This window comes from Pimephales promelas, chromosome 15 (assembly GCF_988280905.1).
Source record: "Pimephales promelas chromosome 15, fPimPro1.hap1.1, whole genome shotgun sequence".
NCBI lineage: Eukaryota > Metazoa > Chordata > Actinopteri > Cypriniformes > Leuciscidae > Pimephales > Pimephales promelas.
In genome coordinates, this window is record NC_142783.1 from 15,426,544 (window position 1) to 15,533,198 (window position 106,655).

At 38.3% G+C, this 106,655-nt stretch overlaps 4 protein-coding genes across 6 annotated transcripts; 2 read left to right on the forward strand and 2 right to left on the reverse strand.

Moving 5' to 3' along the window:
• Nucleotides 1–24,555: 24,555 nt before the first annotated feature.
• On the forward strand, nt 24,556–27,291 carry LOC120464924 (uncharacterized). The gene is made up of 4 exons (XM_039654520.2): nt 24,556–25,366; nt 25,457–25,559; nt 25,650–25,693; nt 26,433–27,291. The coding sequence occupies exons 1-4, from the start codon at nt 25,232–25,234 to the stop codon at nt 26,580–26,582; spliced, it is 432 nt and encodes a 143-aa protein (XP_039510454.2). The 5' UTR covers nt 24,556–25,231; the 3' UTR covers nt 26,583–27,291.
• On the reverse strand, nt 26,871–36,209 carry jkamp (jnk1/mapk8 associated membrane protein). Its single transcript, XM_039654519.2, has 7 exons — nt 36,050–36,209; nt 35,784–35,863; nt 33,165–33,319; nt 32,812–33,018; nt 28,155–28,336; nt 27,991–28,067; nt 26,871–27,887 (listed from the first exon to the last, which is right to left on the reverse strand). Exons 1-7 carry the CDS (start codon nt 36,051–36,053, stop codon nt 27,669–27,671), a joined length of 924 nt encoding a protein of 307 aa, XP_039510453.2. The 5' UTR covers nt 36,054–36,209; the 3' UTR covers nt 26,871–27,668.
• A 1,559-nt stretch (nt 36,210–37,768) lies between these two features.
• gpr135 (G protein-coupled receptor 135) lies at nt 37,769–42,259 on the forward strand. The gene has a single exon (XM_039654518.2). The coding sequence runs from the start codon at nt 37,970–37,972 to the stop codon at nt 39,299–39,301; it is 1,332 nt and encodes a 443-aa protein (XP_039510452.2). The 5' UTR covers nt 37,769–37,969; the 3' UTR covers nt 39,302–42,259.
• A 112-nt stretch (nt 42,260–42,371) lies between these two features.
• On the reverse strand, nt 42,372–98,259 carry daam1a (dishevelled associated activator of morphogenesis 1a). 3 transcript variants are annotated; one of them, XM_039672540.2, is made up of 26 exons: nt 98,143–98,259; nt 68,092–68,325; nt 64,939–65,028; nt 62,725–62,796; nt 62,306–62,400; nt 60,755–61,088; nt 60,385–60,495; nt 60,195–60,298; nt 60,038–60,104; nt 59,836–59,953; nt 58,931–59,069; nt 57,965–58,023; nt 57,590–57,777; nt 56,649–56,927; nt 56,399–56,506; nt 56,146–56,172; nt 54,396–54,493; nt 51,260–51,344; nt 50,315–50,421; nt 49,175–49,263; nt 48,899–49,067; nt 48,703–48,810; nt 46,982–47,042; nt 46,548–46,679; nt 44,656–44,826; nt 42,372–43,726 (listed from the first exon to the last, which is right to left on the reverse strand). In XM_039672540.2, exons 2-26 carry the CDS (start codon nt 68,275–68,277, stop codon nt 43,517–43,519), a joined length of 3,207 nt encoding a protein of 1,068 aa, XP_039528474.2. In that variant the 5' UTR covers nt 68,278–68,325; nt 98,143–98,259; the 3' UTR covers nt 42,372–43,516. The 3 variants fall into 3 exon arrangements, with proteins under 3 accessions (XP_039528474.2, XP_039528483.2, XP_039528499.2); XM_039672549.2 differs by lacking the exon at nt 98,143–98,259 and adding an exon at nt 86,337–86,657; XM_039672565.2 differs by lacking the exon at nt 56,146–56,172.
• Nucleotides 98,260–106,655: the final 8,396 nt, after the last annotated feature.

The following is a 106,655-nucleotide window of genomic DNA, read 5'->3' on the forward strand; positions in this document are numbered from 1 at the left end:
ACGAAAGGGGTAACACTGTCGTTTTTTTTTCGGGTCGAAATTTTGAATTTCGATATCTCAGCTCTGGAAGGGTCTAGAGCCTCCATTTTTGCACTCAGGTCAAAGTCTCACAGCCCTCTATCATAATCCAGAGTTTTGAGAAGATTGGAGAAACTTAATTTTTCACCCGAAAATGAAAAAAAACGAAAGGGGTAACACTGTCGTTTTTTTTTTTTCGGGTCGAAATTTTGAATTTCGATATCTCAGCTCTGGAAGGGTCTAGAGCCTCCATTTTTGCACTCAGGTCAAAGTCTCACAGCCCTCTATCATAATCCAGAGTTTTGAGAAGATTGGAGAAACTTAATTTTTTGCCCGAAAATGAAAAAAACCGAAAGGGGTAACACTGTCGTTTTTTTTTTTTAGAGTCGAAATTTTGAATTTCGATATCTCAGCTCTGGAAGGGTCTAGAGCCTCCATTTTTGCACTCAGGTCAAAGTTTCGTGGCCCTCTATCAGAATCCAGAGTTTTGAGAAGATTGGAGAAACTTAATTTTTCACCCGAAAATGAAAAAAAACGAAAGGGGTAACACTGTCGTTTTTTTTTTTTCGGGTCGAAATTTTGAATTTCGATATCTCAGCTCTGGAAGGGTCTAGAGCCTCCATTTTTGCACTCAGGTCAAAGTCTCACAGCCCTCTATCATAATCCAGAGTTTTGAGAAGATTGGAGAAACTTAATTTTTCGCCCGAAAATGAAAAAAACCGAAAGGGGTAACACTGTCGTTTTTTTTTTTAGAGTCGAAATTTTGAATTTCGATATCTCAGCTCTGGAAGGGTCTAGAGCCTCCATTTTTGCACTCAGGTCAAAGTTTCGTGGCCCTCTATCAGAATCCAGAGTTTTGAGAAGATTGGAGAAACTTAATTTTTCGCCCGAAAATGAAAAAAAAACGAAAGGGGTAACACTGTCGTTTTTTTTTCGGGTCGAAATTTTGAATTTCGATATCTCAGCTCTGGAAGGGTCTAGAGCCTCCATTTTTGCACTCAGGTCAAAGTTTCGTGGCCCTCTATCAGAATCCAGAGTTTTGGGAAGATTGGAGAAACTTAATTTTTCGCCCGAAAATGAAAAAAAAACGTAAGGGGTAACACTGTCGTTTTTTTTTCGGGTCGAAATTTTGAATTTCGAAATCTCAGCTCTGGAAGGGTCTAGAGCCTCCATTTTTGCACTCAGGTCAAAGTCTCACAGCCCTCTATCATAATCCAGAGTTTTGAGACGATTGGAGAAACTTAATTTTTCGCCCGAAAACGAAAAAAAACAAAAGGGGTAACACTGTCGTTTTTTTTTTTCGGGTCGAAATTTTGAATTTCGATATCTCAGCTCTGGAAGGGTCTAGAGCCTCCATTTTTGCACTCGGGTCAAAGTTTCGTGGCCCTCTATCAGAATCCAGAGTTTTGAGAAGAGTGGAGAAACTTAATTTTTCGCCCGAAAATGAAAAAAACCGAAAGGGGTAACACTGTCGTTTTTTTTTTCGAGTCGAAATTTTGAATTTCGATATCTCAGCTCTGGAAGGGTCTAGAGCCTCCATTTTTGCACTCAGGTCAAAGTTTCGTGGCCCTCTATCATAATCCAGAGTTTTGACAAGATTGGAGAAACTTAATTTTTCGCCCGAAAATGAAAAAAACCGAAAGGGGTAACACTGTCGTTTTTTTTTTCGAGTCGAAATTTTGAATTTCGATATCTCAGCTCTGGAAGGGTCTAGAGCCTCCATTTTTGCACTCAGGTCAAAGTTTCGTGGCCCTCTATCATAATCCAGAGTTTTGACAAGATTGAAGAAACTTAATTTTTCGCCCGAAAACGAATAAAAACGAAAGGGGTAACACTGTCGTTTTTTTTTTCGGGTCGAAATTTTGAATTTCGATATCTCAGCTCTGGAAGGGTCTAGAGCCTCCATTTTTGCACTCGGGTCAAAGTTTCGTGGCCCTCTATCAGAATCCAGAGTTTTGAGAAGAGTGGAGAAACTTAATTTTTCGTCCGAAAATGAAAAAAACCGAAAGGGGTAACACTGTCGTTTTTTTTTTTTCGAGTCGGAATTTTGAATTTCGATATCTCAGCTCTGGAAGGGTCTAGAGCCTCCATTTTTGCACTCAGGTCAAAGTCTCACAGCCCTCTATCATAATCCAGAGTTTTGAGACGATTGGAGAAACTTAATTTTTCGCCCGAAAACGAAAAAAAACAAAAGGGGTAACACTGTCGTTTTTTTTTTTTCGGGTCGAAATTTTGAATTTCGATATCTCAGCTCTGGAAGGGTCTAGAGCCTCCATTTTTGCACTCAGGTCAAAGTTTCGTGGCCCTCTATCAGAATCCAGAGTTTTGAGAAGATTGGAGAAACTTAATTTTTCGCCCGAAAATGAAAAAAAACGAAAGGGGTAACACTGTCGTTTTTTTGTCGGGTCGAAATTTTGAATTTCGATATCTCAGCTCTGGAAGGGTCTAGAGCCTCCATTTTTGCACTCAGGTCAAAGTTTCGTGGCCCTCTATCAGAATCCAGAGTTTTGGGAAGATTGGAAAAACTTAATTTTTCGCCCGAAAATGAAAAAAAACGAAAGGGGTAACACTGTCGTTTTTTTTTCGGGTCGAAATTTTGAATTTCGATATCTCAGCTCTGGAAGGGTCTAGAGCCTCCATTTTTGCACTCAGGTCAAAGTCTCACAGCCCTCTATCATAATCCAGAGTTTTGAGAAGATTGGAGAAACTTAATTTTTCACCCGAAAATGAAAAAAAACGAAAGGGGTAACACTGTCGTTTTTTTTTTTTCGGGTCGAAATTTTGAATTTCGATATCTCAGCTCTGGAAGGGTCTAGAGCCTCCATTTTTGCACTCAGGTCAAAGTCTCACAGCCCTCTATCATAATCCAGAGTTTTGAGAAGATTGGAGAAACTTAATTTTTTGCCCGAAAATGAAAAAAACCGAAAGGGGTAACACTGTCGTTTTTTTTTTTTAGAGTCGAAATTTTGAATTTCGATATCTCAGCTCTGGAAGGGTCTAGAGCCTCCATTTTTGCACTCAGGTCAAAGTTTCGTGGCCCTCTATCAGAATCCAGAGTTTTGAGAAGATTGGAGAAACTTAATTTTTCACCCGAAAATGAAAAAAAACGAAAGGGGTAACACTGTCGTTTTTTTTTTTCGGGTCGAAATTTTGAATTTCGATATCTCAGCTCTGGAAGGGTCTAGAGCCTCCATTTTTGCACTCAGGTCAAAGTCTCACAGCCCTCTATCATAATCCAGAGTTTTGAGAAGATTGGAGAAACTTAATTTTTCGCCCGAAAATGAAAAAAACCGAAAGGGGTAACACTGTCGTTTTTTTTTTTAGAGTCGAAATTTTGAATTTCGATATCTCAGCTCTGGAAGGGTCTAGAGCCTCCATTTTTGCACTCAGGTCAAAGTTTCGTGGCCCTCTATCAGAATCCAGAGTTTTGAGAAGATTGGAGAAACTTAATTTTTCGCCCGAAAATGAAAAAAAAACGAAAGGGGTAACACTGTCGTTTTTTTTTCGGGTCGAAATTTTGAATTTCGATATCTCAGCTCTGGAAGGGTCTAGAGCCTCCATTTTTGCACTCAGGTCAAAGTTTCGTGGCCCTCTATCAGAATCCAGAGTTTTGGGAAGATTGGAGAAACTTAATTTTTCGCCCGAAAATGAAAAAAAAACGTAAGGGGTAACACTGTCGTTTTTTTTTCGGGTCGAAATTTTGAATTTCGAAATCTCAGCTCTGGAAGGGTCTAGAGCCTCCATTTTTGCACTCAGGTCAAAGTCTCACAGCCCTCTATCATAATCCAGAGTTTTGAGACGATTGGAGAAACTTAATTTTTCGCCCGAAAACGAAAAAAAACAAAAGGGGTAACACTGTCGTTTTTTTTTTTCGGGTCGAAATTTTGAATTTCGATATCTCAGCTCTGGAAGGGTCTAGAGCCTCCATTTTTGCACTCGGGTCAAAGTTTCGTGGCCCTCTATCAGAATCCAGAGTTTTGAGAAGAGTGGAGAAACTTAATTTTTCGCCCGAAAATGAAAAAAACCGAAAGGGGTAACACTGTCGTTTTTTTTTTCGAGTCGAAATTTTGAATTTCGATATCTCAGCTCTGGAAGGGTCTAGAGCCTCCATTTTTGCACTCAGGTCAAAGTTTCGTGGCCCTCTATCATAATCCAGAGTTTTGACAAGATTGGAGAAACTTAATTTTTCGCCCGAAAATGAAAAAAACCGAAAGGGGTAACACTGTCGTTTTTTTTTTCGAGTCGAAATTTTGAATTTCGATATCTCAGCTCTGGAAGGGTCTAGAGCCTCCATTTTTGCACTCAGGTCAAAGTTTCGTGGCCCTCTATCATAATCCAGAGTTTTGACAAGATTGAAGAAACTTAATTTTTCGCCCGAAAACGAATAAAAACGAAAGGGGTAACACTGTCGTTTTTTTTTTCGGGTCGAAATTTTGAATTTCGATATCTCAGCTCTGGAAGGGTCTAGAGCCTCCATTTTTGCACTCGGGTCAAAGTTTCGTGGCCCTCTATCAGAATCCAGAGTTTTGAGAAGAGTGGAGAAACTTAATTTTTCGTCCGAAAATGAAAAAAACCGAAAGGGGTAACACTGTCGTTTTTTTTTTTCGAGTCGGAATTTTGAATTTCGATATCTCAGCTCTGGAAGGGTCTAGAGCCTCCATTTTTGCACTCAGGTCAAAGTCTCACAGCCCTCTATCATAATCCAGAGTTTTGAGACGATTGGAGAAACTTAATTTTTCGCCCGAAAACGAAAAAAAACAAAAGGGGTAACACTGTCGTTTTTTTTTTTCGGGTCGAAATTTTGAATTTCGATATCTCAGCTCTGGAAGGGTCTAGAGCCTCCATTTTTGCACTCAGGTCAAAGTTTCGTGGCCCTCTATCAGAATCCAGAGTTTTGAGAAGATTGGAGAAACTTAATTTTTCGCCCGAAAATGAAAAAAAACGAAAGGGGTAACACTGTCGTTTTTTTGTCGGGTCGAAATTTTGAATTTCGATATCTCAGCTCTGGAAGGGTCTAGAGCCTCCATTTTTGCACTCAGGTCAAAGTTTCGTGGCCCTCTATCAGAATCCAGAGTTTTGGGAAGATTGGAAAAACTTAATTTTTCGCCCGAAAATGAAAAAAAACGAAAGGGGTAACACTGTCGTTTTTTTTTCGGGTCGAAATTTTGAATTTCGATATCTCAGCTCTGGAAGGGTCTAGAGCCTCCATTTTTGCACTCAGGTCAAAGTCTCACAGCCCTCTATCATAATCCAGAGTTTTGAGAAGATTGGAGAAACTTAATTTTTCACCCGAAAATGAAAAAAAACGAAAGGGGTAACACTGTCGTTTTTTTTTTTTCGGGTCGAAATTTTGAATTTCGATATCTCAGCTCTGGAAGGGTCTAGAGCCTCCATTTTTGCACTCAGGTCAAAGTCTCACAGCCCTCTATCATAATCCAGAGTTTTGAGAAGATTGGAGAAACTTAATTTTTTGCCCGAAAATGAAAAAAACCGAAAGGGGTAACACTGTCGTTTTTTTTTTTTAGAGTCGAAATTTTGAATTTCGATATCTCAGCTCTGGAAGGGTCTAGAGCCTCCATTTTTGCACTCAGGTCAAAGTTTCGTGGCCCTCTATCATAATCCAGAGTTTTGACAAGATTGGAGAAACTTAATTTTTCGCCCGAAAATGAAAAAAACCGAAAGGGGTAACACTGTCGTTTTTTTTTTCGAGTCGAAATTTTGAATTTCGATATCTCAGCTCTGGAAGGGTCTAGAGCCTCCATTTTTGCACTCAGGTCAAAGTTTCGTGGCCCTCTATCATAATCCAGAGTTTTGACAAGATTGAAGAAACTTAATTTTTCGCCCGAAAACGAATAAAAACGAAAGGGGTAACACTGTCGTTTTTTTTTCGGGTCGAAATTTTGAATTTCGATATCTCAGCTCTGGAAGGGTCTAGAGCCTCCATTTTTGCACTCGGGTCAAAGTTTCGTGGCCCTCTATCAGAATCCAGAGTTTTGAGAAGAGTGGAGAAACTTAATTTTTCGTCCGAAAATGAAAAAAACCGAAAGGGGTAACACTGTCGTTTTTTTTTTTCGAGTCGGAATTTTGAATTTCGATATCTCAGCTCTGGAAGGGTCTAGAGCCTCCATTTTTGCACTCAGGTCAAAGTTTCGTGTCCCTCTATCAGAATCCAGAGTTTTGAGAAGATTGGAGAAACTTAATTTTTCGCCCGAAAATGAAAAAAAACGAAAGGGGTAACACTGTCGTTTTTTTTTCGGGTCGAAATTTTGAATTTCGATATCTCAGCTCTGGAAGGGTCTAGAGCCTCCATTTTTGCACTCAGGTCAAAGTTTCGTGGCCCTCTATCAGAATCCAGAGTTTTGGGAAGATTGGAGAAACTTAATTTTTCGCCCGAAAATGAAAAAAAACGTAAGGGGTAACACTGTCGTTTTTTTTTCGGGTCGAAATTTTGAATTTCGATATCTCAGCTCTGGAAGGGTCTAGAGCCTCCATTTTTGCACTCAGGTCAAAGTCTCACAGCCCTCTATCATAATCCAGAGTTTTGAGACGATTGGAGAAACTTAATTTTTCGCCCGAAAATAAAAAAAAACGAAAGGGGTAACACTGTCGTTTTTTTTTTTCGGGTCGAAATTTTGAATTTCGATATCTCAGCTCTGGAAGGGTCTAGAGCCTCCATTTTTGCACTCAGGTCAAAGTTTCGTGGCCCTCTATCAGAATCCAGAGTTTTGAGAAGATTGGAGAAACTTAATTTTTCGCCCGAAAATGAAAAAAACGAAAGGGGTAACACTGTCGTTTTTTTTTCGGGTCGAAATTTTGATTTTCGATATCTCAGCTCTGGAAGGGTCTAGAGCCTCCATTTTTGCACTCAGGTCAAAGTTTCGTGGCCCTCTATCAGAATCCAGAGTTTTGGGAAGATTGGAGAAACTTAATTTTTCGCCCGAAAATGAAAAAAAAACGTAAGGGGTAACACTGTCGTTTTTTTTTCGGGTCGAAATTTTGAATTTCGATATCTCAGCTCTGGAAGGGTCTAGAGCCTCCATTTTTGCACTCAGGTCAAAGTCTCACAGCCCTCTATCATAATCCAGAGTTTTGAGACGATTGGAGAAACTTAATTTTTCGCCCGAAAACGAAAAAAAACAAAAGGGGTAACACTGTCGTTTTTTTTTTTTCGGGTCGAAATTTTGAATTTCGATATCTCAGCTCTGGAAGGGTCTAGAGCCTCCATTTTTGCACTCAGGTCAAAGTTTCGTGGCCCTCTATCAGAATCCAGAGTTTTGAGAAGATTGGAGAAACTTAATTTTTCGCCCGAAAATGAAAAAAAACGAAAGGGGTAACACTGTCGTTTTTTTGTCGGGTCGAAATTTTGAATTTCGATATCTCAGCTCTGGAAGGGTCTAGAGCCTCCATTTTTGCACTCAGGTCAAAGTTTCGTGGCCCTCTATCAGAATCCAGAGTTTTGGGAAGATTGGAAAAACTTAATTTTTCGCCCGAAAATGAAAAAAAACGAAAGGGGTAACACTGTCGTTTTTTTTTCGGGTCGAAATTTTGAATTTCGATATCTCAGCTCTGGAAGGGTCTAGAGCCTCCATTTTTGCACTCAGGTCAAAGTCTCACAGCCCTCTATCATAATCCAGAGTTTTGAGAAGATTGGAGAAACTTAATTTTTCACCCGAAAATGAAAAAAAACGAAAGGGGTAACACTGTCGTTTTTTTTTTTTCGGGTCGAAATTTTGAATTTCGATATCTCAGCTCTGGAAGGGTCTAGAGCCTCCATTTTTGCACTCAGGTCAAAGTCTCACAGCCCTCTATCATAATCCAGAGTTTTGAGAAGATTGGAGAAACTTAATTTTTCGCCCGAAAATGAAAAAAACCGAAAGGGGTAACACTGTCGTTTTTTTTTTTTAGAGTCGAAATTTTGAATTTCGATATCTCAGCTCTGGAAGGGTCTAGAGCCTCCATTTTTGCACTCAGGTCAAAGTTTCGTGGCCCTCTATCAGAATCCAGAGTTTTGAGAAGATTGGAGAAACTTAATTTTTCGCCCGAAAATGAAAAAAAAACGAAAGGGGTAACACTGTCGTTTTTTTTTCGGGTCGAAATTTTGAATTTCGATATCTCAGCTCTGGAAGGGTCTAGAGCCTCCATTTTTGCACTCAGGTCAAAGTTTCGTGGCCCTCTATCAGAATCCAGAGTTTTGGGAAGATTGGAGAAACTTAATTTTTCGCCCGAAAATGAAAAAAAACGTAAGGGGTAACACTGTCGTTTTTTTTTCGGGTCGAAATTTTGAATTTCGAAATCTCAGCTCTGGAAGGGTCTAGAGCCTCCATTTTTGCACTCAGGTCAAAGTCTCACAGCCCTCTATCATAATCCAGAGTTTTGAGACGATTGGAGAAACTTAATTTTTCGCCCGAAAACGAAAAAAAACAAAAGGGGTAACACTGTCGTTTTTTTTTTTCGGGTCGAAATTTTGAATTTCGATATCTCAGCTCTGGAAGGGTCTAGAGCCTCCATTTTTGCACTCAGGTCAAAGTTTCGTGGCCCTCTATCAGAATCCAGAGTTTTGAGAAGATTGGAGAAACTTAATTTTTCGCCCGAAAATGAAAAAAAACGAAAGGGGTAACACTGTCGTTTTTTTTTTCGAGTCGAAATTTTGAATTTCGATATCTCAGCTCTGGAAGGGTCTAGAGCCTCCATTTTTGCACTCAGGTCAAAGTTTCGTGGCCCTCTATCATAATCCAGAGTTTTGACAAGATTGGAGAAACTTAATTTTTCGCCCGAAAACGAATAAAAACGAAAGGGGTAACACTGTCGTTTTTTTTTCGGGTCGAAATTTTGAATTTCGATATCTCAGCTCTGGAAGGGTCTAGAGCCTCCATTTTTGCACTCGGGTCAAAGTTTCGTGGCCCTCTATCAGAATCCAGAGTTTTGAGAAGAGTGGAGAAACTTAATTTTTCGTCCGAAAATGAAAAAAACCGAAAGGGGTAACACTGTCGTTTTTTTTTTTCGAGTCGGAATTTTGAATTTCGATATCTCAGCTCTGGAAGGGTCTAGAGCCTCCATTTTTGCACTCAGGTCAAAGTTTCGTGGCCCTCTATCAGAATCCAGAGTTTTGAGAAGATTGGAGAAACTTAATTTTTCGCCCGAAAATGAAAAAAAACGAAAGGGGTAACACTGTCGTTTTTTTTTCGGGTCGAAATTTTGAATTTCGATATCTCAGCTCTGGAAGGGTCTAGAGCCTCCATTTTTGCACTCAGGTCAAAGTTTCGTGGCCCTCTATCAGAATCCAGAGTTTTGGGAAGATTGGAGAAACTTAATTTTTCGCCCGAAAATGAAAAAAAACGTAAGGGGTAACACTGTCGTTTTTTTTTCGGGTCGAAATTTTGAATTTCGATATCTCAGCTCTGGAAGGGTCTAGAGCCTCCATTTTTGCACTCAGGTCAAAGTCTCACAGCCCTCTATCATAATCCAGAGTTTTGAGACGATTGGAGAAACTTAATTTTTCGCCCGAAAATAAAAAAAACGAAAGGGGTAACACTGTCGTTTTTTTTTTTCGGGTCGAAATTTTGAATTTCGATATCTCAGCTCTGGAAGGGTCTAGAGCCTCCATTTTTGCACTCAGGTCAAAGTTTCGTGGCCCTCTATCAGAATCCAGAGTTTTGAGAAGATTGGAGAAACTTAATTTTTCGCCCGAAAATGAAAAAAAACGAAAGGGGTAACACTGTCGTTTTTTTTTCGGGTCGAAATTTTGAATTTCGATATCTCAGCTCTGGAAGGGTCTAGAGCCTCCATTTTTGCACTCAGGTCAAAGTTTCGTGGCCCTCTATCAGAATCCAGAGTTTTGGGAAGATTGGAGAAACTTAATTTTTCGCCCGAAAATGAAAAAAAAACGTAAGGGGTAACACTGTCGTTTTTTTTTCGGGTCGAAATTTTGAATTTCGATATCTCAGCTCTGGAAGGGTCTAGAGCCTCCATTTTTGCACTCAGGTCAAAGTCTCACAGCCCTCTATCATAATCCAGAGTTTTGAGACGATTGGAGAAACTTAATTTTTCGCCCGAAAACGAAAAAAAACAAAAGGGGTAACACTGTCGTTTTTTTTTTTCGGGTCGAAATTTTGAATTTCGATATCTCAGCTCTGGAAGGGTCTAGAGCCTCCATTTTTGCACTCAGGTCAAAGTTTCGTGGCCCTCTATCAGAATCCAGAGTTTTGAGAAGATTGGAGAAACTTAATTTTTCGCCCGAAAATGAAAAAAAACGAAAGGGGTAACACTGTCGTTTTTTTGTCGGGTCGAAATTTTGAATTTCGATATCTCAGCTCTGGAAGGGTCTAGAGCCTCCATTTTTGCACTCAGGTCAAAGTTTCGTGGCCCTCTATCAGAATCCAGAGTTTTGGGAAGATTGGAAAAACTTAATTTTTCGCCCGAAAATGAAAAAAAACGAAAGGGGTAACACTGTCGTTTTTTTTTCGGGTCGAAATTTTGAATTTCGATATCTCAGCTCTGGAAGGGTCTAGAGCCTCCATTTTTGCACTCAGGTCAAAGTCTCACAGCCCTCTATCATAATCCAGAGTTTTGAGAAGATTGGAGAAACTTAATTTTTCACCCGAAAATGAAAAAAAAACGAAAGGGGTAACACTGTCGTTTTTTTTTTTTCGGGTCGAAATTTTGAATTTCGATATCTCAGCTCTGGAAGGGTCTAGAGCCTCCATTTTTGCACTCAGGTCAAAGTCTCACAGCCCTCTATCATAATCCAGAGTTTTGAGAAGATTGGAGAAACTTAATTTTTCACCCGAAAATGAAAAAAAAACGAAAGGGGTAACACTGTCGTTTTTTTTTTCGGGTCGAAATTTTGAATTTCGATATGTCAGCTCTGGAAGGGTCTAGAGCCTCCATTTTTGCACTCAGGTCAAAGTCTCACAGCCCTCTATCATAATCCAGAGTTTTGAGAAGAGTGGAGAAACTTAATTTTTCGCCCGAAAATGAAAAAAACCGAAAGGGGTAACACTGTCGTTTTTTTTTTTAGAGTCGAAATTTTGAATTTCGATATCTCAGCTCTGGAAGGGTCTAGAGCCTCCATTTTTGCACTCAGGTCAAAGTTTCGTGGCCCTCTATCAGAATCCAGAGTTTTGAGAAGATTGGAGAAACTTAATTTTTCGCCCGAAAATGAAAAAAAAACGAAAGGGGTAACACTGTCGTTTTTTTTTCGGGTCGAAATTTTGAATTTCGATATCTCAGCTCTGGAAGGGTCTAGAGCCTCCATTTTTGCACTCAGGTCAAAGTTTCGTGGCCCTCTATCAGAATCCAGAGTTTTGGGAAGATTGGAGAAACTTAATTTTTCGCCCGAAAATGAAAAAAAACGTAAGGGGTAACACTGTCGTTTTTTTTTCGGGTCGAAATTTTGAATTTCGAAATCTCAGCTCTGGAAGGGTCTAGAGCCTCCATTTTTGCACTCAGGTCAAAGTCTCACAGGCCTCTATCATAATCCAGAGTTTTGAGACGATTGGAGAAACTTAATTTTTCGCCCGAAAACGAAAAAAAACAAAAGGGGTAACACTGTCGTTTTTTTTTTCGGGTCGAAATTTTGAATTTCGATATCTCAGCTCTGGAAGGGTCTAGAGCCTCCATTTTTGCACTCAGGTCAAAGTTTCGTGGCCCTCTATCAGAATCCAGAGTTTTGAGAAGATTGGAGAAACTTAATTTTTCGCCCGAAAATGAAAAAAAACGAAAGGGGTAACACTGTCGTTTTTTTTTTTCGAGTCGAAATTTTGAATTTCGATATCTCAGCTCTGGAAGGGTCTAGAGCCTCCATTTTTGCACTCGGGTCAAAGTTTCGTGGCCCTCTATCAGAATCCAGAGTTTTGAGAAGAGTGGAGAAACTTAATTTTTCGCCCGAAAATGAAAAAAACCGAAAGGGGTAACACTGTCGTTTTTTTTTTCGAGTCGAAATTTTGAATTTCGATATCTCAGCTCTGGAAGGGTCTAGAGCCTCCATTTTTGCACTCAGGTCAAAGTTTCGTGGCCCTCTATCATAATCCAGAGTTTTGACAAGATTGGAGAAACTTAATTTTTCGCCCGAAAACGAATAAAAACGAAAGGGGTAACACTGTCGTTTTTTTTTCGGGTCGAAATTTTGAATTTCGATATCTCAGCTCTGGAAGGGTCTAGAGCCTCCATTTTTGCACTCGGGTCAAAGTTTCGTGGCCCTCTATCAGAATCCAGAGTTTTGAGAAGAGTGGAGAAACTTAATTTTTCGTCCGAAAATGAAAAAAACCCAAAGGGATAACACTGTCGTTTTTTTTTTTCGAGTCGGAATTTTGAATTTCGATATCTCAGCTCTGGAAGGGTCTAGAGCCTCCATTTTTGCACTCAGGTCAAAGTTTCGTGACCCTCTATCAGAATCCAGAGTTTTGAGAAGATTGGAGAAACTTAATTTTTCGCCCGAAAATGAAAAAAAACGAAAGGGGTAACACTGTCGTTTTTTTTTCGGGTCGAAATTTTGAATTTCGATATCTCAGCTCTGGAAGGGTCTAGAGCCTCCATTTTTGCACTCAGGTCAAAGTTTCGTGGCCCTCTATCAGAATCCAGAGTTTTGGGAAGATTGGAGAAACTTAATTTTTCGCCCGAAAATGAAAAAAAACGTAAGGGGTAACACTGTCGTTTTTTTTTCGGGTCGAAATTTTGAATTTCGATATCTCAGCTCTGGAAGGGTCTAGAGCCTCCATTTTTGCACTCAGGTCAAAGTCTCACAGCCCTCTATCATAATCCAGAGTTTTGAGACGATTGGAGAAACTTAATTTTTCGCCCGAAAATAAAAAAAAACGAAAGGGGTAACACTGTCGTTTTTTTTTTTTCGGGTCGAAATTTTGAATTTCGATATCTCAGCTCTGGAAGGGTCTAGAGCCTCCATTTTTGCACTCAGGTCAAAGTTTCGTGGCCCTCTATCAGAATCCAGAGTTTTGAGAAGATTGGAGAAACTTAATTTTTCGCCCGAAAATGAAAAAAAACGAAAGGGGTAACACTGTCGTTTTTTTTTCGGGTCGAAATTTTGAATTTCGATATCTCAGCTCTGGAAGGGTCTAGAGCCTCCATTTTTGCACTCAGGTCAAAGTTTCGTGGCCCTCTATCAGAATCCAGAGTTTTGGGAAGATTGGAGAAACTTAATTTTTCGCCCGAAAATGAAAAAAAACGTAAGGGGTAACACTGTCGTTTTTTTTTCGGGTCGAAAATTTTGAATTTCGATATCTCAGCTCTGGAAGGGTCTAGAGCCTCCATTTTTGCACTCAGGTCAAAGTCTCACAGCCCTCTATCATAATCCAGAGTTTTGAGACGATTGGAGAAACTTAATTTTTCGCCCGAAAACAAAAAAAAACAAAAGGGGTAACACTGTCGTTTTTTTTTTCGGGTCGAAATTTTGAATTTCGATATCTCAGCTCTGGAAGGGTCTAGAGCCTCCATTTTTGCACTCAGGTCAAAGTTTCGTGGCCCTCTATCAGAATCCAGAGTTTTGAGAAGATTGGAGAAACTTAATTTTTCGCCCGAAAATGAAAAAAAACGAAAGGGGTAACACTGTCGTTTTTTTTTTCGGGTCGAAATTTTGAATTTCGATATCTCAGCTCTGGAAGGGTCTAGAGCCTCCATTTTTGCACTCAGGTCAAAGTTTCGTGGCCCTCTATCAGAATCCAGAGTTTTGGGAAGATTGGAGAAACTTAATTTTTCGCCCGAAAATGAAAAAAAACGTAAGGGGTAACACTGTCGTTTTTTTTTCGGGTCGAAATTTTGAATTTCGATATCTCAGCTCTGGAAGGGTCTAGAGCCTCCATTTTTGCACTCAGGTCAAAGTCTCACAGCCCTCTATCATAATCCAGAGTTTTGAGACGATTGGAGAAACTTAATTTTTCGCCCGAAAACGAAAAAAAACAAAAGGGGTAACACTGTCGTTTTTTTTTTCGGGTCGAAATTTTGAATTTCGATATCTCAGCTCTGGAAGGGTCTAGAGCCTCCATTTTTGCACTCAGGTCAAAGTTTCGTGGCCCTCTATCAGAATCCAGAGTTTTGAGAAGATTGGAGAAACTTAATTTTTCGCCCGAAAATGAAAAAAACGAAAGGGGTAACACTGTCGTTTTTTTTTTTCGAGTCGAAATTTTGAATTTCGATATCTCAGCTCTGGAAGGGTCTAGAGCCTCCATTTTTGCACTTGGGTCAAAGTTTCGTGGCCCTCTATCAGAATCCAGAGTTTTGAGAAGAGTGGAGAAACTTAATTTTTCGCCCGAAAATGAAAAAAACCGAAAGGGGTAACACTGTCGTTTTTTTTTTTCGAGTCGAAATTTTGAATTTCGATATCTCAGCTCTGGAAGGGTCTAGAGCCTCCATTTTTGCACTCAGGTCAAAGTTTCGTGGCCCTCTATCAGAATCCAGAGTTTTGAGAAGATTGGAGAAACTTAATTTTTCGCCCGAAAATGAAAAAAAACGAAAGGGGTAACACTGTCGTTTTTTTTTTCGGGTCGAAATTTTGAATTTCGATATCTCAGCTCTGGAAGGGTCTAGAGCCTCCATTTTTGCACTCAGGTCAAAGTTTCGTGGCCCTCTATCAGAATCCAGAGTTTTGGGAAGATTGGAGAAACTTAATTTTTCACCCGAAAATGAAAAAAAACGAAAGGGGTAACACTGTCGTTTTTTTTTTTCGGGTCGAAATTTTGAATTTCGATATCTCAGCTCTGGAAGGGTCTAGAGCCTCCATTTTTGCACTCAGGTCAAAGTCTCACAGCCGTCTATCATAATCCAGAGTTTTGAGAAGATTGGAGAAACTTAATTTTTCACCCGAAAATGAAAAAAAACGAAAGGGGTAACACTGTCGTTTTTTTTTTCGGGTCGAAATTTTGAATTTCGATATCTCAGCTCTGGAAGGGTCTAGAGCCTCCATTTTTGCACTCAGGTCAAAGTTTCGTGGCCCTCTATCAGAATCCAGAGTTTTGGGAAGATTGGAGAAACTTAATTTTTCACCCGAAAATGAAAAAAAACGAAAGGGGTAACACTGTCGTTTTTTTTTTCGGGTCGAAATTTTGAATTTCGATATCTCAGCTCTGGAAGGGTCTAGAGCCTCCATTTTTGCACTCAGGTCAAAGTCTCACAGCCCTCTATCATAATCCAGAGTTTTGAGAAGAGTGGAGAAACTTAATTTTTCGCCCGAAAATGAAAAAAACCGAAAGGGGTAACACTGTCGTTTTTTTTTTCGAGTCGAAATTTTGAATTTCGATATCTCAGCTCTGGAAGGGTCTAGAGCCTCCATTTTTGCACTCAGGTCAAAGTTTCGTGGCCCTCTATCAGAATCCAGAGTTTTGAGAAGATTGGAGAAACTTAATTTTTCGCCCGAAAATGAAAAAAAACGAAAAGGGTAACACTGTCGTTTTTTTTTTCGGGTCGAAATTTTGAATTTCGATATCTCAGCTCTGGAAGGGTCTAGAGCCTCCATTTTTGCACTCAGGTCAAAGTTTCGTGGCCCTCTATCAGAATCCAGAGTTTTGGGAAGATTGGAGAAACTTAATTTTTCGCCCGAAAATGAAAAAAAACGTAAGGGGTAACACTGTCGTTTTTTTTTCGGGTCGAAATTTTGAATTTCGATATCTCAGCTCTGGAAGGGTCTAGAGCCTCCAATTTGCACTCAGGTCAAAGTTTCACGGCCCTCTATCATAATCCAGAGTTTTGGGAAGATTGGAGAAACTTAATTTTTCGCCCGAAAACGAAAAAAAACGTAAGGGGTAACACTGTCGTTTTTTTTTCGGGTCGAAATTTTGAATTTCGAAATCTCAGCTCTGGAAGGGTCTAGAGCCTCCATTTTTGCACTCAGGTCAAAGTCTCACAGCCCTCTATCATAATCCAGAGTTTTGAGACGATTGGAGAAACTTAATTTTTCGCCCGAAAACGAAAAAAAAACAAAAGGGGTAACACTGTCGTTTTTTTTTTCGGGTCGAAATTTTGAATTTCGATATCTCAGCTCTGGAAGGGTCTAGAGCCTCCATTTTTGCACTCAGGTCAAAGTTTCGTGGCCCTCTATCAGAATCCAGAGTTTTGAGAAGATTGGAGAAACTTAATTTTTCGCCCGAAAATGAAAAAAAACGAAAGGGGTAACACTGTCGTTTTTTTTTTTCGAGTCGAAATTTTGAATTTCGATATCTCAGCTCTGGAAGGGTCTAGAGCCTCCATTTTTGCACTCGGGTCAAAGTTTCGTGGCCCTCTATCAGAATCCAGAGTTTTGAGAAGAGTGGAGAAACTTAATTTTTCGCCCGAAAATGAAAAAAACCGAAAGGGGTAACACTGTCGTTTTTTTTTTCGAGTCGAAATTTTGAATTTCGATATCTCAGCTCTGGAAGGGTCTAGAGCCTCCATTTTTGCACTCAGGTCAAAGTTTCGTGGCCCTCTATCAGAATCCAGAGTTTTGAGAAGATTGGAGAAACTTAATTTTTCGCCCGAAAATGAAAAAAAACGAAAGGGGTAACACTGTCGTTTTTTTTTTTGGGTCCAAATTTTGAATTTCGATATCTCAGCTCTGGAAGGGTCTAGAGCCTCCATTTTTGCACTCAGGTCAAAGTTTCGTGGCCCTCTATCAGAATCCAGAGTTTTTGGGAAGATTGGAGAAACTTAATTTTTCGCCCGAAAATGAAAAAAAACGTAAGGGGTAACACTGTCGTTTTTTTTTCGGGTCGAAATTTTGAATTTCGATATCTCAGCTCTGGAAGGGTCTAGAGCCTCCATTTTTGCACTCAGGTCAAAGTCTCACAGACCTCTATCATAATCCAGAGTTTTGAGACGATTGGAGAAACTTAATTTTTCGCCCGAAAACGAAAAAAAACAAAAGGGGTAACACTGTCGTTTTTTTTTTTCGGGTCGAAATTTTGAATTTCGATATCTCAGCTCTGGAAGGGTCTAGAGCCTCCATTTTTGCACTCAGGTCAAAGTTTCGTGGCCCTCTATCAGAATCCAGAGTTTTGAGAAGAGTGGAGAAACTTAATTTTTCGCCCGAAAATGAAAAAAACCGAAAGGGGTAACACTGTCGTTTTTTTTTTCGAGTCGAAATTTTGAATTTCGATATCTCAGCTCTGGAAGGGTCTAGAGCCTCCATTTTTGCACTCAGGTCAAAGTTCCGTGGCCCTCTATCAGAATCCAGAGTTTTGGGAAGATTGGAGAAACTTAATTTTTCGCCCGAAAATGAAAAAAAACGAAAGGGGTAACACTGTTGTTGTTTTTTTCGGGTCGAAATTTTGAATTTCGTTACCTCAGCTCTGGAAGGGTCTAGAGCCTCCATTTTTGCACTCAGGTCAAAGTCTCACAGCCCTCTATCATAATCCAGAGTTTTGAGAAGATTGGAGAAACTTAATTTTTCACCCGAAAATGAAAAAAAACGAAAGGGGTAACACTGTCGTTTTTTTTTCGGGTCGAAATTTTGAATTTCGATATCTCAGCTCTGGAAGGGTCTAGAGCCTCCATTTTTGCACTCAGGTCAAAGTCTCACAGCCCTCTATCATAATCCAGAGTTTTGAGAAGATTGGAGAAACTTAATTTTTCGCCCGAAAACGAAAAAAACGAAAGGGGTAACACTGTCTTTTTTTTTTTCGGGTCGAAATTTTGAATTTCGATATCTCAGCTCTGGAAGGGTCTAGAGCCTCCATTTTTGCACTCAGGTCAAAGTTTCGTGGCCCTCTATCAGAATCCAGAGTTTTGAGAAAATTGGAGAAACTTAATTTTTCACCCGAAAATGAAAAAAAACGAAAGGGGTAACACTGTCGTTTTTTTTTTAGTCAAAATTTTGAATTTCGATATCTCAGCTCTGGAAGGGTCTAGAGCCTCCATTTTTGCACTCAGGTCAAAGTCTCACAGCCCTCTATCATAATCCAGAGTTTTGAGACGATTGGAGAAACTTAATTTTTCGCCCGAAAACGAAAAAAAACAAAAGGGGTAACACTGTCGGTTTTTTTTTCGGGTCGAAATTTTTAATTTCGATATCTCAGCTCTGGAAGGGTCTAGAGCCTCCATTTTTGCACTCAGGTCAAAGTTTCGTGGCCCTCTATCAGAATCCAGAGTTTTGAGACGATTGGAGAAACTTAATTTTTCGCCCGAAAATGAAAAAAAAACGAAAGGGGTAACACTGTCGTTTTTTTTTTTCGAGTCGAAATTTTGAATTTCGATATCTCAGCTCTGGAAGGGTCTAGAGCCTCCATTTTTGCACTCGGGTCAAAGTTTCGTGGCCCTCTATCAGAATCCAGAGTTTTGAGAAGAGTGGAGAAACTTAATTTTTCGCCCGAAAATGAAAAAAACCGAAAGGGGTAACACTGTCGTTTTTTTTTTCGAGTCGAAATTTTGAATTTCGATATCTCAGCTCTGGAAGGGTCTAGAGCCTCCATTTTTGCACTCAGGTCAAAGTTTCGTGGCCCTCTATCAGAATCCAGAGTTTTGAGAAGATTGGAGAAACTTAATTTTTCGCCCGAAAATGAAAAAAAACGAAAGGGGTAACACGGTCGTTTTTTTGTCGGGTCGAAATTTTGAATTTCGATATCTCAGCTCTGGAAGGGTCTAGAGCCTCCATTTTTGCACTCAGGTCAAAGTTTCGTGGCCCTCTATCAGAATCCAGAGTTTTGGGAAGATTGGAGAAACTTAATTTTTCGCCCGAAAATGAAAAAAAACGAAAGGGGTAACACTGTCGTTTTTTTTTCGGGTCGAAATTTTGAATTTCGATATCTCAGCTCTGGAAGGGTCTAGAGCCTCCATTTTTGCACTCAGGTCAAAGTTTCGTGGCCCTCTATCAGAATCCAGAGTTTTGGGAAGATTGGAGAAACTTAATTTTTCGCCCGAAAATGAAAAAAAACGAAAGGGGTAACACTGTTGTTTTTTTTTCGGGTCGAAATTTTGAATTTCGATACCTCAGCTCTGGAAGGGTCTAGAGCCTCCATTTTTGCACTCAGATCAAAGTCTCTCAGCCCTCTATCATAATCCAGAGTTTTGAGAAGATTGGAGAAACTTAATTTTTCACCCGAAAATGAAAAAAACGAAAGGGGTAACACTGTCGTTTTTTTTTTCGGGTCGAAATTTTGAATTTCGATATCTCAGCTCTGGAATGGTCTAGAGCCTCCATTTTTGCACTCAGGTCAAAGTCTCACAGCCCTCTATCATAATCCAGAGTTTTGAGAAGATTGGAGAAACTTAATTTTTCGCCCGAAAACGAAAAAAACGAAAGGGGTAACACTGTCGTTTTTTTTTTTCGGGTCGAAATTTTGAATTTCGATATCTCAGCTCTGGAAGGGTCTAGAGCCTCCATTTTTGCACTCAGGTCAAAGTCTCACAGCCCTCTATCATAATCCAGAGTTTTGAGAAGATTGGAGAAACTTAATTTTTCGCCCGAAAACGAAAAAAACGAAAGGGGTAACACTGTCGTTTTTTTTTTTCGGGTCGAAATTTTGAATTTCGATATCTCAGCTCTGGAAGGGTCTAGAGCCTCCATTTTTGCACTCAGGTCAAAGTCTCACAGCCCTCTATCATAATCCAGAGTTTTGAGACGATTGGAGAAACTTAATTTTTCGCCCGAAAACGAAAAAAAACAAAAGGGGTAACACTGTCGTTTTTTTTTTCGGGTCGAAATTTTGAATTTCGATATCTCAGCTCTGGAAGGGTCTAGAGCCTCCATTTTTGCACTCAGGTCAAAGTCTCACAGCCCTCTATCATAATCCAGAGTTTTGAGAAGATTGGAGAAACTTAATTTTTCGCCCGAAAATGAAAAAAAAACGAAAGGGGTAACACTGTCGTTTTTTTTTTCGGGTCGAAATTTTGAATTTCGATATCTCAGCTCTGGAAGGGTCTAGAGCCTCCATTTTTGCACTCAGGTCAAAGTCTCACAGCCCTCTATCATAATCCAGAGTTTTGAGAAGATTGGAGAAACTTAATTTTTCGCCCGAAAACGAAAAAAAACGAAAGGGGTAACACTGTCGTTTTTTTTTTCGGGTCGAAATTTTGAATTTCGATATCTCAGCTCTGGAAGGGTCTAGAGCCTCCATTTTTGCACTCAGGTCAAAGTCTCACAGCCCTCTATCATAATCCAGAGTTTTGAGACGATTGGAGAAACTTAATTTTTCGCCCGAAAACGAAAAAAAACAAAAGGGGTAACACTGTCGTTTTTTTTTTTCGAGTCGAAATTTTGAATTTCGATATCTCAGCTCTGGAAGGGTCTAGAGCCTCCATTTTTGCACTCAGGTCAAAGTTTCGTGGCCCTCTATCAGAATCCAGAGTTTTGAGAAGATTGGAGAAACTTAATTTTTCGCCCGAAAATGAAAAAAAACGAAAGGGGTAACACTGTCGTTTTTTTTTTCGGGTCGAAATTTTGAATTTCGATATCTCAGCTCTGGAAGGGTCTAGAGCCTCCATTTTTGCACTCAGGTCAAAGTTTCGTGGCCCTCTATCAGAATCCAGAGTTTTGGGAAGATTGGAGAAACTTAATTTTTCGCCCGAAAATGAAAAAAAACGTAAGGGGTAACACTGTCGTGTTTTTTTCGGGTCGAAATTTTGAATTTCGATATCTCAGCTCTGGAAGGGTCTAGAGCCTCCATTTTTGCACTCAGGTCAAAGTCTCACAGCCCTCTATCATAATCCAGAGTTTTGAGACGATTGGAGAAACTTAATTTTTCGCCCGAAAACGAAAAAAAACAAAAGGGTTAACACTGTCGTTTTTTTGTCGGGTCGAAATTTTGAATTTCGATATCTCAACTCTGGAAGGGTCTAGAGCCTCCATTTTTGCACTCAGGTCAAAGTTTCGTGGCCCTCTATCAGAATCCAGAGTTTTGGGAAGATTGGAAAAACTTAATTTTTCGCCCGAAAATGAAAAAAAACGAAAGGGGTAACACTGTCGTTTTTTTTTCGGGTCGAAATTTTGAATTTCGATATCTCAGCTCTGGAAGGGTCTAGAGCCTCCATTTTTGCACTCAGGTCAAAGTCTCACAGCCCTCTATCATAATCCAGAGTTTTGAGAAGATTGGAGAAACTTAATTTTTCACCCGAAAATGAAAAAAAACGAAAGGGGTAACACTGTCGTTTTTTTTTCGGGTCGAAATTTTGAATTTCGATATCTCAGCTCTGGAAGGGTCTAGAGCCTCCATTTTTGCACTCAGGTCAAAGTCTCACAGCCCTCTATCATAATCCAGAGTTTTGAGAAGATTGGAGAAACTTAATTTTTCACCCGAAAATGAAAAAAAACGAAAGGGGTAACACTGTCTTTTTTTTTTTCGGGTCGAAATTTTGATTTTCGATATCTCAGCTCTGGAAGGGTCTAGAGCCTCCATTTTTGCACTCAGGTCAAAGTCTCACAGCCCTCTATCATAATCCAGAGTTTTGAGACGATTGGAGAAACTTATTTTTTCGCCCGAAAACAAAAAAAAACAAAAGGGGTAACACTGTCGTTTTTTTTTTCGGGTCGAAATTTTGAATTTCGATATCTCAGCTCTGGAAGGGTCTAGAGCCTCCATTTTTGCACTCAGGTCAAAGTTTCGTGGCCCTCTATCAGAATCCAGAGTTTTGAGAGGATTGGAGAAACTTAATTTTTCGCCCGAAAATGAAAAAAAACGAAAGGGGTAACACTGTCGTTTTTTTGTCGGGTCGAAATTTTGAATTTCGATATCTCAGCTCTGGAAGGGTCTAGAGCCTCCATTTTTGCACTCAGGTCAAAGTTTCGTGGCCCTCTATCAGAATCCAGAGTTTTGGGAAGATTGGAGAAACTTAATTTTTCGCCCGAAAATGAAAAAAAAACGAAAGGGGTAACACTGTCGTTTTTTTTTCGGGTCGAAATTTTGAATTTCGATATCTCAGCTCTGGAAGGGTCTAGAGCCTCCATTTTTGCACTCAGGTCAAAGTTTTGTGGCCCTCTATCAGAATCCAGAGTTTTGGGAAGATTGGAGAAACTTAATTTTTCGCCCGAAAATGAAAAAAAAACGAAAGGGGTAACACTGTTGTTTTTTTTTTCGGGTCGAAATTTTGAATTTCGATACCTCAGCTCTGGAAGGGTCTAGAGCCTCCATTTTTGCACTCAGGTCAAAGTCTCACAGCCCTCTATCATAATCCAGAGTTTTGAGAAGATTGGAGAAACTTAATTTTTCACCCGAAAACAAAAAAAAACGAAAGGGGTAACACTGTCGTTTTTTTTTCGGGTCGAAATTTTGAATTTCGATATCTCAGCTCTGGAAGGGTCTAGAGCCTCCATTTTTGCACTCAGGTCAAAGTCTCACAGCCCTCTATCATAATCCAGAGTTTTGAGAAGATTGGAGAAACTTAATTTTTCGCCCGAAAACGAAAAAAACGAAAGGGGTAACACTGTCTTTTTTTTTCGGGTCGAAATTTTGAATTTCGATATCTCAGCTCTGGAAGGGTCTAGAGCCTCCATTTTTGCACTCAGGTCAAAGTTTCGTGGCCCTCTATCAGAATCCAGAGTTTTGAGAAGATTGGAGAAACTTAATTTTTCGCCCGAAAATGAAAAAAAATGAAAGGGGTAACACTGTCGTTTTTTTTTTTGAGTCAAAATTTTGAATTTCGATATCTCAGCTCTGGAAGGGTCTAGAGCCTCCATTTTTGCACTCAGGTCAAAGTCTCACAGCCCTCTATCATAATCCAGAGTTTTGAGACGATTGGAGAAACTTAATTTTTCGCCCGAAAACGAAAAAAAACGAAAGGGGTAACACTGTCGTTTTTTTTTTCGGGTCGAAATTTTGAATTTCGATATCTCAGCTCTGGAAGGGTCTAGAGCCTCCATTTTTGCACTCAGGTCAAAGTTTCGTGGCCCTCTATCAGAATCCAGAGTTTTGAGAAGATTGGAGAAACTTAATTTTTCGCCCGAAAATGAAAAAAAACGAAAGGGGTAACACTGTCGTTTTTTTTTTCGAGTCGAAATTTTGAATTTCGATATCTCAGCTCTGGAAGGGTCTAGAGCCTCCATTTTTGCACTCGGGTCAAAGTTTCGTGGCCCTCTATCAGAATCCAGAGTTTTGAGAAGAGTGGAGAAACTTAATTTTTCGCCCGAAAATGAAAAAAACCGAAAGGGGTAACACTGTCGTTTTTTTTTTCGAGTCGAAATTTTGAATTTCGATATCTCAGCTCTGGAAGGGTCTAGAGCCTCCATTTTTGCACTCAGGTCAAAGTTTCGTGGCCCTCTATCAGAATCCAGAGTTTTGAGAAGATTGGAGAAACTTAATTTTTCGCCCGAAAATGAAAAAAAACGAAAGGGGTAACACTGTCGTTTTTTTTCGGGTCGAAATTTTGAATTTCGATATCTCAGCTCTGGAAGGGTCTAGAGCCTCCATTTTTGCACTCAGGTCAAAGTTTCGTGGCCCTCTATCAGAATCCAGAGTTTTGGGAAGATTGGAGAAACTTAATTTTTCGCCCGAAAATGAAAAAAAACGTAAGGGGTAACACTGTCGTTTTTTTTTTTTTCGGGTCGAAATTTTGAATTTCGATATCTCAGCTCTGGAAGGGTCTAGAGCCTCCATTTTTGCACTCAGGTCAAAGTCTCACAGCCCTCTATCATAATCCAGAGTTTTGAGACGATTGGAGAAACTTAATTTTTCGCCCGAAAACGAAAAAAAACAAAAGGGGTAACACTGTCGTTTTTTTTTTTCGGGTCGAAATTTTGAATTTCGATATCTCAGCTCTGGAAGGGTCTAGAGCCTCCATTTTTGCACTCAGGTCAAAGTTTCGTGGCCCTCTATCAGAATCCAGAGTTTTGAGAAGATTGGAGAAACTTAATTTTTCGCCCGAAAAAAAAAACAAAAACGAAAGGGGTAACACTGTCGTTTTTATGGGGGGGGGGGGGGTCGAAATTTTGAGTTTCTCTGATCTCTGAACAGTGTTACCCCTTTCGTTTTTTTTTTTTTGTGCGAAAAAATACGTTTCTCCAATCTTCTTGAAACTCTGGATTCTGATAGAGGACCATGGGACGTAGACCTGAGTGCAAAAATGGAGGCTCTAGACCCTTCTAGAGTTGAGATATTGAGATATTTATAATGGCATAAATGCTACGTGCTATCTCAATATCTCAGCTCTGGAAGGGTCTAGAGCCTCCATTTTTGCACTCAGGTCTACGTCCCATGGACCTCTATCAGAATCCAGAGTTTCAAGAAGATCAGAGAAACTCAAAATTTCGACCCCAAAATAATAAAACGACAATGTTACCCCTGTCGTTTTTTTTTTTTTTTTGTGCGAAAAAATAAGTTTCTCCAATCTTCTTGAAACTCTGGATTCTGATAGAGGACCATGGGACATAGACCTGAGTGCAAAAATGGAGGCTCTAGACCCTTCCAGAGTTGAGATATTGAGATATATTGAGATAGCACGTAGCATTTATGCCATTATAAATCTCAGACCTGAGTGCAAAAATGGAGGCTCTAGACCCTTCCAGAGCTGAGATATTGAGATACCATGTAGCATTTATGCCATTATAAATATCTCAACTCTAGAATGGTCTAGAGCCTCCATTTTTGCACTCAGTTCTAAGTCCCATGGACCTCTATCAGAATCCAGAGTTTCAAGAAGATTTCAAGAAGAACTTATTTTTTTCGCACAAAAAAAAAAACCGAAAGGGGTAACACTGTCGAAATTTTGACTTTCTCTGAAAGTGAACCTGAGTGCAAAAATGGAGGCTCTATGGCAACCAAACGTCACTGGTGAGACAAACGTGCAACGGACAGACGGTCAGATTACGTTTTGGCAGGGGAAAAACTGATCAGAAAATGTAATGAAAATGTAACAGAAGTTGTAGAAATGTAGTGGAGTAGAAAGTATAATAATTGTTGCAAAATGTAACGAAGTAAAAGTAAAAAGTATGCGCTATTTATTCTACTTAAGTAAAGTAAAGATACGTGAAAAAAGTACTTAAGTACAGTAACAAAGTATTTGTACTTCATTACATTCCACCACTGCATACTGGCATAAACAGAGATTTCTATCGGTGTGCATCATATGACTAAACACTTAATTGTTTTCAAATACTTCCGGTTTTACACTACAATGCCATTTTCAAATGTATCCACTTGGGAAAGCATTTTCAAAAGGTTTTCGCAGGACAAAAACAACATCTATGTGTACGGAAGGCTAAAACTTAGAGAAAAATATACGTTTTCAAATGTATCCGGATTAGTATATTAGTGCCTCAGAGTCTATTTTTATGTTTTCTGCCATGTAGGATGATCTGAAGAAAAAAATGATGACTTTGAGGGCCAAGCATATGGAGACGTTAACTTCTAACGCTGCAGAGATCAGTGCAGTTGAAAAAAGCATCTATGAGAACAGGGTCATGCTTGAGCAAGTTCAGATGGAAAACAGTCGTCTGCATATGGTGAAAACTTGCCCTAATCAGCACAGACGCATCAGCACATCGCTAGAAATGTTTTTCCAACAGTGCTTTCTAACAACTCTGTACTTGCAGTGCATTGAACAAATGAAGGAGGAAATATTGGATGCAGAGAAAGACAAGGAAAAGTATATGCAGGAGGCCAAGTGGATGACAGAGGGAAAGCGGTCCCTCTTTAGTGAGTCTTTTGACAAGCACTTAGCCATTTTAAAGTAGTGTGCTCTTTGTATAATGATCCTGACCAATCATGTGTCTTTTCCATCCCTAGAGAGTCTAATAGACACCTGGACCACAGATATGCTGCTTACTGAGGTACAAGCAAACAAGCAAAATATACAAATTAAGCTCAAACAGCGGCACTGTTGGTATGCTGTCGATTATTACTCGACTTCTCCCTCCATTTGTTACAAAAATACAAAATTGTGTTTGAAGTAATGCACTCAGAGTGAAAGACCGATGGAAGAGCTGAACATTCCTGCATTTAAGCTCTCATGTACACTGAAGGATACGGAGCTCGTGGCCTCAAGATACTAACTCGTGGCTTCAAGATACTATCTCGTGGCCTCAAGATACTAACTCTATCTTGAGGCCACATGTTACTATCTTGAGGTCATGAGATAGTATCTTGAGGCCACAAGATAGTATCTTGAAGCCACAAAATAGTATCTTGAAGCCACGAGATAGTATCTTGAGGCCACGAGTTAATATCTTGAGGCCACAAGATAGTATCTTGAGGCCACGAGTTAATATCTTGAGGCCACAAGATAGTATCTTGAAGCCACAAAATAGTATCTTGAGGCCACGAGCTACTATCTTGAGGCCACGATTTACTATCTTGAGGCCACGAGTTAGTATCTTGAGGCCACAAGATAGTTATATATTTTTTTTTTTTTTTGCCAAAGTGGTTCTAGGGGGGCTTCGTAGAAGGATGGCAAAAGATACTGGAATGTTCCTTTAACTGACGAACTTGCATGTTTTATGTTGTGGCTATTGAAGTAAGTCTTTACTTTACTTTACAATACATGACATAATCAGGAGTCTTTTATATTAGGAATCTGCAGATCAAGACCAGAAGATTGTGGAAAGCATATACAGTCTCATCGTAAGGATTCAAGAAAGAAAACGCCGCATCGGTGACATCAACAGCAGGCTGGAGAAAGAGTTAGTGGGTATGAATTCCATATTCGAAAAGCCAAACTAGAAAAGCCAGGAAATAAACATTTACATTATATTAAATATTGAACAGCATTCTTAGAATCTAAACTTCTAGCTGATTTGAAATATATTAGAATTGAGTCTTACTAGAAACATGTATATTGATTATTAGTAAAAATTACTTTTCTCTGCATTAGGTTACATGAACTAACAATGAGCAAAATAGTTTTTACATTGATAATGATAGTTGACATAACCTGACATGTTATTTTCCATGACTCTGAAAAACACTTGCTTTAAATACTGTTAAAAAAATATCACATCTATGCAAAAAAACTGTCACAATAATTTATTCAACAAGTCAAACACAGTTGACAAATGTTCATTTTCATTGATTTGATAGCCATGAATGTAACTCACCACCAACATGTAAAACATTACATATTCAATAAAACTGTTTAAAACATTAATGTCTCTAATCAGTTTGTTATATTCCACATACCTGTTGAACTTATAAATATACGTTTAAAAAATCTTTAGTCAAGTGGTGAGGATGCGAGTCTGAGAACATTGAAAACTACATAGAATTATTCCCACAATACAATGTGTGTGCAGACTTACATATTCAGCAGCCAAACATTCATAACATGCTAATATGATTTGTCAAGATATTCCTTTTATAGTGTTAAGCTATGATTTAACCGCACATGAACAGAAAGCGGAAATACATACAATTATATTTGGCACAAGAAAGTTTGTCATAGGAAAATGGTTAACATTACTTCAGGGCACTCAAATTCACAGACCAGCTGTTTCGTATATATCACACAAAACATACATTGTATATTACAGCAAATTGTTGATTTGTAACTATACTTGACAATAGATACAAATTTCAAATAATAATGAAATATATACTTAGGTTACAATCAATTTACCCCAAAAAAAGCATATTCACAGATGTAACAGAAAATGTTATGGTAATATATCATGAGTAATAACTAAATGTTTTGTTTATGGCTTTTTGGTGTCTATGCCAAAGGTGTTACTAAATTAAACGTTGTTTCACGGCATCTGTGTGCCGTTCTAACGTGCAGGTTTGTGGAGAAGTTCTCTTACAAAGGAAGTGACATCAGTGTCCATTCCCACCCTCTGACAGAATTCTGTTCGGCTCCGTGAATCTGGCCGTTAGCAGGTAGAAGAGAGCGGGTCCGGGCACCAGAGCCAACAAAGGCAAATCCTGCCCCAGTTTATCCAGTCGGGATATGGAAATGATACCGTATGCATGGAGGAGCCAATGGCTAAAGAGAACCACGAGGCGTTTCTTCTTAGCCACAAGGTTTTTGAAAGACTGCAGGAGATAAACAACAAATATTCTATATATTTGTCCAAGAACATGAACTAAAAAGCACTGCGACATAAATAATAAACATATAGTGGATAAATATGATTACCTGTATCTCTGAAGCTGACATGTAAACTGCCAACGTGACCAACGATAACACCAAAATAATATATGGAAATGCATAGTCTGAAAACATAAGAGGGAGATATAAAAACACAAATGTCAACTAGGTACATTTTCAAATGTTCATTAAAAAATGAAAAACACACTCACAAAGAAGTCCTCCTCCAACTGCCTGCAGGACAGTGAGGATGGGGAAGAAGTACAGCGCTGCGTAGATGCTCTTGAAACGATCCGTCTTGCCTAAGCCACATGCAATCTTCTTGACCAAAAGTGGCCGCAGAAGCATCATGAAAACAAGACAGAAGGCGTAGTAGATCAACACAATGGTGTACCTGAAAAAAAACAACAACAAAAAACAGGGAATCAGAAAGAAATAGGGTTGTAACAATGTATAGACCAACGCCACTTTTGCGTCATCGAAGGGTAATGCCCCCTTTTGGGGGAAAACACCTCTATACTGTCTATGGGAAAACATACGGATTCCCATGAGAACAGAACTCGCACTAGATCTGCAAAGTTTCTTGATAGCAAAAATGGCACAAACTTAAAGAAGCTAACGTTACTGAATACGGGGTTACAGAGGTGTCCCTTTGAAATGGTCGAAAACTGGATTAATGACCCCACACAGCGGCCAAATATGGACTATTCAGACATCTAACGATACCACTATCTCGGAATCGCCAAGTAAGCACGTAGCCTTTTTTTTTCATTAACACTCACAGTATGACAAACTAGACGATGAATGGATCATATTTAACTTGATTTAAGCTATTGACATAGTCTAATAAGGTAATGTTAGCTGCTAACAGCTTAGTCTTTCTAATAGCTAGTCGACAACAAAACTGTCAATAGCGTAAATCAAGTTAAATATGATCCAAGTGACATGGCCTCGTCGTCTAGTAGTTTGTCATAGGCTACTGTGAGTGTGTAAATGATAAATAAATAAATAAAAAAGGCTACTTACTTGGTGATTCCACGAGATAGTGGTATCGTTAGATGTCTGAATAGTCCATATTTGGCCGCTGTGTGGGGTCATTAATCCAGTTTTCGACCATTTCAAAGGGACACCTCTGTAACCCCGTATTCAGTAACGTTAGCTTCTTTAAGTTTGTGCCATTTTTTCTATCAAGAAACTTTGCAGATCTAGTGCGAGTTCTGTTCTCATGGGAATCCGTATGTTTTCCCATAGACAGTATAGAGGTGTTTTCCCCCAAAAGGGGGCGTTACCCTTCGATGACGCAAAAGTGGCGTTGGTCTATCGTGTCACAATGTATTGCAAATTTGCGATAAAAAAACAAAACAAAACAGACATTCCAGCTCTGCCGGGAGTTCCGGGAGTCTCCCGTATATTTATAGCTTCTGCCTGATGCCCTCAAATGATATTCAATGGGCTCTATGCACGGCGGTATTTCCGGTGAAGCATTAGGGATGCTCGATAACTTCCGCCGATCGTAGAGTCCAATGCAATAACGAGAATTTATATTGAATTTTATACTCCATGGTTATACTAAAGGAACGTTAGTCACAAAAACAGATAAAACAGACACCCCTTGTTGTGTTTATGCTTCTTTTTAAAATTATATTAAATAAATATAACTATATGTAAAATTACATCGAAACGTATGTATGTTTCATTTCAAAGACTGGAGGACAGTAAATTTTGAAGACTCTGCCATAATCCCGTTTTCCTCGGTTCTCCTCCGCTTTAATCTCCACAACCGGAAATGGACGAGCATCCTTACGTCAAATGCGGAATTTATGCGTGCATATAGCCCATATAACGAAAATCGGGCGAGTGTGGGAGAAGCCGTTTCTACCTGGCTGGGTGCGGGTGAACATGCGTTTTCGGTGATCCGATCACAAGTGGCCAGGCAAGACGCATTACCGTTTACACCAGGTACTAACACACGTTTCAAACCGAATAAATGAAATAAATGAAAATGAAATGTGTCTCCTGTGATTACTTGCCTTCGGAATCCGTTGAGACTGAATATAATTCTAATTATTTTAAATAAATAAGTTAAATACATTGCATATATTTAAAAAGTTGTAAATATTATATGTTAAGCAGTCAGTGAAAGTGGACATAACATAATGAACAGTACTGTCTTAAAGGGGCACTCCACCCATTTGCATTAAGCTTTCCATTGTTAGAAACCCAGTTATACTATTGAATGGTCGTGCAACACTCTCATTTTCCCCTGAGATGAGAGAAATCTGCTATTTTCCTTTTTCACTTCCTCCTACAATGACGCCAAAATCGTCATTTTACGTCATTGTTGGAGGAAGTGTAAGAGGGGGGATTTCTGGAAAAACTACAAGCACTAGATCCCATCCCACCCTTTCAAACCTGCCCATAGGGGGTTGGACCTAATGCGCTAACAGACCAATCACAGATCAGTGCCAGTGCATCTGATTTCACCGCAGAAAAGGTTTGAAAATATGGACGAAGGTACTGAATACGCAGACGGATGCATTATGGAGGATTGGGATTACACATCTTTTTTTTTGGAAGCTAAGCTAGCAGACTGTTGTTCTGTGGAGAAAGCTGAGTAGTAACTTTAGGTGTTACCATCCTCTTTTTGTCCGGGATTCAGCTTTTGCTTTCTGCAGTCGCCATGCATTGTTTAAGTTACAGCTTTTGTTTCAATCTAACTGAATTCATTCTGATTGCTGAATCTGAATGTAGTATTTACATGAACGCTAAACAAGTGATCGGTTGATGTGGGTTTTAACATTGCTAAGAAAATTCCTACTCCTCTGTGAGAGATACGAGACCGGTAACTTGCGTCTCAGTTGCCGCTCATCGGTAATCACGCCACCGGCCTCGCGTTGTTCTCCACACAGCCTCGCCACAGTAAACATGACTCGAGTCGTTCTCCAGTCCACACGGCCCTCACTCGTCCCGCTCGCCACAGTAAACATGGTGAATGAAGACTGTAGAACACAAAAGCCAAATCCCGGACATTTTGGGCAATCTCGAAACGCATTTTCAGGCAGACGCATAACGGAGACTCGCTAGCCTAGACTTGTTGTTTACCTACTGTGCGTTTGCCGGTAGGCGTGGCCTCCTAGGGCAGCGAAGCAAGGAGATTCTAGGAGTTGTTGTCTTTCATCCACATAAGGCAAAAATACATTTTCAGTCTTTTCTCAGTCTAGAAAGCTTTAAATTCAAAAATAATTTTACATTTCTTCTACATAAATTACCCATTTTAAATACACATTCATCTTTCCAAAGGTGGAATGACCCTTTAACCGTTTATCATGTCTTTGAAAAAAAACAAAAAAAAAACATTTGAACTATTTTGGCTTTGTTTAAAGTATCATGAGAGTATCGTGAGATCAGTATTGTATCAAACCAAATCTTGACATGAGTGTGCTGTTACACCTAGAGCTACACAAGTTTTTAATCGTTAAAAGATCGCAATCTCAATTCAAACACCCACACAATATTATTCCTAAATGACAACAATTTGTCCATGTCTATTAAGCCTTCCACAAGTATGCCGCTGCCTCGGAGTAAGAGAGTGCAGTGGTCATGTATAGGAATGAAACAGCCTCACAAATAGCCATTCAGTATCATTATTTCTGTGACAATAATTCACATTAACACATAGGGCCGGGGTAAACGATTATTGACTAAACGATTAGTCGAGCGATTATTGTATCGATTAGTTGACTAATCTAACAACTAAATGGATGATTAATACAAAAATTCTTTTTCTGTTGCTCGATTAATAAAAACCATAATGTTTCTCAAATAAATACCAAAAAATTCTTAATATACTTCATTAAACAACAGTTTTGCACAGCAATTATTTTACTGTTATACAAAATGAAAGGCCAGCTTGTTTAACTCGTTTACAGTACCAACATAACTCTTGTTCAATAAAATGCAAAGTTGTAATGCAAAACCACCAAAGTGTGCAGAGCTCAAGCTACACGACACACTTCACAAAATTAAATTAATTTCGCCAATGTTAGTATTTGTTTTTGGCTCCTTCACGAGTGACAATGGTGTGCCTTCGTTTCAGATGGTCCCACACTGCTGTTGTGCTAACTCATGCCAACTCCATTTGGCAAAGAGCTCAAATAACGACACCTTTACGTTTGGGACTAAATTTGAAGGATTCCCATACCTTCGATGAATTTAGGGCAAGACTTTTTCTTTTGTTGGGGCTTTTTGCATGGCTTTGCTGGGAATTTTGTGAAGAGGTTGCTGTTTCGTCCTCCATTTTGCAATGTTTCGGTCTCCCACTTGTGTGTGGTGAGCTGTACCTCCGGGAACGGCGGGAAAAAAAAAGAAATAAAGAGGTGTCGACGCAAAAAAATGACGTTGGCGTAATTTTGACGTGCCGCTACAGGCCTATTGACACAGAAGTACTGTGATAAAAGTTTATAGTTCGGAAATAAACACTGATGTCTACAGTAGCGATCAAAATGTAAATCCCCCTTAAAAAGTAACTTGTTTCGAATAAAGATTGTATCAATTACACCATTATAACAGTAGGTGGCGATTTAATTGAATCATTGAGTCACTCATTCGGAGATTTGTTTAAAAACACTGATTCATCCAGTAATGAAGCAAATGAAGTTCAGACTGATTTAATAATTCAAATTAATTTAAAAAATGTGGACTGCAGCAATTTCGTCACAACCTCTAGTAAAGTATGTTATTGTATAGTTGTCTATTCAGAATTGTGATTTACCTCAAACAAACTGATTCTCAATCAGCTCTAGTTACACCCCTGGAAACCAACAGAAATAACTGGAGCCTCAAATCAAATTAAATGTAAAGGGCACTCACAGAGGGAACACGGCCTCCTGCGTGCAGTGCAGCGTGGTGACGTAGTCGGGACTGGGGTTATACAACATGGTGTACCAGTCAGAAAGCATCTTAACCTCACAGGAACGGATAGACAGCTGGCCGACGGGATCGTTGAGCAGCAGAGTCACTGCGGCAGCTGCCGTGCACTCGAACAGGGCCGTGATATGCTGGAAAAGGGCACTGGAACTGGAGATGAGATTAGGAGAGCATCGGTTAGTTTGGAAAGATGCATTATCAAAGTTTAAGGCATAGCTTTGCAAAATAAAATCAGATCCACACAATAATATTGCCTCTAATAAGTATATCTTACTATTGTTTAGCACAAAAGATACCTTTTCTTCCCAGAATACCACTCAATGAAGAACCAGTGCAGGACCAGAGGCAGCATCGCCATGAAGCCCAGGTACAGCCAGTCATACAGCTCAGGAGACCCAGTGCATTTCATGCAGATCTTCTCTAGGTTTGTCCTTTGGCCACGAGGACAGACCTTTATGATGAGAATGGTAAAGGTTATAAACAGCAATCATACTGTACATATCAGTACAAGCAGAACTGTTCTCGGATGACCAGGTGACAGCGGTTGCCGTTAGGAATAACTCATGGACTTACAAATAAATAAAGGTAACACTTTCCAAAAAGGTCTCATTTCTATTATCTAACACATGTTTTCAATATTTTAGATCCCATGGACCCCTAAATATGACCATCCTTGTGTGAAAAAGGTATTTATCTTTTATAAACACCTAATTTATATACTAGAAATTGTATATTATAAATCTAAAAAATAAGTTACATTATCATATTTTTTTTCTACTCACTAATAAGAATACTGTTAATGTATTATTTATTTTAATAATAGTCATTATGTTTATTTTATTATTTATTTAAAACTGTTTTTTTTTCTAAACTTTTCAATGGACCCTCTGTTACTCCCTTGTGACCCTAGTTTTAAAAAACCCTCTAGCAAAGAAACAACGAGCAATAATATTATAAATATTGGTTAATTAATGCTAGACTAGTTAATAGAAATACAATTTTTTATTGTTTGTGTTAGTTCAAGTGCATCAACTAATATTTACAGACACAAATTTTGTTTTGATTTCATAACATCGATCTATAAATTACAGGAACGTTTGTCTGTTTTTCGCATAAATATATCAGTAAAAAAAGCACTTTTAGAAGGTTGTGGTTTAAAAATAAACATTCTGACAAACACTCAGTCAGCTAAACATTAAATCAGTTTACTGTACAATCACAGCAAATGTTCAGAGACATTTTTATGTATTATTTAATGTAACTACACGATTCAAGGAGCAGGCTACACAGTGAACTCTGAGAAAACGCAACGCTTGAGCTAACAGTTTGTGAATAGGCTACTACAAATAATGGCTGTGAATAAAACATAATATTTAGAAGAAGTAAACAGTGTAGCTGACTAAATATTTAGCTGACAGAGTGTTTGTCAGAATGTTTATTTTTAAACCACAGCATTCTGACATTAGAGGGTTGTGGTTTAAAAAAATAAACATTCTGACTTAATATTTAGCTGACGGTGTTTGTCAGAATGTTTATTTTTCAACCACAACCTTCTAAGCCCTTCTTTTACTGATATATGTAACAAGATCTTTTGCATTTCTAATCCAAACAATGTCAAACTCGACACTGCACTTACTCGTGCCTGTAGCAAGACACCTGTCAAGTTTGAAACAGTCACAGACAGACTGACAAACACACAGACAGACACACGTTCCTGTAATTTATAGATAGATGAGCACTCAAACACACTAAACCACCAATTACTAAAAAAAAAAAAAAACAAACAAAAAACGATTTTGCACAGGCACTTTGCACAAGTTAACATTAAGTTTAAAAAAGCTGTAGAAGTATAATATTCAGTGTAAGTGCATGTTAACTCATTTAGTTAAAGTCCCCCTGAAGTAGTCCTTTTATCTCTTAAAAATCATCTTTGGTCACCCAAAAATTATTCACGCCTTAAAATAGCTTGAATGTAACTCTACACCCCTGCTTTGTTTCGTGTGCAGTTCTATGAATATGCTTATTATCCCTGTATCCACACCAGCTCAGAGATCCACACATTGACGTGATTGGTTACAAGGTAGTTTGTGACGTCAGAAACACCAGCGATTTCAAACCACGTTTTTTGAGACTCAAGCTACGTGCCAATAGGCTACATGCACGCATAAGTTCCGCATTTGATGCAAGGCTGCTCTTCAGTTTCCCATTGGGGAGATTTAAAGCGGAAGATTACCGAGAAAAATTAGTCTTCAGTCTTTGAAACTAAACTTTAATATGTTTAGATGTAATTTTATATATAGTTATGTTTATTTAATATAATAAACAAAGAAAGCATAACAAAACGAGGGGTGTCTGCTTTATCTGTTTATTTTAACTGTGACGAGATGATTGACAGGGCAGTTTACGGTGACAGGATGGATGCACGTAACTGATCTGTCCAAAGATCTGACGAAATGGAATGTCCCAAAGCTTGCCTACTCTACTTTTTCTTTACAAAAAGAGTACTTTTAGGGAGTAGTATAAGTAGGCGAATTGGGACTGGGCCTCTGTCTTTGGTTCCCTGCATTTTTAAGGAGAAAATAAGTTACTCAGCAAAGGTGTTGACGGATGCAGTTGTACATGGATTGTCTTAAAGCATATTAAAAACACCACATATACATATAAACAACATTAAAAACTTGATTTTCACCAAAGGGAGTATTTAAGTAATGTTACTAAATGAAACCTTAATGCAGTGTTACAGAAATACACCAGCGTGAACTAGTAAAATGCACATTAGTGTGCATAATATATACACAGCTGTGCTGTCAATACGACATTTTGCATGAGCACACATTGTAATCAGGCAGTTACACAATTTGTGCGTTTTATTCGGACAGATTACCGTTAACCTTACATGAATATGATGCACTTACCCCACAATCTCCTTCAATAGATTCATTTATGATGGTCCTTCCACAGTACAGCCCAGGACAAGTGGAGCTCATTGATACAGCTGCATTACATCCACAAAAACATCATTAAAAAACACCCTTTAATTCAAAATATAGACATGTAACGTTAATTAGCAGTGTGCTGTTGTGTTATGGAAGTAAACTAGCGCTTCCATCAACAGCAGAAAACACTTCAAAATGATATTGTAATTAGTTGTTTGCAATAAATCTTTTTCGTTTTAACATACCCATGTCATATGCAGCATTACAAAGCTATAGATAGGCCCAGTTTGTTGGTTAGTGATTTTAAATCGCAACGATCTAAACGACGCAACAGAAACCGGAAGAATAAAGACACTCTTCTTCTTCGAGTGAATGTGGGACGTGTTGCTAAAGGTGAATTGTTCGACAGCGCCACTCACTGGTCAGATGTACTCTAGAATAGAAGGTGTGTGGAGTAGATGTGTGTACATGCATTTGACATTCATTCAGATCCACGATAGGCCTATATACAGTCAAACCAAAAATGATTCAGACAACAGATATAATATTTGTTTGGTTTTGGGGTTTTTTTTTGTTTTTGTTTTTTGCTAGTGGGTGGAGGACACTAGAGTTCATGTATGTATGTGAGGATAGCTAAAGAAAGAAACCTGTGACATATACCCAAAGATTCTTCATACAGTGTGGACCAGTAAAATGTATAAAACTTGGGGACCAAAAATTATTCAGATACTTTGACCTGACTATGTTTTCTTTGAGTGCAATTACGTATTTAATTGTGTACTTAGATTTACAGTAACAGCTTAGAGCTATTCAACATAATTCATTTGAGATAGTCTAACAGAAGAATGCAAAAACCAGTGAAATATTATACCAACTGATTTTTTTTTTTTTTTTTTTTTTTTTTTTTTTTACTATTTTCTAAACTAGTGAATAAACTGTGATAATGTTGACGGTGTCTGAATACGTAAATGCCAGTTTGGCTGTTATATGCATCACCATTATTTAATCCATGACACACTGGCACTGCAACAGTATTTCTTAAGTGGAATGATTGTGTCTTTCACTTATTTATTATAGAATTTTAATATTGAAAGGGTTCAACCATCTTCAATGGCTGTTTATAAAAACACACCCAAAATGCAAGACACGGACATCGAGAGAGAGAGAAGACAGACAGACAGACAGACAGACAGACAGAATAAAGCACAACAACTGAAACCAATCATCATAAGAAAGTGCGTAATTCAGCTGGAAAAAAGTCTGGTCCGTTGTCATAGCAACGGCTTCAAACCAACGTCACGGGGAGGTGCGTGTCCTAGAAATAAAGCATGTAGAGCAGCGATAACATCGAAACTGTCCTAAAAATGGGCTGGCGTTCGTCAAGCACAACGGGGCAGAAAAAAAATATTAAATACCTTTTAAAGCTGGTTATTCAAGTTTCACTGTGTCACAATTTATTGAAGTGTATACTTTCTAGGACGCTAACTGCTGTTTTTGTTTATTAGGCAGAATCAGTAACGTTAGTCGTAGACTGGTATGCAAGTAAATTAACCCTAATTCGTCTTAACAATGATTGTTTTTATTCAATTGAGAATTTGATTCAATCAGGTTGACATGTTAGCTCCCAACAACTGGAGCAAACGATGCTTATCAGCGGGCGTCTGTTACTTTTCTCAGCGCTTATCAAAATTGACCAATCACAGAGCTGGTGCACACTCGATTAAGTATATAAAAAAGTATATTATAGACATTGAGACAACCGATATCCGTGTCCATTTACGATATAAATATTCAATTAAATTGCTTTAAAAAAAAGATGATAAACTTTACAGCAAACATGTTTCCAGTGAAACACAAACAGTGGTAAAATCTGAATGCGTTTCAATGGTGAATAGGCTCTCTGGGCCTCCTAGCGCCCCCTAGCGGAATGATGTCGTGTCGCATTAACAGTAAGAGGGCAGTACTGTCAGCTCAGTCTGTATCAGGGGAGGGTACGGGGTAGCATTATTTACTCCGAGCACAGTGTAGGGCATCAAAGAACTACATAGGGACCATCCGTGACATCGGAACGCATAGGCTACTCGTTTTACTGTGATACGGACACGGGAGATACTGACAAGGGATGAATTCTCTTCCACCCTGTGGATGCGCCCTAACCGTGTCCAATGGATCTCCACAGCATCAGCAACACGACCGCGGACAACATGTCAGGTTCGGACTTCATTTTAGAGATTGTGAGCATCAAACCCGTTGTAAACAGCAACTATACACCCGGGGGCGAGATGAACCGAAACCCCCCTGTGTTGAGTTCGGAGGGGAACTCGGTTCTCCAGGGCATCGCGGTGGCCGCGCAGGCGCTGCTCCTCCTGGCCATCTTCTTACTGTCCAGTCTGGGTAATTCAGCGGTCGTGGTGGTTATAATCAAACACAGGCAGTTGAGAACGGTCACTAACGCTTTCATCATGTCCCTCTCCCTCTCTGATTTTCTCACGGCCGTTCTTTGTTTACCCTTCTCCTTCTTGATGCTCTTCAGCAAGGATGGCAGCTGGATGTTTGGAGAGCCTTTCTGCATAGCCAACGGGTTCTTTAACACCTGTTTCGGCATTATCTCCACCTTGACCATGACTCTCATCTCATTCGACAGGTATTACGCTATCGTCAGGCAGCCGCAAGCTAAAATCGGCCGGAGGAGAGCGATCCAGCTCCTGGCGGCCGTTTGGTTCTCCGCTGTGCTCTTCTCGTTTCCTTGGTACCTGATTATGGAGACCTCCGGGCGCTTGGTGGTGCATAAACAGGGCTTTTACCATTGCATGTACGTGTTCCACTCGGGCACCTCTAGGATGGGCACCACCTACAGTATCGCTTTAATAGTAGCGTGTTACCTGCTTCCCTTCGCCCTCATGTGCTTCTGCCACTATAACATCTGTAAAACCGTTCGGCTGTCGGAGATCAGGGTGCGGCCGGTGACCACTTATGCGCACCTGTTGCGCTTCTACAGCGAGATGCGCACCGCCACCACCGTGCTCATCATGATCGTGTTCAGCATCTTCTGCTGGGGCCCTTACTGTCTGATGGGCATCATCACCGCGCTCGGGAGATACTCTTTTAACCCCGCGATGGATACATTGGCCATTTGGATGGCGTGGGCTAACGGTGCCATCAACCCGTTGATTTATGCCATAAGGAACCCAAATATATCCATGCTGTTGGGCCGGAGCAGAGAGGAGGGATACAGGACTAGAAACATAGCTGCGTACCTGTCCACGCAGACGCAGCGCAGGGACACAGTCCGGACTCGGCCCGACCGGATTCGGGACCGGTATGTGAGCCGGCACGGGGCAAACAGCCGCCTGTCTTCCTCCAGCCCGGCCAATGGGGGAGATGTGGCCATGTGGGCCTGTAAAAACCCGGCGGTGTTCTTCTGCAGAGATGCGCATGCGGATACAATCACTGAACCGGCGGTGCCCAAAGTTGAGACTGCTGACACCAGTTTGTAATGCACTCACACTTTATGATGACTTTGTAATTTTATAAAAGTAACTTTTTGTCACTTTAACGAAGGAAGGTGCTACAGGTGGGCCCAAAAAATTACGTAGGTCACACTTAAAAATCTAAAATTACATTTATTTCATTGGATACCCTAACACAATCAAGTAAGATGGCATTTATTTTAACCAAACATATTGCACAAACAAAGAGAAGTTTGTTAGGGTTTAGATTTTAACAAACAAGTTTGGATTTGGACATTAGTTTAGTCTCAGATTCCATTGATTTTATTTTCTAATGCAATGACATTAACTACATTTTTAACCTCTGTAAGAAATGCATTTTGGAAGGACTATACCTTGGTGGTAGGCAGCACAGGCAAATGACTGCCTGCTGAGCATTTCTGCTTGCCGCACCTCCGACGGTGCCATTTCGGGTAGCTGCAGGGTCATCAGCCGGGAGCCACCCTTCATTGATGTTTCGCTCCATTAATCCCGGAACATCTCACGGTGGTGGAGCGGCAGCAGGGACGTCTCCCCGCTGCCCCCTGCAGCTAACCCTAGGTCACTCAAAACAAACAGGACAATTTTCATATTGACACAGTGGTATAAAGTTACATTCTTCAGCGTTAAATATAAATAAAAATAAGTTTCATGACTATTTCAATGTATATGAATTTAATCTGTTATGCTCTAATAATGTTTATGATTTACATATAAGTCATTATAAAGTGTCGCTGTGTTTAACACTTTTGCTACCACCAACCTATATTTGAAACCAAAGTCTCCAAGTATAACTGAATCATTGTAGTGATCAGCAGTTATAATGTGTAGACTATGTGTGCGTGAAGTGCCAAGATGAAAGTCCCTCTTGAGCCTAATGCAAATGCTTTACAACACTGTGAAAAAACCGAATGCTGAATGGTTACAGAAATCTCTCATAGCCTAAAACCACATCTTCATCATCTGCTCTGGGGTGTCAATGCTGACCTGGAATATTAAAGGGGCTATATGTAGAATTCCCTTGTTTAATAGCGACACCGGTGGCCATTTAGTGAACTGCAGCCAGAATCTTATACCACTCTTGTGCACGTATCGTACAAGAGACATGAAGCCCCGACATACTCAAAGCAAAGTTCTTTTTCCTTCTTTGCTAAGGAGTAAAAAGAAGTTGGAAATACCTTTGCAGTGATGTACTGTTACGAAATATCCCGACACCGTCCATGCTGCTGAGAGCGATGTTTTGATGAATACGGAAATATTTGCTGCAAAAGTAATGACAGCGGTGAAAAAGCAGGAGTTAAGAAAGCATCCGATCGTAGAGATGTGGATATGTTTGCACAAGCTCTGCAATTCACCGACATCATGTCGACAGATGAGGTAATTAAAAAAACACTGTTATAGACGGTACTTTGATTATTAATTATGGAGACGATTCAGATCCGGCGATGTGAGACCATAGTCTGAATAAATCCATTTTCTTTGTATGACACGCGCTTTTTACAGCCTCGTTATGCTTAAAATTGTGCTCTTATAAACTATTATAATTGGGAATTGTCGGAAGTTTAGTGAAGGTGACGTTGAATTTGAGGGGCCGTGGTGTAGTTCGTTTATAGCCTGTCTTTAGCTTTTTACTTTTGGCGACTGCATTTAGGCTTCAAAGTTCATAGAAGTTGTGTTCATCTGTGATAATTATCCTGATGGACAAAAGTTGCAAGTATCATAAACTTTTGTTGATCACAGAGCTTGTTCTTAACAATAATTCAAATGCATATGGGAAAATCCTATTGGGTTTTTGTCGGCCGTTTGGCCCAAAATGTGACGTCATACCTGAACGAACACGTGAAACGTCACATTCTTTTGATTTTCTGGCAAAAACGTCCCGTGTCCGTCTAGGAAGTAGGAGAACGCCTAGTTTTTTTTAACATTTCGTTATAAGCTGTTCACACACTGTCAATTATAAAGCAATTAACGCATGGAAATTCTTATATAGCCCCTTTAACAGACAAACTTAAAAGAGTTGAGAGTTTTGTAACTAACCGATCAGTCATATTGACAAGGTCTTTAAGAAATAGGGCTATAATATTTTTATTTCATCATTGTGAAATGTATTTCTTTGCTTGTTTAAACACACATTTTACACATTTACAAAACAGAACCATGACTGTACCTTATATAATGTAGTAAAAAGATCTCCAAATCACACTGCATTTTTGACAAATCAAATCAAATTTGATGGGATGTAATTTTCTTTTAATAATCTGTAACAAAAAAAAGCATATTATATTATATTACGGTCATAAATGCTGCTTTTTGACAGAAAAAGTAGTATTCTATTTTGAATGATCAACATCAAACCTGTACAACAAACTGCCTTAAATGTTGAATGTAGCATGGTTTACAGAACACAGAATACATTGATATCCGTTTTTAAAATGTTTGAAACAATTTCCATTGTTTCAGTCTGCCACATTGGAGCATGAGTTTGTCAAATTATGAATTTTATAAATGTATATGACTGTAGCATCAGATTGCCATTTATTGGTTTGATGTGAGGGGTTAAACCAGCATTAATGTTTCTCAGAGCTTATAAATCTATATTATTTTATGAAAATCTGTCTTTCTTCAAACATTTATCCGGATTTATGTCAATGTAAGACCCGTTTTAGAGATTTAGACAGGTACATTGTGTTGAGAAACCAATCTTATAAAAGCATTGTCCTTTATATGTGAAACCTTCCTTGAAATGGATGTATTTTTGAGATGGTATTAACAGTCATAAACGATCATATTATTAAGTGTTCTTTTTTACCATTAAGCTTACCTTGTTGTTTCCAATAACAATGAAGAGATGCATTCACATTTTTAAATACTCAAATTATATATTTTTTTTAAATATCAGAGACAGTTTAGCTATTAAACATTGCCATATGAATCTGCCTGAAATAAAGTTTGAATTTGTCTAACCCTAACCCTTTACGACTGTGTTTGATTACTCTAGATCACTCTTTGACACTTATTTAATTAATTTTCAGTTAAATCTTGTTGCAGTTCAAGAATGAATTCAGCAGTCATACACCAATGGAATGACCCTCGGGGTTTTGTTTATTGATTACATATCTTACATCCAAATGGATTCTATAAATAAAGAAAATGAAACAATCCCGCCAACAAAGGAAACTATTACAAAGTATTACAAAGAACTATTAGTGAAAAAGATGTAATGGCATCTGATCAACAGGAAAATTATTAGCACAAAATTGTGTCAAGGACTAAGAAAAAGCCTTGGTCTGCGAAGAGTTAACAATGGGTATATGTACATATATACAACCTTAAACACAAACAGAAATTACAAGAATATACATGCATGGCAGTCAGTTTGGTTTGCTTAAGATGCAGGTTTTGCATCCACAGCTCTTTTGAATGAATGTTCTTTTTGGTAACCGCAAAAAAAAAAGTATATTGTGCATGTTGTTTTGTCTCTCTACAATATATTTGCCATCAAAGTTTGACCTCAGCATATTTCCACTATAATTCCTGTCAGTACATGTAATACATGGCATCGGTAGATTATAATAAACACTTTAATTTCAATGAAATTTTATACAAGAGGTCTAAAGTTTGCTTTTAAGTTGTGCATTGTGCTTTAACAGGTCTGGAATGGCCTTGACAATCACTTGCTTGAGTTACAAGTGTAACAAAATGAAAATACTTATTACAGGCCAATCACATGATACAAGTATCACTGGTTTTATCATTCAAATCCATTGATTTGGCAAAAATCACTTCTGAAAACACTGACTTTTAGTGTTTACCACACCACGTATTGCAAAACAAGGCCTGTTTTTTTGGATAGTCCAGGTTGAACAGTACCAAAAAAAAATTCAACAAAAACATTTGCAGTATCTGACCTGACAGAAATAAACAGGGTTTCTGGTTGTCAGGGAATCAAAACTATGAAAATGGTGGGGGTTTTGATGCTTTATAAAGCATGTAGCCCTTTCTGTTGGTTCTTTCCCTGGGGAAAACGATGGTGTCCTTGGTGCACAACTCCAGTCATCTTCAACACAAACACTGTCAAGTGATTTACATGTTTAGAAAAGCCTCTATAAATCTTCCAGAAGTATTTTGGCAGTCAGCACGAATGGGGCCTGGATACTAAACAGTGGTAGAGCATAGTGCACACGAGTGTAATGTCTCATCTCTACCAGCAGGAGGCAGCGCTCCTCAGATGTTGAGTTTGGTGATGGGCCTCTCTCTGCTGCTCTCTGCGCTCTGTTTGACGGGACGTTTGCGGTTGTGCTTCATCTTCGATAGATCTTTGTCGAACACCTCCCCGGATCGGAGTGCAGACACCAGGTCGTCGAATTCTCCATCCTCCTCGCAGTTCTCTTTGGCCTTCCTGGATTTTCTTTCCTTCTCACGCTGTTCCTTGAGCTGTTCACAGACATATTTCCATTAATCTCGACTGCAAGTTTTCCTTTTGTCTGAATGTCTGTCATTGTGGAGGTGTTTAGTTTGCTTAATGGAAAACATACTACACAGGGTATATTGAAGGCAGCATACTATTTTATAGTTAATTAGAATTATTCATAACCCTTTTCCCTCTGTCTGTCCCATGTATTTATTTTGATTAATTCTCAGTTTGCTGGATGATTACTAGGAAATAAATGTGCTGCATATTGTCTAGTAATTTCTAAAATATTTTAGATATGATTTACATTACATATGACATGTTCTTGCGCTTTTTGATTAAGAAAAAACTCTTGAGATGCTTTTTATTTTTGGAGATAAAGTCTATTTCGAACCTGACACAATGACTAAAAACGTCTGTCTGTCACAGACAAGTAATGAAGTGAAGTGAAATCATTAGTTCCCCTAACATCAAGTAAGCTGGTGCATCTTGACTAAAGTAAACCTATGTTACATTGTTTTTCATACTGTTGCACTAAAGCGACAGTGAAGACATTTATAATGCACTGATAATAAGAAATGTTTCTTGAGCAGCAAATCATCATATTAGAATGTGACACTGATGGGAGTAATGGTGCTGAAAATTTACCTTAGCATCATAGAAATAAATAATATTTTAAAAGTATATTCAAATAGAAAACCATTCATTTAAATTGTAATAATATGTCACAATATTGCTGTATTTTTGATCAAATAAATGCAGGCTTGAGCATAAGAGACTTCTTTCAAAAACATTCAAAATAGTAATGTTTCCAAACTTTGGTAACGGTAGTATGCCATTCTGAACATGCTCATAATTGTTTTGGTTTTTTACTTAGAAAAGGGAAACAATTTTGTTAGTCCAACACTTTTAAGGGCCTTGGAAAGGGGATGCGTGTACCCCTACACATTACCTGTGCCTCCATGCGGGCTCTGCGCTCCTCTTCCTCCTTGCGTCGTTGCATGTTCTCGTTGTCCTGTTTAGCTTCACTGAAGGCCTGTAGGAACTGATCGAAGATGCCAAAGAACTCATCGGGCTGCATGCGTGTGACGTCCTCCCCAAAGTGCTTCACGGCCTTCTCAAACTGTGTAGAATGAAAGACAAGCACATTAAGGAGGGTGATTCTTCATGTCATATAATTATTATTTTATGCAGGATTCTTTGCCACTTGAACTTAGCGAGTAATAAAAAAAAAACTGATGTAATAAATCGATCAGGTACAGGCCGCAAGAATGAACTAGTGATGTCCTTCCCATATACACTCCAGTTTAAAAGTTTGGGGTCGGTAAGATATTTTATATTTTTGAACAGTCTTTTATGTTCATGTTGTATTTACTTGATCAAAAATACACTAAAAACTGTAATATTGTGAAATATCACTACAATTTAAAATAACTTTTTGCTTTGAATATATTTTTTTTATATGATTTCTAAAGGATCATGTGACACTGAAGACTGGAGTAATAATGCTGAAAAAACAGCTTTCCATCACAGAAATAAATTACATTTTTAAGTATATTAAAATTAGGGCATTCAAACAATTAATCGTGATTAATCACATCCAAAATAAAAGTTTGTGTTTACATAATATATGTGGGTGCACTGTGTGTAATTATATATATATATATATATATATATATATATATATAAATACACACACATGCTTGTATATATTTAAGAAAAATGTTCATGTATATACTGTATATAGATTTATAAATATTTTATATATAAATAATGTTTTTTTTTCTTAAATATACATGCATGTGTGTGTATTTATATATATACAAAATAATTATACACAGTGTACCCAAATATATTATGTAAACACAAACTTTTATTTTGGATGCGATTAATCATTTGACAGCCCTAATTAAAATAGAAAACTATTATTTTAAATTGTAATAATATTGTACAATATTTCAGCTTTGATCCTGATGAGCCTTCTTTAAAACCATACACATGTTCAAAAGTTTGGGGTCGATACGTTTTTTTAAAAAAAAATTTGAAAACAGATTAAAAACAGTAATATTGTGAAATATTATTACAATTTAAAATATGTATTTTCTATTTTAATGTATTTTAAAATGTTATTTATTCCTGTGACGGCAAAGCTTTTTTTTTTTTAACGCCAGTCTTTAGTCACATGAAGCCTTCATAAATGATTCTGATACGATGCTCAAGAATCATTTATTATTATAAATGTTGAAAACAGCTGTGCTGCTTTATATTTTTGTGGGAACTGTGAGAAAATTTAATTCTTTGATGATGGAAAGAAATAAAAGTCTTTATATAGGGTTTTACTGTCATTTTTGATCAATTTAATGCATCCTTGTTGAATAAAAGTATTACTTTTCTTTAACAGTCACGTATTAATGTAATGTAATGACATTTGAGACGGGTATTCAGACATGGCGGAAGTAGATCCTCAACTTCCCACTAAGATTAAACCTTCATGCATCCCTGAACCAAGAATCTGCCTTTGAAACTGATCTTCAGCCTATAGCAGTTAAAAATTACGGCCCATGTTTCCAGCGGTTCCACACAGACGGTCAGAAGCCCGATAAACTCCAACGAAAACAGTGATTTAACTTCTACAAGTCTGAGTTCTAAGTTACGTGTGCCAGTAATATCTGTCATTTCAGACGTTTAACAGCGACTTCAAAGCTGCAGCGGAGCGACTTTATGTGAGCTTTAACGTTTAAGCGGCCAGATGGAGTGACAGCCTTGCTATGTTCAAACCTCATAAACCTTTAACATCTATTATCTCCTTAGGTTCAATGAACTGTGGGGTGCTTTCGATCTTACCAGTTCCTTGGCATCCTGAAGAGAGTCTTCCACTTCAGAGAAACTGAAACCAGCAACAGTGATGAACTGGCTCACAACAGACACAAACTTGTCACCGTGGATCTGAGGCTGACCCCTCTGGTACTCCAGCTCCTGTTGAGAAAGAGAGAGAGACTGCTATCAAGATGAAGGAAATGGGACACCAGTGAGGCCATGACTTAAGAATAGTAAAAGTGCATTCAATTTAGACCAAAATCCCAAATACCCAAAACACCCTAGCAATCTAGCCAGGCCGTCAAACCTCGAAAGTTCTAGTTTCAAGTATTTAAACCATAAATAATGTTCTATCCAATTATATCGCACGGCTGTGTATAAATAGATACATTTGCTACACTGGATGACCTCATAAGCTCTAGAGCTTGTAACTGTAGACAAAACGAGAGAATGTCGCTCACCGTCTCCACGCTTTTCAAGCCAGTGCGCATATTGTTAATGTCTTTCTCCAGTTCAGTCATGCTGGGAGAAAAGGAAGAAAAATAAGTTGAAGAGGGAGATAATGAGAGATAATGTTTCACTGGACAATTTGCAGACCCTTTAATCTCATTTCGAATGGCTGAGGAATGAATCACATCAAACATTATCTTCACACAGTGACTATGGTTTTGCCAAATAGGAAATGTTCCTGGATCAACAACTTTTGTTGGTCCTGGAACAACATTCCGGTCTAGCAAAGTGCTAACCCTGTCCCGAACTATAATCTACCCCAAAATCAGAGTGAAATGATAGGCTGATACTGTTCATGCCTTATTCCTAACATCTGATTGGAGGATTAATACACACTACTATTCAGAACAAACTTGCTCCTGGTTTCTCATATATTGTACACAACGCTTAAAAAGTAGGATTTTTTGAATGTTTTCAAAGAAGTATTTTATGTTTAGCAAGGCCACATTTATTTGAACAAAAATACAGTAAAAGAGTAATATTGTGAAAAATTTAATTATAACGTATTTTAAAATGGAATGTATCCCTGTGATGGCAAAGCTACATTTTCAGCATCATCCAGTCTTCAGATCACATGATCCTTCAAAAATTCTGATATGCTGATTTGCTGCTCAAGATTTATTATTATTAATATTATTATCATCATCATCATCAATCAATTGTGGTGCTGTTGTTTTTCATGATTTTCAAGATGAATAGAAAGTTCAAAAGAACAGCATTTCTTTAAAATAGAAATATTTTGTAACATTAGACGTCTTAACTGTCACTTTTTGATCAATGTAATGCATCCTGGCTGAAAAACTGAAAAACTAATATTAAAAAGGTTAATATCTTACTGACTTATTGCTGTGCTATATTGAGGCATTGAAACATTTAAAGATTGGACTCCATTCACTTCCATTTTAAGTGTCTCACTCAATGCCATTCTTTCTTCAGTCGAAAAGAAATTAAGGTTTTTGATGAAAACGTTCAATCATTACTGGGCACCAAACGGTTCAAGGTCCAAAAGACACTTTCAGAAGGGCTTTAAACGATTCCAGACGATGAATAAGGGTCTTATCAAGTGAAACGATCGCTTAATTAAAACGAAATGAACAAATTGACTCAGAAAAAGATTTGTTCATTTTGATCAACGAGTTCGAACAGGAGAGTCACAAACGTGCATCATTAAAACATAGAAAGGCGAGCATTTGAGCTCATAAAACTTAAACTTTGTTAATTTTTTTTTTTAACCGAGCAGTCGTTTCGCTTGATAAGACCCTTATTCATCACCTGGAATCGTTTAAAGCCCTTTGAACAGTTTGCACTGAAACTGTCTTTTGGACCTTGAACTGTTTGGTTCCCACTGAAGTGCATTATATGGAGAAAAATCCTGGAATGTTTTCATCAAAAAACTTCATTTCTTTTCAAATGAACAAAGAATGACATGGACATCTTGGATGACATGGGGGTGAGTATATTATCAGCAAAAGTTTTTTTTTTTAAAGTTAACTACTCCTTTAAGCTTAACTTGTAACAAACTCTGAATATCTTGTTGTCCCTGGACTAAAGATGGCATTGATCCTACTTAGCCGAATCTTAAAAATCTTCCTACATTCCCATTTCATTACACACACTCTTTAAAACCACTGAAGTGGGTGCAATAGTGAGACTCGATAGTTTTAGTGCTTACTGGACTTTGGCCGCTTCTGGAACGTTGTGCAGATCCTCATGAATCAGGCAGACTTTAGGGTACTTCTGCTCAAGAATGGTAATCAGGTAATGCAGAAGACTGATGTTTCTATTGAGAAATGCACACAGCTTGTGTAAGTGCATGGCTTGTTGGAGTTTAATATGCAGTACTCGCACAAACCGAAGCGCTGTCTTACTTGTCGATGCTGGATTTGGTGTCAGCGATCTTGTTGAGAGAGGACACTTTGAAGCCATAGGCATTGCCCCTCTGGCCTTTGTTCATGTAGTTCCCAAAGGCCAGCACCACCTCCAGAAGCTGTCGAAGATTCCTGCTCTGAAGAACCTCCTTAGATGCTTTATTGAGAGCTGTGGGAGGCAAATAGCATTTTTAACATTAGACCTTACATAACTGGTTGTATTTCACACAAGTCTAGTATAGAACACATTTGATTGATAAAGGTAGCAGAGTTTACCTTCCACTTTCGGCTTGATTTCTGCTATTCTTTCTGCAAACTTCTTTTTGAAGTAAAGAGACTGCAGTCTTTGCTGGTAGTGGTTGATTCTGCAGTTTAAAAGGAGAATTGAAACAAAACAATATACATTTTTGATATCTCATTTACTCTACCAGATGTTATGCTCTTCAAAAAACAAAGGCTTTAATGCTTGAAATTAGTTTTGTTGACTATTATATATTGTCTACTTTTGAATGTAGACATAATTGTTTAAATCTAAATTCATCCAACATAAGTTTTGATTCATTTTGATATAACATTGGCATTTTTTATTACTTATTCTAAAGAACGTGTCCAACAGAAAACCTCTTCTGCTTATATCAACATTAGTTAGTCTATTTTTGAATTTCTACTGCTAAACTGATAAAATATAAGTTCTGAATTGACTTTTATGTTATTCTAAATGTGGAAAATAGTCAAAATAAAGAATAAATGTGTACACATAACTAAATAGTACACATAAACTAAATGCATTCCAGAATAGAATAATAGATATTAAAAAGTGCCTGTAAAAACACTGATTTACAAGAGGTGTACCCATGAGCTATTGCTACAAAACGCCAGTAACATTAACAGCCAAATATTCTTCTGTGGTTTTTCAATGTTCTGTTAAAGCACGCCTGTTCGTGAGTTAAGAGTTCTGTTTCCCATATTAAAATAATAATAAAAAAAAAAATTGTCCAATAAGTAACAACAGCAACTTGTTTATATTTTATTAATTGATGGAGCTGCCCATTCTTCATGGCTTATATATTTATGTCTTTGTTAGCTGACATTCCACAGAAATTAAATGACATTACAAGCCGCACAATAAAGAGGTCAGAAAAATGACAACAAGTTTCCAGACAATTTCAGACTGCCAAATTGAGGGAAACTGCATTTTGTAACTGAAGTCAAAGATTATTATAGCGAGAGACTAGACAGACCAAGATAAGTCCGTCATCCTGTAAAAGAGTTTATTTTCCACATACTGAACTCTACATCACCTGTAGCTGTTGTGCGGCAGCACCATTTAGGAAATATTGTGTTTTGACAGCTCTGTCCAGTCTGATGAACATCATTTATTATACCCTAAACTATGCGACTTAAATCGACCGTTACCTGCTCATCTCATAGAGGAAGCGGTCTGCTTTCGCCATCCGCTCCAACTCATGTTTGTGTTCCTCCAGAAGGTCCACGTCACTTTTTTCTGGCACAAACTTCAACAGCTGCAGGGAAGGAGAGAGAGAATTATAATGACTAAATTGGCCCAACCAATCAGAGGTCGTTTTAAAAGAGAAGTCTTAAAGATACAGTAGCGAAAAAGCCTGTTTATTCATGAAATAAACTGTAAAGATAAAGCATTAAAATGTATTATATTATAGTCTTTTTAAGTGCTTTAATGCAACGTGGCCCTAATAAACATAGCCATTACTTGAACATGCATTCCCGTCACACTACAATAACTGTTTGATTACTGTTCAGATTAAAACAAAAGCAATCAGAGGACTTGTAGAACCCTATCACCATGATATTGCTTTTCTAGTCCATATGGAAAATGTTACACAGTATTTACTTGCTGCTCTTATTTGGTGATTTGCTTTAAAAGGTTAAACAGGGTGAGGTATACAAAGCTGCATTTTATTACCAAAATGGCTACATGGCTTGAACGGGTTTTAATTAAACCATAAATGTGCTTGATTTGAGCCTCCACTAGCAGGATATACACAACAGATTGAATTCAGGCATGTGGAAAGGCTTCAGTATGGTTTATATTTTTACCAACTGCAACAAATTTCCCCATCATTTAGAGTGACAAAAATGCAAGGACGATATGTTGTCTTGCCAAAATAATTTCTGCAAAACAATAATTACATGCTGGCTCGGACTGCGAAGGTTATGTGATTAAATTCGCCGCCTGTGCAGACGCTGTATCAGCTAATCACACTTCTGAAATGTTTGACGTCAATCCACTGCAGTAAAACAGGTTTGTTTTGGACAGAAACCATTAGGAATTACGAAGTAAAGTGTGAGCTAATTGATGGAGTATGTGGCGATGCATCTCACCTGCTCTAACATATCCTTAGGTAGGTCTTCCTGCTCATCCATGGTCAGTATGGCTCTCTTGATCTCCTCGTTGGACAGTTTTAACCTGCAAAGAAACATATTTCAGTAAATCACATTCAAGTAATATCAGAGACATATTTCTGTAGCATAAAAAAAAAATCTCTGAGGTCCTGTTTACACCTGTTCATCCAAAACAATGACAAAATTTACATTTAGGAGATATAAGAATTCAAAACTTAAGGATCACGGTTTTTATGACATCACCGCGGGCTTCAGCTTCTCATCACACCATCTGTCCAATCAAATGCTCTCTAGAATCTAAAGCGTTCCGCCCCCCATGCTATAAATACCACCTGGCCAAAGCAGCAATTGACACGTCATGGAGAAATATGGGTGGAGATGTGCGTTTGGTTGCACAAACGTTCAAGTTTTATTCCGTTTTCACTGTACGTTGGTTAAGAATGAAATGAATTTATTCACACCTCCACTCAGGGGCGGCTTGCCCATAGAGGGCGCTGGGGCGCCGCCCTCCCTCCGACCTGTCTGTCTGTTTTTTTAATATATATTATAATTTATCATTTTGAAAAATAATCTTTGTTAATTATATGCTAATAATGGTTTTACTTTGAAAAGTGTTTTGAACTCACCAGAATGATATTTGCATTCACTTTCGTTACTTTTATCATGTTGGTGTAGTAGTATAGCCAATAGGCTGTCTCCTCAGGGCGCCAGTTCGCTCAGCCCCACAGTGCTGGAATTTAAGCCAATGGTTCCCCGGTTGCTATGCAAAAAAGTTTATATTTCGCCAATCAGCGCCGTCAAATGTTATGGTTTGGGGGCGCTGAAAATATCGCCCACAGTATCAGATTAGGGGAGTGCACCGTGCACGCGCACCACGGGACATTTTTTTACCTCAGATGAGAGAAGAATGGCAGCGCCAGTGACGTCGAGTGGAAATAATGTAAAGTTAGTCGCTCTGTCACTCACTCACTCACTCACTCACACACACATAAACACTGTTTCACACACATTTGATATTAAAATAGTTATAGGAATATTAATACCTGTGTGTTTGCTTTGTTTTTGATGTTTTTAAGTTCTGAGCTAGATTACTGTGTTTCATACTAGTTAAAATCAACTTTCTTCTCATACTTGGGTGTTACAATCAAGAATGTTGTCCCACCCTCTCTTTCAGAGCCTTTTCTCTCTCTCTTTCTCTAGTATCAACACATTGTTATCCATTATCCAATTGTTAATTTGTCAAAAATATGTAGTCTACAGCTGGGGATTGATTAAACTAGATTGTTGTATTACCTATTTTTTTTTTTTTTGTATTACCTATATTATAATTTATCAATATTATGCGTTTGCACTTTTTCTGTCAGCACACAGAGCATAATAAACATGCAACTTGTTCATTATCATTAACTGTCAAACTGTTATTATTATTATTGTATTATTTGACCATTGGTATTGACTGGTTTAAGTTATTTTATTGGTATAGGTAAGGGCATGGCCTAAGGCCTAAAATGCACCAGAATGCAGGAAATCACATCTACTAAATTCAAAATTTTCTGGGGGGGAAGCCCCAGACCCCCCTCTTATTCAGCCCCCCCTACAATAATTTTCACCAGCCGCCACTGCCTCCACTATTGAATCCAACGCATCATCAGTGCTTGGATTTGCTTCCATGGTGCTGTCAAGTGCGACGTGCAGTCTGTGAGGTGAACTAAACGCTATTGGCTATTTGAAAAGGGCCATTCGAGCCATTCAATATGATGCCTTAACTTCCTGTTTCAGTGGAAATTACGTCAACGGGTTCCAAGGCACTTCAGTGGGCCTTTAATTATGCTTTTTGGTCAATCGGATTGCAAGTGGACATCGCTAAATACAGGTGTAAACGGGATCTAAAACGTTTCGAGCTAGTCCGCTTTTGACCACTTCTAGAGGTAGTCGAAACCACGTTCAACCAGATTGCTTTCGTATTGTAGATGCTCATGTGGTCGAATGTGTTCAAAGAGCCACAAAAGACCGCCTACTCTGCATGGTATTTGAACTTTGTCGGCTTGAGAACAAAATGTTCTCTCACTATTCCTGATTTCCTGATTCCGTGTGGTTTTTTGTTCATATGCAAGGCCGTGTGTCCACCAAAGTGTTTTTCCACGCGTCTGGCGTATATTTTCAATTATTTTCAATGGGAGCGCCGTGTTTTTTAAATGCCATGAGCGTAACGAGGCACTGAGCGTTTTTTTTTTTTCAGCGTCCGAGCGTCCAGCGTTTTTTACTGGTCGCCGAGAGGTGAAAAATGTTCAACTATGGATAAAACGCAGCGCTCATCACTGTCACTTTTTACCCAGCCATCCAATCACAGTTGAGGAGGGGCGGGACTAAACCACACTGACAAACTGTCACAACATTCTTTCTGTACAACGACATCAACCAGCTGAGCTAACCGAACAAAATGGATTAAAAAAATATTATTTTTTTAGTATGAAGTAAATTATCTGCGAAATCAGTTACAAGTAAACTGTGCTGCGGATATTGTGCATCATAGCAACAAAATGTCTCAACAGAAAAAACGCTGCGCTGACAAAATGCTCTCAAGCGTCCAAAGCTCGCCGTCTTCAGCAGAGCGTCTGGCGTTTTCAGCTGGCAAAAAAACGCTTTGGTGGACACACGGCCTTAATTGATCAAGTTTATTTGTATTAGATCGAAAGGTCTGAAAAAAAAAAACATACATTTACCCACCAATAAACCCTCCCCTAGAAGATATCAGGACATAAATGGTTAAAAATGGACAAAAGAGACCGATTAAAACAATAGTGATCCGATCGACCAAAACACATCTTAATACCAGGTGTAAACAGGACCCTGATAAAAAAAAATTGATGCAGTAAATGTTTAAATTAGCTGAATTCCAGGCTTCATTCACAGCTATATAATTAAATCCAACACATGAAATGAGCTTATGGGAGATATGTTTATCACCACTGCTATGGTTACTTGTGATGCTAGGATCATCCAAAATGGCTCAAGTAAACAGAGAATTGTTCGATAGTGAGTCATGCAGGAATGTTTATTACGAATCTTAAATGGTCAAAGATGGTGTCTACCGGTTTCTAAAGTACAGACTCACTTGGTGAGAAGGATGTTGCAGTTTTGCGCACGCCGACCATCGATGACAGACAATTCTCTGACCTTTTTAGAAGTGACCACGTCATCCTCTGTCTCTTTCTGCAGAAAGAAATATGGAGTTAAGGTCAGCATCAATATCACATTAAAATGAAGGGGGGGGAAACTATAAGAGAGAAGGTTAAAGTTGATTTCACACTTGAGGTGTTGGTGCAAATCAGTGTTTGATTGTCCTCTAAGTTGGTGTACTTGTCATGTATGGGGTGATATTCAGAAACTAAAGCATTTTGCAGTGTGGATCTGAACATTACAACAGTTTAAAAGCAAAAACACAGTCATTAGAAACAATCAAATGCAGATTTGGACTCAAATACACCCAATGTGAAACCGACAAGAAACCTGTTGTCTTTATTGTCTCTAAAGTCAAAGTCATTTTTCAAGCTAATGACATATCCATGACCAAACACACCAGACAACCACAACAACAGAGGCTGAAAACAGTCATCTCCTCCACTTTAGTGTCAGCTGGGGAGCAGACAGCTAGAAACTGCGTGTTTAGATGATGGCACGCCGGGTTTTATTTGAGGGAGGGAGAGGGTGAAAGGAGTGGAAGGAAATCTGTCCAAAAAACAAGGGGGGATATTTGTTTTTTAGTTGGTGGAAATCTGTCTCCTTCACTGTTGCATAAACTCCAGATGCATGCAAAACCAACTGCATGCCTCATATCCAACTTGGCTAATTACGAACAGAGACATCTTGAAATGCTCACTAATAAACTGAGGTAGGTCATTTGGTTCATCCCGTTTTTAAGCAATGCAACAAAAGACCACAAATTTAAGATTATCTGCATAAAGAATGTGGTGAAAATTACATAAAAAGTTGGTACTGTAGTATCAGACGGTACTTTGATATACACCAATGTACGTATTAATTACTATTTTCATACAGTATATAGAAAATGTCATATTTAACTCCAAAATCAAATTAAGCTTTTACAAAATAGATTTTATGTTCTGTTCTTACAAAATAATATTTATTTTAGGACAATTAAAATTAATAAATGTTTTTACATTAACGCGTTTACATTTCACATAAAACATTTTAATGCAAAAACACTCATTTTTCATTTCATTAACATCATTTTCTCATTATTTCATATATTATTTAAACCTTAATTTTTGTAAAAAAATAAATAATCTTAAAAATAATAAAAATAATCTTAATTATTTAGACCTTAATTTTTGACAAGAATGAAAATGAGGCTGTGAGTAATAGCGTGTGAGGAATAGTCCTTTAAATAGACTGCACTTTTGTTTTCTACTCAATTTCAGTAGACAAAAACTCCATTAAACAGTTGTGAAAATTACTTGATCTAAAACTTTTATACAGTAAAGACTACTAAAAACCTGACTAAGATCTATTTATACATCATTGTATTATTTGTTGAACTGTTATATGCTTATTTTAATATAGTAAAGAGTACTGTATAAGAATGGTAAACTGCAAACTGTGCTTAATTGCTCTGAAAATAATGTCACAGTGCAACAAAACCTTATTTTTATGCCAAATATAATTACTTTTCTGTTGACTTTTCTGTTGATTATAACCAGGACATTTATTTGTGAGATTTAACCGTTCATATGGTACTCCAAAGTACTTCAGAGAGTACCTTCAACCAAAAAAAAAAAAATAATAATTGTCAGTACCATGGTATTATCACCAAACTAAAGAGACAGGTTCAGAAGACCACTTACCTGTCTAAAGTTATTGAACAGAAAGTCCTTTATGGCAAGCAGGGAGCAGGAAAGTGTTAGTTAGATCAAAAAATATATAAAAGGGTAAACATCAAGCAGAAAAATAAAAAAATACAGAGAGAGGTACAGAAATTCCAAGAGTGGGTTTTTAGTTTGACACTGCAGTATTATTCTTAGAATGCATTTGGAACAATGTGCACAATGTTTACAATACAGGAACAGACGGATACAAATTCTCAAATAATTCTTATACCTGCTGTCTCTGGTAAGCGGAGAATGTTTTTTCAATATCCTCCAAGTCCAGTTGTTTGTAAACTCTGATTTCATCCAATTCCAGCCACAATGTCCCTTCCAGTTTATTCTGTGAGACAGAGATGAATACAACTATGAATAGACATTAAAGGACTTAGTTAAAAATAAATACATATTAAATAGATTGAATTATTAAAAGAGGAACTTCTAAATACAAACAGTTATATAATTGCAAATGTTTGTTAACTCACTTCACCGAGTTTGGTCCAGTTGAATGACTTAAGAGGATTGGACGGCTGAGGGATGTTCTTCTTCGTCAGCGTGGAGCCCAGAAGACCTCCCAGGGGAGGAGGACCAAAGCCGGGCAGGCCTGGCGGAGGTGGCGGTCCGCCAGGAGGAGGTGGAGGGGGTGGGGGTGCTCCACCTGGAGGTGGTGGTGGAGGAGGAATGCCAGCTAGACCTGGTGGTGGAGGTGGGATGCTACCAGGGGCCAATGTGACGAGAGGGGGGCCACCTGGGATATTTGTCCTCTAAAAAAACAAGATGCAGTAGGAACATGAAGTGAAAGTGTGAATCTTTTAATCTGTTATACTTGTGAATCAAAAGTTCCAAACCCAGGTGAGCTGTTGACACTGAATTTTTTAGGCAACGAAGGCTCCGGACTGTTTCAGTGATGCTTATACAAAAACAAACAAACACCACTGGAACTGCCATGATTATTTTGGACATGGCATCACCATAGTACACTCTGAACTAACTTAGTTTATTTTGGAAATCCAATAGGCATGAATTTGGTAATCATTCAATCTACAACTACAGTACTTTTAGTAAGAGGAACCTCATTCTGGGCAAAAGTGACAAACTTCCAAGACGAGAGCCAAGGGTTAGAATATTAGTACTTGTATTTATGTAAACATCCATCCTAAGGTGGTTTGCTGCTCTTAGTTTGCTTAAGACGGTCTAGCTGGATTATCTGGTCTCTTTTGACACCAGATTAGTCTAATTTGCAGGCAAAACAGGGCAGCAAACGTAATTTGGAGCTAACTTTGAATTTTTGAACTAAGAGCTTGTTCCAATTCAGTCACATACTGTATAAGGTTTCGTTTCAGTTAGCCTTAAAATGCATCTTCCAACAGAGAGAAAACTAGATTTTGGAAAAGGTATTTTGTGCTTATATGCGTATGTAACATACATTACTCATCTCATGTAGTCGGGCAGAAAGGTCAGCCACTTGCTGCTTAGCAAGCTTATGTTCACTGCTTTCCTTCTCCAGCTTCTCTTTCATCTTATTGAGCGTTTGCATCATTTCATCCTTCTCTTGGGCTTTTGCATCACACTCTCTTTCTTTCTTTTCCAGCTTCTGCTGAAGTTCATTATGCTCTATGATCCAAGCCAAAAAAAGAAAAAAAAACTGAAATCAAAATGCACAAATGCTTCAGTATTTGACAACATCAGCAATGTCATCGCTGATTCCCATGCTGACGAAGGTACATGTAAACACATTCAAGGCCTCCTGAGGCTAAACACTCAATTAGATCAATATTCGCCTCATAGAGAGGTCATGTACCTTTTCTCATTTTTTCCGCTTGTTCTTTCCATTGTTTCACCTCGTTCTCGTTGACCAACCTGTAAATTTGAACAAGAGAGCAGTGTTGGGAATTTATGAATTGCGGGTAGTTCACACAAAATCCTCTCATTATTCACTTACCTTCATATCATTATAAACCCATATAATTTTGTTTCTACTACAGAACATAAAAGGAATGGAGAATGTCATGTTCCACTCAAGAAAGAAAGTCATATATTTTTGGAAAGACATGAGGGAGAGTAAACGATCACAATTTTCATTTTTGGGTGAACTATAGTTTTAAGTATCACCATGTGACCCTAAACCACAAAACTTGGCATTCATAATTCTTAAAAAAACACAAAGATAGCTTCCTATTAGTCGGGTAGGACCAGCAGGAAACCAAGGAACATCGGTGTGAATGTTAAGAAATCAGAGAAGCCCCTGTCGCCTTAAAACGAGAGTCAAATTTCAGCTCTGTAACATTTGATCAAACCACCAAATGTTTTCCATATGCATTCTGCATATTTGTTTTTATTTGACTGAAACTGTCCCAGACCGTCTCTCAGCCTTCGACTTCTTTGAACTTAAGTAAAGTTGTGTCTCACTTTTAATTAATCCCATGCAGAAAGATGACACAAAGATGTGTACCAACTTTTCAGTCTGTACACACAGTTCTAAGATTATCATGTTGAGTCATATCTTGAAAAATCTATGGCCCAGCACTTTCATAAAATGTGATGAGATGCAGGTGGATGACTGGCTTTCAACAAATTGACTTTGAGACAAGATTATGTATTTGGGATTATAATTTTCAGAGCTAAATAATTGAAATTGCAAAATTAACCAAACTGCAGGCAGTGTTTGAGGGCATTAAAAGCTCAGGATATTAATAAATGAGAGGAATTGGGGACACAAAGGTACAGATTCTTTCATACACAAATTCTTGGACTGTCCCTCACTTACATTCGCACCACGTTCTTCACGTCGAAGTTCTCAAGGGGAGCCACATCGGGGTCAAGACCCTTGTCGTTCTGTAGGACAATCTGCTGGACAATTCGATCGAGGAGAAGCCAATACTGCACAGTGTTCCCAGTTCTTTTGTCTGTGAGCAAAGAGCAAAGATGTCAACACTACACAACCTTCACTACAGTGATCAACTAATATGTTTTTAAGGGCTGATGTGGATATGCAGAGAGCAAAGTGGTCAGTGGCCAATGCAATGCAAATATATACACTACTGTTCAAAAGTTTGTGGTCTGTTAAGAGTTTTTCATGGTTTTGAAAGTCTCTTATGCTCACTCAGGCTGCATTTATTTGATCAAAAATGAAAACCGTAATATTGTGAAATATTATTACAGTATAAAACTATTCTATTCTAACATATGTCAAAAAATTTCCAGCGATGGCAAAGTAGAATTTTCCACATCATTACTCCAGTTACATGATCATCCAGAAATCATTCTAATATACTGATTTTCTTCTCAAGAATTTCACGTTTTCACGTTTCAATATTGAAAACAGTTTATACATCTCTGATGAATAGAAAGTTTAAAGAAAAGCCTTTGTTTGAAATAGAAATCTTTAGTGTAAATTCAATTTAATGTATCCTGGCTGAATAATCTAATTAATTTCTTTAATATTTATTTTATTTATTATTATTCTTTTTTTACTGACCCCAAAATTTTGGAAGGGAGTGTACAAAATGAAAAAAAAAACACAAAAAAAAAACATTGTTCATGTCCATAAAACATGGTATGTCCAAAACTATATACCATGGAATTATTTTGTAAGTGGCATTATTTATGATGAGGTAATATTATGAGGTTTATTTGTCCACACTGTTATGGTAGGGAAGTGACATCACTCACAAGGCATATGAAGACAGTGCTGTAAGACAGACATAAAGTGCGGGAAGGCGTCCGTGTGGTTTATCCTCTTCCGGATGAGATCAAACACCTGAGTGGCACTTTTAGTGTCTATATGAACCTGAACCAAACAAAGAGACAATCTTGAAATTACCACTGAAACAAAGTGTCTATATTCAAAAACAAATTGAGACAGCGGACGTACATTTTCGAACCGCTTGGCGAGGGCTAATTCATCTTCATTTCGTAGCATCTCAAAGAAGTCCAAATGCCTGAAGAGTAATAAAAGACGACTGCATGTTAAGCTCAACAGAACTCGGCCAAGTACTTGAGGACAGCACGTCTCAAAATACAGCACTTACCGATCTAACGTGGAGTTTTCATGGGACCGTAATTTATCAATCACTGGTTGGATTCCCAGCATTAGAAATTCATACCGCAAATGAATTCTGAACTCCAAACTGGTCTGTAAATGAAACGTTGGAAGTCAGGGAGAAACTCTTGGATGATTTGAATCTAATGAGATGCAGATGTGGAGAAAGTAGCGCTTACCTCCCCTGCTCCTTTACTGAGCACCGCGTTGATGAAGGACATGATTGCCGTCTTGAGGTTCACCTCGTCTCTGTAGCGGCCCGTACTCTTGTCCAAGTCATTTAGAAGGGTCTATGTGTAAACCGAGAAGATGGAGAGAAAGAATGAGAACAACAAAGGAGAAAGACCTCTTAATATTTCATTCATGAGTCTCAACAGTCATGAAACACAAGCAGAACGAATTTCTCTGTGTTAATTGTTGTATTCGATTCAAAGGGACAATTTATGTACAACTGTTTTTTTTTTTTCTGTTTTTTTTATGAATGATTTGTGTTTGAGTAATGAGGCCCAATGTGGCTATGAGAGAAAAGCCTCGACTTTTTCTGCTCACCTGAAATCGCGTGCGTTCACAGGCAAACTTCTGATAGTGCAACATGGCTTCCAGGATTTTTTTGTGTCCTCCGGGCACCAAGCAAACAGCACCCATGATCTCCAGAACAGCCACTTTGGTCTTGATGTTCTCGGTGGCCAAGCTCTGCGCGATGATGTTGATGCTTTCTGAATGTGCGAGCACATGGGCACGTCCCTGAGAGTTGTTCATCAGGGCTTTAATACAGCCAATCAGTGAGGTGTGGATCTGAGATTCGGTGGTCTCGTAGTCCATCGTTTTCAGGAAGTTCAAGACGCACGTCAGTCCATCGAGGTCTATGAAGCGCGTCACAAACCTTGAGGAGCAAGACAAAAGTCAAGCCAAGCACATGAAAAGACATTTCAACTCATAGGTAGGGGAACACATGGAGAACTTAAAATGTCCTGTTATTTAAGTGCATTTCCTGTTGTAGCTTAGAGATAAATACACGTGTTTATTTATAAAACTGGGCTGTTTTATTGGCATCTTTAAAAAGGAAGAAATTATCGCCTTCACTCGCGCTCCACTTGAACTGAAGCACTACAGTGATCTCTTGCGCCACATTAAAGAGCGTCAAAACGGTATTTATTATTTGAATTTTGTGGACTGGAGAAAAACAGCTGAGACTTTGAGATTTGATACTCATATCACAAGTAACAAAGCATAAAGATAATTGCGATTTATTGAGCCTGAAAAGTGACCCACAGTTTCTGTTCAACTTTCTCTTCATAAATAAATAAATGCATAATCTAGCCTATGTGATTGTCCTGTAAGTTTGTGAATAAAAATGAAATGTGAACAAAAACAGTGTCTATTAAATGGCTTATTATCATTAAAATATGAAAAATTAAAATGAGGGGTAATAATAGATTATGACAGAATACATAAATATATATATATAGGGCTCCAAGAAATCCATTTTATTTGGGGATCTGTATTTTAGGATTAAATACAAATTTATTTAAACTTCTTAAATGTAATTAAATTAAATTAATTTACACCAAACAATGCAGTTTTATTTTTGGCCAAATAAGAGGCTGCAACAGAACGGTATAAATTTAAAACATGGAGGAAAAAATATCTTGGTTGTAAGATATTTATTAGAAATAAAAGCATTATTGTTACTTTGAGAAGTACACTTTAGTATTCAGTAGTGATTTATTTCTGTTTGCTGTGAAGATTGTTCTGTTTTAGTTTCAGTTTCAGTGAAAAGCTTGTGAAGTGACTTAAAGCAGTTCATGTGTTCATGTCCTGATATATTAGATGGCAGATGCTGAAAACTCTTGCAGAGTATTAGATCTACTCCTGAAATCTTCATGTACTGTATATGTAATATGCATGTATACATTTACATACATATACCGTATACATGAAGATTTCAGGAGTAGATATCTGCAAGACAAACTACTGTTGTAGCACTTAGTAAAGGGGGACAGAGACCCAATTGTAAGGTAATGTGCTTAATCAAGTGAAATGAAAAAGAATAACACAGTCATGAGATGACCCATAGTGAGTGTGTGCTAAAGGCAGTACCTCATGGGCTGTGTGCGGAGAGCTGTTTTCAAGCTTTCTATGGTCTTATTCCTCTCCTCCTCATCCTCCTTGTCCAGGGCCAGCAGGGACTTCCTCTGATGGTGATAATTAACGTAAAGGTAAGTAATTAATGGAATGACCCAAGTTTTGTTTGTCTTTTAAAATAAAAAAAGAATGTGTGAAGGAATTTATAGCTTCACCAATTATCTCAGTTTTGATGAGTATGAGCACTCATTTCCCTATGAAATATTAACAGTTGTTTACCACTATTACATCCCCAACAACTTCCTCAAAAGTCTTATTAAGGGGGAGTCATTAAACTCACATATTTTGCTCTTACGTCTTCAGGGAAATAATGGAAATTATCATGCACAGGAAAATGTTCAGTGTTTGCTGTCTAGCTTGCAAGTCATACTTACAGCAGCCATAGAATTTATCTGATCAATGTAGAATTCAGGCCAGCTGGTCGCCCCCTTATTCTCTTCCTGTTCCTATGGAAAAACAAAAAATTAGACAGCATACAGGAATCTAATAAACACACATTTGCCCAACAGGCAGACAGACAGATAGATAGAATTAGACAGACAGACAGACAGCGGAGAGACAGACAGAAAAAAAGTTAATTCTGATTTTAAACTGCAAACATCTGACACAAAAATGTCAACTGTCCTCCACACCAACCAAGATCTTTTTGTACTGCCACATTCTCATGTACTTCAACAGCTACGAAGTGTGAGAACACGGCTTATCTAACCATCCAAAAGTGTTTGTGAACGGATATGTTATGTGTGTGTGTGTGTGTGAGAGTGTCCACAGCTGACACCTTGTTTGAGAGATGCTTCTTGTTACCTGAAAACAGACAGACACAGACTCTGCACTTCGGCACTACTCCACTCGCAATTTTGAGTTAAACGCTCTGGCAGAGTGCTAAAAAGGCTACGATTCAGTCCAAAACATGCCTTTTCCCATAGTAACTTATTCTTTAAAAGCTTTCAATACAAGGCCTGGGGTTTGGAAACAATACCACAGTGTTTTGTGCTTTGCTCAAGACTCTATAATATAGCAGCTGCTTGCTCTTTCAGACTGAGATTGACTTTTGCTGGCCAGGGTAAGTTTGGAATTGGGAATTGGGGTTGTTTTGGGGGGTTTCACGCACCACATGAGCCGATAAGCTTCCAGGAATCTTATTTAACAAGTCCACCCATTGTTTTATTACCACATTCAGCAATTATACAAATTAACTAAACTATTTTGGACCATAGGGGCTTAGAGATTAATAAAAAGATAGCTTGAAACCAAAAAGAAGGGTGAGAAAGTTCTCATTATTGTTATTATGAACACAAGTACTTCATAGCAGACATTCACAAGTTCCTTTGCCTCAACATCTTGACAGTAGTTTCAGCACTCATTACATTGCACGGTGTTGGTTCCACATGTTGCTCAGACCCCAAAACTCCACTGGGAGGAGATTTGATCCAGACCTTGCAGGTGTAGTTGGCTGCAACACTGCATTCAGTGTTTTATTGAGCTGGGATTACACAGCAGACAGATTTTTCTAGGACAGTTTTGGTTGAAACATTTCTGCACATTTCTTCAAATCTGTGGTTCTAAAATTAAATAATATATTGTTTTCCTGAATAAAGTAAATGCAAAATGAATAAAATCAAATTGTTTAATATCTATTTATTTTCTGCGTGTATTTCCTCTGGGGAACACAAAATAAAATATGGGGAGGAAAACAACATTTGTGGGACAAGGCTGGTTAATGAGTCTGAAGAACTGGGCTGTGTGGACTCGGTAGATGAAGGCAGTACTAAAAATACTGAAAACATCTTTTGTGTTTTATATCAAAAAAAGACAAACGAATTTGGAATGACAATGAGTAATTGGCAGATTTTTTTTACTTTTTTTATAAACTATATCCCTTCAAGTTGAGAGCTGACAGACTTGAGCTATAAAAATTTCCAACTGAAATTCCATCCCTACTAGTGTATCAGCTTCCAAAGCTTTGATCCATCATACAGAAGACCAACATAAATGTTTGCTTTAATATATGAATGAGAATAAACTTAATACACCATAACACCATAATGATTGACAGTATTCTTTTTTAAGTGTTTTTGGAGGACAATAGGTCAGCAGCTGAAGTTCGAACCCCTGGTGGGTCGTGACCAGGTAACTGGTCATGAACTCCAGCAGCCGTGGACAATCCCCAGGCCACCGCTGTGTGGTTTTCTCTTTAGTTCCACTGGTGTAAATGCCTCTTATAAATGACGGTTTACAGAGTGTGTCAGGGCAGCCTGGGTTCTGTTACCTCTCACTCCTCAGACCCAAATCACACGTACTGTGAAAATAAACCCTCGCACTCAACACCACTTCTCTGTCCCTAAGCCAAGCCTGTGCTAGAGAAGCACCGTTTACATTATGTCCTTTTTTGGAAGTACAGTAAGACTGCGATATGTTCACAGATTTAGCTGATTAGTTTCAAACTCTACAGTTTGTCTCAAGTCAGACTAAATTGGTTTTTAGGAAACTGCTACGGATGTTCAAAGTCAGACAAAACACTTTGACAAGGGTCTTTCTAAAAAATGGAAAAGGTTCTTGCCCAGTCCCATCAAGTGACAATGTCTTACCTTCTTCTTGCTACAGTAGATTTGCCATTTCTTCTCAGAAGGAAGGGCAAACATGGCCTCTCTATGTTTCTCCGAGAGATCCAGCTCATCCTGTAGGAGAAAGAGACACGATGAGAGGTTTCAAGTGTATGCTCTAACATTTCATGCCCAATAAATTATGTTGAATAGGTCAAATTCTCAAAAGGTTAAATTCTTAAAATTGAGACTTTATGTCCCTTTTATATCAATATAATATATCATAACATAATATTACATAATATAACATAATACTGTGGTACTGAATATTTACCTTTAAATACCTTACAACTAACAAGGATTGCACAAATATATTATATATTATATATATATATATATATATATATATATATATATATATATTAGGGCTGTGCAAAAATTAATTGCGATTAATCACATCCAAAATAAAAGTCTGTGTTTACATAATATATTTGTGTGTGCTGTATATAATTATTTTGTATATATAAACACACACATGCATGTATATATTTAAGAAAATGTGTTATTCATATATAAAATATTTATATTTATATAATATAGATTATGTATTTATAAATATATACAGAATTTGAGCGAAAATAATTCTTGAATATATACATGCATGCATAGGTATTTATATATACAAAATAATTATATACAGCACACACAAATATATTATGTAAACACAGACTTTTATTTTGGATGCGATTAATCGCAATTAACTTTTGCACAGCCCTAATATATATATATAATAATTTAGGATATGTATATTCATGAATATTTATTCAAACTATGAAATGTAAAATGTACAGTAAATAAATTAAAATGATTGGGCAAAAGAGGAAAAAAACAACAACATTTTGAGTACATAATAAATGTGCTTGGCAGTGACACACACAGGCATCCTATCAAGTCGGCCACAAAACCAACATGACTTAAAGTCTGACATCAGTATCTGGATATCAATGACCCCGAAGCGGGGGTTAATTTCCCACAATTCTGTGTGAGAGGGAGACTTCTTGTTTCCTCACAGCAAAGAAATGATTTAGTCATGTAAACCATCAATTAATGCCTGCACGCTCCTGTGACCTCTGTGCATTCCCATGATGCAGTTCTGGACTAAGTTGGTCATATTCAATCCAGATGTCCGGGCACAAGTTAATTAACATCATGTGAGAGACACATACAACAAGCAGGTCCAGAGACCACTTTAACAAGCCGCATAAGGAAATAATGAAGATAAAAAGAATGAAAAATACAGGGAAATCGTATAATCCAACTCGTAAGTACTCATGTATATTTGAGCAGAGATTCCAGAGAGAGAACATCACATCCAGACACCACATCTATTGTAGAGGCAGGCAGGTCAAAATCTGATCTTCTCCAGATCGTTCCCTCATACTTTCTCCCTCTTTATTTCTCTACGGGGAAAAAAAACTGAACCTGCACAGGTGATAAGTGGATGTTTTCAAGCAGTGAGACCAGTTTTCTGTTTGAGTTGCAGACATTCAAATGTTCGAAAATAAAGTTCAGTATTCCTTCATGAGGAGGACAGCTTTCTCACCTCAAATCGATGCAGAATCAAAAGTCTGCGAGAAGTATTTTCCTGTTAAATCAACTTAACATGACACTGATTGCCATCTCAGTTGTGTCTCTATGTGAGAGCTCAAAGGCTCAGCAGGGGACAGGCTGCGTAAGAGATGGGAGTCTGGCGCATGCAAGTCATCCATGAGCCCATCTGTGCCAAATGCCTGCTGGTCATGCGCTGGTGGGCATGAGACATACAGACGTAACTCTACTCAATGGAGTCTGCAGAGCTAATGAGGGGACGTGCATTGTCTAACATACTCTTTACTGGACCATTAGCAGGGAATGCTTGGATTCCCCATATTATGGAATCCAAGACAAGCACTGATTCACTCCACAAATGGAGGAATGGTAGAGCAAAGCAGAGCTTTAATAAAGAATAAGCTTTTTCAAACTATTCTGAAGGGATTCTTCAGAATTACCAGCAGTTAATCATTGTTTGTGATTTTGGCCATGTGGGCATGCAAGCTTACAAACTTTGCATGTCCTGTCTTAGCAAAAAAAAAATGTAACTGTGAAAATTGATCATGGGATGCAAAGACAAGTTCCTTCTGTTTTAATGAGTAATCATTAACATGCCTGTCAGTTTAATATTTGACAAAACCAAAGACCAGATTTGACTTTCAAAGTGGCCTGTGTCCAAAAGTTTAATAAAACATATCCATCCGTCTACCCACCCATCGATCTATCTAGCCTCTATTGACTCATCCTTCTATCCATCTGAGAATTCATCATGAAATTAACCAAAGAAATGTTCCTCTCTGTTTAAATAAGTGGTACCACTTTACAATAAGGTTGATTAGTTAACTACATTAGTTAGCATGAACCAATAAAGAACTGCACTTATACAGCATTTATTAATCTTTGTTAATGTTAATTTCAAAATGTACTAATACTTCATTAAAATCTTGTTAACATTATTAATGCACTGTGAACTAACATGAACAAACATTGAACATCTGTATTTTTATTAACTAACATTAACAAAGATTAACATATACAGTAACAAATGTATTGCTTGTGGTTAGTTCATGTGAACATAATGAACTTTATTGTAAAGTGTTACCAAAAAGTAATCCTTTACATGACTGCCAATAAATGTTTGACAAAACCAAAGACCAGATATGACTTTCAAAGAGTTTCCAAAGATCTAAAGTATCAAGCCCCAAAAGAAAGTTGAATAAAACGTATAATTTGAGTACAATGAGTGCTCCATCTAACCATCCATCCATCTTGCATATATCCTTACATCCACCCATCCATCCATCCATCCATCCACTCACTCATTCGTCTACCCACCAATCCACCCATCAAAAAATTCATCATGGGATACAAAGAAAAGTTCCTCTCTGTTTTAATAAGTTATCCTTTACATGCCTACCAATAGAATGTTTGACAAAACCAAAGACCAGATTTGACTTTCAAAGTGGTCTGTTTCCAAAGATCGATCGATCAATCCATCCATCCTATCCATTCTATCAATTTATCCATCCATCTAAATGAGAGTATGGGAAATACTCTCTAAAACACAAGAAAGGAAACAAGAGTATGTGGTCATGGTACAACACATACCACCAGTTCAGTGAACATGGCATCCAGTTCCTCAGAGGAGGGCATGGGCAGGGTGGGCTCCATGGTTTGCAGTGTGAAGTTGCTGTCATGGCGGAGGCGGTAGGTGATCTCAGGCTGGTCCCGTCCCTTTAGACAGCAGCAGAGGAATGACAGGCCCCGTCCTCCTCGCTTACGTGGGGCCATCATGGCCAGAGGCCCAGCCAGTCAGATGTGTCTCGCTTCAGCTACGACACCCTGTCCAAGAGAAAACAAAGAAGAGAAAATGAGGAGGGGTGATCAAAGCAGCAAAAAAAAGGATACTGGGAATAATTTTTTAGTTCACTGAAATTGTGCATGGCTATGCTAGCACGCAGCTAAATGCAAAACAGAACAACAAGACTGAAAATCATACCCTCACCCAGGGCTATTTGCAGCCATATGTTACATGAGAAGTGTGATATACTGAAACTAAAATGTATTGAGTATACACTCTTGACTAACAGGTTACATTGGACCTCCCTCTGTATACCAGTAGCAATACGGAAAAGATCAGTATTGATGGATGAAATCTTACTGCGCTGAAACAAACTATTGAAACAAAGCCTTGATTTGTTTCAATATTCGTTTCATATTTTGCAAGGGTTCAAAATTTGGAACCAATAAGATTTTTTTTTTTTTAAGAAATTAATACTTTATATGCAGCACTCATTGATTATTCATTGATCATTACATTGTTTAAAAGTCATGAATTTCATATAAACCCAGTTCTTTTAATTTGTCTATTCATCAAAGAACTGTTTTCAACATTGATAATTATAAAAATGTTTCCTAAGCAGCAAATCAGCCTATATGAATGATTACTGAAGGATCATGTGACAATGAAGACTGGAGAGTAATGATGCAGAAAATTACAGATTATATTTTAATCATAAATTTAATAATATTTTAATAATTTGTGATCACATTTTTTACAATATTGTTGAGCAAGAAAATACATGCAGCCTAAGTGAAGAAAAGAGACTTAACGGGAAACGAGATTGACTGTTTGTGACTCTGTGCAGTGATACTCAATATGCAGCACTGTATGATCTTACATCCCATTAAAACAATCACACAAGCCTCAAACTCCAGAAACACACAGTGACATGATTCGACACCCAGATTGTCGTGTAGACAGATAAAATATAGCCATAAAAGCAATAAGCTCTCACATTACAAAAAGCTGTCATATGGCTTCAGAAGACCTGCAGAAGAAAAACACCAAATAATGTAATGAACAAACCAATGCAAAATTTGATCTTCTGCACATCAAGATTTGGTCTGTTCTTCACATAAAGCTATCGTATGACTTTAGAAGACTTGAAATAAAGGGCATAAATGAACTTTAGAGGGCTTTTTATATCCTTTTTTGGGATAAATTAACTTTCTTTAATTCTGAGTAAATGATGACTGAATGATGAAATATTTTTTTGGATAAACATTCTTTGAATACCTTTACACCAGGGGCCTGATGTATAAACGTTGCATATGCACAAAATGGGCATTGTATAATATATAAACGTCATAAAAAATATATGTTTACCTTATATGAAAAAAATGCATAGATTTGTTTAAAGCAATTAAAAATATTTTTTGGCCAGTCTAAAATATTGAGTATAACTCTTCTCAGAAAACTTTATCTGAAATGTATACTTATTCTAAAAGAAGGTAAGGATACTGAATGATTCTTAGCAATGTAATGCACATTGCCCGTATCTCATATTTTCCTAATGTCTTGCATTGTTAAACATGACACGTGGATGGGAAGATGCAAGATGTGCAGATGAATAGCAAAACTAGGCATTGTAAGCTCTATATGGTTATTTCATGGAGGAGACGGGTTGGAGATGTATGCAAAATCATCCATAGACTGCATGGGTATTATAAAAATAATTTTGCACATAGTTCTGGTGTACCTTTTGTGAGTGTGCAAAATCTAGTGTTTGTGCATACGCACAATTGCATGATGAAATCTGCAGAAAGTGTTATACATGAGGCCCCTGGTTACACCCTTTGTGTCTCTTCATAATAAAAGTGTCTGCCAAATGACTACTTACTACTTAACCACATCATCACCTTGTTTGGTCTACTGTAGATGTCCCAAGATGTCCCAGATTTCATAAAACACAAAAGATACACATACACAAAGATCAGACCTCACACATTGAATCTAGCCCTCACCTCTCAGACTAAACCGTGTTCATCTTCCTTTCTCCATATAAGGAATAACAGAGAAAGTTGCCATGCCCAACTTTATCTTCACCCAGTCCTGCTTTAATGAGTACACCGGCCTGAGCTCCAGCGCTAAAGCCATCATGACCCAGAAGCCGACAAACATAAACTTCACTCTGAATTTATGATCAGACCCAGAAGCTCAAAGTGACCAGATGTTTCCCTTTAGGAGAACAGGGACATAAATACTTAAATGGCTTCAGGATTAGACTAGAGTTTATAATACGTGTGTTTGTGTAAAATCTGCTCAGTGTACTTGACCCTGCAAAGCAGGTTTATAGTGCCATCATACCCAAACACACTTAAATGGTGATGCCAAACATGATCCGCTATCCAGTTTGACCTCTGAATGTTTGTCTGCAGCTAATCTGAAAAAAGAAACTGCCAAAAATTGCAGGGTTTTTTTTCCATTAACCATCAGAATCAGAATATAAAAGCAATTTTGGGGGGCTTTGATCAATTTTTTTATTAAGAAGATGGTAGAGAATTGACAGGAAAAAGAAGGGATGATGCAAGAAATGACCAAAGCCAGACTCTTGGTGAACATATAGCTAAATTATATTAAAGACAACTACTAAAAATAAAAAACAATTTATCGAACTGAATTGAAAACAGCCTAAATGAATGCTTATTTACAATATGTGTGTGTATGTATTATATATATATATATATATATATATATATATATATATATATATATATATATATTTATTTTAGGGATGCACCTAGGGTTAGGGATGCATTTTAGGGTTTAAAAGGTTTTCGACTTTTATCACCGAAACAATCCGAAATGTTGTGATGACGCAAACAGAAACTATTTTTTAGGATACCACCAACAATACAAAAATTTGTATTGGTGGTGGCAACATTTCGTAAAACCCAGTAAACCCTGAGATTATTACTTGTGACATTACAATGTTTTTTTTATATGGGATCGTTCATTAACTTTCGTGTACATTTGTATTAAACAGGGACCTTTGCTCATTAAGAAGGCTTTTTATGCTATTGTATGCTCCTTTTTTAATATGTAAGCAACTAATTTAAGACATGCAAACTGGGTGCTGGTGTGATGAGAAGTTTGTGCTCGGCTTTCTGCAGGCCAGTAGATTATCTAATGTACACATGAGTGGGGTCAAGTTAAACATTTTAGTTTGAATTTTATTTTATATTGAAAATTTTTTTTTTTCATGCAAGGACATCTGTGTAACCCCCATTGAGATATTTAAAATTAATCTGTGAATCATTTCTTTCAACTGGTTCTTTAACAAAATCTTCAGAATGATTCACAAATAATCAATAGGACTTCCAAATGCTTCTTGAAATCGAAAACGGCTATTGTGAGTATGTTTGATTATTGCCTATGCTTATTTGGCTATTAGGCTACATGCACAGCATGTCATGTCATTTGTGAGAATATTTCTTTGTTATGCTATACACAATTTCTGAAAACAGAATGACGCTGAAAAAGCTATAGTAGAAAATATCTAAGAGACTGACATGCTACTGAAAAATGTAGTTAAATTACTACGGATGCAACTTTTAGTTTAGTTAATACTTAACTATTATCTCAAAGAATGGAGACCCCTTGTTTGAATACTTGTTTCAGTGGAGACCAGGATTTCAAACCATGAATTAAAGCAAGCAGCATCTCTCATAAGATTAGGATCAATCAAGATATAGCTAGACATAGAAATGTAGAACTACAGTAGGCTTTTGTTTATAAACTCATAATAGGCCTATACACTGCAGGACCTAAAAAGTTACATCCAGATGAGAAAGATAAAAAAAAAGGAAGGAAGCAAAGAGAAAGGAAACTCTCCTGTGTTTTTTCTGAGTTTTAAAACGAATGATTCACTCAGCCATGTCAACAACCTGGATGTCCACACTAACACGTCCTTGAGTAATTTCCCAACAAGGAAGAGTATCTAGATTCTCACAATGTAACCATTTAGCAGCGATAAACCCAGCAGAGCAGACACAGCTGTTCCGCTGAGCGAGGCTGGGAATTTTCTCACCGCTGGGTTTATTTCATGGTGTGAAATTATATCTGGCCTGGCTAGCTGGTCAAAAGATCAGTGGGCAAAGACCACACACTTCACACTATAAAAATGGATTCCACTTTTTCAGAGCAACTTAAAGCACAATGTCTTAGCAACACCTCTTAGCAACATTACATTTATTAAAGATGGGTAAATCTCTTGAACACATCAAGAACACATTTTGTATAATGAAGCCCATTTATAGGACCATTTGTTTTGCATGATGACATTTAAAAAAAAAAAAAAACAGCCCGGTCTCATCCCAAAGCGTCATATACTGACGCTTTTGACATTGCGTCTACATCCGACGCACATGGCACCCTTTAGCGTCAATATGAGACGCAGATATACATGGGCCAGAAGGTCGCCTCCTAGTGGTCTAACCCTAACCCTACCCCAGACCTAAACCTACCCATAACCGAAGCGCGTTATATTGACGCTAAAGGGTGCCATGTGTGTCGGATTTAGACGCGATGTCAAAAGCGTCACTATATGACGCCCTAAGGATGAGAATGCGTTGCATTTATGCACATTTCCCCCCAAACTCTCAATACTGTAATGCATTTGGTGAATTTGATATTGAGATTTATATTGAAACTCCCATTGTACTGATAATACTAATTTCTCATACTAAACTGCGAGCTATGTCAAAGAATTTGGATTTTTTTAACAGTTTTCATAAGTCAGTGAAATGAGTAAAACAGACGAGTGTTTGTTCATAACTTTCTATATTTATTGCACATCGACAGACAGCAAGAGGTTGATCCTGCACTAATTAACCCACCTCCTCACTAACTGTGTAGTAACGCGCATAAGCATCGATTTTGAGTCATTTTGTACCACTTTTAGAAACAAATAAATAAAACATCTCCAGTTAACTAGCAGAGCATTCATTTAGTTTGCTATTAATAAGAGATCCAGCATTAAATTGTTTTGGTTTTGAACTCAAGCTGAGCGCTTGTGGCCGCTGCTATGAGTTGCATTGTGGCGTGCACACAGTCTTCACGGACGTACTCTTCAATCTATCACCGTTGTGATGAGACTCTCCATTCATTCGAGTGAAATCACAAAATAATATGCACACAAACGTGTCCCTGCTTGATATAGACTGTAACCACAGATGAACATATTTAGTTTTGATGAGAGAAAAAAAAAAAACCTATTCGATCGTGGATTAGAACTCATAACCTCTGACATGCTTGGCAAAAGATCTACCACTAGACCATTTAAAAACTCAAACAATAATTGCAGATCAATGGATTTATTTACTAGAGCAGAGAGGCTGCACAGTTAGACAAGTTTGTACCCAGCACTTCTGAAAAAGTACACTTCCAAATGCATCTCCGTTACCTAACGCCATTATTTTAAACGGCGTTATTCCAAACACTGTCCGTTAGTGAAGGGAACATGCAATGGTCACTTCAAGGAACTAATTTATTCTTTATGGTCATGTGACTCAGGGTGACAAGTCCTCACGCACGACTCTTTTAAATCTAGAAATGGTGGGAGTTGGAGTTAAGTTAACAGAAAATTGTTTGTGTTAAAATATACAACACGCGTTTTTGTCATGCATTTCATGTTAAGTTTAAAAAAGAAGTAAGAAATGTGTTAATGTTTTATGCATTTAATGCTTAACTTATAGAGTTAAAGGCAGATTCGGAACACACAAAAAAAAAACATATAAAGCATGTTTTAAAAAACTTCATTCTGTACATTTATTTGCATAATATTAACAAGACATTTCTGTGTCTAGCTGTACCACTGTCTAGCTTTGTCATGGTAAGCTTGAGAAAGTACGCGAATGAGAAAATTGACCTTTTCATTGCACCCTTCACCAAATGCGTTCCAAACTAAGCTTCAGTATGACACACAACAGGGCGCTTCCCTGACACACACAACGCTCCCTTCTAAGTCACCCTTCAAGGGCTCTGCCCTTCTGAGTGAGAAGGGCATAGGGAAGCTCACTTCCGATTGGTTTTTGCCCCACAAATTGGGGAACAAAGGAAACAGGAACAGAACACAGGAAAACAAGATGATACAAACTAAATCTTCATGACAACAGAACATAAACCTGACCATTACATTCACAGTACTATTAATTAAATTAAAGCCTACTTAATACTCCTGATAAGTACATATGGTTGTATAGATATATACGTTTGACTCAAAGCCAAAAGAAGGTATTCTGTGTGTATATTAAGGTTGGACTGCATCCACTAATAATACAGAATAAAATGAGAGACATTTTATTTAATTTCAGTGTTCTTGTGAGCAATATCCAATAAACCAAGTGAATAATGCAAGCAGCACTCAGTATGCGACTGTAAATCATTCACAAGCGTCAGATTTTAATCCCACGAGCCACTGCTGGATGTCCTTGTTCGCAAGGTCTGATCCAAACTATGACCCACAAGCAAACACCGCAAAGCAAATATTCTCTTCTTTTGTAATTCAAACACGATACAATGCAGGACAAAAGTCAAAATAAAAACGGCTAATCCAAATCTCCACATCTTGTCCAAATAAAGCATTGGGATCGCCTGGGACCAAAATAATCTTTACATCATGGGAAACCCGTAAAAATGTAAACATCTTACATTACAAAAAGACTATTCTAGAACAGGAATGTTATTATTACAAAAACACAAAATGAGTGAATGTAAAAAAAAAAAAATAAAAAAAAAAAGATCGCCTGCTCCTCATCTTTCAGCTCATAGGCTTATGGGATACCGCAGTCTGTACAGAGACAGGTGACTAAAATATTTACAACTAAAATAGAAAAAGAATCATCAGCTAGCCTAAATGAAAGCAAACATGTGCTATGAGTGGAGCATAACATTTTATCCCTAGTAAAAAAAAAATGGTGTCTTTCCCAAAGCCCAAATGAAATAAGAGTCTCACTTGTAAAACACATAAAACAACCAGTTTATATAAAGCTTGTCTTTTCTGAATGGACGACTGTTAACTGAAAATAAGAAGCATGTTCTAAATATTTTAGTCACAAGTCTATTTTCATCTGACATGCATCATTGAAAGTCTTGTTATTGTTTACTAAACTTGTTAAAAAAATGTGTTTATGTAAAATATAAATATTACATGAAAAAAAAAATGTTACCCTGGCAAATAACTGAAATAAGTCAAATAAAATTAAAAATGAATGCTCTTACAAATCACAAATTTTATCCCTCACAGCCTGTCTTTAATACCTGTCATGGAGCGGCTCTGAATAAGGTCTAGGCTATTGTATTCCTTTTTTAACATAATGTTGTTGTAACGTGCGGACAGAGACGGTCGGATCCATGTGCAGCACTTTATTAAAGCAAGCAGACATGAACACAGGCAAACACTTAAACAAAGGGGCAATCCAGAAACTCGTGGTCAAAACAGGCAATGGTTGAGGCAGGCAGCACAGGTTCGTGAACAGTCCAGGAAACAGGCAAGGGTCAAGAGTCCAGGGAAACACGGAGACACAGAACAGGGAATAACGCTCGGAATTGCACGCTTACAGTGTAACAAGACTTCGCAAGGGACACAGGGAAAACTCAGGCTTAAATAAGGAACTCAATAACCAATAATGAAACACAGCTGAACATAATGAAACACAAAGAGTCCAAGGGGAAACAAACATGGGGAGAGGGTGCCCTCTAGTGGCTCTCGAGGGCACCACGGCTGCTGATCGTCACATAACCCCCCCTCTAAGGAGCGGCTTCCAGACGCTCCTAAGAGCTCCGGGGGGAGGTCAACGGGGGCTGGGATGGAGGGCCAGGCCCATGGAGAGGCAGGAGGCCAGGCACATGGAGAGGCCTGGGGCCGTGGAGCGTGGGTGACCAGGAAGGAGCAGGACGTGATGGCGGCCAGGGCGGAGCAGACACAGGCGAGGTCCATGACAGCCTCGCCTCCATGGCCCTCACGGACTCAGAGGTCCATGTCAGGATCACCTCCATGGCCCCCACAGAGTACCTACTGCCCCCCCCCAAAAAATACTTGGGGAAATTCACGGGAGGAGCCTCTGGGTGGTGAACTGGTACAGGAAAGGCCTCCCGGAGCTTGAAGGGTGCAGGCAGAGCGAGGCGCAGAGGCGGGGCCGGCAGGGCGAGGCGCAGAGGCGGGGCCGGCAGGGCGAGGCGCAGAGGCGGGGCCGGCAGGGCGAGGCGCAGAGGCGGGGCCGGCAGGGCGAGGCGCAGAGGCGGGGCCGGCAGGGCGAGGAGTCTGGGCACGCTCACCGGGACCTGGCGAACCAAACGAGTCCTCCCTCTCCTCCTGCGGCGGCGCGTCACAGGGCTAGACACACTCGCTGGGCTGGACAACTCACTCACTTGAACTGGAGATGCAGCGCTCACTTGAAGAGGAGATGCAGCGCTCACTTGAAGAGGAGATGCAGCGCTCACTTGAAGAGGAGATGCAGCGCTCACTTGAAGAGGAGATGCAGCGCTCACTTGAAGAGGAGATGCAGCGCTCACTTGAAGAGGAGATTCAGCGCTCACTTGAAGAGGAGATTCACTCACTTCAACAGGAGACTCGCCCACTTGAACTGAAGACTCACTGGACAGACTAAATTCAACACTGGACACACTTGATTCACTCGGCTCAGCACTTGACTCACTTGACTCGGCACTCGATTCACTCAGCTCGGTATTTGACTCACTTGATTCACTCAGCTCGGCACTTGACTCACTCGAGTCGACTGGCACGCGCTCAAACTCCGGTTCGACCCGCGACACCTCCGCTGTCTTAGAAACAGCACTTTTAACAGGGCCAGTGCGGGATACGGGCTCGAGGGGTCCGACATGATGAGTGGTTTTGGCAGGAACGATATGCTTAGAAGCTCCTCTGACGGTCCTTAAGGGAGGATCAAACAGTTTAGCGAGCTGAGGCTTATGCTGCGTGCGGAGTGAGTGAGAGAAATCCGCCGCATACGAAACTCCCCGGCGCAGGGAAAAGAGCAGTTCCTCGAGACCCTCCTTTTCTGCGGGGAGTTCAAAAGCCTTTCTGAACAGGGCAGTAAACACGTCGAAAGGAGGAAACGACATCCGACCTGGTTCCCAAAACGTGCCTGCCCACTCCAGAGCCTTTCCAGTCAACAGTGAGCAGATGAAAGAAACGCGGTCGGTATCCGAGGCGTATAACTGGGGCTGATGTTTCATATATAAACTGCACTGCTGAAGAAATCCTTCACACGCTTCGGGTGAGCCATTAAACTTCTCGGGAAACGGCGTACTGGAATTACTGCATGCGGTACTCACACAGGGTTGCGGTGGAACAGGTGCAGCGTGAGCTTGGGCTTGATTAGTGCTTGTGCTCTGCGGAGACCATGACTGCACGGAGCTTGCTAGTTCCTCGAGGAGAGAAGTTAGTCTCGCCAGCTGAGAACTATGAGAGGCTAGCATTGAAGCTCGGGTCTTGACCACGGCGGATAGATGCTGAAAGTCTGCTGGATCCTCGTTTGGCGAAGTCTTCTGTAACGTGCGGACAGAGACGGTCGGATCCATGTGCAGCACTTTATTAAAGCAAGCAGACATGAACACAGGCAAACACTTAAACAAAGGGGCAATCCAGAAACTCGTGGTCAAAACAGGCAATGGTCGAGGCAGGCAGCACAGGTTCGTGAACAGTCCAGGAAACAGGCAAGGGTCAAGAGTCCAGGGAAACACGGAGACACAGAACAGGGAATAACGCTCGGAATTGCACGCTTACAGTGTAACAAGACTTCGCAAGGGACACAGGGAAAACTCAGGCTTAAATAAGGAACTCAATAACCAATAATGAAACACAGCTGAACATAATGAAACACAAAGAGTCCAAGGGGAAACAAACATGGGGAGAGGCTGCTGATCGTCACAGTTGTAAAAAGAGTATGATACAATTTTCATTGACAAACTTACCCTTGCAATAACTGTTCTGATAATAATAACCCTCTGTTGATCCGACTGTTTGTGGGCGGGGATATACAAATGTGACATGGAGCGGTCAAAAGGCCGCTGGACGACCTGTTTTGCATCATCCAGTGGACTTTTGGTGACAAATAAATGTGAATTTATCAATTACACAGAGAACGAGTAAACTAGTACTGACACTGTAACAATACAAAGTAGATTGAAATTACACATTAAAAACTTGTCCAGATACTCTTACCATCCTCTTCTAAAGTAATACAGATTAAATTTTGGAGGGGAATAGTATCAATTTCTGCAAACCTTGTTCAGTACCTATTAAAGGTCAGACTCTGGGAAAAAAAAATTAAACAACTCAAGGGCTATCCATGTGACATGCACACAACAGTTATACTAATGTACGAGTATAAAAGGGAATACTGACAACAAGCACATAAAAGAATTGGGAGGGAACACCAAGGAAGGTAAATCTGAAGTGATGAGCATGTCTGTGCAGCAACTGGCATAAAAATGCCTCCATAACACGCTTGTCTTATGAAATCTTTCTCTCTCTCTGTCATACACCAATGGAGCTAATCCATGACGGCCTAGCCCGTGTATCTTCATGCCCCACCCTGGTGACCGCACTTCAGCAGGGTGTGTGTGTTAACGTTCACTCCACACATTTACACCACCTCTCTGATCTGATTCACCAGGCCTCATTTATGTAAGCAAAGTTCTATCTTTATGAACAGCTGTATAGATCCTTCTTCCCGGAATCAATTCCTGGAAATCATGCTGGATCAGGAGTCAATGTATTACGGGAAGACACAAAATCATGAAGCATGTTTGACACATCATGAAGAACTGTACACTCCTGCTCAGATTAATGATATAGCTTTAGGCCTACAGATAGCAGCTAATGGCAGCTTCATACTAATAAACAAAACATAATCAATGCTGCAAACTTCATCAAAAATGAGACAAATTTCAAATTCTCCTGCAGATCAATGTTAGTTCAATTCAATTCACTTCAATAACCGTCGATGTTGCAAAAATGATCAATTATGAAACAGCCGAATTGGCTATAAAGCAGCTCTAAGAGTACTGCCATTATTCAGCTCAATTCAGTTCTCATCAAATAAGTAAATCTATACATTATGTAGCATTTATTTTAAAGAGAAATAATATTTTCAAGCAAAACATTTAGCAAGAAGATTTCTGTGAAGTTATGTTAAAAAAAACAATAGATAAACTATTCAAAAATAACATAATTTGGACACATACTGCTTGTCAAATGCCCATATTTAAATGATTATTTCATACAACCCCCATCAACCATGTGAGACCATTTGGTTAAAGTTATTAGAAAAAAAAGGCTCAGAAAAGTGATTTGTTTGTAAATGCCACTTGGTTTTCTGATGCAATGACATTCAGACATTTTAAACGTGACTTCAGTGTACAGTGATCACTTGTTTACAATATAACATATTTGATCCTTTCTCTAAAAATCATTTTGGCATGTTTGAGAGCATCTGTAGAGCTGCATGCTGCTTATACACAAACAATCATTCAATCGAGGACATCAGATGACAAGAACTTGAACAAATGCAGTGTGTGGGTGTTGAGAGGAAAATCTTATATCACGATATGAGTCATTTTATTTCACGTTAACTATATAATCACCATATAGATATTTTTGCTTTAAATAAGGTTATGATATCAGACATTTTTAGACTATTGAAATTAAAAAAACTCTCGAGCTAACTGAAGGCAAGTAAACAGTGATAAAATAAGAACAACACAACTAATTACAAGAATATAGGAAAACAAATTACAAAAGACACAAATGAAGTGGACCTACCTAAAAAAGCTGCAAGCACCAGAAATAAAGTATATAAAAGTAATCAAATGTTTAAAAAAAAGTGTTTCAATTAAATCTACATTTATTCTTAATAAAGTTACAGAAGTGATTCAGTCAAGAGCAATGCATGAGAGATGTTCACTCTTCTGTAGTTTGACAATGCTTGTTATAAGGTGTGCAAGTATTTTCAGGAAACGCACGGCTAAAGTAGTTCCAGGAAGGTCTTGACCGCATTACATGTTCATATCACTTCGCCAAATGATTTCGGTTATTTCAAAAAGGTCCATACTACAACCGCAAAAGAACCAAAACCCACAACGACACTTACCAAGAAAATTAATATAGTAAACAATAGGATAAAAATAACAAATTATTTTCACGTTTTTGCAACAAAATTAAGTTTATTTCTTTAGGAAAAGCACATACTCTTTCTCCTGCTCTGTCAAAAGCACACATATATAGTATACAATAGTAAGGATTAAGCAAATGTGACAATCGCAAAGAAGCGTGTTGTCAGCGCTACTCTGATGAATGTATTCGTAAAATAGTTTAGCAACTTACAAAGTTGCATAAAATTTCTCACAAGAGTGGTAATAACGGCGGAGAAGATAAATAGTTTCACTATTAGTAGAGACGCACAAATTCTCACAAGCTTAATCTCTCTCTCTCCCTCTCTCTCTCTTTCTGCATTATTTTCGAACAGTTCATCACCCCATTGTCAATCAATTTCTTTCTTTATGACACAGATGGCAACAGATTTATTAGGCTGCTGTCACTTTAAGACCAAATGCACTGATCTAATATACTGATGGTGGGAATCTATAGGCACCTCACGGTTCGATTCGATGCAATTCAGAGGGCTGCGATGCAATGATAAAATGATTATCAATGAATCTTTTCTTTCTATACAGATTTTCTCTTTCTCACTGTGCGACTACTTGGTACTTTTAAAACAAAGTATTTGTACTGATCCATAATTCATTTACTTACAATACATCTTATTAATTAAACAAAGGAAACGTCAGTGCCGCTTTGGCTTTATAGCCACTAGGCTACAACAGTAGTTATGCTATTTTGTGTCGACGACAAACGTGTACAAACATTATGGACCTGAATTTTGTTTATGTACTAATGTTGTAAATGTATGTTTCATGTATATATACACTTTATGGTGTTATTTTTCGATTTGATCAAGAACGTAAACCAATGCCAACGCTGTTAATGTATATAGTAGCCAGTCAGTTCCATGCTATTTTGTGTAAGACAAACGTGTATAAATTAAAAAAAAATATAGAGGCAAATTACCATTCAGAAACGTTTTGTAAGAGCCGTGTGTGGTGAGGTTCTGCTTGACTCTCTTCATCGCCGCTTTCTGGGTCTGATTCTGGCACAAACTGATACTGCAGTATCAACACCATTATTTAGCTACATTTGACAGGAACACATATGCAACTTTCGCCCGTAAAGGTAATAATGGGCTTGAAGTATCCGGACAACATGCGCTACAGTTTAGCCAATCACAACACACCGGCCCAAACTAACCAATCTGAGCCAACTGCCTGTTTCTGAGGGAGTGGTTTCAGAGACTCAGGATGTAAACCGGTCGTTCAAATGACAGAGGAGAACGTGGCTTACAATAAAGGTGAATTTTATGAAAAATACGACTTTTTAAAAAAGAAAAACCACGTATAGACCATTTCACAAGATGTAAACAACACTGGTCCAGAAGCACTTCATGTTTCAGTTTTTTAACACTACATAAAAGCTGGGATAAAATACAACCAACAGAACATTTAAAACTGAATCAAAAAGGTTAAACAAACATCGTTAAGATGTTTTCTTTACATGTGAAATAAAGAAAACAGTTACAAACTGAAACAGGAAGTGTTTCTGGACCAGTGTTGTTTACATCTTGTGAAATGGTCTATATAATACATGTTATATTGCACCCCATAAACACAATCATGCAAATATAAAAAGCAGTAAACCCCCCCTTTAAGAGATATAAAGTGAAAGAATTCCTATTGCACAAAATACTGGTAATTACCAATAAACACTTGCTTAACTTCAGATCTCATAGCGCTTTGTCTTCAGTTGTCAACAAAACACAGTTGTCGGTTTTTACTGCAAATGGCTGAATGTGGAGGAGACAGACTTACTATTTGCTTCTCGGTCAATCGGCAATAGAATGAACAAATCTGGCATGCATAGCTTGAAAGCAAAGATAAGCATTATAAAGATGAATAAAATGTGTGCATTCTTCAAATCCATGGGAAGACAAGTGTGCCTGTTTCAGCTTTGTGTATTTAAAATAAACAGTTGTAATCAGTTTCATTAAAAGTCTGACCACATTTAGACACCATCTAAAGAGTTTGGGCGGTTGGATTTAGTTATAAAGGAGAGAGTTCTCAAAGAGGCACACAACTCAAGTGATGTCATGGGAAATGTACTGCTTATGGGCTATTTGCATTTTCTTTCTTTGCTGGTGCAACGGTTGTGACAGGAACAAGATATTTGGATAAGTAGTCTTCATTTTAAATCATTTAAATTATGCCAATAATTGGAAATCCATTTGTTTGTTTTTTATTATATCTTATTTTACTAAGAAATATTTTAGCTTGGCTTAAAAGTGTAAAAATGTTCATATGTATTAAACAACAGTACCAGCATAGTAATGCATTTTAAAATGTCAACTTTAAATTGTGAATTTTGATTTCTGGAGGATCATGTGACACTGAAGACTGGAGTAATGATGCTGAAAATTCAGCTTTGTCATCACAGGAATAAATTACATTTTTAAAAAGAAATTAACAAAGAAATTAAGTGAAATAATACTACATAAATAGATTTTGAACAATAGTGTAGTGTTCTAATGCAGGAGCCTCCATAGATAGTCTTAAGACAGTGCCTTTAAACCAAACCAACACTAATGCATACAGTACATCCCAGAGCAAACATCACTCAAGCCCAGGCGCTTCATAACAGCATAATTGCACACTCACAGCAATTGAACAGATGAGGCAGGATTTTGAGGTCCCATGATGTAGTCAACAGTCATATCTCTTCCAGGATATGACCTAAAAAGCTTTTACCCTGGGAAAGACAACAGCACATCAACACCAGACCTCACTGAATAATCTAATGAATGTGTGGCTGTTAGTCTGTCTTTCCTTATTTGCTCTGTGACATTTTCTCTCCCAGCAGCGCCATTTATTTAGTGCCCATGTCAACTGCATGGAAAAAAATCCATCATCATCAGTGCTCTGATATCAAATGCAGTCATGAAACTAACACTAAACCAACAGCTCCGCAGGCTTGCGACATTGTCTGTAATCTTTCTGCCTCTCTCATTAAAAGCTAATCCATTACTCTAGAAGTCTTGATCAGTGGGGCTGCAGAAGAGCGGATGGATTTCCATTTTAGAGTTTACATAATGGAGGTCAGCCAGTGCAGCTCTCGGGCCAGACTAGGATCGACTAGAAAACAAACCCTGGCCTTTGGTCTCTCATCCAGCAGTCACAAGCCAATTTTCCTAATGGCAAGTAACATTATTGATCCCTACTGAACTAATCAAAGCAATGTCAAGTCTGTTATTGGCATATGCAACCATGAGATTTATCCGCTGTGGTCGTGAGAGAAAACAAGGTGGGAAAAAAACAAACAAATGAAAGGTTTTTGTTCAAATGATGTAACAATGAAATTAATAATATTAAACATAAATAAATAAAACATGGGAAGCAAGAAAGCAAACAGAAAATGAAGATACAAATACACAAAATGTTAAAAAACATGTTTGTAAAATGTATATTCATATATATATATATATATATATATATATATATATATATATATATATATATATATATATATATAGAGAGAGAGAGAGAGAGAGAGAGAGAGAGATAGAGAGAGAGAGAGAGATTTACATAAACTTAATTTAAAGTATAAACAGCCAATGTAATACATTCATAAATTTACTTAAGTTTTTATTGTTTTCTTTTATCAACTGATTCAATTAAAATGTATGTAACTGTTTGTTGTTATTTATTTAGATTTAGACACAGTTATGTAGTTATTTAGATATTTATTTAAGATAAACTCATATTACATGGACTTTGAATCAAATTAAAAATATATTAAATCAATGCCAGAACTTCAAATGCATACGTTTTGAACATTAGGTTTTACATTTTCTAGATTTTATTCAAGTTTTAACAGAACAAACTTATAAGACCTTTTCTATCTTATCTCTTTATGTATAAATTCATGTAAGATAAATGTCCAAAAACAAGTCATGTCAAGCACACACACACACACAAACTTTATCTATGACCCTGTTAAGTCAGAGATAGTAAGTTTGTTGAGTGTACCGGACACCGTATGGCCACATTTAATCTCAATGGGATTATGTGTAATCAATAACATCAGGACAGTAGCAGAGGCGTCCCACGGGGGTCATAGACGCCACCCCTCAGGAACCTGAGCACTTAGACAAAACAAGAAAGGCAACTACAGAGGAAAGATGCAAAAATGCTGTCCATCAGGCAGACGACGAGCCAAATAGTTTTCAAAATACAGACCCCTGACCCACATTAACTTCATTCCACAGCCACAATTATGCTTGATTCCCCAGGGTCAGACTCCTCCAGAGTCCAGAGAGCCAGTATTATCCGGCACACGCACACTGTCTGTTTTTGCCAGGCGTTTTTGTTATTCGGAAGGCCGTATTATATGTGCTAATCCCGTGGGTTCAATACTGGGGATTGCGGTCAAACTGAGTATATAATGAGTTTCCTCAAGCCCAAATGTGATTGGACAAGCACATACCAAATAGTACAGGCTGATACTGGTTATTCATTAATATTAGAAGGTCATCAACAAAAGCACAGTCCAAATGTCACCATGGTGCAAATCACAATGTAAAATGCTAAGTCTTAAAATATAGGTTCCATTTGTTTTCACATTGATGCAATATAAGGACCTATAAAGAAACTTTTTGTGCCAATAATGAACCTTTATTTTAGTGAACACATCTACACACAAATTCTGACCCTCATCCGACAAAAACAGATCAGTACACAATGGACAAACATAGGCTAAATCAAAAAGGACAGTAATATTTTAGATAAATAAATCATCAGTGGGCAGGCTGTTTATGTCTAGTTGATTAAGCATTGTCACTTGGCAGTGGCACACCCAGAGGAAAAATGCACACCAGTCTCATTCCATTCATAGTTGGTTCCTCCATACGCCTGCTTCCCCTGAGTTACTTATGTATGGGCACGTACGTAACGTGAGCACTGTGCGCAAGTTACGCCTACAATTTGACAAATTACAGCCTAATTTTGACATAAATGGACACCAAGTTACAACTTACGAACTACTATTTTTTTTACAAACCCATCCTATGTGTGCATCGGTCGGTGTTGTGCATGTTAAATAAATGAATGATTGATGTAATTTAATTTTTGTATTAGTATTTATTTACTGATACTTTAGCATTAGTAATTATTTAGTAATACTTGTTGATACTGATACTATTCATTTCAAATACAGTTTCTAGATGTTATTTATGTAACATAAAAATAGGCTGACATGTCCTCAACTCAATTTGGTAGCAATCACATCGCTATCTACAGTACATGGCGCGGCTGATTGGTTGCTGTTGCATCAGCAGCCAATGAGCTGCGGCTCAACATTCAAGTGCTATTAGCAGTCTGCAGCGTGCTTTCAGAAACCTCCCACCTTCCCCAGCTCCACAGATGTACTACAGGGGTTAATTCATGTTACTAATGCAGCAGCAAATCTTACAAGCTCACAGCAATGTCTGTGAATGTACTGGCAGTAGCAAATCTCAGTGTTGGCTCTGCAGCAGCAGCGAAGAGCTTACGACCTACTAGCAACATTCTGCTTTTAAATTAAATGGTGCAACTAAATAAAGTACTGAGTAAGTGTAACAATCTAGCTAGTTACTAAGCCTATAGTGTGGACTTTTATGTTCCAATTTAAGTAAGAAATTACAAATGGATGGTGCAACCCTAACCTGGGATTAAAGGGCAAGTATGCATAAAGCTTATCTATCTACAGTGATCCATGTATCGTCACATGGCAACCCACACAACAAACTCTAACTGAGCTACACTAGCTGAGAAATACATAAACACACACTTTAAAATGTCAATGTTAAAGTGACTTTCTCTAAATCAAAGGCAGCATGCTCACCTCACAGAAAGGCACTTCAAGAGAACATAGTCGCGTGAAATCCAGGCTGCGAGAGCTGTGTTGATCTCAGCCCTGAATGCTGCGGTGTGGGAAGCATGCAGACCACAGCGGCTCATACATCTCTCACCATCAAATCAGAGAACTGGTCCTGAAATAGCTGATGAAACTCCCTCTACTCCACAAGATCAACACGAAATAGCACTCTTCGAAACAGCGCAGCCTCCACTGGATTTACAGTATAAACGGTCTGAATATTATAACATCTGACTACAACGGTAAGCTTGAGCTCAGAGTCTGAATAAGTGCACCACACAGTCAAACAGATGTTCCCGGTCTAACAGAGACCGCCCTCTTCCTGTATATTCCACACCTCTTTCTGCACTGTTCAGTGGGAGAGCTGACAAGTGTAAAGTGGAAAAGAGTGAGATCTAAGACGTTACAGTTAACACAAACAAGGAGAAAAAACATGAATTATAGAGCGCTGTCAACATTGAACATTGAAAATAAGGGAGATTTCCCGGAATCCATCCCCAAAATAAGTTTTTTTTACACGATTCTTACTCACAAACTTTAAAAATAAAGCACTAACAGCTAACAGTTGACAGCTATGTAGAGAACCAATTACTACATTGTGTGTGGCAGTGTTGATTATTATTACCTAATACGGTTTAAAATTTTTTAATAAAAAATGAAATACAATATAAATACTATTAGATGAAACCACACAGCAACACACTGACATTGTGTCGGCAAGTTTTAGCGTGAACAAGCACTGCACGCTTTCTTTGGAAAACAAAAAATCTAGAACGGTTTAAACCCCTTATAAACATATTAAACTGATTTACACTGCCTGCCAACAATGTACTCATCCTCACAAATAAATATGTTTTCGTTACTAGCTTTCCCACATGCCTACAAATAAAGCCTGCTTTTGTTAAAGTGGGTTCAGTGAAGATAGTAAACAAGTTAAAGCAGATTATGCAAGACTTGATTTGAAATTATCGCAATTGTGAATGCCTTCTGTCTTATAACTCCAGTTTACAAACCTTTAGCTTAGAAACACAGCTGGAGCGGCCGATTAAAAAGCCAAACAGCTGTCACAGAACATCTTTACTACAATGTTAGTGATTATTTCCATTTTTTGGTTTTGTAGCAAAGCGCTACCCAGCTTTCAGGCATTTCATGCAAATCTGGTAGAATGTACTTCTGGAAATACTGTTTGCATAGTTACATAGATAGTCTAAAAATACATTTTAAAATGCTGCAGTTAGTAATATTGTTCAATTCAACATTGCATGGCATGTGCAACTACATGATTGAATTGTGAAAACTAAGCGTTCAATACCAATGGAGCCAGACTTGGATGAGAATTTGCTGTCGATATTGGTTGTTGACATTGTCTTACAGAGTGACCAGTTGGTTAACATTGACCAGCTGAAAAAGAAAATTGTTTCAAAGACCGAACAATGTTGACTTAAAGAGCTGTCTGTCGGACACAGCAGACATCTGATCACATTATAAGCACTGATTGATCATTCAGTTTGCATCAGACAATATCAATTCAGCGACTGATTAATCACTAGTTTACGTCACTCCATTGATCTCCATCAAACCAATCAGCTGTGCTCTTGTACACAGACACAAAAACACGTACACAGTGTCTGGTTGCCTTACTTGAGCAATCCGCTTCAGATATGAAATGCCATTATTTTCCCAGAATACCACTTCGAAGCAATAATGAAAGCCTTCCAAGCGCAGATCAAATTTCCTCTGTTTAAAGGACACAAACCAGAGTGCATCTGGCTCTTTCCTCTCCTGTGCTGAGCACGGGTCACAGAGGTCAGGTTAGGGTCATCGTCAGGAAGTGTGGGTACTGCTAATGGGGATGCATGTCTGTCAACAGCAATTATTGATCATGAACTTTGCTCCTTTCCATCAGTGGAGTGAACAAATACATTCATTTCACTGCATCAGCACAACAGCTACCATCTGAGGTCCGAGATATGCCACTTTTGTTAACATGATGAACTTTTGATAATAGAATAGAATAGACTGATTTTATATAGGAAATTTTTCCCCCAACTACAATTAGGCATGATTCTTCAGGTTGTAAGGTGTGTCTCGAGTAAACAGATATAATCAGAACATACAGCCGAATCCTCTCTGACTCTGAGGGATTTCTCACACCCTTAGACTGTCAGGTAAAGAGACGGGTGTGGGAAGTGGGTGTAACTGATGGCAGGATGTGCATCATGAAGACTCATGGGCCTATGGGAAAGTGTTTATAGCATGACCACACACACTCTCTGCGGAGGGCTATTCCACCACCCAGCACTGACCTACACCCGGATTATCCCAGAACAATCAGCTCTTTTCAAAATACTATAACAAAGTGAAGAAATGGAGACTTTCCCTTTGGCCAAAAACCTCTTACGATGGAATGGATAAAAGCCTGGCTCGAATAAATCAGAACTGGACGCATTGGAAAAGTATGGGGTCACAAAAGGCCAGCAGAAATCACTCATTTCATTTACGCAAGAGTCGTATCAACACAGCAACACACCCACTCGTTACACAGCAAAAAAAAAGCCTCTTTTGTGGCTATAGAAGAAGGGATATCCTGTTTCTTCAAGTCACTGTCCAAACAAAGCAAAATTGTAATAGTAAAATGTGCCAGAAAGATCTTGAAAACACAGCAGTCAGTCCAAATCGGGGGACAGTGTCCTCCTTTGCTCTTTATGGATAGGAACAAAATCTAATCCACAGTAGTTCAAAACAATCTGAGCTTTCTGTTCGAATAAATCCCGCCCTTTTTACATTAAAAGTCTAGGCTATGCCTAATGTTTAACAAAAAAAAAACAGTCAATGTTTTGGGTCGATGAAAGAATTTCTTTTCCCCATTAAAGGTGTGGCATGGACAGGCAGATGAATTCAAGGTGTGACGACTCAGAGACTCACCCTTGAGGAATGACCTGTGATTGAATTGCACTTAAACATATAGCTGCATTTTACAGCCAGTGTCGACAAGCACCAATTAACCATCAAGTCTGACAGCTAGTGGTAGCTAACATGGAAATAATTAAGTCTGAGACATGACCTAGCATTCCCTAACCCGACCGCAACTATTGTCGGCCTCATTAAATATAGAAAAAAAGTGAATAAATAGGTAGTTTTTTTCAGAAATAGTTCTGGCAAGACTGGTGGCACAAACAGTCTTGCTTTTGTCCGTAGTCAAGGGGATGAAGCTGAGAGCTCTGTGGCCTTTCTTCCACGCCGCAGGATAAATGTAGTCAGTTTTCCCCAGCATTATTGCTCTAATGTGCGCCCGAAGGGCTTAGTCGTTGCCAAACCAGAAGCATACTGGTTCACCCTGGTAACAAAAATGGCAATAAAATTCCCCCCGAGATTCACATTGCCACTGGCTACTGTTTGGAAACACCCTACCGCATGTGCCGGCAATAATCCAGAGCCAATTAGAGACCATCAGACTTGATTGCATTTTCAGCCTCAGCGGTCTTGTTGGGAACTTGCATTTCCACTCAAGTTAAACCCACACTTGCACACATTTCATGGCCCACTGAAATGTTTAGTTAACGCTGGCAGGTCGCAGGCCTGCAATGCTTGCTAGTGGTAGCTTTTAAATACAATGACCTTCAAAACATCTTTGTTTCAATCCCCAAGCGTATTAATTGTCGGCCTGTCTTCCTGGTGCAAGTAGAGTTCAAGGCTACGCCGTTTCTGCCGCCTCGGTAAATTATATGAGCCTCTGATGTGGATTCAATGGACAATGGCTGCTGGCCACCACCTTCTCCATCTGGTGAATCCATCATTTTAAAACCCGATCTGTGTAGAAGCACTGTCACGCCATGTGACACCATGTGTCACTGAGGATAGGGGGTTTCAAGCTGGAGGAAAAACTGTGCAAAAAAAACAAACTCTTAATTTTGGCTAATCAAAATGGGTTACAAAGGAAAAGGAAGAGTCAGATGCTTCCACAAAAGGTTAAAAATAAAAATACAATAAAATAAAAAGGTATCAATGGGCCTCCTTTATACATAAAAATGTTTGAAAAAAACAAGTTTGAAAACCTCCTGGCATAGGATAAAAATCAATGTTAAATGAATGCTTTAAATATTTTCATGGCTTGGCTTTGATTGTATAAAATAATGAGATATTACATGGCTTAAAAACGCATACAGCATATGCTCCACACCTGTCCCGTGCAAACATTAGATTGACTAAATTGCAACTTTTAACTCATTTGGAAATGGCTTTGGTTTTTGTTTATCTAAACTGGCCCGTTTTCACACTGTCAAGCGTAAAATCTAGATACTGTTTCTGGAAATACTTATACAGCAAGAAGCCGTCATACCAGTCAAACACATTGCACGGTCAAAGTTGATTAGTTGATTTCCATTAAGGAATGCCACTTGGGCTCTTGCGTCAGTTGTATGTTGCAACAGGATGCCATGGGATGTGGCAATGATGGATACTACAGGAACCTGTAGAAAGGATGGATCAGCTCAATTGTATTTGTCTCCCATGCCCATGGTAAGAGCCTCCTGCCTTTTGGTGGTTAGAGGTGCAGTGATATTTGGAGCACTGGGGTGCCAAGCAAGACCGTAATATGAATAACATGAGATCAGAGCATTGTCCGAGCTTTATCCAGGAGAGAATGGCAAATTTAAACAGCTACACTGGGCTTTTGTTCCACTACACTGGACAGAGCTGGGATAGGCCTCCCAGAACACCTCCTTTATCCAAGGCACACAAACCCTGAGGCACAACACACACACACACTCACTCACACGACTCCTTCTGCAGGCTTGTGAAGTACAATTCAAATACAACCTGATGAAGAAAAGGCTGGCACCAACAAAGCATAACACTATTGAGAAAAAAAAAACGGTAGTACCTCTCGCTCATTATTGAGTTTAATACAGTTTAAGGTTTTGCACTGTATGGACCTAAGCAGAAGACGGACTGCTTCTTATAATCCTATTTTTGAAAAGACCTGTATAAGATTCCACACTAACTGTTTACTGGTCAACCATATTCGATACACTTCCTAAAGTGTGTACAACTGAAGCCATACATGCTGAATTTGCTATGTTTGGTACCCTGGGTGAAGAATCGACCCAAGGACAACTAAAAATTATTGCCTCTGCATCCTTATTAGCTCAAAGGTGGGTTTTATTACATTGGTAATCTATTGGATTTGAAGTTATACCTACACTACGATATAATTAAACATATCTGTTTGTTTAATTATTTATTCTCATTTTTGACAATGAACATGCCAGAATGAGAACAGGAAAATACGGATGAAATCAACTACCCACCTACTTCTACCCACCTTGGAAACCTTCTCAGAAGCAAAAGTCCATATTTTTAATGTTAAGATTTGTGCCGAGTTCACTCGAGCTGTGGATATTTCAAACATTATAATGTCCCGAAGTTGAATCAACCACTTGAATACATCCAGGGTATGTGGTGGGAGCCAGTGTTGAACTATTGAGTTTTTTTGCAGATGCTAAACCGGCCAGCCAGACAATTTTTTTGCAGTTTAGAGAAATCAAACTGAGAGTCATCATTCAGTAATAATACAGAGGGGATCACCGGTATCAGATATTCAATGATTTTCGACGAGATAGCACATACAGTACCTCAATCCAAAAAAAAATTAGGCTAACATTTTCACATTCCCACATCATATGGAGAAAGGATTCAAGTTGTTGGTCAGGACATTTATCACAAAGGGGAGGAGTCAATACGATGTCTTTTGAGTGGGGTCCAATAAGTTCTGTGACAAAAGTTATAATGAATCAGTTGGTGACAAGCGGCAACATTCTAATCTGAAACATGAAGTCTACCCGGAAGTGTGAAAAACTGCAATGCATCGAAAATCCGCTACCGGATGGGAGGACCAAAAAGGAGCAAATGTCCATAAACCCCATGTTAAAATGTCCGTTTTCACAGCATAAATTCATGTTTTTACAGTTTGGTCACATGGACTTTTATTATAATCTTCAATATGTTCCGCGTGCCTGACAACTGTGATGGGGGTGAATTTTTTTCAAACTCGTTAGTTTAGATCATATTTAGATATAAAATGCATGACAAATAAGGGCGGTTAACTTTGATTGACAGCTGATAACGGGCTGCGCCGAGTGGAATTTGACGTCTCGGCCATGATCTGACAACACATCTTACCACCTCTGTATCCTTTTTGAACATTTGTATTTTGTATTTCCCAAGATTTTCCAGTATGGCGCCCCCAATACCCCCCATTAACAGCCTCAAACCCGTTCTTCAGAAAGTCTATGGGTGACGTCACAGACGCTTTGTCCATATTTTTTACAGTCCCCAGGCTGTGACACCATCCTCTTGTTCACAGTCTCTTTCCCATGCATGCTGTACATCTATGTGATTTGCTTTAGCCTCTAAGGCCTTCCTATACATCCATGAAGTGAAGTGACTAGAAGAGGACAACTCAAACCAAGCATTGATCGGGTGTGTGGAAAGTGTTTCACCCCAGGCCACCCCATAGGCCTTCATGGCCGACCTAAGGCGCAAATATAAAAACAGAGAGGTAGGTTCTGTTGCATATCGCACACACAGATCTTGAAAGCTAACATGCGTTCAGGACAGACAATATCTTTCAATGTATAAATGCCCTTCTGCATCCAGTCTCTAGAGAAAAAGGTGTCCCTCCCGTACGGATATTATTATTATACCAAATTGGGTGTATATGGATGTGCCAAATGAGCGAATAATTAATACATGTTTCCATAAATTCCATAAGTTAACTTTTGTGTTGGCCATGATTGAACCAAAAAGCTTGCATACATTGCTTGTTGTTTAGCCAAGAGAACAGTATATTTTGTGACCTGTGTTTGCCGGCTAAGCTCTCCTCTATCTCTCTCCAAGGAACCCTAGAGAGCGGGTTGAGCCAATCCTTAATGAATTTAATTTGAGGGGCCCTATGATACAGTTCAAAGTTCGGAAGCGCTTATCCTCCATTATGTTTTGCCTGCTGCAGTGTTTCAAATTTCAATCTAGGTTGCTTGCCATTCCAGATGAATTCACAAATTTTAGAATTGAGTTTGTGCCAAAGGAAATTAGGTGCAGGTAACGAAATCATGGAACCGAGAAAATTGATTCGTGGCAAAACATTCATTTTAACATTTGCTATTCTACCATGTAATGATAGTGGAAGCGAGGTCCATTTTTGGAGAATTTTGGAGCAATTTTGTTCAACCCTAGTTAGAATTTGTAGATAGTTGGCATCTGGTATACCATGGAGAGAGGAATGAACAACAATGCCTAAGTAACTTATTGAAGTTTGTACGAAAATATTGCATGTTTGTCTAACTTTCTTAATCATACTATTAAATGGAAGCAAAGAGGTTTTATCCCAATTAATTTTGCACCTAGAGAGCATACTGAACTTTTCAAATACCCTCAGTATCTGGGGAAATGAAACTTGAAGATCTGAAATAAACAGTAAAATATCATCTGCATAGAGTGATAAATGTTGTTTGCAAGAGTTAACTGAAATTGAACAGACATGTTCCTGCCTAATCAGTTGGACTAGGGGCTTGAGTGACAGTGCAAACATCATTTGGAATAAAGGGCACCCTTTGTGCCTCGCTGTAAATTAAACGGCAGAGAATGTACTCAATTTGTCATAACAGAGGCCGTGGGGTTTCTATATAAAACTCTTATCGTGTTTTGTTTACGAAGCCTTTGCCAAAGCCATACACATCCAAAGCAGACCAGAGGTAGCCCCACTCTAGCCTGTCAAACGCCTTATCTGCGTCCAACAAAAGAACCGCAGCTGGAGTGGGATAACCACGGGATTCGTGAATGACGTGCAGTAGTCTCCGAATGTTATCTGCCGCTAATCTATTTGGCATAAAGCCAGACTGGTCAGGGTGAACTAATGAATTCAGATACCGCTGTAGTCGCAAGGCCTGAATTCTGGCATATATTTTTATATCGGTGTTAAGCAAACTAATGGGTCTGTAGTTTGCACAATCCGAATGATCTTTCCCTTTTTTGGGTAAAGTGACATAAGTGCCGTGTTTATCTGTGGGTGAAAGGCTCCAACCTCTACTGCCGCGTGGATGGCTGTCAGGAAGATTAGATCAAAATATTTAAGAAATAATTCTGCCGGGATCCCGTTTAAGCCTGACGCTTTGCCTTTCTTAGCACCTTGTAACGTCCCTTGTAACTGGCCGTCCAAATAATTCCGCTTTCTCAAGAATAAGTCGAGGTAGAGTAAGTGGGATTAGGTTCGGATGTATAGAGTTTAGAAAAGAAATCAGAAAATGTGGAGCTAATTTCTCTGCTATTCCTAAACCAGTCCTTTAGAGGGATGTTTAATTTTTCTCACAAATTCTGCTTTCCGTCTCAAAAGATCGTTCAATTCACCTTTAAGTTTCTGGAGCGTCTTAAAATGTGAATGAGAGAATGAAGATTTTACTGACAATTCAAGTATTTGACATACTTTTTCTAAATGATGATTATCTGATTCTGCATCTTTTTGACATTAGTAGCAAAGGCTATAGAGAAATCTTTGATAAAACCTTTTGTAGCTTCCCAGGCAAATATAAGGTCTTCAACCGAACCAATATTAAATGATATAAATTCAGAAAGACCGGCTTTGAGGTCTTTATCGAACTGGTTGTTCTGTAAAACAGAGATATTAAAACGCCACCACTGAGATCTTTCAACAGATGGCGCACATTCAAATTTTGCCATTAAAGAATTGTGATCTTCTAGAATAGCTGATAGTATCATTGTCAAGTCAAAAGAGTTCAGAGGTTCCTTGGAGCACAGTAAATAGTCCATTCTTGAATAAAAGAGATGCCGTGCCGAGAAAAAGGTATAGTTTCAACTCAAGGGGTTCCCATCTCCAAACATCAACCAAATTCAGCGCTTTTACAAGAACATTAAGTGCAGTCGAGGAATTAAGCTGAACTTGACTGCTGGAGGAAGATCTATCCAAAACAGGGTCTAACTGCTAGGCCTGTCGCGATAGTCAATAAATCAATTAATCGCAAAATTAAAAAAATGAGCTTGATCATTTTTCCGGCCGGGATAATTTTTATTTGCGTGCTTCTTTTCCTCGTCTCTCTCTCTCGCAAACAAGAAATATCAATGAATAATTTTTTTTTAAAAAACTAATAGATTTGTATAGCCTGACTTCGTCATACTCATATTCGTGTCAGAATGTGAGTCTGAAACTGCTCCATATGGGCTTTGATTATGAGGCGTGTCTTAACCGAACCAGAAAAAAAAACCTCTGCACTCAATTGGATAGTCGGTAAACCTACAACCAATCAGAGCAACGCAGTAAGTTAATTAAAAAAAAAAAATATTGTAATCGTTGTATTGTAAAAATTGTAATTAGAAAATTGACCATCATACATTCAATTATAATATAAATTTATATTATATTTTTAACAAAAATATTTTTTGCAATGTTCTGCAGGTCACAATGCAAACTGTGGTCCTAAAAAAAAAAGATAATATTTTCTTTAAATAAAATGCCTTTTTCCTTTGATTTTGGGGTGAAATATGACTCATGTCAGATTTATCTTTCTATCAATTAAAGTTATCTAGATGTGAACTAAGAATGTCAAAACAATAAAGGTGCACAGCATATTTAGGCAAACAAGAGACAGTGCTTTAAATACATCTCTGTTGCCATGGATACAGCAGTAGGCTTTGGGTGTCGTCTAAACTTAAAACTACATTACAATTTCCAATATCTTATCAAAGAAACACAAGAATGATTAAACCAACTTGTACCTTCTCTTACTTTCCATTCAATGCACGCTTGCACAGCAAAAGTAAGCCAGCTCCAAATCCCACAAAAGCACACATATTACACATCTTTCTATTTACAACTCATTGCATCATTACATTTTCAAGAGACAGAAACTACACATAACACTTAAAACCTAAAAAAACTACTTAACCAGATTGGCTCAGAGGATGAGCCCACAGGAGGGTGGAGTCTTCCGTCTGGTATCGGTTGCACACTGAAAGAAGTCCCGGTATCATATCTTGGCACTATTTTGACATTCTCTAGCCCTGAGATAGTGAAGATGTCTAAATGTGACTCCACCTTTGTAATTAAAGACATCTCCCACACGTCTAATGTCAGCATCTCCACCAACATCCCCAATTAGGCCAAAACAAACTCTCGTTGCTGTGCACGACCATGAACAAGCACACACACCCTTCACATAAACCATCAACCCCCAAAAGGAAAAAGTGCAGGGACTGCAGGCAGGAATTCTGGGCCCTGCTGGAGGGATTTGGCTTATCGCCCAGCATGTTAAGTACTAGAGATGTGACTAAACGAGAGACGCTGAACACTGCACGGTGCAACAAATTAATAAGGTCAGACGGCCCTGGATGAGCAGTCGTGGATATAAAGGAATGTGGCAATGATTTTCGATGTGAACAAACCTGCATTACATCCATGAGCGAGCAGAAATTTCGGTCACATCAGACTCTTTGCTTTAATGCTTACATTGTCACTGCAAGTCTGTGCTTGTGAGCTTGATCACAGAAGAACGTTATAACTGCTTTCTACTGCAATATTTCAAAATGCTGAGGTGGATCGCGTGCAGACATGATTATTCTACTTTGTGTCTAATTAACAACAAAGAAGAAAATAATCCAAGATCTTTTTGGTAAAGCTACTGCATGTAATGCGAACGACCCTTGACAAGCAGTCTTGGCCAGTTTGTGAAGGACATATTGAAGGAATGTAGTATAGCTACTGGCAGGTGGAATCAGGGAAATGACAAAAGATTTGGATATGAAAAGAAGTTTAGATGCATATGCCTACATCTAAATGTTAATTCTGTCTAGCACACAAACAATCTAACAGAATAAAACCCCTCTGTCCAGACCATAAGTTAGTGTAGTAACAATTACTGTGCTGTGAATTAACAATATCTTTCTCAAATAGTACATGATCAATACGTTATGACTGTTTTTACATTGCTTTAACTCATCAAAATAAGTTGAGCAATTTACAACTTTTTTATAAGTTATGCGAGATTCGTCTAATTTTAAAATCAGTTTAATGTAGCCTAAGTTGAAAATACTTAAAAATCCAAGTTGACTGTAGTTGACTGTAATGTAAGGCATGCAGCAACATTTTTTTCTAACAGTGAGAATATTTTATCTGTGGCGTATTTCGTAAAACATTAAATCGTACTTCGAAAAAGATTTCATTATCAAAACACGTTCTCATCAAACGAAACTTTCTGATACCAACATATCTACTGCAGTGTATGGAAGGCAGATTTTCATTTGATTAATCATTAACTTTCCTTTGTCCTATAAGAAAAGTAGCAAAAAACAGCTGGCAAAACAGTGACAACTACTGTGTGAATTAAACTCTCAAGTAACGTTAAATCTTGCGTGTAAAGGATTTGTAAATGCCAACATATATCAAAATGTCATGAGTTAGTGAGATAAACACCGTATAAAGTGCAGTTTCTAAAGTGAACTAGATCAAAGAAGTTAAATAATTACAAACACGCAGCGTCTGAATGCAAACAAATGTATTGAAACTGGAAACAAACGCGTTTCAACAATTGTTTTATAAATCTGCCGAGAATCACTCGTCCATTGAACCGCCGATTTCGCATCTATGTCCCACCCTTTAAAGACAAATTACTTAAAAAGAAGTCCAAAGTCGGCTGTAGTTACACTATTTGTTCTTCTGAACGTCTCATGTAGCTGTCAGTTTGACGTGTTGAGATTGAGAACTTACCTTGTAAACAGTCCCATCCTCCCCGCGAACGCTCTGAGCTCGTGCGCTGCGCTCTCATTCCCCTGTGCAACAATACACAACCCGAAAGGCAGGTGACGTCATCCGTTTTGGCTTTGCGATTGACAAGTAGTGCGCGTGCGCAACTGTTAGGGTACATGTTTATATGGGAAATGTAGTAGGAATGCTTAGTAGGCTACGTCTTAAAGGGAAAGTTCACTCGAAAATGTGAAGAAAAAAAATATGTGTCATCATTTACTGACCCTCAAGTTGTTCCAAACCTGTATGAGTTTCTTTCTTCTGCTGAACACAAAATAAGATAGTTTTAAGAATATCGGCAACAAGACAGTTGACGCCACTGACTTCCATCGTATGGGAAATAAATATTATGGAAGTCAAAAGGGAGCAGAAACTGTTTATTTACAGACACTCTTCAAAATGTGTTTTGTGTGTTTGTGTGTGTGTGTGTGTGTGTGTGTGTGTGTGTGTGTGTGTGTGTGTGTGTGTGTGTGTGTGTGTGTGTGTGTGTGTGTGTGTGTGTTCAGCAGAAGAAAGAAACTCATAAATGTTTGGAAACACTTAAGGAGTGTGTAAATTATGACATGTTTAGGTGAACTATCCCTTTAAGAAATGAGTGCTAAAGGGCAAATGCAAAACAGAGGACATTTAAACCACACTTTTTTTGAATTAACCAAAATTTTAATTAATTAACAGCATGCATTGCTCATAAACAGGTAAAAATTGATGGTTGTAAGTCTGTAAATTATTACTGGTCTATAAATAAAAATGCAATTACATGATGTAGGCTAAATATTAAACTAAGACTGTTTTTGTTGTTTTTTATTGTACATGAACTATAATTTGTTCATTTTACTAATACAAATTGAAAGCACTTCTCAAAGACAATTTTCTTATTTTGCTAGTTGAAATGTTAAATCAAAGATCAATTAAATAATAACATAATCCTTCTGTGCTTATTTTTAGAAATGTAAGAGTAACGTGTAAAGTGTAATAATGCAGTGTTGTCACAAAGCTTTCTTTTCCATAACACTAAATCAATCATTTCTGTTATAATAGATCAAAACCCTTCATTGGTGGAAGCTTGCCAAATTTTAAGAAATTATTTGAGTAGTTAAACTCTTACAGGATAATTAACATAAAATGAGCACTAATTACCCAAGCAAATCTGGGCTGGATAAATATCCTTCTTCAATTGAATTTTATGTATGTATGTATGTATGTATGTATGTATGTATGTATGTATGTATGTATGTATTTATTTATTTATTTATTTATTTATTTATTTATTTATTTATTTATTTATTTATTTATTTATTTATTTATTTATTTATTTATTTATTTATGTATTTGTTTGTTTATTATTTGTTTATTTATTATTTGTTTGTTTAATTTATTATTTATTTATTACAGTTAAGAACTTTTTAATTGTACAAGACTTATTATTGAACATGGCTATTACAAGTGTTTTTACAGTAAGATGTGAAGTTATATATGCAATGATCAGAAGCATGGCACTGTAACGCGTCAATATAGATCATAACATAACATATCAACACATAAAAGATGAAAAATATTTGACTTATTTTACTTTTTTCAAGTAGTAGTATGAAATACCAACTGAACATTGATGTCCCATTAACAGACTTTCCCGTAATACTTTTGTATACAGTAAGCCACGTGATGTTTAACATAGCACTCATTCCACTTAAAAGCAATTCAAGGGAGAGATCCATACGATTTATTGAGGCAAAAGCAGGCCACAGACAGACTTACACGGGATTATGGGAATGATTGTACATGGTGGGCTGTCTGCTGGAATTACGGGCATGGCAGCAGCTGGTGATGGAGATTGGGCCATGGGGCTACACTAACCTATGATCGAATTTTAATTCCCAAAACTGCATACTGCCTGCTCTAAATTATTCCAGAAATTAATGTTAATCCTAAAAAAATAGGATTTACCAGAGTTCCTGACTTTCTGAACATGAGTCTGATTTTTTAATTGATCATTAATATTTGCTATTATTATTGACCTCTGTCTGATATACACACAGTGTGTGTATGTTATTATATATTATTATGTTATTTTTTTATAATGTATGTTTAGTGTTTTATAGCAAATACTTCAAAAATGGTATAGGGTTTTTGACATTGAGCCCTGTGAAATCGAAATAGAAGTTTTTTAGCTTTTGGGATTAATTTGTTAGCCTTACGGTCATGAATAAGCTGTGTGTTTCAAAACAATGACAAAATTTACATTTAAGAGATATAAGTATTCGAAAACGTACAGTCTCTCACTTCTGCTAAAATTTGTATGACATCATCGCAGACTTCAGCTACTCATCAAATCTTCTATCCAATCAAATGTTCTAAAGAATCTAGGATCTATTTGAAAAGGGGAGGAGCCATTCAATATGTGCCGCCTTAGTTTCCTGTTTCAGTGGAAATTATGGCAACACATCATACGAAGCAGACCGTTCCAAGGCACTTCAGAGGGCCTTTAACCCTGGAATATTGTGATTTTTAACCCCAGTTTTAAACCCAGTTGAGGAACTTTTCACACCGCTTTTTACCTAGGTTTATGAAACCTTTCAGAGGAGGGTTAGAACCGATTTTACGGTGTCATCATCACCGCTACTGGCATGACTGATGACTTTGTCCTATCACTCTCCTAGCACTTTCCACATCTTTTACTTACTTATAAAAAAAATCCACTTTTTCTGTCTCCACTCCCCGCTACAACTGTACATGATCACTATCTCTCCTTTGGCTTTTTTGGCAACAGATCTTTAGTCCAAAAACTCACTAACGACAACTTGGCTTTCAACATGCCTCATTGTCTTGGCAGTCAGTAAATGTCTTTTCAGAAGCCAAAGCTGTATCCTCAGAGTCAGTATGCCAGACTAGAGCCGTCATGGTTGGAAGGACAGTCTGTTTAATGTATAGAGGGCTTCTAAGGACTGGGCCGAGAGATTTAGAGGTGTGTAAATATTTAAACAGGTCTGCATATTTTTATAAAGAAACTACTGTAATAGGAATGAGGCTGCGCATCCTCTCTATAAGCCGCTAAAAAACTGCTCTTTAAAACTGCTTAAGCCTGAAGGATTCTATCCAGATTACATGACTTATCCATAACGCCTGTTCAGCCCAAATAACACAGTAATTACTGATTCTGAGCATAAATCGTTAGGAAATCCCTGTAGCCTATATTGCAACAAATTACACTGAGACATAAGTCAATGCAAATACAGACACACTATCATTCAAACATTTGGCATCAGTAATGTTTTTGAAAGATGTTCTCTAATGCTCACCAAGGATACATTTATTTGATCAGAATACAAATGCAGCAAAACATGAAATTTGTTACAATTTAAAAGAACTGTTTGCTATATTGAACATGTAAGTGATGTAAAGCTGATTTTTCAGCATTACTCCAGTCTTCAGTGTCACATGATCCTTCAGATATCGCTCTAATCTGCTGATTTGCTGCTCAAGAAACATTTCTTATGATTGATGATGAATTTTTAATGCTACTTTTGCTTAATTTAATGTGCCCTTGAAAAGTTAAAGAATTTTTCTTATATCTTTGCAGCCTCAATCCTTTGATATATGAAACATTTTCTAATAGTACCTAACACTTTTCAATAACACTCCGACTTTTTTGGACTTTAGCTTATTCATACATATACATGACTTTTTCATCTCTGTGTGTGCTGTAACTCTGTCTGATGCATCCACTGCTAGCCTAGCTTAGCGCAAAGACTGGATGTAAATGGATACAGCTAGCAGAGAGACAAAATAACGCAATAGTTTTCCTATTTTCATGTTGTGATTTGAATTGTCACAAAGTGTACAAATAACAAGGTCATATGAGACACATATCTTTTAACCATATACATATTGGGAACTATATTCTCAGAAGGCGAAGCACTGCTACTTGGGCGGAGGGATTACCGCAGCACACGAGACGCACTGTGGTAAGGAGCAGAGAGTTCATTCAGAGTTGGAGTAATAGAGTCAGCAATTACTATACAGTAAAAGCATATTACATAGTTTTGTCGTATAAAATCATTGGTTACCCGTAAGCCAATCACATAACGTTTGGTTATGACCTGTTATTCGCCAGCTCAGCCGCATCGAACTTCCACTGTAAACACATGTATGAGGCGAAAACGAAACCATCGAGCGAAATGCCAGAGTGATACCGGAAAATGTTTGTGTTATTTTGTCTCTTATTGAGATTAGCATGCTAGCTGTATCCATTTACATCCAGTCTTTGTGCTAAGCTAGGCTAGCGGTGGGTGCGTCAGACAGAGTTACAGTACGCATGGACATGAAAAAGGCATGTATGGACTTATCTAACTCTGGGGGATACGGTGAATAAGCTTAAGTCCAAAAAAAAAGTCGGAGTTTTCCTTTAAGGAAATAGTTAACTCTGAGAATTCTCACCTTTGAGTTGTTTCAAACCCTTATAATATTTAGCAGAATGTCCAAGCTGCTAATTTCCAAAAGTAAAAGGGAAGTTGCTGACTTCCAAAAATAACAATAATCACAATAAAAACATTTAAATAAAATATACTGTATATTGTCTTCTAAAGCCATGCAATTGTTTTTTGTAAAACAAAAACACATTATTGGCTCAAAAATGTCCCCTCTACAGCTTGCCCTACATAAGTAGGCCTACATCAAGACAAGTTAAACCAGGTTTGACGTCATCGATGAGACATGGTGACATCAAACCTGGGATACTGTCCCACTTTCATATGTCAATGAGCCGCCAGGACTTTCTGCTTTTCCACAGAAGAAATAAAGTCAAATGGTTTTGGAAGGACATTCAGTTTTGGGATAGCTGTTCTTTCAACGCAATCACAGATAGCACAAATATTATTTAAGACGTCGACTTCAAGCATTACCTTCCTGCATATCATTGCCTTGTGTATTTAACAACCTCCGGAGTACAGATAAAAGTGGCCAGAATTAGAGTAGATTATCTGTAGGGCTCAAAATCAATCTCTCGGCTTTGATCTGCATTTAACCCTTAAGAGTGAAAACTCTGAGAAGCTTAAATGCATTTCCATCGCAAAGCCATTTAGGTCTTTTCAATCTTGGCAGAACCTTTAATACCAATAAATGAGTTGGTTCCCTAAGAATTTCTCTTTATTCAAGCTATTCAATAATGTATAACTAGATAAACATTCTCATGTATCAGTCATTTCAAACAATCATCAATCAATGCAAAAAGAACATTGCTCATGTCAGAAGCAGGACAATATCTTAACCACAGTGAAGTATCTTGTATGCTGCCTGGCATTCAGTGCAGCATAAAGCCTGTAATGTACTACAACCACAGTCTCTTTTCTAACACAATTACATGCCTTTTCCCAATCACATGACAAAGCACTTGGGAATTTCATCGTTATTTACATGGATCATGAAGTCCATTTATAACAGCCGGAAACAAAGCCAAGTGGTTTACATTATACTCTCACAATTTAGATTTTTTTTTTTTCTGTAGGCCTAGTTCCAATACCAGAAGAATTTGTGTGTGCACAAGAAATAATGTGTATAATAAGAAAATATACACTCACCAGCCACTTTATTAGGTACACCTATTCAAATGATTGTTAATGCAAATATCTCAGCCAATTACATAGCAGCTCAAACTGAAGTTCAAACTGAGCATCAGAATGGGGAAGAATGGTGATTTAAGTGACTTATAACGTGGCGTGGTTGTTGGTGGCAGACGGGCTGGGAGTATTGCAGAAACTGCTGATCTACGGGGATTTTCAAGAACAATCATCTCTAGTGTTTACAGAGAATGGTTGGAAAAAAGAAAAAGAAAATATCCAGTGAGTTGCAGCGCTGTGAGTGAAAATGCCTTGTTGTTGCCAGGGGTCAGAGGGAAACCCAAAGGACTGGTTAGAGCTGATTGAAAGACAACAGTAACTCAAATAACTTGTTATAATCAAGGTCTGCAGAAGAGCATCTCTGAACACACACGTCAAACCTTGAATCAGATGGGCTACACGAAACTGAGGCTACAATTCACACAAGCTCACCAAAATCAGACAACAGAAGATTGGAAAACCGTTGCCTGGTCTGAAGAGTCTTGAGAGTACACGACAATGAGTTGGCAATACTCAAATGACCTCCAAAGTCACCAGATCTCAATCCACTAGAGCACCTTTGGGATGTGGTGTGTGTGATTACACATTCAAGAATCTGTTTAAGATCTGCTGATCTTGTACTTACATAGCATAACATGAAAAACTAAGGTGGAGTACAGTGTATTTAGCATTTTAAGGTAAAGATGATGACATCAGATGAATGATTCTGCTAAGGAAAGTTTCCTGCAAGAGATCCTGCCAGTCCTGTTCTTTATTGTAAGTCAAATGAGCCAGATTACTGAGAATCTGACCTTTTGTCTTTATTGGCTCTTGGATCTCCTTTCTCAATCTTTAAATTGGTTGTGCTGATAGAATTAGGACTTGCAACACTCTAGAGTTTGGGGTGGGTTGCTATTACTGTATACCTCATTTGCATGATTTGTTAAGGTCGTCAGCCAGGTGCTTTATCTCCATTTCTAAGCACTGCCCCTAAAATCTAAACTTCAATGTATACTATTGAGACTTGATAACTGCAGCTACCAACAGATAGTGTTCTCAATAAAGAATCCTGCTGAAGATTCAACCAAGCCACCTGGTCTATGTGTTTCCAACAATTGGAACTGGAGATTCTCATCATGGATGTACAGCTGACAAATCTACAGTAACTGCGTGATGCTATCATGTCAATATGGACCAACATCACAAAGTATTAAGGCAGTTCTGAAAGCAAAATGGGTTGTGGTACTTTGTACCTAAACCTACGTACCTAAGTCTACCTGGGTCGTCTCCTCATCAACGTTTCCTAGGTTGTCTTCAATCGACATTCCCTATATAGTGTCTACCTGGGTTGTCTCCATTTGACATTCCCTAACAGTTATCTATTTCCATAGACTAACCTGCTACGCAGCAGGTAATGACAGACAGACTTCTGCAAATGTCCTCTAAATGCTTTAATCACGGCCTCGACTTTCCTCAGAGAACTTTCCCCAAGAAGAAGCAAGGCCGGAAGATCTCAGTCAATTCCATTGAGAATCCCACCAGTAAACACAAATAACAGTTTTTGTATAATTGGGGTAGGGCAAAATGACATGAAATGTTACATAATTTCCCCACAACTTGATTGGTTCTTCATAGACAGGCCCTTTTGTTTCCAGGTAACCAAAAGGTTTCAAGGTTAAACATCTGTCAAGTTTCATTTCCTATGTTATTTTTACACTCAAACAACCATGTATTCACTTGTTTCGAACACTACATTTAGTTCAAATGTTAGGATGCCTAAAAGGGAAGTAAGGTAAGAGTTATTCATAACATTAGACCCAAAGGGGAAGTCAGGTAAAAGTATAAGGTTAGATAATCTAAAGGTCAGCTTTTTAGAGTCAGAAACATGATTAGTTCTAAAAGATAGTTTACTATCTTATCTATTAAAAATCCACCACAGGGTCCAACCTGGGCAAGGTGTACCAGTTGTTATCAAAATTATTCAACCTCCATTGCAAATCAGGTTTATCGACAAAATGAACAGACTTAGCTCTTTGCGATGAACCAATCAAACAAAAATCATTTACATAGCTCAACACAACTATGTTTCAAGTGGTTTCCCCAAATTCATCTGAAAATGCAACTTTTAATGACTTTTGAAGTCTCAAACGTATTTAATCCCTTCATGGCAAGCATCTTTAGTACTTAGTAGAACACCCTTTTATGACCTGCTGTAAATGAGATGTACCTGACACCAGCTTCTGGCAGCATTTCTGATTAATCTTAGCCCATTCCTCATGAACAATGGCCTCCAGTTCAGTAATATTCTTGGGTTTGCGTGATGCAACCGCCTTCTTCAAATCCCACCAGAGATTTTCTCAAGTCAGATGTCTGTGATGGCCAATGTAGAATCTTCCAGGATTTCTTCTGCAACCAAGTCTTGGTGGAATTTGAAGTGTGATTGGCATCATTGTCCTGTTAGAAGCTCCAATGACGGCCAAGCTGAAGGCATGTTTTCTCATAGGATTTCCTGATACTTCAATAAACTCAAATCTTGGCTTCCACACAACTGCAGGTTTCCATGGTGCAACCACCAATGCTTACTCTTAGAAGAAAAGGTTCTATATAGAAGCACTACGTATTTGGAACCCCTAAAATTTTCTATATCAAAATTCAAGATATGGGGGTTAGAAAATGTATATATTTATATAATTTTATGTAGTTAATCAATATACCACGAAGAGTGCCATTTCAGATTTTCTCCTCCAAAAATCAGCATGATTAAAATGTGATATTAAGTTTAATAAACAATAATTTAATTACAACTACAAAATATTGCAGAATAATGTAATATATGAATGAATAATAGCCTATAAAGAACCTTTGTGCCAAACGGGTTCTTTCTTG

What these genes read in the sequence shown, in the direction of transcription:
- LOC120464924 (XM_039654520.2), top strand. Translation starts at nt 25,232, where the DNA reads ATGATGACTTTGAGGGCCAAGCATATGGAGACGTTAACTTCTAACGCT. An exon ending in AAAACAGTCGTCTGCATATG is followed by an intron (nt 25,367 to 25,456) that starts GTGAAAACTTGC and finishes CTGTACTTGCAG; the next exon opens with TGCATTGAACAAATGAAGGA. An exon ending in CAGATATGCTGCTTACTGAG is followed by an intron (nt 25,694 to 26,432) that starts GTACAAGCAAAC and finishes CTTTTATATTAG; the next exon opens with GAATCTGCAGATCAAGACCA.
- jkamp (XM_039654519.2), bottom strand. An exon ending in AGTTGGAGGAGGACTTCTTT is followed by an intron (nt 28,068 to 28,154) that starts GTGAGTGTGTTT and finishes TTATGTTTTCAG; the next exon opens with ACTATGCATTTCCATATATT. An exon ending in TGTCAGCTTCAGAGATACAG is followed by an intron (nt 27,888 to 27,990) that starts GTAATCATATTT and finishes TATCTCCTGCAG; the next exon opens with TCTTTCAAAAACCTTGTGGC.
- gpr135 (XM_039654518.2), top strand. Translation starts at nt 37,970, where the DNA reads ATGGATCTCCACAGCATCAGCAACACGACCGCGGACAACATGTCAGGT.
- daam1a (XM_039672540.2), bottom strand. Translation starts at nt 68,277, where the DNA reads ATGATGGCCCCACGTAAGCGAGGAGGACGGGGCCTGTCATTCCTCTGC. An exon ending in TCTACTGTAGCAAGAAGAAG is followed by an intron (nt 62,797 to 64,938) that starts GTAAGACATTGT and finishes GTTTTTCCATAG; the next exon opens with GAACAGGAAGAGAATAAGGG. An exon ending in CCAGAAGCGGCCAAAGTCCA is followed by an intron (nt 47,043 to 48,702) that starts GTAAGCACTAAA and finishes CTTTTCTCCCAG; the next exon opens with CATGACTGAACTGGAGAAAG.